Source organism: Leptonotus elevatus, chromosome 15 (genome assembly GCF_054856555.1).
Source record: "Leptonotus elevatus isolate MCC_2025b chromosome 15, RoL_Lele_1.0, whole genome shotgun sequence".
Lineage (NCBI taxonomy): Eukaryota > Metazoa > Chordata > Actinopteri > Syngnathiformes > Syngnathidae > Leptonotus > Leptonotus elevatus.
The window spans coordinates 9,643,109-9,765,004 of NC_141253.1; the positions used below are offsets into that span (position 1 = coordinate 9,643,109).

General features: G+C 39.0%; 8 protein-coding genes across 14 annotated transcripts in view; 2 read left to right on the plus strand and 6 right to left on the minus strand.

Moving 5' to 3' along the window:
• Positions 1-13,956, minus strand: part of igsf9a (immunoglobulin superfamily, member 9a) — a 46,288-nt gene extending 32,332 nt beyond the window's left edge. Inside the window, exons 1-3 of one of the 2 annotated variants that reach the window (XM_086097510.1) lie at positions 13,694-13,956; positions 3,923-4,008; positions 3,600-3,800 (exon numbers count right to left, since the gene is read on the minus strand). In XM_086097510.1, coding sequence (XP_085953636.1) covers positions 3,600-3,800; positions 3,923-3,974 — 253 coding nt within the window. In that variant the 5' untranslated portion in view covers positions 3,975-4,008; positions 13,694-13,956. Of the gene's footprint in view, positions 1-3,599; positions 3,801-3,922; positions 4,009-13,625 lie in introns of both variants that reach the window. The other variant, XM_086097511.1, reaches the window with a different exon arrangement.
• Positions 13,957-14,808: 852 nt separating this feature from the next.
• LOC147161863 (transmembrane protein 230-like) lies at positions 14,809-20,667 on the minus strand. Of its 2 annotated transcripts, XM_086096923.1 has the most exons (4): positions 20,530-20,667; positions 19,894-20,005; positions 18,726-18,848; positions 14,809-15,805 (listed from the first exon to the last, which is right to left on the minus strand). In XM_086096923.1, the coding sequence occupies exons 2-4, from the start codon at positions 19,990-19,992 to the stop codon at positions 15,665-15,667; spliced, it is 363 nt and encodes a 120-aa protein (XP_085953049.1). In that variant the 5' UTR covers positions 19,993-20,005; positions 20,530-20,667; the 3' UTR covers positions 14,809-15,664. The 2 variants fall into 2 exon arrangements, with proteins under 2 accessions (XP_085953049.1, XP_085953048.1); XM_086096922.1 differs by lacking the exon at positions 20,530-20,667 and having other exon boundaries at positions 19,894-20,513.
• A 12,504-nt stretch (positions 20,668-33,171) lies between these two features.
• LOC147161864 (alpha-1A adrenergic receptor-like) lies at positions 33,172-38,242 on the plus strand. Its single transcript, XM_086096781.1, has 2 exons — positions 33,172-34,305; positions 37,591-38,242. Exons 1-2 carry the CDS (start codon positions 33,408-33,410, stop codon positions 38,022-38,024), a joined length of 1,332 nt encoding a protein of 443 aa, XP_085952907.1. The 5' UTR covers positions 33,172-33,407; the 3' UTR covers positions 38,025-38,242.
• An 8,454-nt stretch (positions 38,243-46,696) lies between these two features.
• On the minus strand, positions 46,697-68,681 carry LOC147161865 (dihydropyrimidinase-related protein 2). Of its 2 annotated transcripts, none has more exons than XM_086096537.1 (14): positions 68,100-68,681; positions 58,653-58,741; positions 57,481-57,665; positions 57,075-57,239; positions 56,690-56,751; positions 55,903-55,983; positions 55,667-55,735; positions 54,558-54,678; positions 53,648-53,804; positions 53,430-53,571; positions 51,932-52,102; positions 49,502-49,681; positions 49,269-49,437; positions 46,697-48,124 (listed from the first exon to the last, which is right to left on the minus strand). In XM_086096537.1, exons 1-14 carry the CDS (start codon positions 68,370-68,372, stop codon positions 48,033-48,035), a joined length of 1,956 nt encoding a protein of 651 aa, XP_085952663.1. In that variant the 5' UTR covers positions 68,373-68,681; the 3' UTR covers positions 46,697-48,032. The 2 variants fall into 2 exon arrangements, with proteins under 2 accessions (XP_085952663.1, XP_085952664.1); XM_086096538.1 differs by lacking the exon at positions 68,100-68,681 and adding an exon at positions 64,839-65,148.
• A 3,621-nt stretch (positions 68,682-72,302) lies between these two features.
• Positions 72,303-80,169, minus strand: bnip3lb (BCL2 interacting protein 3 like b). The gene is made up of 6 exons (XM_086097264.1): positions 79,869-80,169; positions 76,694-76,928; positions 75,149-75,227; positions 74,811-74,914; positions 73,992-74,141; positions 72,303-73,735 (listed from the first exon to the last, which is right to left on the minus strand). The coding sequence occupies exons 1-6, from the start codon at positions 79,918-79,920 to the stop codon at positions 73,687-73,689; spliced, it is 669 nt and encodes a 222-aa protein (XP_085953390.1). The 5' UTR covers positions 79,921-80,169; the 3' UTR covers positions 72,303-73,686.
• A 455-nt stretch (positions 80,170-80,624) lies between these two features.
• Positions 80,625-88,437, minus strand: LOC147161867 (serine/threonine-protein phosphatase 2A 55 kDa regulatory subunit B alpha isoform). 2 transcript variants are annotated; one of them, XM_086097137.1, is made up of 10 exons: positions 88,148-88,437; positions 86,721-86,789; positions 85,722-85,819; positions 85,438-85,603; positions 84,930-85,042; positions 84,523-84,700; positions 84,055-84,219; positions 83,705-83,874; positions 83,143-83,234; positions 80,625-82,056 (listed from the first exon to the last, which is right to left on the minus strand). In XM_086097137.1, exons 1-10 carry the CDS (start codon positions 88,152-88,154, stop codon positions 81,777-81,779), a joined length of 1,338 nt encoding a protein of 445 aa, XP_085953263.1. In that variant the 5' UTR covers positions 88,155-88,437; the 3' UTR covers positions 80,625-81,776. The 2 variants fall into 2 exon arrangements, with proteins under 2 accessions (XP_085953263.1, XP_085953262.1); XM_086097136.1 differs by lacking the exon at positions 88,148-88,437 and adding an exon at positions 88,012-88,093.
• A 1,519-nt stretch (positions 88,438-89,956) lies between these two features.
• On the plus strand, positions 89,957-106,410 carry gsna (gelsolin a). 2 transcript variants are annotated; one of them, XM_086096122.1, is made up of 17 exons: positions 89,957-90,150; positions 95,420-95,613; positions 95,961-96,115; positions 96,491-96,652; positions 96,765-96,914; positions 97,044-97,133; positions 98,826-98,958; positions 99,050-99,354; positions 100,689-100,822; positions 100,934-101,024; positions 101,207-101,233; positions 103,754-103,924; positions 104,014-104,188; positions 104,526-104,647; positions 104,721-104,798; positions 104,895-104,955; positions 105,726-106,410. In XM_086096122.1, exons 2-17 carry the CDS (start codon positions 95,421-95,423, stop codon positions 105,893-105,895), a joined length of 2,217 nt encoding a protein of 738 aa, XP_085952248.1. In that variant the 5' UTR covers positions 89,957-90,150; position 95,420; the 3' UTR covers positions 105,896-106,410. The 2 variants fall into 2 exon arrangements, with proteins under 2 accessions (XP_085952248.1, XP_085952250.1); XM_086096124.1 differs by lacking the exon at positions 101,207-101,233 and having other exon boundaries at positions 89,959-90,150.
• A 41-nt stretch (positions 106,411-106,451) lies between these two features.
• Positions 106,452-121,156, minus strand: stom (stomatin). Of its 2 annotated transcripts, XM_086096125.1 has the most exons (8): positions 121,011-121,153; positions 119,716-119,745; positions 118,349-118,458; positions 117,418-117,490; positions 113,385-113,467; positions 112,694-112,897; positions 110,127-110,261; positions 106,452-109,421 (listed from the first exon to the last, which is right to left on the minus strand). In XM_086096125.1, the coding sequence occupies exons 1-8, from the start codon at positions 121,063-121,065 to the stop codon at positions 109,233-109,235; spliced, it is 879 nt and encodes a 292-aa protein (XP_085952251.1). In that variant the 5' UTR covers positions 121,066-121,153; the 3' UTR covers positions 106,452-109,232. The 2 variants fall into 2 exon arrangements, with proteins under 2 accessions (XP_085952251.1, XP_085952252.1); XM_086096126.1 differs by lacking the exon at positions 119,716-119,745 and having other exon boundaries at positions 121,011-121,156.
• Between the last annotated feature and the right edge of the window lie 740 nt (positions 121,157-121,896).

A 121,896-nucleotide genomic window follows, 5' to 3' on the forward strand; every position in this document is an offset into this window, starting at 1 on the left:
ATAAAATACACAATGTTTTGTCAAACTTATTTAGGCTGTTTCTACTTTAATAACACATTAATTTTGAATAGTAATAAAAGTCAATTGATAACCAAACATTTCCTGTAAATGTAATAAATTAAAACAAGGAAATCTGAAACTTAGAAATAAAACACATTTAAGTCTTCAACAAAGAATTATTCAATTTCAGCCCTGCCCTCTCAAAGTGCACCGAATGAAGCTAATTCACACCTCCCCTGCATCTAACCTTTCCTATTCTGCACATATCCACGTCTCCCTTCTGTTCACTGGCGCCAATCAATTAGCTGACTGATTCGAAACAATGTTTTCAGCAGCATTTATTTTCTGACCTCTTCTGGTTTATTTTTTTTATACTGTCAGTTGAACATTCCTTTTGTTGATCAAGGCAATTTCGCAAAATGTTCAACAACAGCATGTAACTCTAACACTAATGTTTTTTCATTTAACAAACTGATGTAGATGTTTACAATTGTTTTGCCTTGGCAGAGTTCTGAGATGCAAAATTATATTTGTGCTGTACTTGTTCTCTGAACTTTTGGTTGATGTACAGTACGTTTTAGGTTTCGATTTGATGTGAAGGGTTAAACTGCACTACGTGACCATTTGGCATTTAAATCAACTCATCGTCCGCAGATCCATCGGGGGCTGAAACAAACATGAGTCATCCCAGTGCATACATCCATGTGTGTCCACGTCAGAGAGGAAGCATATTAGCTATGTTAACTGTGTGCGAAATGTTAACATCTGCACACAGTCTGTTCTTGCTGACTGCAATGGGATTTGAGCAGGAAGAGCTCACTAAAAGCACAGATATACAGCTGTATTTATTTTTCATCAAGTATGGATGCAGGGGGACTCGGTCCTGTTCACACAGCTGACACTAATCCTCTCCTCTTTTTTTTTTTTACAGCTCTATCAAAACCAATACATTCAAAATCTTTTGGGCTTTTGTGAGCAATGAGCTACAAATCCATTTAATCCTACACATTGGCAAGTTTAAACATTATCTAACGCAAAGATTAATAACGGACATGATGATCCGCTGCTTGGAAAGCTACACTGCCCATTTATTTATTTATTAATTGTAAAGTCACATAGAAAAACAAGAGACGCTATCAACAAGGAAACAGCAGTTGAACTGTGGATCCCCAAGCCAAACCCTCACGACACCTGAGTACATGAAATCCACACCTGTTGTTGCTTCAAGTTTCCCATGATGCACTTGTTACTCCCACAGCCAACTGGCTACGTGAAGCAGCAGATTACAAAGCACCCCTTTCAAACCTTTTGTAATGGCTACAGGAGAGTCGTTTTTGTTTGTCGCAGGAGCAGAGAGAGATAAGTTTACTGTTTAGTTTTTTTTTTCTGTGCTGGATGATTTACGGCGAGTGCGGCTGTAGACAAACGCTGCAAAGTAAATTACAGAACAAAGGTTAAAGAAATTTAAGGGGTCCTGAATAACAGCATGTTTCCCTGCTTTATCTGACAATGTAACACCCACTGTTATAAAATGTGACCTCAGACCATGTTGATGGATCGTCCTCTGAATGAGACACAAGAGGGCGACTGTCCTTTACCGGCCTTGGCTGAAATTGAATTCAACTCCACTCCCACATTAAGTAATTTATCCGTCAAAGTTCATGCTGAATTTATTGCTATGTAAATGACCGTGTCATATTTCCTGGTCATTTAAATTGAGGGAGCGGCATCCCACTTGGATTAGAAAGGAGCTGATCCTTCAACAAACACAAAAATTTCCAAATTGTTGCTCTCGACTTGGTGCATATCACCTATAAGATCAATTTGTTTTGATCTAAAGTCATACTGGTGTAGTAACTTCAAATTATTATTCTGAATACAGCATTTAATTCCATTGCATATAAAACACCCTCTAATAAGCATACATACACACCATCGTAGAAAAAGCATGTCATTTTGACTCAACTCTATTCCCTGAGGAAATTTCAATATGACATTTAAATGTGCCACCGAACGCTTTCTCTTCATTTCCTCAAAGGTGTTGACAGACAGAGCAAATATACGGTACTCAAGTCGCAGCAGCATGGAAAATGTTTTCCAGTCTTATCACAAAAGATGGAAAACATTGCTTACATATGTGTCGTACAGCAGTGACATATAAAGCAATAAATCTACAGACCTCAGGGAAAACCACAAAGTCACTTAGGAAGACCAAGCTACAACAATGGAATACAAATATAAAGCCGAGTATCACATCAATTAATCTTTTTTTTTTTTTTTTTTAGCCCAGTAACAATTGATTACTGGGACATGTCAATTAAAGGGGAGAGTCAAGATGTTGGTCCCTGTAAGACTTTTCCATTTAACCCCCCAAAAAGTTGAAGATGATATCTTCTTAACTGAGCATCAAGTCTGTTGCCATCTAGTACAATCACTGACATTGCTTATTACAAGATACATTATTTCAGTTTTCTCAATATCTACTATGTACAGCATCAGGGCCACGTATAATTTTTTTTCAGAGGGGAGTAATATTCTGAGAAAACCCCCCGCAAATTTGTGACTTTATAAAATGGCAAATTTGAGAGCGAAAAACTCATAGCGTAGCTATAGTCTAACGTGAGGATTCGTTGGTGGTTAATGAAACACTGTTTAGAAAATGATAAGGCAGGATGGAGACGGATTTATTCTTAATTTAAACTTTACTCGTCATTCACGGCAGCTAGAGCGACAACACTTCCTGATCCCCTATAAGATGACTAAACACTAACCAATCAGAAGCTAGCATACTTTAGATAAATGCAAGCGAATGACAGACAGCAGCAGATTCGACACATCAACTTTGCTACTTGTACAAAAAAGTACCAAAATGTATGAATGTGTAAATAATAATTCTGGAAACATAAATGTACAAAGTACCGAAAAGTATTAGCACAAACATTCAAGTACGCTACGTGTATTTCTCGTAAGTTTCTTTCTCGCAAATGTGCCAATGTCTTTCCTGCAGGCACCTGAATAGGTTCATAGGTAGAATTTCATTTCAGGTAGCAAAGTGGAAAAGAGAACTACTCAGACAAAAGGCATATCTGAGACACCCAGTCATGCTCTTCTTTTGTCCATTCATTGTTGGTGAATTTAAAGGATAACCACAACTACACAAAAGTAGTCTCCGTACATTGATAATCGTTTCCCCATTGTTTGTTTTCAAGGCTATGAGCACAAAAGATAATGATGCAACAAAAGTAAGATCCTTATAAAAGTGGCTCCCATAGACAGGCTGGTTTGGAAATGCCAGAAAGGTGCTGTTGTGTCTTTTGTATAAGAGCAGTATTTTGGACTATATTTCACAGAGAGCTTTTATCATAGTTTTTGAATGATTTCGTGAGAAGTGCTCAAATGTGCTGTCTAATTCATCCTAGAATTAGAAAACTCTGATTAAAACTTTCCAAATTGACACAAAATAAGATTAGCTTGCTATTCTCCAGCGATCTACTGAATGAAACCACACACATAATTGTGGACAATAATTCCATGATATTTAGCAAAGCTAATCAATTAGAGTATGCAAGAGTTCAGCCAGAATATGCATGTTTGCTCACCCTCATACTGTGGATGGACACGAGGTGCATAGGATCCAAATTTAATCAACACGGGGATGTCGAGCCCTTGTCGCACCCATTCAACCACGTGCAGTGACACAGATGTCACATCAGCTGAGTAGGATGGACGTACACTGCAAGTCAACTGCACCACACCGTGGACCTTTCCTCGCACCTCTGGCATTTTCCCATCAATAGTCCCTGTAGAAAAGAAGTCAAATGTAAAATAATACATACATTTGTATGTGATATTTTTCAAATAAAAATACACTCAACTAGAGGGAAAATATTACAAAAATACACTTTAATGCAAATGTACTTACAGAATAGGCAAAAAAGAGCCAGAGCCTGCAAGGAAGATCTTCTTGACCCCATATCTGTCGTTCAAACAACCTGAAGCATGCTCAATCTGTTGACAAAAGGCACACACTTGTCATACTCACATTAATATCTTGGCCACAGACACGCAAACGACCATCTGCGAAACCGCTACAGCTTGAATTTCTGTCATGATTTTACAGACACCGGGAAAGGAGCGTTTAGATTTTTATATAGCTTTCAATGATTGGAATTCATCCCATATCATTACACAAATGGGTATAGTTGCCTCCGTAGCCATAAAATACCCTGGCACTTATATCTTTCTGTAAAAGTAAATGTCATAAATGTCGCGTAAATCTTCCGAGAGTCATGTGCCTAATGACATCTTAGTGTTTTATTTAGAGCGCATCAATGAAGGCATTTGGCTCATGCAGCACTCAAGGATGAAGATAAGCTGAGCTCTTTGTGACCGATACTAAAGCCTCAACGGTTAAGTTCACAGCACCATTCCCAGTGTTCAACTGAGACTATTTCTTTTGAGAGTGTGAGTGTATGTATAAAGTTTCTGAACCAATCCACGTGTGTAAAAGGTTGATGACAATGATGTATGATGTATGAACACCAACTCAAAAGCCAAATGAGATCGAGTGAGGTTGGATGATCCACATTCTTTCATAGGATATTTTGTAGTTTGGTAAAAGAGACAAAGCTATAGTTGTGCCATTGCAAAATTAATAATTTAACGTGTATCTGAATTTAGGGTGCAGTGATTTGTGATACTCTTCACATTCAGATAGATAGATAGATCGATATTATAGCGCGCAATTCTGGAATCAATTCGATTTTTAAACATCAATTTTTTATGGGAATATTAAACAAAACGTCTTACTTAGGGTTACACATTAAGCATGGAAGAATTTTATATTAATGGAACATTAAGCCTTAATATTTTATTTCAGTGCTGTTCAAACATGACCTGTTTGTTAAATGCAGTGGCTCATTTATAAGCCAGAATTTTCAGATAAATACATTTTCATACAAATCTTACAGTGTACATGTACAAGTTTACTGATTACTATTTCCTAAATTTGAGTAAAGAAAAATTATCAATTTATAGATTTGTACCGGGATTAATCGGTATCAAATCGAATCGTGACCTATGAATCGTGATACGAATTGAATCGCCAGGTACTTGGCAATTCACACCCCTAATAGATAGTCAGTCTTACACGACAATCGCACCATGTTTTTGTGGTTCAAACAAAAACTAATAGAAAAAAGTACATTACGTGAAACTTCAAAACCTGATACAAGGTCAGAGTTATTCATTTGCAGCAAGTCAGGAGTAGGCAACTGTATTTTTTTCCCGCTATGATCGACTAGAGGCATTCGGCCGTGTCATTCTGTGAGCAGCAAGCCTTAGAGTTAGAGCTAAGTTTTCTACATACATCTAACATACCACTGTAAGAAAGTAACAACAACAAAATACGAGTAATATTCACTTGAAAAAAATAGTAAAGTTTTTTACTCAGAAATTCTAAATACATTTTACAAAGAGATTTGTGAGTACATTTACCAGTTAAAAAAAAAGCGTTGAGGAACAAATCCACAACCTTCAGGTTGGGAGACACCCACTCTACCACCTGAGTCATGCCGCTCCTGCTGGGTGTTAGTATATTGATGGTGTCAGGCGGAAATCTTGTTCTGCACCAAGACCCGTTCTTGGTCTCATTTTGGACACACCAGCAATGCAGTACAATGGCAAATAGCAAGAGTGGGATGATGGATGATTTTGTTTCTCAATGCTTGAGTAACTTAAAAATAATAAATAAATAAATAAATAAATAAATAAATAAAATGTACTCAAATTCTCCTTGTAAAATGTACTTAGAATTTCTGAGTGAAAAACTTTACTAGTTTTTATTTATTTATTTTATTTTTTTACAGTGATAGTCACAATTTTTTCCCAATTTTGTGGAGACAGTTTGGCCCTTCTCTGTTCCAACATGACTGTGCCACAGAGCACAAAACAAGCTCTATAAAAAGGTGTGGTTGGATGACCTCAACCCGATCCACCTGTGGGACGGAAATTTAACAAAGTCTGCGAGGCCCTCTATTCTTCTAGCATCCGTGACCTCTGACATGGCCAATTCACAGAAGTCTTCACAGGAAAGTGGAAGCTTGAATCAAAAAGTCTACACAATATTTTTTATTCTTCTGCCTTCCCGTTAGGTGTCAAATATTGTCTGCTCAAGTATCTAAGCCAATTGCAATATCTCATTCAGTCAGCATGGAGTGAGGTGACATTTCACACAAAGATCCTTTGTACTTCCAGCATCGTGTCAAGGGCATAGATAGATCGGCGAGAACAAAAATATACAGGAGCTTACACAGCATCCTTCAAACCCACCTGTATTTGTATTTGTATTTGTATTTGTAAGGAAAGGTTCACAGCCACGACGCTATTGCCACAACAGTTTGTAAATGAAAGTCACATGGAGGGAGCGAATGGCCCACACAAAGGATAATAACTCAGATCAAGAGACATCCTCCCCTCAGGAGTGTGACTCCCACGGGGTTGACACTCTTGCTGACACTATTGTCTTTCAACGGCTAGTAGACAAAATACCATTTGATAAAGTTTAATATAGTCCCAATCCCCGCTTGAACAAAAGGGTATTGACTTAATGCTGCCAATGTCACCCGACTGCAATGGTCCCATGTCCCAACAGATAAACTGTCAACTTAGTTTTTCACCCAAAGCAATCAGGGGACCGAGAGATCCTGCATGATATGCCTCTGGACAATAATCAGAAGAAGTTGAACTTGAAGCTGAGTTAGCAGATCAATCCAAGTGGGCTAACACATTGTAGTAGACTTCCTGACCAGTGTCCCGTGGTGGATGTCAAATTGAGGGCGAGATGGACTTTATTAACATCAAGATCTAAATATCAGCCAAACACCCACAGTATGTATCTCCTGTGGGACCGGTGAGTAATGTCCAGGCGGAGGCTATGGTGCTGGCACAAACAAAAGTCAAGTCATTGACGCTCATTTTCTAAACTTTGGGCTGTACTTCGGTAAGTCGAAGCTGCTTGCCTTGTTCAATGCCCTAGCTGCTCCCTGAGTTGCCATCGTAACAAAAGCCGCCTTATTGAAGAAAATGGTAAGTAGACTGCTTTTTATATAGCGCTTTAAGTACACCATATGATGCCCAAAGCGCTTTACAATTCAAACCTCACATTCACACATTCATACACCAATGTTCGGCTGCTGCCATGCAAGGCGTTGCCAGGTCCACTGGGAGCAAATCGGGGTTAAGTGTCTTGCTCAAGGACACTTTGACATGGTCACTAGGGGTGAGGATCGAACCCACAACCTCACGGACCCTGAAACAGGACCAGCCGCTCAGAACAGGCTAAGTTCCAGATGTGTTGAGCGCAATTTTTTTTTTAGCATTGTGGTATTTTCATGTCACGAACATGATATTAAGACACCTGGGAACTCTTTTGAATTGGACAAAAATAAACTCTTTCAATCCCCCAAAAACATGTAAAAACGTTTTTAAATACTTTGTCCTTCCCTCCCAAAAACGTTCAGAAGGCTTTGATGCAGCTTCTGACATGGTGGTTTAAAGCAATGGTAGTTTTTTATTATGGCCAGCAGGTGGCAGCAGAGTATGAGAGATCAGCCAGTGCCATGTTGCAACAATATCTTTTTGTCAGCACTTTCACCAGGAATGAGAATATTGACGAAACTTAGCTATATTCTAATGCTAATTGCTGCAAAACGGAAACAGATACAAATATACTTTTTTTTTTTTTTTTACTGATAAAAGAAGAGACTCTAATATTTATTTTGGTAGGTTCCATGTTTTTATAGCAATAGAACACAATATTCTGTGGCCCTTGAAAAATCACTCAAAAACCCGTAAAACAGCCGGGAGCAAAAGGGGTTGCTTAAGTGAAAATGGCTGGGAGTGAATGAGTTAAATGGGTATTTACAAGTAATCTTAAAATGATATAATTTTGTGATTTGTTCTGTTCATCTAGAAGAAACTGCTGTAAAAGTCTGAGAAAAGTCAAAATACCATGGAAAAGTGGACCATCCCTCAGAGCTTTCCTGAAAGAGGGATAGCGGCGTCAGTGTTTGCTTTGACTGTCAGATCTACTCTCGTCTTCAATAACCCAAAGAAAGAGCAAAATGTTCTTCCAAAGAGCACTGAACTTAAAAGGAAATACCCAGATGGGAAAATACCAAACGACGGCCGTTGACACACGACTGCATGATCCCTTGACATCATCAAGTATATGACTGCCTCCAAAGCCACACTAAGGACAGGGACAATGTAAAACTCACATCAATTGAGGATTTTTCCGAACCAGGGTCAGTGCAGATGCAACCTCATGGAAACCAAGAATAAAATTGTTCTAACAAACATGGGAAGTGATTAATTACGGATGTTATTTTCTTTTTACAGGTAAATACATAAGGTCAAAGGACTGGGACAGATGGCCTTGAACTTTAAACATTTATTGTGCGTTCTAAAATGTATTATATGCTTATTTACAATAATATATACACTTAACTGATAAGAGTGTTATTCTGTTGGATCAATAAACTGATTACTGTAATGTTAATTTTGCTGATGTAGGAATGCACGTTTGAAGATGTGAGGTGAAAATTCATCAAAGTTCAGTTGTTTACATATCACGGATGAGCTGGGGTTGGGTACACCCTGGACTGGTTGCAAGGCACATCTGACAGGCAACCAATGAACACTTGCATTGACTTCAACTGTATGGGCAATTAAGGGTCTTCGGTTAACTAAATAAGCATATGTTGGGGTTGTGTGAACATATGCGCAGAAAGCCCATGCAAGAACCGGGAGAAAATACAAATGCCATGCAGGGGGCTAAAGCCAAGATTCAAATAACTACGTGGTAAACATGCCAACCACTAAACCGCCATCCTGGCTGTGTAAACAGATTGCAAATTTGGGATTAAATACGTCAGACACAAGACTAGGATACTTTATTTTAAATATAATGCACTGGTTCTTCCCTGCTGCAACTTCTGCCAACTGCTGTAGCCAGCCAAGACATTCCTATTTAGTCAAGGTGGCCCTGTGGGTAACTTGTGTGGGTGACGTAGTCTCGTCGGTTAGGATGTGGGACGAGAGTTCGTCAGTGTGTGAGAAGTACAAGTGCCAGAGACACAAAATGAATGAAGAAGGCATCCAGAGGCCTTCGACCGTTTTCACTGTAAAAGAGGGAAATTTAAAGCCAAGAACAGCAACAGATATCAAATCTAAAAAAAAATCCAGTGATAACAGAATAAATGCTGTATAAAACCAAGATAAGCTGATTGTGGAAATGTCTGAGCAGCCATGTTATTTACGGCTGACCAGTGAACAGTGACCTAAACCCAAGCCAAATAGTGCTGAAGCAGCAAACCACACTATAAAAACAGGTAAAAACCACAAGAAAAAATTCTCCATTAAAAGTTTGGGTGTCAAAATATACTGTTACAGTCTGCCATAAAACCATCCATTAAATTGTGTTTGGGATTTTTTTTTCCTCAGAGTAACATCTGAAATACGTAGCGTAACTCATTTACCAAACAATGCTAATTTGACTGATAGCATACTTTTTAAAAACTCTGTAGAATCAGGTGATAACAATCCCAGGGAGAACACTTTCCTACACAGCCAATATGCATAGCAAAGATGTTTAATTTGTGAGCACGATGTTGATGGACACTTTTATTCCACTCTGTGAGGTACAGCGGAAATGAAAGAGTTTGCTTTTCGCAGCAGAAGTGAAAAAGTTGTCAGCAGACATACTACCAGAGAACAAGAGCAAGTGGAGGAGGATGGATAAGTCATAAATCTTTGAGGAAATAATAACTCACTTTTTGTCAAATATTAATTAAGCGGTCCAAACTAGATTAATGACGTGTGGCATATTTTCTTGATTGCAACCTGCCACGGTTTCAGTGTGAGAAATACATCACAATGTTGTTGCAAACTTTCTGGAATATTTTCCTTACTGCACACAAAAGCTATGGCAACACATACAGCAACAATAAAATGAAATCTTTTAAACAGCACACAGTGCAGTTAAGTAGGATTTTTGACATATAATAATTAGTAGAAATGGAAAAAAAATTCCAGACACTTGGTAAAAAAAACGTTGAGATTTTATATTTGTCAGGAAAGCCTCAATGAATGGACTACATTGAAAATATAGACCTGAACTTACAGAATTCTCACTCAGTCAGAATTCTCTAGTACTTTACTGTATCGGTACCGTGCTGATACTGTACATCTCTACAGTACCCAGTACTTCTAAAATGTTCCGATAATACACACCGATAGCGTGTGAACAGTGGAAATTCACCTAATGCAGGGGAGCGCTGCACAATAAAATATTACATAATAAAAAAAAAAATTTACAATAAAAAAAAGAAAGAAGAAATGACTGTACAAATCCATCCCAAGACACTGTGTTGTTCCTGTAACTATAGCTTTACTTTTGTTCTGTTAGCAACTTTGTTCGCTAATCCTTCATTTTCACAACAAGGCTCAGTTTTGATTGGTATTTTTCAAAATCTATTAATTCAACAATATCGTTTAAAAAAAAATACTGTACAAATGTCTAGTTATGAATGATTAAAACCCTTAGCAAAGCTCCCACGACACCGTGTTGTTCCTGTAACTAGTTTTACTTTTGTTCTGTGTTAGCAACTTTGTTAGCTAATCTTTCATTTTCGCAAGGCTCCGTTTTGATTGGCATTTTCCTAAAGTTATTAACTTAACAAAAAATTTAATTAAAAAAAAAAACAGACAACCAGACTACATTTGGAGCCAGCCAGCCAAGGAGAAATGTCACAGTGATTCATCTCTCGAACAACTTTTATTTTTGGCGACAGTTGGACTCAAACTGTAACCCCTGTAGTGCCCAAGCCCAAGTCCTTATGGGTGAGTGTCTGTAGATATTAATTATAACAGTAATGTGCCATACAGAGAGAGAGAGCTGTTTCATATTGACCCCTCTCAAGTACAGAAATAGGGTAACCAACCTAACTGATAATAACCTTCCCTTCCTCACAACCACTTTGTGTATGTATTGAATTCTCAAATGTAAAACAATAAGGCTTTATCTTTTCTTTTCTTTTCTTTTTTATCGTTTTCATTTCACGGCTGGGCCCCAGTCTGAAAAGCTGCGAAACAATTACACAGGTTGTCAACTGCTACTCTTCCAACACACTCCCATGCTTGAACAAACAGCACAACATTCAAACACTTTATCGCCAAGTCAAAGTGAACGTGAAGGGTGACAATCCACTGTAATGCGCCTATTTATCGCTGTCTGACTTGACATCCTGATGTTTCTATCCCCTCCTCCCTTCACCTTTGTACACGCTTTCTGAAGATTATTCATGAATGCATAAATAGATCCAAATAGAGACTGGCTGTTGCAATGATTAAGCAGCGGGGACTTTTCCATATTTGGCACATAATGATCACTTGATTGTCTAGTCCTTTGCAGTTGACTCCCCCTTGATAGACATCAAAATTAAGTTGATTGGACGAGAATCAAGCATTGCCGCTGAGTAGCCAAAATCTTAAAGGGTGGTCAACAATACAGATCAATTAAAGTGTTGATGTTGTCACCGATAGACAAGATTGAATGTTTCCATCAAGCGAGACAGAAGTTGCGTAATATCTTTTGTGAAAGAAAAGAAAAGGGGAAATTATAGCAAAGACAGCAAGAAGACGGATGTGAGGGAAAACCCATTACGGAGCGAGGGAATGATTGAATCTGAATTCAAACCGAGTTGTCAAACAAAGCGACATGACAAAATGAAACACATGGCATGGCAACATGGCTTAGATGGTCCCTTGACATTTGCTTGGATGCGCTCTTGCGCCCATGTCGGCTAAGCACATGCATAAACATAAGCACGGTGACAGCGCGACGAAACATTTGAAAGAATCATAAATGAGAAGTTGATTCACAAAAGAAAGCCCCCCACTGTCTCATGTTGATTTATCAAGTGGAACAAATAGAGACGCTGACAGAAAAGCTACAGGAAAGCCCCTGTGTTTTCGTTTTAATCTACATAAAGTGAGAAATGGAGGACCAGCTGATTGATTGTGGTTCGGTAACACATCTATCACTACTCCTGCCCCTTATAACTGTAAAGGTAGCAATAAAAGGATATCCTACGTTTGTTTGTTTTTTTATTAAATTATATTTCTTCTACTGTGAACCGTGCCGCTGTCTGTTCTTGTTTGATTCAAAGCATACCAAATGTCCTTTAATAATGTCCCAGGTATTGATTTAAACCGTGACTATACTGTACCCTAAAGGGAAAATGAATCACTGTTTGTTCACTGACTTTGGACTTTTTCAAGGCTGCTCGTGACAGCAAGTTCAATTGGACATTAACCCCGGAGTAAAGTTAAAATAGGGAGACAAAAAACACTTTGTGATGGCACCAAACTACAATGAACGCTTGTATTTGGTAAAAGAAATACATCCTTTCCTCCTCCATACCACTTACACTGCTCAGGGTTATGGGGAAGCTAATTTTTCATCAAGGTATCGGTTGGCTGGTATCAGCAACCTCCACAAGTACCCGATACCTTAAAATAAGGCCAGTATCAGCCTGATACTGATACCTGGTATTGGTACTCCACCCATCCCCAAGTGGAACCTATTCCAGTTAACTATAATGCAACATATGTTTTACATCTACAGCACTTTTGTAGTAGAGTATTTTTGTTAGGAAGACAAATGCTTGCCACTACATATATATATTTTTTTTTATTGCATCTATTTGTGTCACATGTCTATTAGGGGTGTGCATCGCTTGCCAATAAAATAACATTCAATACGTACCTCGATAAATGGGGTGCGACACGATTCATTCGATTTTTAAAGCGGAACGATATGAATCAGTTTGATACATTGGGATTACGATTCAATGGAATATGGTACGGCTCAGTCGAGTGGGTATGAAGCAATGATTTTCTTGTTGTCTTAAGATGATTTAATTAAAATTATAGGATACATTTACTACACGGTTTTGTGGGCATGAAGAAAAGAAATGTCAGTCTTAAATAGATTTTTGCTGTCTAAGCCTAATTAAAAATGCCACGTCATACTGTTCTTTGAACCAACACTGATCAAAAGTGCACGCCAAGTAAAAACTAAGACATGGCCCTCTTAAAGGTCTCTCGAGATACTTTACATGTACCTTAAAGCATTTTATATCTACCATTACTTTGACAAGCTCTTTTAGAGCTTCTTTCATATAGCTACAATTTAAACGTGTTTGAAAGCTAGGTCATGAATACAGCCAAAGCAAATAAACAGGTTCAATGTTTGTTGAAAAGTGACACAAGAAGCTGCCCACAGAATAGTAATTAAACGCAATCAATACTTAATCAAAGAATATTTTATCATGTGACGGAAAAGGACAAAAAGCTTGAATTACAAAAAAACGAAATCAACAATTACTCATCACCGGTATATAAAATGTCGGTTATACTGCCGAGCCTGCAGTAAAAGCCGTCCACAAACTTCAAAAACGCACTCGTTACTAGTGATTTTCAAGAATATTAAACCCTTGTAAAACAAAAATCTGAATTTAAAACGGTTTAAGGGGTATCGTGTGGGCATAAACGCATCGTACCTGTTGATAAATGTTAGCCTCCGTGTGAGTGATCTTTTTTTGGGAGGGGGGGGGGGGGGTAAACGTACCCTATGTTCGGCTTAGTCCAACTGGAAGTGAGTCATCGGGAGCATCGGGCCTCGCTTCGTTGTTGCTCTGAGTAACAAGCTGAAAGGTAATACCTGTGGCGAACAAGAGCAGGTAACAGGTGTCTGTTTCACATCCAGGTGACAGACAGTGAGCTTTCCACAAGTACACTCCTCTTGTGTCCTTCCTCCCCCTCCGGCCCCTTTGCTTTTATTCAAAAGTCCTCGACCGACCACCGCATTTTCATTCAAAGCACGCCTTTAATAACTAACACAGGCGCGTACACTTTAGCGTAACAGCATGTGTGCAGACGAGTAATAAAAAATAAATAAATAAATAAATAAATAAACGCCCTAAATAATCCCCCTTGGATGAATCGTTGCCTTGGATGGTGTCCACTATTATAGCTACCACAAGAGGGTGTCATTGCCCTTGCACTGGTGGTCGAACAGGTGTCACAGTTTCGGTACAATACTCAATATATAAATGGAAGGGGGAAAAAAATAGAAAATTATAACTGAACCTTATGGCGGTAATATGATATATGTACTGTGGAGGTAGATAGCGCTGCAACATATTCAAAGATATTAGCGTGCTCCTGATGTTGCAGATCAAATATAACTTTGATATGAATATGCATGGGTTGGGCAGATTATGTTTGTACGTGGTATTAATTCAAGTATCAATATAGGAATCGTATCAATAAACAGCAAGAGGGTCAATTAAAACACACTTTGAGTACTTATTGCTTAACTTTCAAGTGTCATTTTTCCACAAACTCAAGATGTAGTGTCAATTCAAATATGATGTTTTTATATTTATTAATTTTTTTTGTGTGTTGATTGCACTGGTTGTTTTTATATAGTTTGTTGGTTGTTTGTATTTACGTGATTTAATGGGACAATAAAATCAGGGCTTTATTGTCTTTTCATTCCATACTTGGGTTGCTTTAAATATTTGTCTTTACTTATTATTCCACTCTACTTACCACAGTGCATCTTTTTTCCCCACATTGTGTCAACCTAGCACACATGTAATTGTCATTATTTACAAGAAAAATAAAACTGTGAAATACTGTGAAATAATCAGTCATTATTAAAAAAAAGAGGAAAAAGAATTGCATTTCATCTATTTAATCAAACACTTGTGCATTAAAATGCCTTCAGTATACAAAGTAAAATACATAAATATATTCCTGTAACTATTATGCAGCTGGATAACTTTTGATTAAACATTCAAGCTTTGCATTATGCTGCAAATAATTTGGAGCTTGAGTCGCTCATCCGTACAGACAATCACAAATTAATCCCTGCTTTTTGCAAAAATAGATTGCACAACATGTTGGATAGATGGCTCCTTGTGCCTACAGTCGAGGTGCCCTTAAGCAAGGCATGAATCACTGCCACATCCTGTGTCAACTCAGGGGTGCAACACTTCACTCTGGCATCTTTGGTGTACCTGCATATGTGACCTGATTCTGTGTGGCGTACAACAAAAACACACAACCCAAACTGAATTTCATAATTAAATCATAAATGCATGCAAATATTGCCTTTTAACGCAGAGCACTGTGAAAATATAAGCTATAGGTAACCTACATTCTCGCTCTCAGTAACAAAACAGGTGATGTCTGATGTATAGAATAGTAAGAGGAAACAAAACAGTAGTATTTTGAGTCAACTTTTGATTTGACTCTTTCTAGAGGTCAAGAAGCTGTTCACTTTTGTTCACTGTCAGCAAGGTATTCCGAGCTTGCAGAGCAAAACAGACAACCATAGATATTAAGCTTAAATCCGGCAGAGCCAACCTAGGGATAAACATGGGAGTGCCATTCCTGAGTAGTACAATACTTTTGTCTTATTTTGTCTTATGCAGTACATGCTCGGAGAAAGAAAACAGCAGGCGGTACTTTATGGATGCACATTCGGCAAGGGAGTGCGGATGCTTGAAATAGTCAGCAGCCGTCGCTCCAATCAGTCACCGAAATCCGGGATGTCGTTGTAGGAGTAACCTCGGTATCCCTTGGCGGCGTAGTAAGCGATTCTCAAATGGTAAAATCCGGGAAGGAAAACAAGAAGCCCTATGATGATGACAGGAATGGTACGATCTGGGTGCTGAGGATATGCAAAGAAAAGAAAAGAAAACAGACCATGCATTAGCTCCACAGTGGTTAGTGATCAGTGTGGCCTGCTGGGTTCTATTTACAGACATGTCCTTGCTTGCCCACAAACTGTAAGCTGTGAGGCAGACATGCTCACTACTGCAGGTTTGGTTTTGGTTTCATGTTCGCAACAGGAAAGGACAAACCACGGTAAGTTTAGTGTTTTTGTTCACCACAAGATGGCAGTCCTGAGAACTGTGCGTGTTTACCTTAGCCTATATTGATTGCTCCTTAATAGAACATAGGTTTAAATTGATGATTTTTGAGATTGAGATTTCTGTCTTTTTGTTTTTAGCTTATTTTATCCTATTGTCCTTTAGATTTGCTTTTAGCCTGTTTTGTTGCTATCTTTTAGCCAACTAATTTTGTTGTTGTTTAGCGTTTAGCTCCAGTGTTTCCTCGTGGTGGGGGCCTCCGCACAGGGAGGGGTTGCTGGGCCTTCTCATTTTTTTTTTCTTTTCATATTGTACTATGGATGTTTTAATTACACAGCACTTAAGAGTTGCACTTTTATGTATGAAAAGTGCTATATAAATAAAGTTTGACTTCATTTGATTTGATCAAAATAAAATATTAAACACGTCAACGTAATGACTGTAAAGCAATACTGTCACAGTTGATGCAACTACATTACCCTTTCGTTGCCCTCTTATGCACTCCACTCTAAACATTATTTCTCCCATAATCCATTGTCTAATCTAAAATATATTGTTCGTGTGTGTTTTTTTTAAATGGCGTTGCCTCCATGTCAGAGCACATTTTCTGCAAACACAATCTGCAGCCTGGAAAACAGTCACATTAACCTCCTACTGATAATTACAAATTTGATACGTTCAGACTGTTATCTCCCATGTGGAGATGTGAATTTCGGAAGTAGAAGGCACAGTGGGGGATCCACGGGGGTTGGCACCCTAGGGTATAAAACATCAGACTCATTTTTTAACATACACTAAACTGTGGTAGCCGAGAAAGGAACATAGATGAAAACTGGCAGGAGCACAATAAAATGCAGAAGCAACTCGTTAATTACATTTATTTTTAAAGCAGGATTAACTGTAGCGGCAGTGTTTTAATTACCGGATCGGGACCTGGTAATTAACACTAAAATTAAAAACAGTGATTTGTCGAAAAACATATACATGTACCCTTTCAAACATCTAAGGAGACGTCAGTTAAATACAGAACAGACAGTAAAGGTTGGGAAACACTATAGACAGAATAATGCTACAAAGTAATGCTACAAAAAAAATTGTTTTCCCGCAAATAACCGAGGACAGCTAAAAAATAAATAAATAAATGATTAGGTGAATTTGCGAATGCCAAACAATTTATTTACAAGTGTCCACTATAGTAATAAAAAAAAAAAAAGGTATTATCCTATGCAAGAGCAGCACAGCCAACAAAGCTTCAGTCAATGTTGTAAAATTTTGTATGATTTAACTTTTGGAAACTAACCTTGAGATGGCAAAAAATGTTTTAAGGAGCCAAGTATTTTCCCAGTGAACAAAAAGAAATGGCGGGAAAGTATGAAAAAGGCAGCAGCACGTGAGAGCTGAACGTCTTCACAATCAAAACCTCAAGCCAAAAGTTACTACAACTAAATAATTTGAGTTGAGAAACATAAGCGTACTGACACGCTGCCTTGTGAATGTCTGGCAAGCAATGCATGTAAACAGTTCTGCAATATTTACAATTAACTTCATTGTATTCTATATTAATATGTACCCGCAAAAGATGTGCCCAACATTGGCTTCACGTGCTGAAAATGATCGCAATAAATCTACTGTAACCTGTTGTTTTGAGTTCATTTGCAACCTGTTTTGGCAGCAAACTACCTTTTTTTCAGTTACTAAAGTGAAAGTTGATAAAAAGTTGTCTCTATTAAGTCACAGCAGCCAATTTGTCCAATGAGGCTGTCTGTCTGAACTCTACCTGATATCAGATTCACCCATATATATTTCAACTATTGGCTGAACTGGTCTCTAATTATTGCACATTTGAAGAAACTACACTCTAAAAGTAGATTGGTTAAAAAAAAAACTACCAATCTAGTAGATTAAGCTCATATTGGCTTGATTAACCAATAGATTGGTCAGACATTGACTATTCCGGGTGGTTACAGGCTTACCAATTTTTTGGGTTAGCCAAACAACCAATGAAATTGGTTACAATAGAAAGTAAGTCTAAATAGATCACTTGGAAATATATTTATTGTATTCTAAATGTATTTATTAATTATTAGAAGTGATTACGACATATAATAAATATAGTGTTTAAAAATAAAAATGTGTGTCTACATAGATCACTAGGCGTGACCAGCTCAGTGGCCTAGTGGTAGAGTGTCTACCCTGAGTCTGGGAGGTTGTGGGTTCAATCCCCGGCTGGGTCATGCCAAAGACTATAAAAAAATGGGACCCATTTGCCTCCGTGCTTGACACGCAGCATTAAGGCTTGGAATTTGGGGGTTAGATACTTTTGGAATGGAAGACAGATTAACCAATCTCTTGGTCAGGATGACCAATTTGTATCGGTTAGCCCCATCACCAATATAGAGTACATTGGTTGAAAACGCCTACCATTCTAGAGTGGTTGTTTTAACCAAAGAATCTGTCGGACACATAACTAACTACCAGCTAGATTGGCCAATTGTAACCTTTTTTTTTGGGGGGTCAATTTGACCAATCTGTTTGTATCTGTTACAACATGTGGCATACATTCCATTTTTTAATACAGATATGCCACCAATATAATGATAATGTACTGTTACATCATTTCATATTTCTTTCGTGAGGCGAGGGGAAGAAATTGGGTGAAGCAACTTCCAAGCTGCTGCAATGAAAAATGTGTTTGGTCTGTTGCTTTATTTAACTCACCTCCACCTCAATGGTGCCTGACAGAAGAAGGGCCCCGAAGATGATGAGTAAGGAGCCCACCGAAAAGAGGAAGACTGCCAGTGCGATTGCCTTGTAGGGGACCTTTGGAGGACTTTTCTTAAACTGTAAAGGAACAAATTGCATTATTTTTGGACTGCCTAACATTGCAGCCACGCTGCACTGACTTCATTGTAATAGAAGATTGCTTGCATTTTCCACAGAAAGTAAATGAACAGATATTAAAAAGACATCAGAAAAGCATTTCTTATCTCTCATCATTCGTCCTTTTTGCAACTGGGGACTTGCAATTTCCTCCACAATTGCCTATGAATTCTGAGAAATTACTGAAATAAGTGTATACCAATAGTTAACATGACCTTCTAGTTGCACCGTGACATCACTGCGGGATTATTGTTCAAAATCTACGATCACTCACTATATTGCTGAGAGTGGGGTGAGATATACTACACATTTATACCTCACCTTCACCAAATTAGCCACATGCTGTTCTTTGACTGAGTCAGCTCTGTTGATAAATGGCGATGCTATTGTGCCGTTTTGCAGCATGTAGCATTTTTGTTGCAGAACCACTGTGAATTATGGCGACTGCTTGACTCAGCATTTACGCTATAAAGACTGACCGATCAACAGGCTGGAGGGAGGAAGGTGACACGCAAGGGGGGCTCTACATTTCCGCCTGTTAACTACTTTTTGTGCTCTGCCAAGGGATTTTGGATTACAGACTTTGGTGATCTGTTGACAGTATGCGTTTTGGTTTAATTGATGATTTATAAAGTTCATCTTTAATCATGTAAAGGGGGTCTTCACTACTTCAATGACCTTCTTGGACCTGAAGTAACTGTCCACCAGGGGCAGCCAAACAGTCAGAGGCTAAGGCTGTTACTGTAAAGAGCCACATCATTCACACAGGCTCACTTCCTAGCTCTCTTTTGCCCATTTTGACAAACTCCCCTTCATTATATGGATTTTTAGCCTGTGCAATGTTCCAAGCAAGTTGATAAGAGTGCTTGACCTTTCAAAGTGAGCAACTTGTGCTTGTAGAAACGCAGTGTTTCATGATGGGATAAAATGTGTAATTATGTATGTCTTTTTGGATGGCATGTCTGGAAAAAAAAAACGCTCACAGCCAAGAAAGTGAATCTTGTACCTGTAATTCAATGTATCCGTCATCATCTGCAGCTAGACGTGAGTATTTGACCTTGTTGAGCACGCCAGTATCTAGCACATTGCCTCTGCTCGCTTTCATTGTGGCCAAGGAACTGTATTGAGAGACACACACACGGAATTATCACCTTGCTTTGATTTATCCATGATCATATTATTTGTCCAGTGTAATGCAAGATGAAGCTGCGATCTACATTGAATTTTTGTGAGTCTTTTTTTTTTACAGTAAAATATTCATTAGGGGAAAAAAACGTATGCAAAAGTATTATTCTGGGCGAAAAACCTAATAACTCCTGAGATTTCTAAACCACCCTTCCAAAACTCATTTAACAGTATCTCAAGGGGGTAATTAATGTATGCATGTGTTATGTTATGTGTTAATATTTCCAAGAAGCGGCAAAACATGTAGCAGAATATGAGATTGTATCTATGTACAGTAGAAATACAGTAACTGTTTCTGTCTGACATTTTAATGTTTTCTTGATTCATAGGGTACAAAGTTAGGGCACCATAAACCATGAATTATTAAGTGTTTTTTTTTAGTTGTTGACCTTTAAAAAAAAAAAACAGCTATAGACTGTAAAAAAAGCAGTCAATGCAGTTTAGGCGCATGACTTACGTGCAGGTGGCGTGGGTTTAGTTGTCACTCAGGGATGGCATGGATGTCAGCACTAATGGTTGTCTGTCTCTACATATGTCTTGTAATTGACAAGCAGGATGAACAATGGATTTAGAAAATCAAAATACTTTGAGCAATTAGAAATTATTCAAGTTCAGTAACAAAGCCAGACGTATAATTACACGCTTTGGGCACTTGTCCTTGCCTAACTGATGATTTATTGATTTTGTTTTAGGGTTTGAGTTTAATGAAACAAAAGTAATCATTTCAAATGCAATTATGATTCATTCTGTTGTTGCCCCCCCCCCCCCAACAAGGGTTCTAATAACGATGGACTTGACCCACTGTCAACAAAATATATTTAACCTTGTTGTTGTTCGTCTCAACACTGTGCCGATCAAATGTGTAGACTGTTGAAAAAACATGTTTTTGAATCTCTACAGTTAGTTCAAACTGAAACTATTTTATCGAAAAAACACATAATTTCACCTCTTGAGTACTAATTCCCTGATGGCACAAGCAGCCAATTTCACATATATATTAGCTTGTGCTGGCATAAGTACAACTGCAGTAATGCCTTCCAGTTTTCTACTTTGTGCACTGAGCATTTGAAAGGTGACCTCGAGAAATGGCCTGAGAGCAGTTACAGCTGACCAAGCTGAACTTTCACTGCTTAAGTAAAGTCCATCTTTCCATTATACGTATATAGGACGCTGGAGCCTTGGTGGGAGGGGGCGTATATAATGTGAGGATGGCCATAGCGCAATATCTTGACACTTACTTACAGTATCTGCAATTTCACGTGCCATGAGTCTCCAAGTACCCTTAATTATTGGTATGAATGACATAGAATTATAAGCAAGAATGCAAGGGAATCAAAATCATTGTGTTAGTAGCAAGTAATTATTTTTAATTTATTTGGCCTCCATGAGATTTTGCACTTACAATGGCTTACATTAAAATTAATCAAACATAAATGAGAATAAAAGGAGATGGATGGTGCATTTCTTCTGTGCTGTATGCTTTTCAATGAATTTTTATTTTTATTTTTTTACTCCTGTTATATGTGCCTAACTAAGAGTGTGTGAAGGCATTGTTATTGTTAATATTAAAGAGCGTCTTTTATTGTATATGTTAAGATTTATTTTCTCATTAAACTAACACGGTATGCATCCTCACAACTATTTGAGCAACAAACCAGTTCAACAATTAAGGAGCCTAATCTCACAAGTCTAAGATTTTACCTATTCATGAATAATTTAACATTTAAGCAAGTGAAGCTTATAAGAGCAAAACACAATTCACTCTGCCAAATGGATTCCGGGTGTCGCCGTGCGCTTGCATTTCCAACACAGAAGAAAGGAAAAAAAGAAGGTTTTCCCAAATGTTAATCAGTGCAATGTCATAAGTAAGCAAATGCAAGACAGAGAACAATGTTGCAATGATGCCTTAAGCAAGATTCAGTAATATTGAAGCCCCCCCCCCCCCCATCTTTGATGGGCCCTTTTTTGAATTTCTGGCATTTCCATTTAGTTTTCTTTTCGTATTTCTTGAAAATTCAAATAAAATGGGTGGATGGAAAACCAACTTGTGTGATCCTAAAAGAAAAACAAAATACGTTTTTATCACACTTCAACATCCTTCTGCTGGAAGCTCTTTGCATGGCAGCTAGGTGTCAATAACAACACAATGATTTATTTATTTATTTTGACAAATGTAGCTATGTTGGTAGTACATGGCTCCACTTATAGCGGGGTGACATCTTCTTTACCAGGAGACAGTGCCATTTAAAGAAATCAAGACAATTTGAGTCACAAACAAACAAAAGTAACAAAATTAGTTGGCAAAGTTTGTCCAATGGGTGCAACGGAACGTATTACCAAAGCAGCGCACAGATGCTATTCTCCTAATTGTCAATGTACCATCACAATAATTTTTATTATGTAACTTTAAATTTGAATTGTGAACCTGTCCTTAAAATTATCCATCCACTCATCCATCCCTTTGCTATATATACCACTTGTCATAATTCGGGTCACGAGTGAGGTGGAACCTATCCTGAATATTATCATATCATATTACCAATGAATCAGCTTTTTGTGGCATTTCCTATGATCAAATATTCACAAGTTTGTGTCTTTTGAAGGGTGACAGATGAGAACCCCCAAACTGTAATCTATTGACTTATCGTTGTTTTCACTTTGAACTCGATGCAGTATAAACTTGCACAAAGCTCAGGTTAGGCCATAAAACTTACACCCTTCAGCAAAGTACTAACTTGCCAAGTGTGTCATTAAATATTCATATGCAAACTGTGAGCTGCTTTTGACCTGCGCATTTGCCAAAAACTGAAATATGTATCCCTGGTTGAAGCAATGAAGTACATACTTCTGCGTTTCAGTGGTCCATTATATTTATAGTTTTTAATTACTGATATATCCAATTTGGCTTCATAACAGTCTTTGCAATTAAACTCTTCCAATAATGGTGTGTGCTATACTCCCAATGTCCGAGCTCTTAAATATTTTTATGTCTAATTCCTTAAAATGGTTATCACTGTTTTAATGTCTTGTTATTTAGAAACTAGACTGGATAGATATATTGTGAATATAGTTGTGCTATCAAAATTTCGACTTACTGGACACTCCTTGTGTTCATATACATTACTTAGACTTGTATTCATTAACAGCAATTGGCAGCTTAATTATATTGATTAGGCCGGAAGTTTATTTTTATTATTATAATTTTTTTTAAAGAAGCATGGTTACATATGAAACGAGCACAACTTTACACTCATTCTCAGACCTGAATACACGACCTGTAGTGTTGAAGGTACAATGTGTAATATTTAGTGCCATCTAGTGGTGAACTAATAGAATGCAACAATTTGGAAGTACGCGCTCTACTGTGGCTCAGAAAGACCACACTTCACAAGAGTCCCACCAATTATTATTCCCAACTATTATTTGAAGTGAGCGAGAGAGAAAGCAACCCAGCGAGTAGGATTTAGCGTGAGCGGCGAGCAAGAGTGGCTAGCAAGGACTAGCTGGAACAGCTAACGGCTAGTGGGAGGAAAGCAGAGCGAAACAAGCGAGGGGAGCCCGAATGGGGTAGATGCCACCGACTTCCGACTTCCGGGTTTCACACATCAGCGTCGTTTCCGGCCACTAATGGCCGCGTTCCAATGCTCGCTGAAATGCTTCGGACAATTGAGATAGACACACTACACACTCGCACCCGTCGACGGGAACACGCCTAGGGGCACAAAGGCGGAAACGCAAAAACTGGGAAGTGGCCCACACGTCGCAAACAGGAAACGGAAACAAAGCTGATGTGTGAAAACCAGGAAGTCGGAAGTCCCGCCTCCTCCGTGGCATATACCTCATTATGGGATTCAGCGACGACCACCTGTTGGTCCTAGCTGTGGAAGGTAAGCGGCGGTTGACGCATTGGGTCTGACACGAGCTGCAAGTACCACAAGAGGCTAACTACATTTGCAAAAAATTATTTGTGTTTTTTTTTTTCATTGATGAATATTAGTTCTCCACTAGAGGGTGCTACACGTACTGTCCCTTTAAGCATTTATGTAGTCTTCACAGGGGTCATTCAAAAATATTGTAAAAGTAAACTTTTGTATACCATTGTCAGCTTTAATCATATAAAACATAATTATCAACAAAATTGTGGCTGGTGAAAAAATGCTGAGGAGGTAGTAACTCTGGGAAACCACTAGGTGACTGATGAGCAAAAATGTTAATGTCAAGACCTGATGAACGGAAAATGCTAATTAAAGTAAATACTTCATTTGTGTGAGTGTGTAGTGCTTTTTGTCAACCAGTTCCACATCCATTACAAAACAAAAAGTTGTTTTAACATGACCATAATTGTTCATGTTTAACTAGCATAATGCAGTTGTTTGGAGGCGGTTGGGTTGATAAGAAGGTATTAATGAAAGTCAACACTTATTTGTTTGAGTGATTAGTCCAATATTTGTGTCGTCCGGACCCAGGAGCTTTTAGGTGGTAGGTCTAGTTTAAATCAATGGCTTCTGGGCTGCCTTTATGAATTCAGATGGCCTAGACATGCCACATTAATCCAACACGACAGGTTTGTGAAGTGTGTTCGAGTTTGTGACGGAGTCATCATTTTATGTTTTGAAAAGAGATGTACTTTGGTAAGTTTGGAAAGTACAACTTTTCACTTCTTCCTAAAATTGGTATAATATTGCCAAGCATAAGTTAGTTTGACAATATTTCATGGTGTGACCTTAAAAAGAACTGAATAGAGCCGCTTATAAAACCATTCAACCACAACATTATTATTTCACAAAAATGCTAAAATTGCTGTTTTCACATTTTCCTCCCAGAGCTCAGATCAAATAATAAAAACAACCAATGATGACATATATTTTGTTATTACATTTTTGACACCCAAAAAACTCCCAATAGTATCATCAGCTTCAGACAGACAAGAAGACAGATAGATGAATGCAAAGATGAACAGTAAAAATATGGTCAGTATAGGAAAGAGGCATGTAGGCAAGGGGCGGGGCTTGCCAGGTCAGGTGGGCTCTTCTGCAGAGGTTCTCTCATCAGCAGAATGGCAGGATAGAAACACTTGACTTTGCCTCAGTCTGTCCGTCTGTGGTGGACTGGCTTAAAGCAGGAGATCCGAGTGAGCGCCGAACCTTAAAGTTGCAGCAGCAGCGACACATGTGCCCCCCTGAGGAAGGTAAGACTTCATCTTTTCTTTCTCCCTCCATCTACCCCACTGCTGACTTTCCTGGCTTAGTGGCAATATTTGAATTGGTCTTCCATTCCTCTTCAGTGTTTAATGCAATTATCTTATTTATGTCAACTCATTTTTTGGCTTGCTAATGCACATTAGGCATGCTTCCTTTTGCAGCTTCATTTGAAATTCTAATTAGATGTATTTATTTTGTATCAAACTATGCGCCATTATAATGAAACATTTTAATAAAATGATTTTTAGCAAGGTTTGTAATTTAAAAGCTTAATTCAATTCAATTACTTGTTTCATTTGCCATTTTGGGATATCTGTTGAGCTCATGATCGTGTGAATGTGGGTGATGAGGTTGTCTGTCTCTATATGTGCCCTGCGACTGACTAGCGACCAGTCCAGGGTGTAAGTCCGAGATGCACCCAGAGTCAGCTGGATAGACTCCAGTTCCCCGTGACCCTCAACAGCATATGCAGTATAGAAAATTGATAGATGGATGGATTGGACATCTCATGAGACCAGTGGCCAACGCATTGTGCTACAGTAATGGGCAAAAAGACGCAAATGTTCAAGGTTGATCAAACTTAATGATTACAATCATGGAGGGATTGAATTATGACTTGAGGCAAGTTCTTGCCCCCCCCCCCCCCCCCCCCCCCCCCCAGAGAGAACAGCAGTCTCCAAACGGACCTCAAATGTGAATCAATTCATCACAGTTTACTTGGCAGAGCGTGCATGCGCGTGTGAAACAAAAATGCCGGATTTCTTTGGACCTGGAATACTTGCGGTGCACTGCAGCACTGTAATATCATTACAGTTAGAAAGCTGGCATTTCATTTCTGTTTCTAATCAGAAAAATGGCCGCAAAACTTGATCAGCCTAAAGCAATGAAAGAGTGTAACTGAATAATTCATTAGCTATTAGACGTAAAGTCAATATGTATTTTTCCACCCAGAGACAAACAAGCTGACGTTTGGTTGTTTAGGTCTCCAATACATAAATCTTTTATTACAGTACATTTGACCACAAATATGTAACACAATACACGCTACATAAAAAACATCACAGCTGGTAAAACGACCTCTGATGTTCTCAGAGTTGTTTTTCATCCATTACACTGCAGTTGATTAATTAGGCACAAAGTCAGCCACAAAGTGATTCAGAGCATAGATTATTAGGTTGTCATGATTAAGCATCACGCATGGAAATCCATGTTTCGTTTGTAAGGTATGCAATATTTGATGTATCCTTAATATCTCAATGAATAATGCATGAATCAGAATTCAAGTGCAGGAGGTGAGCACCTATAAACATGTACAATTATATACTTACCCAAATGAGGATTTAATTTTTTTATTTTTTTTTAGCCTTTGCGGTTATCTGCACTCTCCCGAGGGCCATTATGAAGCTTATGAAGCTTAGAAAATTTAAGTCACCACGATATATAAATAAGCACCTTGGCACTCCAAAGGATTACAGCAACTGTTTGATTTTCTTCAAACACGCGGTCAAGATCTCAATGATATGCCATTTATTGTCTATCTATCTATCTATCTATTCATCCATCCATCCATCCATCAATCCATCCATCCATCCATCTATCTTTCTATCTATCTATCTACAGTAGGCAAAATGTGCAAAAGGAAAGAAAGCCATTACAGTAACGTTACGATACATTGAAATGTAATTTAATCGTTTATCATTTCTGTCACCTTGCAGCCTTTGCACTTCTCTATTAACCGTGAGCGTGAATGAAACGTGAAATTGAAAGTCATTTTCTAGAGACTTTATGACGCCCATATGGCGATCGCCGCTATGGCAAAGGAGTCCTATTCTTTCACCTTGAGGGAATGTCTTTAAATAGGTTTTATTCATCCACTTCTGACTCACCGACAGCAGTCAGGTGTCCTCACAAATCACATATTGGAACATATCCCATGAATGCATTAGTAGGTGATGATAAGCGGTGATAATTTTGGGTAGAATTCAAAGGTCAAAGGTGGACTGCATCATACAGAGAGAAGTTCTTAATGTTTTCAAATTTTCTAGCATTCGTTGAATCGAGTTAAAGAAAACATAGTCACCCCATAATGACACAGGACAGTTAAACACTTGCTACAAGCACAATAACAAACATAAAAATTTAGTGATTTTGAAGTTGAGTGGCGCACCAAAATACTAGATGGCTCAATGTGTGTGTATAATGTTGCACTTCATATTGCAGTTTTTCTCAGACAGTTAAATTGATGAGTCATGTAGTCAATATGACAGTGTACTCGAGATGGATGTTCTGATGTAACTTTGGCTAAGGCTTAGATGACTATCATTCTATAAGCTACACTTTATTTAGTCTATGTGGAAGATTGATTGCAAGAGACTGGACAAGATTCACACTGGCACTTGTACTGTTTGTCCTCCACTTGACAGATCATCTCATTGAAATACTGAAATGAGAAGACATCACTGTATAGCACAGAGGGGGGTGGGGGGGGGTTATAATTGTGAACATAGTAGAGTCTCTATACATGTAGTGTTGTAGGAATTACAGTCTTCCTACGCCTTACCTTCCTGGCATTTAGGCCATAAATTTGCATCCAAATCACAACAGACATCTTCTCTTGCAATGAGCTTTTTCAAATGCTTCACATATTTCCCAAGTAATTATTATCATTAATTTTAATGGCTATATTGAAGGTTATTCTGTATGCAATGCCAAACTCTTAAGTGTGTCCATAACCCACACGAGCTTCACTATTTTCCATCCTCAGTAAAGATAAGGGGGGAAATGTGTTTACAATAATGCCAAGGGATTGGGCTGCATGTATAATGAGTTTTTTTTTCCATTTTCAGATATAGAAGGTCTGTGGGGCAGACTTTCCTCCTCACTGTCATTATGATGTATATAACTTCCATATTTTAAAACGTTTATATCTCCAAATGCCCAATATAGTCATGCATTAAGTAATACATTCAGAAATTTAAAAAAGAACCGTGTAGGCCTATGTATCCTTCTTTGCATCAATGACTGTTAAATAGAAGTACCCCCATTATGAGTCATTTTAGAGATTACCTTCACAATAAATGAACATAAAGATTTAGACAGCACAAGCTGTTTAAAAAAATAATCATCACTTTAACAAATTCGATATACTTTAATTACAGACAAAATTATAAGTTCATATTAACCAGACTGTAGTTTACCTTTTTATCAATCATAAATGAATGCCTTGCAGGCAGCCTGGCGCCGCTTCGGACTACTAATGCGAGAGATTGCTACATAAAATGTTCATATAAAATGAAGAGGATGGAACATTTATTTTTTTGGCATTCATGAGAGAGTTGTTGGATTCTTGGTATATTTATCATCACATCAATGAAAAATAAATGGCCAGTTTTTCTATGTTGTGTGATAAATATTTTTTTACGCATCAATACAAAAACGGCTGGTGGGTTTGTGGAGCGGTTGAAGTTTTATCAAAGCAAGTGTGTTTTTGTTTCTCTCCTGGTTGTTATTCATTTGCTCAGGCTTTGCACTCATCGGAGAGTCAACGTAATAGCGCGCCCTCGGCAGTAAACATAACAGTACACTTTTGACAGTAGCATTTTAGCATAATCTTTTTAATAAATAATCATCTTGATAACTTTATTAATGAGGGCATGCAGTAATAACATAAAATGAATGTCCTCTTAGCAGCAGTGCGCAAAAGTAAAAAAATAAATAAATTGAGCATAAAAAATGGAATGATCTGAACTTTGAACTTTTGTTTATCTTTTTCTGATTTCTAAAGTATTTCATCAGATTTTTGGGGGGTAAACACAAAAATGGAAATTATGAAATTTTAGTTATGCTTCTATGCTCTCAGTGGCGTGCAGAAGGGGGGGGGGGGGGCAGGGGCTATTGGTCCCCGGTATCTACTGCAGAATCCATTGCACTGTGTTTGTTTTGTTTGGTAGTGTTTTAGGAATTAATATAATACTGAACTTTTTGTTTCATTTAATTAAGCATGCAAATTCACAGATTTTGTGGAATTGACGCACGACTTACGTTGCAGATTAAATTTTGTATGTGTATTTGTGAACGACATAGTATAAGGATTTACTGGGGAAAAACAGCCAGGTCAGTGTAAGTAAGGTATGATATCTATAACATGTACAGTAAAGCTGTATACATATTTACAGGTGCAGATTTCATTTTGCATTTGCACACCACAGTCATGAAATATCATTAATCCAAATATCCATGGTTTTTGATCTTGCGCAGAAACAATAGAAAATACTTCATCAGTTTACTTCCTGTCTTCGCCTTGTGGCTTGACAAATACTCCATAAACTAAAAACTAAAAAACTAATACTAAAACAAAAATGAAGCATTAAAAAATACAAACTAATAAAAACTAACAAACTTGCTCTAAAAATTACATTAAAATAATTGAAGAAAAAAAAAACATTAGTCAAAATGAAAAAAAAATTATAATGAAAAAATCTACAAATATTATAACCTTGTTTTGTTTGTTTGTTTTATTCATTTTTTCCCCCTTTTGGACACATTATTACAGGTTACATCGATTACATCATATAATTTGCAAAAAAAAAAAGAAGCCATTCTTGGCTGGTTTTGGTTGTCTTTGTAATGTTAAATTATTGATAATTTTCTTTGAAAATAAAAATGCTTAAAAGATGTCCTGAGCAGGCCTCAACAGTTTACTGTATGCACAAGGTTAGATAGGACCGCACTAGTTTTGGTGTTGATGTAGAAACCCAACTGTTTATCCTCTAAGTTCAAGGCACAGTTCAAGATATGAATGCTATCACTCTTTTGCTCTGCAAAAGATACCTCTGCACACCAACAGCAGTCCTTGGGTACAATCACTATCATTAATATTCTATTCAGTTGAAGAAAAAGGTTGCGGAGCCACCTCAAGGCCAAATTTGTATTTGTTCGATGTTGAATCATTACGTCTCTTTGGAAGAGTTGAATAGACGGAGTTGTGTGGGAAATCAGTTGTGTCGTAAGCCGCCACCTCTCTGTCATCCGTCAAACCATTATTTTTTGGTCCAGAAAATGAACATTTTTGTCCTCAAAAGAATGCGCCTACTCTTCGGGGTGCTGGCACACAGTCGAGTCTTGACCTGAAGACTTTCGTAAATAACAAAAGCTCAAAATCTAAGTTCAATTCTCAGCCTGTCATCTTATGCTAGAGTTAGTGCTTAGCTTGCAGACATAAAACGGTTAAAGAGGCAATCACACACTGCGGCTTTTGGTCTGCTCTTGAAATAAATGATCTCACGCTCACATCTGTCTTTATATCGCCTGCATGCTTGAGTGAGGGACCTTTTATGAACCTGATTTTTTTTAACCTCCTGGGATCGCCAATGCATTTCTGATGTCCATGTTTTTCCCTCCTTGTTGCTCTCATGAAGATTTGACTAAACATTAAAGTACATATATTTACTTTGTCAATGGACTACAGTGGTATAAAGAAAGTTACGATGCATGTAAATCATGAGAAACTTCTAAATGTCAACATGAAATCTTTTGTATTTCCTTTTCACCTCTTAATGAAACCTGATCAGAATGTCCCACAAACATATAATAAGGATTTCAATTATTACTGCAGTGCAGCCGCAGTCATTCCGCAGCTGGTGCACTGCACCCCGCAGGAATTTTATGGGCCGTGATATGATGAACACTGTTTCACTGTCACCCTTTTGGCCAATGAGAGAAGCAGAAAAGTATGCAAATTATAAAACAACATATTGATGTAGCAGTGTAACACATATACCACAATATTAGGCACACCTGTACAATCCAATGAGATCTTACTCACTTTAAATTGCCTAAGATGTGAATTTTAATGTGATCAGTTGTTTGTCTGTTTTTGTGCCCTGTGATTGACTGGCAACAAGTCCAGGCTGTAAGCCAGATGGATGGATACAAAACTACAATAACAACTGAACATATATAAGTTAGAGCAATACTGAACTTGTACTGGGAAAGGTTTCTAGTAGGGCCTTACCTTAACCCTAAGGTTTCAAGTACCAACAGATCCAAATTAAACTGCTACCTGTGTTTTGTGCAGAAAAGTCCCTGTAGTGTATGTGGTGACAGACAGACGACTTCCATTTTAAAGTTGAGATGGGTTCAATCAAAATAGCAGTACGGTTTATAAAAAAAAAAAAAAAAAAATTAAAATAAAAAAGCAGCTTTCACACTGGCTTCCCGGTAAATTGACGCATCAAAGGAGTAGCAGTTGATTTATTCACCTATCCTTTTCAGACAGAGCTCAGCAAGACTTTGCTCAGTTTGAAGTGTGTGATCACACGGTCGATGCGGATCTGTGCAACGAAATAATAAGATGCATGTTGTAGAAGTTTTAAGTAGCTAATTTTAGGATTTGAGACTTACTTGGCTAAAACTTAACAGGCTCAAGTTGACTTTTGACAAGACGTTCTGGTTTGCATTTTGCAAGTGTACTAATTGGTTTTTTTTTGAAAGAAAATCATTTTTGGTGACACCAGTAGTATTACTACACCGTAAATTCTCCAAAGGAATATGGATTATCGAAGTACTTACGCCGTCTTTGCATAATACTGTACAAGTCTCCGGCGTTAGCAGCTAGTATAAACATTAACACCTCACTATGTGCACAAGACATGAGGTGCATTCACATGCAGTTGGACATTTCATATTCGAGATTTTTTAATCTATTATCTATCTATTTATTCATTATTAATTAATGGTTTGCTGTTACCCACCGCCTACTTTACCTGGCAACTGTCAAAGAAGGGAAGTATTTTTTTTTTCCATTTAAAGCATGGCTCAGTGGTTAAGTGTTCGTCTCCCATCCGTGAGGTTGTGGGTTCGATCCTCACCCTTGGTGACCATATTGAAGTGTTCTTGAGCAAGACACTGAACCCCGATTTGCTCCCAATGGACCGCAGCAGTCGGCCATTGGTGTGTGAATGTGTGTGTGAATGGATGAATGTCAGGCATTATATAAATATATATAAAAAAGCATTCCATTTACATCGAGTAAGTCCTCCTCGGCAGTAGTTGGCGCTATACATATAGGCAAATCAGCACCTGCCTCAGAAAGAAAAGTCTTTGTTGACAATTTTTTGTTGTGTTACTGTAAATTAGATTGTATATATTAAAACTTCAATCAGTATCGGTACTCAGTATTTGTGAGTACTCAAAGAGTACTCATACTGGTATTGGTCTGTTTGTGTGTATTAGTTGTCTATTTTAGTAATATTATTACTTTGGGGATATTTTCTAGACTGTAAATGCAGCAGAGAATTAGGGTAGAGTGACAAGATGTCTCGTTTTTTTAGCCTTCACAGGTTTTTCATAACATCATTCAATGTAGTTAATTATTTAGTTAGTAGCTACTGGTTTATGTTAATTGCTTAGGCACATGAAGTCCATACAAGTAGAAAGAAATTATTTTCATGCTCTAAAACGAGAGGAAAAAAATCTTGACTCAAGCTTTCATAATCAATGCACCGGAGTGCAATAAAACTGTGTTGTTTCTGTATCATTAGCCCAGCACATGTTGCTGTATGTTTTAATTTTAATAACCACCTTTAAAAAAAATTAAAAAAACATCCTTAATGGTGATTGTTGAAATGTCATTAAAAATGCTGTTATTATACAATTGGGCCAATTTGAGCCTCCCAGTTTGCTTGTTTTCCAACATTGTCATTTCTATGTTCATTTAATTCTAATTTTGAAAAGCATTGGCTCGCCAAAGTGTTGTTACCTTTACTTTATGTCATCTTTTCTGTTTGAACAGGTCTCTTGCCTCTAACACTTGTCAGCATGGATGAACTTGAGATGCAAAACCCATCGGTGATTGCCTCGTAAAGTATGAATATTTGTCATATCTATTGTGCCCCCGCTGGAAGGATTATGACAAGCCATGGCTGTGTTTGTCTTTCTAAATATGACAGTCTGCCAAGAAAAAAAACCCTCTGGCTGTGCGGTGTGATGAAAGTAGCTGCATCTGCAACTTAATTAGAAGGACAAGATGAAAAGTTTGATCCACAGCATTAGGAGAAGCAGGTGCAATAAATATGGAGCCATTTGACAAGAGCTAATAAGGTAAAAACAAAAAGACACAAAAGCTGGCCAGAGCATGAGTGTTTTTTCTACTGAAGACACTTGTCGGAATTGTAGCTCCACCACAGAGCCAAAGGTGGATGTGGCCAAAATGGCCTTATTAGGAATAGTGCTGCTAGTCTTTGTCGTGTTCGGCGTCCTTGGCAACATTCTGGTCATCCTCTCGGTGGTGTGCCATCACCACTGGCGCTCCGTGACTCATTACTTCATCGCCAACCTGGCGGCGGCCGACCTTCTGCTCAGCTCTGCGGTCCTGCCTTTCTCCGCCACCTCAGAAGCGCTTGGTCAATGGGTGTTCGGACGGTCTTTCTGCAGCGTATGGGCCGCCCTGGATGTCCTCTGCTGCACCGCCTCCATTCTCAGTCTGTGCGTGATCTCTATCGACCTAAACCTCGCCGTCAGCTACCCTTTGCGCTACCCGGCCATGGCTACTGGCCGACGAGGCCTGGCCGCGGTGGCTGCTCTCTGGGGCCTCTCGGCAGCCATATCCGTGGGCCCTCTGTTTGGCTGGAAGGAGCCCGACCCCGAAGACGAGACAGTGTGCCGAATCACGGAGGAGCCCGGCTATGCCTTGTTCTCAGCATTAGGATCTTTCTACATACCACTGGCAATCATTCTCTCCATGTATTGTCGCGTGTATAGCGTAGCAAAGAGGGAGACAGAAACCCTCAAGAAGGGGAGTGACGGAGCAGGAGTTGAGACCGAAGGGGTGATTCTGCGGGTTCACAGAGGGAACGCCGCTCAAACGAGCAAGCATGAAGAGGACAACGGCACCGGGAGGTACAAATACATCACCAGTACTCTACCGAAGATGCTCAAGCTGCCAAGAGAGGAGAAAGCAGCCAAGACCCTTGGGGTTGTCGTTGGGTGCTTCATTCTGTGTTGGCTCCCGTTTTTCCTGGTCTTACCAATTGGTAAGTAACTCCGAACACAGACTACAACAAATTTCTGAAACATTTTGGATACATGTGTTACACAAATAGACCACATGTCCGCTTTTAAGTTTCAGTAAAAAAAAGAAAAGAAAAGTGATTCGGTCCTACTTAGGGCCACGTATAAATATTTATTTTTAGACGGTGGGGGCAATATGCTGAGAAAAAAACTCGCAAATTTGCCACTTTTTAAAGTGGCACATTTGCGAGAGAAAAAACCCTTTGAAATTTACGAGAAATACACGTAGCGTAGCTATAGTCTAATGTGAGGATTTGTTGGTGGTTAACGGGACACTATTTATAAAATGAAAAGGTAGGATGGAGATGGATTAATCCCAATTTAAACTTTACTCGTAATACACGGCAGCTAGAGCGACAACACTTCCTGATCCCCTTATCAGCTGACTAAACACTAACCAATCAGAAGGTAGCATACTTTAGGTAAATGCAAGTGTATGACGGAGCGCAGCAGATTCGACAAATCAATTGAGCTACTTGTACAAAAAAATAACAAAATGTGTAAATCATAATTCTGGAAACAAAAATGTACAAGTAAATATTTCTTTTGACAAATTAACTTAATTGCTTGATCCTCAGGGTGTGGACCTTTGCAAAGTGAGGTGTCTTTGTTGCTGGCAGTACCCAACGCTTCAAATTCATATGGTTAAAGCCATTACTATCTCCTTATTTGAAAACCCGACCGAAAAGTATTGGCACAAACATCCGAGTAGTACGCTACGTGTATTTCTTGTAAGTTGCTGAGTTTTTTTCTCGCAAATCTGCCACTCACAAATTTGCCACTTTATAAACTTTTTTTCTCAGAATATTGCCCCCGCCCTCTAAAAAAACATATATTTATATGTGGCCCTATAATACGTCGTCATACGGTCCCGTCATGACATGATTCGCAATTTTTATTTTCTTCTGCTTACAGAATTCCGGTGGGTTGCGCGCAAGACGCACGTACCGTCGGACTTATAAATACGCTTATATGTGTGTAAATATCCACACTGTGGCATTTTATATATTCAATGTCAGCTTGTTTAGCGAGTGGCAACGTAAGATGGCTGCCACACATACAAGTACTGTAGTTCAGACCAAGATTATGTGTGAATAGAGCATGCACAGAACACAAACCAAAGTTCCGTACCCCAATATGCATTTATATGACCAAATATTAAAATTAGAAAAGGGGTACCCCAGGGTTCTTATTCAGTTTTTTTTCTTCAGGTTTTCCATTTAAGCCTTATCTAAGCCACAGAAGGTCAAACTAAAATCCGTGGATGTTTGGTCAAGGGCCACATTATTAGCTACGTTTATTCTTATAAATTATTAAATCCGATCACCATACAGCACAAGAATGATGCATAAGCATTAACACGACTGTCAAACATGAAACATCAGTAGCTCTATCTTGTTGGAGATTATAATTACAATCTTAACTGAAGATTCATTTGAATGTGCTTTGCTATCTTTGAGATTAATCAGATAATCGCGCTAAGAAGTTGCTTTGATTTCTGCAGCACTTTTATCACCATGTCGTCATTCATGTTAAAAGATACAGAGAGTTAATTATGGAATTCTTGAAGTGACGATGATGTTGTGGTAACATCTTCATTAAAATGCCTTGTTAATCAATCTGTTAAGGAAAGATTGTCCGGGGACTATTTTCAGAATATTTTGGATGTTTTGTTAGGCAAAAAAATGAATGTACAAAATCACACAGTCATCCATAAAATTGTACAAAGTAGAATTAGTGGGCAACAAGAAGGATTGTCACTTACAGTTGTTTTAGCCCCTGTAGACAAACAGAATGCAATGTGAAAATTGTACAAAGTAATCTAATCAATTCAGCAGCAGCTCTCTGTCACTGTTGATCCTTGAAACATTTGCATAATAATGTTTGTTCTGTCATATGAGCACAACATCAGGTTTGACCTTGCCCAATATGCCGCCCCCTTACCTTTTCCAAGAAGACACATCAAGAATTCCACCACAAACAGCCAACTAACTAAATTAAAAAAAAGCTCACTGTAGCAGAATGGACTTTGACTGCCAGATGAAATTGAATGAACGTCTCTCCAATGAAACCTATTACAGATAACAAGCATAAAGTTTAATAAGCCGTAATGCGCATCGGCATCCTCAGTCACCGGGTAGCCTCTCAAGGCAGTCACGTCATCACAGGAAAACTTATGCATTTCAATCGAGGCAAGCCTTCACGGCTCACAGCACAACGCTCGTTCCAGCTCCGAGGCAGTGATCGCTCGGCGTTCCCACTATGACAGTTTTGAAAACTGCTGATGTCTTGGGTTTATTCCTAAACGCACCACGGGGAGCCTTCTTTGTTTGCCTGCCTGTCATTGCAAATGATTACTGGCAAATCTCATACGAGGTGACTGATCACCATCAGTAGATGGGATCGCTCGGAGGGTGGAAAAGCTTTTTTTCTCACATAATAACTTGGAAGACAGCATTTTCTATTTAGCAACTTATGAACCAAATACATATCTGGACTTTTATGGCTCAAACACTAAATGATTGTTTCAGTCTGTAGATGATTACCACGAATCTAAGAATCCACTCAGACATAAAAATAAGGCTGGATTTTAAAAAACGAATAATCAAAAATTAATGGATTTTTCTTTTCAAGCCCGATATGAACTCATAAAACCATCAATCCATTATTTTGTATATCTAATTTCCCCTAATTTCTTACAGAAATATATATATTTTTTAAATGTGTGTATCTTATTGTTTTAGCATTAGAATATAGCTAAGTTTCATCATTATTCACAAACCCGTTAAAAAAAACTGGGAAAAAATAGCTTGTTGAAACATGGCCCTGGTTGATCTCTTTTATACTTTGCTGCCACCTGCTGGCCGTTTTTTTGGGGTAATAACAACCATTGCTTTAAGCGACCTCTTCAGGTCAGATCCTGCATCAAAGCTTTATGTATGCTCTAGCATTAAAAAAAAAAAAACATTAAAAAAATTCTAAATACGTTTTTGGGATTATAGAACGTTTTTATACGTTTTGGGGAGCAAATGAGATCATCGATGTCGGATGGAATTAAGTGAATCGAATGGAATTGGAAACAAATCTAAACTGAATCAAACTGAACCTTTGTGAATCAAAATCGAATCGACTGAGAAAATTAGAATCGATACCCAGCCCTAATAAATAACCGTTTTTAGCAAGCGGATTGGTATTTTTTTTGTATTTTTCTAGCGATACTATCATGATATACTGATTTATGTTTGTAGGATCAATCTTCCCATCCTGCAAGCCTCCTGAGACTGTATTCAAGATAACCTTCTGGCTGGGGTACTTCAACAGTTGCATTAACCCCATCATATATCCGTGCTTCAGCCAGGAGTTCAAGAAAGCCTTCCTCAACGTGCTGCATGGCCGCTGCCTGAGGAATGGCAAAACCCAAGGACCTCACACCACCACCCACTCCTCTAGCCCAGGGTCTAAAACCCCTGATTTCTCTACCCCCTACGGTGTTTCGTCATGGGGTTGCTGCGGAGCGCTGTGCATGTCCTCTGAAGGTGGTTCCGATGATGCCAGTTCAGCAATCCAGAGGAAAAATCTCCTGAGATCGTGGTGCTTTTCAACTCGTCAAACTCCAATACCTGAGAACTCATCTGCAAAGGTCTTACAACTTTCCCTTAATGTTACCGGGGAGGCTGTTTGACTGGTACTTTGGGAAGTTTGATCCTACAAGGATCACTCACAAGTACAGTGTGTATATTATTATTATTCGGATGTCAACTGATACAACTACTACTACCTATATTTGTGGAACTGAGCCTTTATGAGGATCATTTACTACAACGTTAACATAATTTTTGTAGTATACATTCTTTAGAGAATAATCCACCTGTTCAACAATACTGGGCAAATAAAATCTTATTGAAAAAGGTGCATATTTTCAACAGATATCTTCGAAATGCAATTGTAGTCTGTCTAAATGAGTAGAAGTCATATTCACAGATAATCTGAATTTCCATGAGACAATGTTAATTGGTATGAGAAAACACAGAATGAGAAGGTTGTTAAAGAAATAAACAAGCCACGTGTATGAGAAAAACAACAGAAAAAACTCGATGTGCTCCTTTGGTGTTCTTTTGTTTGCATTGCTCTTTGATGGACTTATGGGCAGGTTTCACAGTGTGGCTTGGAGAAAGGACTAAAAGCAACAATGGCATTTTTTTTTTTTTTTTACATGACAAATGACTTCTGTGAGATTATTTTAAACTTGGAAGTATTAGCTGTGTTCATAATAGCAAAGCATTGAGATTGCATTAAGTTTTTGAGCTTCAAATAATAATGGATGAAAGACCAAAGAAAAAGCGGGCTAAGGGAATACAATAATATTGATGTTTTCAGTTTCATGTGAATACACTACAGCACTTATGTTTCAACAAATGTTGCCACTGTAAAATGACATTCAACGAGGATGACTGACAATCGACACAGACAACTAACCCCTAGCCATGCTATCGTGACAGCTGAACATGAATCTCATTTCTGAAAACTGAACACCAGGTGGCCATTTTCCCTCCCAGTCATTAAACGGACCACTTTCTCTTTAAAACTACTGAACGTAGAATATGCCATTTCGAATCGCTGCCGCCAACTGCTGACAAAAAATGAAAACTATTGGCCAGAGGCTTGCGGGAGTACTCATTGTGAACAGCTAAGGTGTTAATCTACTAATTAGAATGCATTTCGGTCATAAATGGTCAAATAAAAAGCTAACTGCAAAGTTATTTTTTGGGGGGGGGGGGGGTCCCATATTGCAGCTTCAATTTGACCTCACCAGAGCAAAAAACAACCCTGGATGCAAACTGACAACACGGTGCTTCATATTTACCCCGCCAAAATCGAGATTCAGCACAAGTTCCGTCGCACAGTGTAAACATGCCGTGAATTGATGATCTATCCATTTGACAACCATGCAATTGGCATTCAAAAAACGTGCAGTGCATAACAGGCTTCTATATAGTACTCCCTCGTGTTCAACAAAGCACCAAACCAGTCAGTCAGCAAGTGGAACAAACCGCATCAGTCCGTTGTTTGCATCATACATAATCACAATAGGTGTAAGCGGAGGCAGGCGGGCCAAATAAGCCGAAAAGTAGTCAGGAGATGAGGAAGTAAAAACTGAGATGAAATACTAAGGACGTAACAATAACACAACAAGTTATTGCCATCGTCAAGTTAGGATATTACATCTGTTAAAATGGCCAGGTTGTATTCCATTGATGTAGTTCAAGCACACCCTGGTGGTTAGTTTATTAGTGCAGATTAATTTTAATTATTTTGGCCACCATGCTTCATTTGAAGGGCAACGGACCAATTAGCAAGTAAGTGCCTCAAAATTGTTTTTAGTGATTGTAGGAGAGTTATGTACATTAATGTTACAACTTGAATTTTATGTATAATTATGACCTCAGATAATTAGTATTCTGATTATTGCTCACATGGATGAAAACTGTACACGTGCTTTGTAATTGGCTGCCAACCAGTCCAGGGTATACCCCGCCTCTCTCCCAAAGTCTGCCGGGATCGCCTCCAGCACAACCGTGTCGCTAATATGAGCAGAAAATGGATGAATGGGTGTAAAACAAAAGCCATTGATTCTCCTTCCCAAAGTAAAAAAGCTTTGAAAAATAATTGATGAAACGCTTTAACTGTGTCTTTATTCTATTTAAGACTCGTACTGGCGGTAGCACTAGAACGAAGTGGCCTTTTTCCAGCGTGCCTGCCTGCCTGCAGGCTGTGATGATACCTGAGCAGGCTTATCTGCCAAGCGCAGGACGATGAAGGAATTTTTCGAAGACAAATAATTTGTCATTTTGAAGTCACCTGAGGTGAGAAGACAAGAGGATGTGCGGCCAATATTCTCTTTCCACTCTTTTAACAGTGACAATGTATGACTATATTGGCCCGACCTCAAACAATTAATTTTCTTAAATCTCTCAAATATGCTTTTTCATTGAGATATTGTGCAACCAAAGGAATTTTGTTGGAATGACTGGACGAAATATGCCTTTTCAAAATGTGTTTATTAAATACTTTGCCTCTCTTGTTTTCCCCCTCCGCTAATGTAAATCCGAAGCTGTTGTGGTCTGTTGACGTGGAAAATTTCTGTAATGTTTGTTGTGATTCAAATCGTTGCATGCACTGGAGTTGAAAATAAAAAGCGCAAACCTTAAACATGAATAATTCAGAACATCTTTATCGAATCCACGTTTGCGTCTCCTTACCACAGTCAACCACCTGCATATGTTATCTTCTCTGTGTGTGGGAGTGTGTCCGATTTATGTTTCAGCAGCTCTCATTTAAGAAGCAGTACGCTGCTGAATTAGTCCAAGCAAATAGATTGCAAAGGAGACATGTTGCACTGAATGAGGTAAATGTCATATACTGACCGGTTTCCTGACACCCCTGGAAACCTCCAATAGAGTAAAACTGCACATTTTAGAGTGACCTTCTATTGTGGGCAGCCAAAGACACAACCTCATGCTGTCTAATTGTCTGATTGGTTGTTAACAGAGATGGGAAGTAACTTTAGTTGAGTGTTTTTTTTTCAGTACTTTGTACTTTCCCGAGTATTTATTTTTTAGACTACTTTTTTAAGTATCTGTACTTTTTGCTTGATGCATTTTCAAAACAAGGTTGTTACTTTTGTTTTTAAATGCATGAAAACGATTCAAATACTTGAGCTGGAAGGAAAAGCAGCGTGAATGGCTCCTGGCTCCGCCAATCATATGAAGCTACCCATGGCCCACTACATCAAAGCTTGTGATTGGCTCTACGACACGCGATCACATGACGTGTAATTGGCTAGATTAGAACAACGCGTAAATATGAGGGCAATGCGCACCCCCACTACAGAGGATAATTTGAACTTGATAGCAAGTCAGAGAGTCAACTGGCCGATGGATCCCCATTTTTACTCCATTTTAGCTAATATCTTTCAAACTGACGTAGAAGGATCATATGGTAAAAATACTTTTTACTTTTACTCGTCAAGTACATTTCAGACCCTGTACTTTTGTACTTTTACTTGAGTAATAATTTGAGTGAGTACTTTTACTTTTACCTAAGTTGTTTTTTACACAAGTAATTTGACTTTTACTCAAGTAGAGAATGTCAGTACTTTTCCCATCTCTGATTGTTACCTGAGACCTGAGCAACATTGATGTCATCTTCAGTCGACAGCAAGTGGCAAAATGGCCGCCCCCTGAGATGGATAAAAACGGCTGGATTTGCTGCTTAACTCATATTCCACTAATGCAATATTAACCACAATAACATATTTAGACTAGAGGGGCTGCATAGAACATATTGTCAAAAAATTGGGTTGACTTCCCCTTTGAGTGGGAACTCAAATGAGGGTGTTTAACTAACTAATGTCTCCAATTTACATAAAAGAGTCAAAGATTCTTAAATGTTCTAAATCATGAATGTCTGACTATTTCATCTCTTGCATTTTACTTTGTGTACATGACGTACAATCCAATTAAAGCCAATTGTTTTAATACCATACCGCATCTGAGCATGCATTAGGGGTAACTCATCGGTCTTTTCTTAACTCATTCACAGCCATTGACGATTATAGACGTCAAATATTCATTTTAACTATTTCTATTAGTTTAACTTTTTTTTTTACCCTTTTGTTAACAAGAGTATGAAAACCTAAAAAATGTTAATTGTACTTTTAGAACAGATATACATTTTTGGAGTAATCGTGAGTTAACTCGTGAAGTCATGCAATTAACTACGATTAAAAAATGTAATTGCCTGACGCTCCTAATTTTTTATAATATTTTCTTTTCTTTTTTTTAATCGCATCAGGCGATTAATTTTTTTTAATTGTAATTAATCGCATGGCTTCAATAGTTAACTCCCGATTGATCATAAATTTGATATCTGTTCTAGATGTACAATATATTTTTTCTTCTAGGTTTTCATACTCTTGTTAACAAAAGTGGAAAAAATGTTAAACTAATAGAAATTGTTCAAATGAATTTTTGACGTCTATTGTCAATGGCATTGAATGAGTTAAAGAGCTTACTTACTCTTTTCAAGAAACTACCATGGTTGGCAGAAATTATTCTAAATGAATTATTAAAGGTAATCTCCACATGGAAGTGAATTTGTATGGGATCAAAACTGATTTTATATCAAATATTGCAGCTGTGAAATTATTCGTAAGAGTCCAAAATAACATTGCTCGTAACAATATGTGAACCGTGCAATAGGGTAAGCAGCTGGCTGTTATCCTTGAAGCTTGAGGACATAAAGGAATTAAAAGTCATGTGGGGATTACTCCTTGATGTGTTGTGTAATCTAAAAAGGTCAGGGTACTTAAAGTGTGGAGGTTTGAAGTTAAAAAATCAGGGCTGCATTGTTGAAATTCCTTTTAATCTGAAAATTGTGTGAAAATAATTAGCGGCTGCAGTAGGAGACCTTTTCATTGCTCAGAAATAATATCCGCGAGAAACAAAAATGAAAGGTTATTTGATGGTTTGGGCGGCATAATTGTATTCAATTGAGGCTGATCAACTACTTTCTTTGTCTCGCTCTCTTGACCATGGATTTGAAATCTCGAATTGTTTGGATTTTTGGTGTTTCCACAAAATAATACAAAACAAAATGGAATTTATTGTAACAAATGTGAATACAAGCAAACATCAGGAAAGCCTTTTGACAATATCTGCTAGCTTTCCAGTCAATAAAAGGCTTGGAAATTTGTATTTTTAATTGTTTGTGTACAAATAGTTCGATCTCTGAAATGGTGTTGCTTGTATTCATGTAAGGGAATGTGAAGACAGAAATTATTTTTCTAAAAGCCCATGATTGATAGGGTGCCTAAAACATAGCCTTGTGCAGACTACTAGCTCTGACCCAGTCTTCACGGGAACAAAAGTAGTACATGATGTTGACTAACAACAATACTCATAGGTATATATTCTTAATCCTCTGCAAAGACCAAGTACCATATTGAATTGAAGCAAATGTGGCAAAAACAAAAAAAAATATTGTTTACATTCTAATTGTCATTACTGGTTGTTATTATAAAGTACAATAAAGAATGCAATTTTCCTTATTAAAAACACATTACAAAGTTGTTCTTGTTTTGTTTGTTTTTGTTTTTACTGGAACGGTCATTTCTAATCATCATGCTGAGTTTTGAGTTGTGAGTTTAACTTGTATCTCGAGGCACCACTGTATATTTAAAGTAGCGAAATTGAAACAAATGTATATATTATATCAGATGAAATTACATTTTGGCAAGTGTCATCATAAGATATCAGTTGTTACCAAACTATCTTCTAGAACTAGATCCCATTTGTATACAATTTGACCTCATTAGAATATGAAAAGTGACACCGCCAAAGGACTTATTATCAACAAGGTTGCACATTGTGTCTTAAGGATACATGTGTTAGCTAACACACCCAACCACGCACGCAGACTCAATAGCTGTCAACACTGTGTCAACAAATGAAGCTCCCGATACACACATTAGGGAGACCTTCAATCAATCTGTCACGATAACCTGCCAGCCATCCGCTTCTCTCTACAGGCCACTTTAATGAATAAGAAGGCTGTTTTTCGATATGCCTACTGTGCCTTACTTACTGTCAAAATGTCAGAGCAGGCGTTCCTCCTAAAATCCATCTCAACAGCATCTGCATATACAGCATGAGTTGGACTGTAGTCAAACTGAAATCATGGTCACAATGTGAAATCTCTGACTGGTGAAACACTATTCCTCTAGAGTTGGATATACAAATATGAACCCAAAATAGAAGAAGGTAGCTACAATAATAAGTTCGGTGTTCTTTCAGGCGCGAGACACATTTTTGTAGATTTGTAATTATTTTTAAAAAGGCACAAATAACACATTAATTATCATTATTATAAGTTTTTTTATAATGTTGAAGTAGACTTACTCAGACCGTCGTAAATATGTTGGTGTGGTGTCACTTGCGGTGATGATAGGCATGTGTCAGGCATAACCAGCCATTGTGTCAACATTTCATGCTTGTTTATATCTTATAATAACTAAAACAAGATGACTCATCCCAGTATTTGGCGGAGTAATTGTTTTTTAACCTCGACGATTAAAAAAAAAGTGCATGATAATCACGGAAACAAGACGAGGGGTGAATAACAAAAAAAGTTCAAGTTTGCCGGTCGTTTCCGGCCACTGCTGGCCGCGTTCCAACACTAGCACCCACACCCCTGCGACCCTCAACCGCGCGCTCCCGCTCATCGGCGGGAGGGCATCTCGGCTATCTGAAATGCTTCGGACACTCAGACAGACACTACACACTCGCAGCCTCTAACCCGTCGTCGGGAACGCGCAACTGAGGGGCAAAAAGGTGGAAGCGCAAGTTTGGGACGCGGCCATCACGTCGCACACTGGAAACGGAAACAAAGTTGATGAGTTAAAACCCAGAAGTCGGAAGTCCCGCCCCCATTGCAAAACTTAAAATGTCCTCTGTTGAAGCCATTCTTTTGTTGATTTGGATGGATGCTTTGCCTGGTTGTCATGGTGAAATGTTAAATTCCTCTTCAGCTAAATCAGAAGCCAGATGCTTTTATGGCAGAATAGACTGCTATTCAGAGCTGTTCATAATGCCCACCATATTGACAAAGGACCATGTTCCACCTGAAGGAAAACAGCCCCAAGCAATCAGGCTGCTATTGACACATTTCACTGTGGTTATAACATTGATTTTGTCATGTGCAGAGCTGTTTCTGCATCAAACACACCAATTATTAATTATATCCCAAATTTTGAACCCTGGTTTGAGGAGACGACTTCCAGTCTTCTTTGTATGAAAGAAAGAAAGAAAGAAAAATCGACCAAGCCATTATGTCTGTTTACTGTTTGGCCATCCATCAATCTTCTCTACCGGTCAACCCATCCTGTTAAACTTCAAAATAAGCGCTACACTACCATCTAGTGTTGAGAAATCGCATTGCAAATAGGTTGTTCTGCATTCAGGGCGAGTAGATCAGAAGCGAAGCAATGATTAGAATTCAATATCTCGTGATTCTCATTTTGCTGGTGAGATTATGCGTTTTATTTCATTTTCATATATTTTAACGTCTGTCAAAAAAAAAAAAGTTCAGGGCACCTACCTGATAAATATCCTGTCATGCAGTAGTGGGCCTAAAGTAGAAAGTATTTCCCCAGGACAACTGTGAACCATACTATCATATCATATCTTAACGTAACACATTATGTCCACATTCCTTGTCCGCTAGCACTGTTGTGAGCTGGACCCTACCCTGGCTGACTTTGAGGTGAGAGGAAGGATACACCCTGGAGTGGTCGTCCATGGGCAAGCTGTCTGAAAGCTAAATTAAATCGAGCAAATGTGTTTTCTTGACCATTAACAATGCTACAAGAGAAAAATATATTTGATTTTTATTGCCTTTTAATCATCTGGTATTCTAAAAGTGTAGTTCTCCCTTTAAATAATCTTTTATATGTTTGTCATTTCTGCATTTCATAAAATATGACACTAAGGAAACAAGATTGAATCATGTTTTACTTTTTTTTAATTCTTTGAAGTCCTTGTTGTTTTTCCCCTACTTTTTATTTTTATTTTTTATTACCAGCCATTGAATTGACACTTTTATTTCCTATAGTGAGCAAGCATCCCAAAGCCACCGGAATAAACACCATCACACAGTTTCACTTTCACAAAAAGGGTAAAAGAGGAGTATTATCGGTGTATAGAACATCCCTTCTCAGTCTGCAGCACATTGCGAACATACATATTACTTGATTAGCATAATATGGCATAGCATTCAAACTCAGGCTGACACGGCTTTCTCGAAAAGTACAGTTGTGTGGTTGACGCGTGTATGTGCAAGGAGGGATGGGACGTACACAATATGGGTGGTAATGGTGAACTCAGACAAACCACAAGCAGCGGATCATGAGAGTGGAAAGATATGTTGGCGTGGTAACAGCTGCAAACAACTCAAAAATGTTGAGACCCAGGTTTTTTTTTTAGTTAACGAAAAGTAACAACAAAATAACAAAAATTGTAAAAAAAAAAAGAAAATTGTTTAAGAAATAAAAATGAAAATGCTAAAAATAAAGATAAAAAATAGATTTTACAAAACGAACTATAATTATGACGAAAATTTCAATACATAAAACTTTGGGGTTGATTCTGAATGTGATTTTAAGTGTATTTATTTCGATAGAAGGACGTTCGAAAATGTGCCGCACAGTACTGACATCGTCTAGCAGCAGCCAATAGAAAAGCGCCTCAAGATGAGGCCGAAACGCAATGCTAGGTAAGATTAAGAAGGTTAGACAGCTCAATGTAAAACCAATTTATTAGTAGTAGTAGTAGTAGTAGTGGTAGTCGATCATAGTGGTCAGGAGCATCGTACACAATCTGGCCCAGCAGTCCGTAATTTGGACAATGGTGATTTAGTTTCAGTAATGTTGAGTGGTTTCAATAGCAATGAGAAGGGGGAGAACCGGCGGCCAGCCAGATAACAAGCCTCATCCATGATTCGGCATGATGAAAAAAAAAAAAAACCGATAAATGCACCCAAAAACTATAAGAGGTAAAGAGGACTATTGGAGCGCTGCCATCCCTCCAACGTGGACACCGCACGCGATACACACAGTACAGAACATCAGCTCGCCGCCACTTTCAAGCGCAAAACAACATGCTCAGCCTTTCAGCAACTAGTTACAAATTGACACTAAAGAGCAGATTAACAACAAAGTAAAAAATAAAATAAAATCAAGACCGTGAACTCTTTGACTTTACAGGAGCTCGAGACCCAAATGAACGCGCAAAATCTGGCACCTTTAAATCGGTTTATCCTTGCAATTTTACATCTTTTTTTTTTAATTATCTTACATCCTTCATTTAAAGAAGAGCAAAACAATTATGTATACACCTTCTACGGATTCAGGCACATAACGAGTAAGAACAGGAACATTCTGAGTGAAGATGCACGGCTTGGTGATGGACGGCTTCCAAAGTTTGCAAATTGGACAGCTGCTGTGCGAATTAGATGATGTGGCGCAACAATAAGGCATTCATTCATCTTTCCCTTAATTAGCCTTCATCCCACTTGCTAATGGCAAGATATGTGGCGAGATGAGGCGCAAAGCTACATTTACAACAGGAATCTTCAGCTGACAAAGTTTAGACTTGGTGTACGCACGTCAGCAAAGCTAGAAATCATAAGAGTGTGATGGGTTGTACTATTTGAAAAAAAAAAAAAATCTTCTATAACTTAAGACAGCCCTGTGGGTGAATTATCGATTAAATGTTGGGTGGTGATAAAGCACACATGCTGCTCTCAATACAGTACATTTGACCTTTTGCACTAACGTACCAAATCTGCTTGACGATGTTAAATCAGCCCACCCAATGGTGGGTGAGAGGGAGATAAAAACAATATAAAACAAAATAAAAAGTGCACAAAAGAGTGTTTTTTTTTTTTTTAACTGTGTCCTCAAGGTTCTGGTTTGAAGGGGTGAAAGGGGAGTGAGAATGTGGGAGAAAAAGCATGAGGTGGCAGAGTTACAGCTCACGGATGGCCGAATGCCAAATGGATCGTCGTGAGAAGTTCCGGCGCGGAACCCCCCTCTGATCCTTTACCCGCCCCTCTGCGCAATGGATGGAACGCTTTAACCCAGGGTGGTGATGTTAGTCTTCCCACCAGGGGGCGCCACAATGCGCTGGGTGTTGCGGCGAGGAATGTTGTCGTCAACCTGAGAACCTGCGTGGCCAAAAACAGTCAATTTTACTTTTAAAAGGAAGGCTGAAGCTTAATATGTATCCATTTGATTAGCAAAGTGGTTGTCGAGCTTTTTACATCATAACATAGACATAATCGCGACAATCGCGTTTTTGTCATGTTTTTGAATCACAACATGGTCAAGCAGATTGTAATTTTTTTTGTTAATCTTATTTCTGTGCAGATGATCTTAACACGGCAGAGAAGTCACAATCATTGAGGGGGGGGGGGTAATGAATTTCATAGAAAGCTACATTTACGGAAATAACGAGCAGAGGATAACTTTACAAACTCTCCAGCAGTCAGCGTCATCCAACTGTAGCATACCCTCTTAGCGCTAAGAAAGCCCTTGAGATTTTCTTTTAACAAGATACCACAATACAAAACACACTTTTTTCTCTTTGCGTCAAAGTTAAACAAATACCAAATGACAAAGTACTGTATTGTAAAACAGACACATTTTCTGCCTCTAATTCATAACTTGATTGTGTTAAATTATTTTAATTATTGTAATTAATCTTCTGGTTAATCAGTTAATGGAATTTTTTATTCTGACAAATATTGGCATTAACATTTGATCATCAAATCCATATGGGTCAGGTCCTAATCAGTATTCTCCATTGGTTTCTTTCTTTGAAGAAATTTCTAAGACAAGTGTGTGCGTGTGTTTTATAAGATTGACCAAACATTTATTTTTCCCAAAGCAAACATGGTGCATAGGCATTTAGCCGTTATGCTGCACCTAAATGGAATAAGATGTCAACAGAACTGACATTAGCTCCAGGTGTAAATGCTTTTAAATACAGGTTAGAAACTTTGCGCCTTTTAGAGGATTTCTATCATAAATTTTTCCACACTTATGTTTGTGTGCAGTACAATATTTTAGCAAATATGTAAACTCCTTTTTATTTCTCAATTTTGCTTTTTTTTTTTAATGTATTAGACTCTTCTGCTTTTTAAATTTCGTAAATTCCATTTCATTTAAATGTTATATTTAGCCTTTAAATGTTGCCTTGTAACTATGAATGACATTGTGTATGAAATGCGTTTTATAAACAAAGCCTTGCCTTTATAGTTTAGTCAAGTCTAACTTAAAAGACGATGTATCGGATGAGACTTTACTAACCAGAGAGGCTGAAGCCAGATTGATGCAGGTTCCTGACAGGTTGCTGGCTGGGCTGCTTTGCAGGTGACGTCTTGGCAGATGAGGAGGGAGTCATGGCTTTAGGGGTGACCGACACCTCGCAAACCGGACCGTCGTACAGTCCTCTGGGTACACCCCTCAACTCGGCCAGCTGCATTGTGGGAAATATAGTTTAGGGGGGGAAAAAAAAGACATGTAATCAAATTGTGTTGTACCCTGCTGCGAGCTTTTATCCTCTTGTAGACGTAGTCCGGGAAAGGTTTGCGGGCCACGTAGCGTCCAGAACCTTCTGTGGTGTGGAGGTTTCCTTCCTCCAAGACGATCTTGCCCTGGCTGATCACCACCAGAGGCCCTCCACGCACCTCTGTCCCTTCAAAGATGTTATACTCCACAGTCTGCAGGAGGAAGCCATTAAAGAACAAAAGAAAAATATATGAAGTCAAGTCTTCCTCTTGCAACATAAAAATAAATAAATACATGTTTTGAGATTGTTTTGATCTGCAATAAATAGGGATGTTCGATGCCACTTTTTTCAGACTGATACCAGTACGAGTAGTCGACTCGATACCAAGTACCGATACCACTAGTATGATAATTTTCAAGAAAGATCTAAAATTCCCAATGTAGCATTTGTTCCCCCAAAATTAAATTAATAGCAATTTTCTATTCTTCTAAATTCTAATTTTCCTTGATCATAACGCATCATCCGTATCGGACGCAGTCGCGAGTACCGATAACTTGGAATAAGGCCCAATACCGATACCTGGTATCGGAACTCGCCCATCCCAAGCAACGAATCTGCATCATTGTAGACATGCATCAAGAATTGTCTTCAGAATATAAAGTGGAAACACTTCAGTATTAATATAACAGGCATGCTAAGTTCATTGAAGCCTCCTAACAGTCCTTTGGTGTGGAATACAAATACATATATATATACACATATATATAACTAAATCAACATATATAAATAATAATAATAATGCAAGTTTCTAATTACATCCACAGTCAGGGTTTCATTGATTATTATTCACAATTGTACTTTAAATATGAAGTTAAATGAAAAAAAACTTGTGGCATAGTATCAAGAGATTAAGAATAATGCATTCATGTGAAAATGGCCGAAAAAGCACTGATACCAAAATTTTCTTTTGAGTTGTGGGGGGTGGCCAGACAGTGGCAAAGGAGCCAACCCCCCCCCCCCCCCCCCGCCACCACTGGCCATTATGTAGCTCCACTCCTGATAAGAAGCAACCACCGCAATAAACACAGCACAACCGCACAAATAATGCTCCTTAAAAAGAACTCAAAACTAAACCCCTTGCAGCAATATTAACCGTGACATTTTAATAGAAACACATTACATGCTTGACTTCCTGTGTGCATTTCCCAGGTTGTGTTAGATGTGAAGGAGCGAGACATTTTGATCAAATAGCTCCCGGCTGGGTTTCTCGAATGCTTTATTACAGCCGCACTGACTCATGACGCAAACACGGGTATATTACCGGTACACCAAAATAACTTCAAAGCAGAAACACGTTGATTTCATCCTGTCGACGTGATATTTTTTGCTCCTTTCTTCAGGATGATGGATGTGAACTCCCAGTAGACCGTGTTGCCGCGCACAGATGTATGAAAATCCTACCCAGGAAGCTGTTGACGTCCTTCCAATTTGGAGTATCAGGCAACCAAGTAAAATTAGAACGGTATGAAAAAGTGCTCATGCGATTGAACCCGCATTGACCCAAAAATGTTCCTGGTAAAAATTGTCATAGCAACAAGTTTGAAAACAACGGATGAGGCACACAAGCCTCAGGGAAGAAGAACAAACGGGGTCAATCAAGGATAGTCCAACATGGAGTGTGTGCTGAAAAACTACTGAAGGCTGAGGTCATTCATTTTGGATGAGTATGAACGGCGGAAATGAGATCACTAATACAGTACAATAAAAGCTTGTATAGAATGAGCAAGCCCTACCGCTAACATCATCATTTTCCGACCAGGCGGAATAAGAAGAAACCAAAGAAAAACGGATCCAAAAACAGCGCAGACGCACACAGATCTGTCTGCAAACAATCAACACCAATGCGTTCCAGTTCCTTGGCAGATTTTGAGGATGACATCAGCCCCCCTGCTGCCGCGGGAGGTCCACACCCTGCTCAAGCGGGACAACCATAAAACCTCTTCTGACAGAATGAAAGAGTCTGCCTGCTAACTAGCTCTTCTGGCTTCATTAATCATGTGAGCTAAATTTTGATTAAGTGCATCTTGGGAGAGTTTTATATTCTGTATTGTAAATGGAGTGTCACTATTCCACTACTGACATCAGTTTTTTCCTTGCTCGCTAATAAATACACAGCAGACAGCCTTAGCGGGAGTCGAAAGACAACGACACTATGCTTGAAAGTAACTCAATGGAGCAGAGACCTCGGCAAAAGGTCGAACTGTTAACAGAAATATTATGTAATCTACCATACTGAAGAGAAAAACTTTTAAACAATATTGAGAATTAATATCTATTATTACGACTCAAGAGTGCAGGTATAAAAGGAACTGACAGAATGTGACGGGAAAAATGCAAATTCTCACACACACCCCAAAGCACACAAAGGCGAGAGATTGCAAACGGTGAGGGAATAGCATACCGAGTTGTGGCTCTTGGCAGAGATGATCTTAGTAACGTCGGGGTCCCACAGTACAAGATCTGCATCGGAGCCCACAGAAATACGACCCTTGCGGGGGTACAGGTTGAAGATCTTGGCCGCATTGGTGCTGGTCACCGCCACAAACTGGTTTTCATCCATCTTGCCAGTCACCTGAAATTAATCCCAATTCAGTTTGAGAATAATCCCAATCAGGGAATAGATGAGCACAAATTCCAATGTCATTTCCAACCTGCTCAATTATACTACAAAAAAAAATCAGCTTTTATAAAATAATGCCTTCTGCCTTGCATACATTTTTTTTTAATTCGTAGTGGCTTATATTTGATACCGTTAGATTGTATTATGTAAACCGGCAACATAAGCAGTAGGCATTAGATTCTGGCTTCATATATCCTTCCTTCCTTTCCTTTAGGTCTCCCTAATTTGTTGGAATGTAGATGTTTCTGGGGTTGGTGAAAGATTCTGGTTGGTAACCCGGTGGGTAGAAGGTGATGTCTGGTCGGTGCAGGATTTCACTTTTCTTTCTTTTCTTTGATCCTTCCTCGGGTCTACTGACAATCTCACGACTCTAGCTGGATTTTGAAGTATTCGGTTTAGGGTGAACGGTAATGGGATTTTTAATAGGTTTTAGGTGAATTAATGAGCACACACTCACACGCACATGCACATACTCACGCACATACAAAGAAAAAAAAAAGAGAAGAAAAAAAGAGAGCAATGATGATGACATGTCGAATCAGTAAGATTACCAAATGAACAATACTGAGTTCTCTTTCAAAAAAGAAAAAAAGAAAGAAAAAACATTAGATTCTGGCTGTATGATAACCGTGAGCAAAATGATCGTGGTATTCAAAATGACAACTCTAAAAATACCTTTTTTTTAAATATTTGGGTTGAACACAATATATTTTATTTTTTAAATCGAAATATAGAATTTTTGGTACAAAAAAAAAAACGTGTACCATTTAACATTCTTCTGTTTTAATTACCCACAGGTGAGCTATTTATGCTAATTTGGACAATCCAAATTAAGGTATCTGTCTCTTTCATTTCCATTTCACCTCCGTGCAAAACTGCCCACATGCCCTCTCTGCTGCTCACCAAGAAGGCAGAAAAAAAGTTAATTGGAGACAATTAACTTCAAAGAGACGAGAGACTCAAAAACCTGTGATGTCACACACAGCAAATTCACCTCATTAGCTCCGAGATGAGAAGTGGAAAAGCTACACTACTTATATTTGCTGACAGAGATAACCTAAAACACAATTAATATATTATCATTTATAAGATCTCAATTATTGCCCAAACTTGAAGCCAAATTGTTGAGAGAATGTCACACACGTGACGAGAGAATGGCCCACTAATGGCATTTTCCTTGGAAATTTAAACCACTACGGTCAGTCAGTTGGACATAAAGAAATTCCTGTATCGTTCCAATGAAGTGAAGTTCATGTGCAATACGCGCGAGAACACGCACCACACACTTGTCCCAGATAATCGACATCCTCTCTTCTGTCCCGTTGACACCTTCAGGAATCAAGCTGAAGTCATCTTTGCCCACGGCGCGTTGGGCAGTGTTAAAGGGACAATGTGCACTTCCTGTCACCTGCAGGTCACCACTGCGAGAAAAGGAAGTGAAAATAGAAAAGACTTGTCCGGATATCTCCACTTGGAATGTTTTGATTGCGGCGTTACCAAGAGAGCAGCGAGTTGAGATAGTCTGGTGTGGTCGGGTCGGTGCTCAGCGGTGGGGAGGTGACGTAAGCCGCTGCCTTGGCCCAGTTCTTGTTCCAGTAGTGTGAGCCGTCTGTTCCCAGGCTTGCAGTGATCGGCTCTCCGTAGACAACAGTGCCTGCCCAAAACACTTTTGTATCAATATAAACTCACGATACATTAGCCTTAACTCTTTTACTACCAAACGTTATCCAAAAAGACAGTGCCGGCCATTTTGAGCATTTTCACTCATTTTTCAAGGCAAACAGAATATTGTGTGCTATGACTGCGTAAACATGGTGGATACCATGTGAAAGATTGGATTCCATTCTTTAAGTACCTTATCCCGTTCTTTAGTAATCACCAAGTGAAACAAGCTTTTTTTGTGAAAAAAATACATTTTCTGCAAAACATTGATATGACTAATATTTTTTGTTTAGTGACGCTCTGTGAATTAGATTTAATGTGACAAACGCTTTGATCGTTCAAATCATCCTTGAAAACGTTTTATTTCCTAAGATCCGCCATGATTTCATGTAATTTGATACACGGGAGTCCATTGAAAAGAGATACAATGCTGCCATCTGCTGGCCATAGTTAGTGAGTGTTTTTTTTTTTCTCTCCACCCCATTCACAAACCAGAGCTGCACAAGACGTTTCGCTGCCCACTGAGAAAAACCCCCGTAGTACTTGGTACTCGGTGGGCGTGTCCTTAACATCAATTTTGTCGGTAAGAGTTAAAAATCAAATAATATATGAGCCATGGCAGGAAGACTCACTGTAACAACCATGTGTTAACTCAACAACTTGTGTATATATTTGCAATGATAGCCTTCGATTTATCTCAACTGAGACGTAAACAAATCAGTAGCGCGCCGTTTTGGAATCTCACCCTTCTTTCTGGCTTGAGCGATGACATCAGCAGCACTTTTGCTCATCACCTTGGTGATGTACAAAGGGCAGTTGGTCTGATTAGCCACAGTCACAGAGCGATTTACAGCCTCTGCCTCCACCTGAAGAAGGAAAATAATAATACCATAGTAACTTGGTTTGCAAGTTAAGTTATTCAGAAAAATATTAAAGACTGTGGTATCATTTTAATTTAATTTTTAACTAATTTACTGCCATAAATTCATTAAAAAAAGAAATAAAAGACTATTAAAAATTAGGGGTGACATGCGATTACAATTTTTTATTGTAATTAATTGCATGACTTCATGAGTTAACTAACAATTAATCACAAATGTTATATATTTTCTAAATGTACAATAACAAAATTCTAGGTTTTCATACTCTTGTTAACAAAAGTGGAAAAAATGTTAAACTAATAGAAATAGTTTAAATGATTTTTTGATGTTTATAGCCGTCAATGGCAGTGAGTGAATAATAAATAAATAAAAACATTGTAAAAATTTTGGGCCGTCAGGCGATTAAAATTTGTAATCATAATTAATCGCATGACTTCACTAGTTAACTCACAATTAATAACACATTTTATATCTGTTCTAAATGTAAAAAAAATTATAGGTTTTCATACTCTTGTTAACAAAAGTGGGAACAAATTTTAAACTAATAGAAATAGTTCAAATGAATTTTTGACGCCTATAGCCGTCAATGGCAGTGAATGAGTTAATATATTGCACTACTCATCTGAACTGCTTTGTACAATGTCAAGCAAAGTTGCGTGTCTGTGCAGGACTATGATAACAAGAAGAGCGATTCGGAGATGTTTTTAAAGTCCAGCTCTCTGACACACTTAATCGCTCTTGTTTCCATTGCTTTCACTAAAAAGGATGTGCTGTAATACATCTGCTCATCATCACAGCTTCAAACTCTTCAAACACACGATATTGAGCGTGTAGAGGATGTTGAAGGGCTTTCCAAACAAGTGACACATTCAAGGACGAAATGCAACACGCTCCCCATCCTCCTTTGCAGGATGTCTAAAAATGCAACATAACTGATCCAGCATTTGACACAGATTTGAAAAATGTGTCTCACCTCCTCAGGACGGCTCAACACGTGTCCCTCAGGACCGTTGATGCCCTGCTCCAAGACCCTGCGCTGTTCCTGTAACACGCACATACAACAGAATGCTGAGGATTATAAGTGCAGACTAATATTCCCTTTATGAATATTCATCAACTTTGTGTCATTATAGAGATAAAGGGGATACTACTGATGAAGAACATGCTATTCATTGTTGAACTTGTCCATATTGATTTTGTAGGTCATACCTCAGCAACAATGTCTCCATTTTCAGCATGCACCTGAGCGATGGCTCCAAGATCACGGATCACACTAAACACTTCATATACCTGCGGGAACGACCAGGAATTATTACACGTCACATCGCATTTGCATTCAATGGCCACTACATTAAAGCATCGCTAAGGAACTGTCACTTTATGTTGATTATGGCGGCGCCATATGGACAAAAGCGGTAATGTCATGCCTGAAGGAAGACCACATTTCCCATGAGGACAAGCGCATAGCGTCATTTTTTTAGCTCACGCCAGCGAGTGAATGACAATGTTGATCCTTGTAGCTTTCCTTTTTTATGTTTCTTTTTTGTCTCCTCAGACAAAACTTTTTAGTTGTTTTGCAGCCAAAAAGCAGTAATCGTGCGTCAACATTCAAATTGACCTGCGTCTTTGTAACGAATGGGGAAAGGGGGAAGTGAGCAGCCAGCACAATTGTAGTTTTTTGTGTGGCAGTGTTCCTACCATCCTCCTCAAAGTTGCTTAGTGCCAGTAAAAATGATACAGACCCTCTCAGGCCAGGTACCATTCAACCAGTTTTAAGTCGATGTTTCATCCGAAGTTATGAAAATATTTTATTACGGTTGAAAAGTTCCTTAGTGCTACTTTAAGTACACCAAAAACACTGCTCACTATCCATTTTACAAAATAATAAGATAGAAATCAATCTATCCAATTTACATTGTCACTTTACTATTTTTTTTAAGGATGTACACACACACATAGAAATATGAACAAAAATATTAAGAGTAAATGGGCCCACCTGAGTGTCAGTTAGCTGGAACAGATCCTTATAAGCCAGATAGACCAGGAAGGAGTTGATACCTGAGAAGGTGGGGGATGACAGAACTATTTTAATTTCAAAACAAAACATGATTATGTAACACACACATCGGAGTAGGAGAGCAATTATCCACAAAAACATATTAAATTTATAATAGGACACGGGTGACATGCACAGAAGTATACAAACTTATAATGACATCAACAGCAAAAGTGTTGGTTCATTGCACCATTCTGGTTTACGAGTGGCACACACCCGCCACAAGGGGCCACTAGTGGGCTTTAGTAGTCCATTCTTATCAGACATACGGAATTTTTTAAACAAAAAGTGTGGTTTAAAGCCAATTATTTTATGAAAGTTATACCGTGATCCTTCACAAGGGTCTCCATCTCTTCCTGCATGCCTCGGTGCCACTCGGTGATGTCCATATGCAGCGAGTAGTCGCAGCACGACTTGCTGTCGGCCCATTCGCGCCACTGCTCGAAGGCCGAGATGAGACTGACGCCTGGCTCGGGTAACACGTGGTCGACTGGATACACGCATAAACAAAACAACATGCTCCCTTTCATCTGTGTTGTGTTACTATTGGCTACATTCAGACTGAGATCACAACCTGGCAGCGGAATGTTGCAGTTTGAACTTGAAGTGTCAGAGAGAATCATGACGTAAAGCAGACAAGGCATGATGATGATAACAAAGGCTATTTGCAGTATTTGTGTCTATTGCCACATGCAAGTAAGTAAGTAAAGCTGGGAGATATTATCACTCACTTATCATTGTGGTGCCTCCCGCCAATGCCGCTTTGGTGCCCTGGTAAAAATCATCAGCAGACGTCATGCCTCGATCGGGCATCTGGAAGCGTGTGTGAACATCGATCCCGCCTGGCAGCAACATGCGCCCATGGGCGTCGATGGTTTTGAGCCCACCGGGCACGATGAGGTTTTCACCAATTTGCCTGAAGAAATGCCATTAAGTCAATTGTTATATATTTTGATTTGAAAGCTTCAGGCCTCAAATTAATCATGTGTTTTAACTTTTTATTTGGGCTAATTGAAAAAAAATGGTCAATTCTTTAAACCAGGGAAATTATCAAAACTGTTTAAACCTAACTTTAGAAAAATATTAATTATCTTTTTATCTGTAATAAAAATAGACAAATATAATATATTCAGATCCCTGCATTCTTTCATCAACCGATTGGTTGGAAGAAAACAAAGAGCTCATTAATTATTATTTTTTTTAATGTTCAGAGAATCTCGAAATTCATGTCCAATGGCATTTAAGTGTAAAAAAAATAAAATGTTTTTAGCTATTTTAATTGCTATCCACAATCTCAGCCAAAAAAAAAAACAATGTACACAAGCAGAATAGAAAACAGATAGATGGGTTCAAATTATTATGATTAGAATATTGAGATAGCAATGTTGAGAACCCTTTAAACCATACCAAAAAAAAACAGATTTTTTTTGACAGGTTAAAGACATAATCCTTATATTTTAGCAAATGTTATTAAAAGTACGAGAAAATAAAACAAATAAAATTAATCTACTCTTAATAATGACACAAGATAGAAAAGAAAATGGAGAGATGGGTTCAAGTTATTATGATTAGAATCAAATTAGTTGAGAACCCTTAAACCATAACAAAAAACACGTCCTTCTCGTTTTTATTCATTATGTAAAATAAAGCATAAACAAGTATTTACATTTTTAATGCCACTTGACATAAATTCCATTTGAGGCCTCAATTTAAGCAAAATCCATTTAATGACTCGCGGAAACAGTGTATTTACTGTCCTTTTTACTATTTTCACAATTACAAATATTCCCCTTTTTAAAATAAAACATTCTAAGATACTTTAAATTTTACTGCGATGCATGTTGTCTAACTCAAATGATTGATGATGAAAAAGATTGACTCAACAAACAAACATGCAGCTCACTTGATAACTCCATCCTCCATATAAATGTCGGCGCAGAAGGACTGGTCATCGTTGACGATCTTCGCCCCTTTGATCAGGAGACGGTCACTCTGAAAGATATGGTCAGAATGACTCTCTTTAGTTAAAAAATAAATAAAATAAATCCAAGCTCTTGGGTTACAATTTCTTCAATTAGATATTCTACAAGAAGCAGATGCTGCAGATTTGAACATACACTCATCAGTCTGGCATTTTAAAGACTATCAAGGTAAAGTTACGAAGCTAAGTATTGGCTTTGGCTCGGCTTGTCAGGAGATATAGTGTGTCTATGGAGAACGTCAAATAAAACAGAGGATTGACACTCCAAACTAAACATTTATATACTCTAAGAAATTGACCGGGCAGCCTCTGCTTGACCGTCATAAACTGCGTTCTGATAAGAAACATAAGCTGACGTCATTCCTCGAATAAAACACATGAATGCATCTCGGTCAAAGGGAATTACAAAAGCCTTTAAAAAAAAAAGAAGGCGAAAGTTGAATTGCTGTATAGCTACAAACTGTTCCATTGAAATATATTAAGTGCAGCTGCTGAAACAATTATCTACTGTGTTGGCTCTGCTATTCAATTATGGATGTACTGTAAAAGACATTTCCCCCAATGATGATTTAATTACATTAAGGCAGACAGACAATGTTCTTGTTCAGTGTGCTGAACAGGCTCTGTCACAGCAAATAATAATAATAATAATAATAATAGGATAAGAATTCACTGGTTAGAAAAGAGGACAGCAAGCCCCACCCCCCTGACACGCCCCTCAGTCCTTTTTAAGGATTCAAACCTTTGCGGGCCCAAGTGTGAAATCAATCATTATTCTACGCCCACTGCAGGGCAACTTGTCTCCCTATGCAAGAGAGAGGGGTGGGTGAGCGGGGGTGGTCTGCTCCTCCCACTCCTCCCTCCCTCCCTCAAGTCACCCTGCTGTTCTGGCACACTGTGCAAAAAAAGGGAGTGGCTGCTCTGGTCACAAGGGCTCCAGCATCCTACGCTAACAAAGGACACTCTATTTAAACCAGTGTTGTTAGCCTCAACACAGCCAGTCCTGGTCCCAAGCAGCTGGTTGTAGCCCCGCCCCTACATGGATCCACTGCAGAACTGTGAAGCATCCAATCCAATCACAGACTTGTCAAGTAGTAATGCCTTGCTACACAACTGTATACTGCATTTCCTATAATACAGTTTGGAAGTTGCAAAACACAAGGCTTTTGTGTACAATTATAAGCTAAACCTTTAGATCAGAGGTGTTCACTTTTTTTTCCGCTTCAAGAGCCATTAACAGAAAAATCGGAGAATGCAAAGGCCACGTTGAAATTCTCCAAATTAAATGTGTTAAACACGCTCCACTCAAACAAGCAATGTTATAGTTATTTATGTTTGGAAAAACTGCTATGCTTTAGCTTTCTGTCAAAGGTGATCATTCTAATTGGTTGAGATTTTTTTTTCAAGATGTTTGTCCCACTAGAATAGATCTGCCCGTGTACTGACTGAACAGCAGCCAAATTTCCACATTCAGAATCAAAACAAGGACACTGTAGGAAGTTAACCATTTTTAAAGCTGGATGTAGCGGTTGCTACATAAGTTTAGCTAAGATTTGTTAGTGAACGTTACAGAGTCTATGAGTGTAAAATCTTTTTAAAGTGTTTACAGTTTGTGGTCTAATTAATTATACAGTATACGCAATTATGAACATTGTTGTTAGGGCGTCAATTACTCTCACAGTGGAGCATTAAGCTCGAACAGGTACAAGGAACTACAACGCAAATATTTGTCATACACTTATCTTCTGTCTTGAATGGCTGGGAAGGAAAAGAAAAAGACAAATAGACTATAAAACAGAATCATTATTGACTTTAGCATTGTCTTGGAGATGTTAGTCATCTGGCATATGAGTGGTTTGAAGCTTCTTTGCTAACTGTTAGCTTACTTCGACATCAAGCGCGTGCCCTTAGTAACAACATGGCCTAACGACAATTTGCTTCACAGGTCCGCTAGCCTTTTCACACATCTCTCAAAGCAGATGAAAACAATTGTCAGGTTTGCTTTTAGGCTACTTAGTGAAGGAGAGGTGTATGATTATGGCAAATTCCCATAAATATTGTATAAGTTTGGAACAACAGCTGCTGAAAGTTAAGCGGGGGAATTCTGTCAAACTACAGCCAAGAATCCAAACTTCAACTTCAAGCTCAACAGAGGCTGCAGAGTGTTTGTGTATGATTGTACGGGGTCTGTGCCAAGCATGACATCGACCTTCGTATCATAAGACCCTCTGACAGGATGTGGACCAAACTCAATAGCAAAATGCTGTTTTGAAACATATACAAAAAAAATTTACAGACAAGTGGAGCTAAACTTTAGCCGTAATAAAAGCTCTTTATCTGAACAAAGAAAGCAGTAAGTGGCAGTACAGGCACAAAAGTAGAAAATAAAATCTAAGGGTTAAATTTTTGTCACCCAGCTGGGAGTCACTGTGCAACTGTTCGACCCCCCCCCCCCCCCCCCCCCCCCCCCCCCGTAGGTAGAGCATATGAAGAATGAAAAGTACGGCATCCCCGAATGACAAACAACCCTGATGGCCACTGACGTAATACCAGTAAAATTGAGTCATTTAATATTCAAAATACAGGCCAAAAGCATCTTTGTTGCTACGCAAGCGACTGCTAGCATTTGTGATTGCCCAGCAACGCTTTGTTTTTATCCAAATGGAAAATATCCTAGTAACACAAGTGAAGCCAGGTGGAAAACACTGCCAGTTATGACATTCAACACTATGATTTAATATACAGCTATTTTGACTTATTCCACCGCACTGTAAATGTCTGTCCGCACATGGGCTGCAAAAACAAATCCGCACTACATTTCATTTGCCCGGTGGGCCAGCGTCTTTTGGGGCCAATGCAGTGCTTGATTGATGATTATTGTCCTCCATTTTACCCCAAGAGACTGGCCTACAATTTAGAGGGACTAGTCCATTAATCCATTTGGAATATAAACAGCAAACTGAACCAACATAAGTCAATATCAGTAGCACAAATGTGTTATTCAGGAGGGTTTAAGTCAAAAGGCCAGGGCCAATTTTTTTTTGTGCCAGTCCAGCACTGGTACCATTATATCAATAGTAAAATATTCTGTATCATTTTACAAAAAAAGTACCTACGTAAAGCGTATATGCAGTGGTTAATAAATCATTTGTTGACGCAAACTAGTAAACCACAAAATAGTAAGCCCAGATTTATTGCCAATAATAACTGGTTGTGCCACAGTATTCACTACCAATTTCTTTCATGTGAGGCTCAATGGTTAATTGAATGAGTGAATGAAGTATTATAAAACCAGTTGAGAAGGATTATTTGTCATTGTAGCGCCACCTATTGGCTACAGGAAATACATGTTTTAATCTTTGACGTTTTTTCAATTATTTTTATTTTTCATTTTTTTACAAGCGGGTTAACAAGATCTACCTCATATTCGCCGAGAAGAATGTTCAGGCTTTCATGATGTTGAAACACGAAGTTTGGGATTTTTTTTTCGTGGAACAAACGCTGTTTGCCAAGAAAACAAAGCTGAATTTGAGGGTCTTAACATGCATGAAAGCTCACAAAACTTTGCACACACACTAGGTTTGGCAAAAATAATCAATATTTGATCAGTTAGTTGTGAGATTTTTCAAAAGCGTCTCAGTAGCACCCCCTACAAATTATCAACAAAGCAGCCGTGGTTGTTGTTTAATACACTTTAAATGACCTTTGTAGCTTGAAGCTTCGGGAATTTTTTTTTTTTGTATTTTCACAATTTTTTACAATTATTTTCTTTTTCACATTTCCTTAAAAATCAAGTCATTCTAATTCTCTTCCGTTTCTTAAAACCACACACAAAAACCACTAACACTCCTTGTTGACCCCCTCGGCTAAGGACAAAGAGCAACCGGAGTCACTGCGGTCTTTTTGCTGACTTTGCAACACAATGGTGCGCCTTGTTCAAGTGCTCAGCAATGAAAAAAGTTCCATTCCTTTGCAACTTTGTCTGGTGCTTGACTTTGGGGGAAATTTGTGATTATGCTAGAGGGGCGGAGACGGAACCAGTGGATGGGTGGCTGCAGTTGGAGAGCAGCATGCTGTGTAATGTGTGAACAGACAGCGCCCCAAGGCCGCTGTGTGTGTGCTGTGAGATAACAACATGAATGGCGGGGAACATCCTTAGAAAATAAGTGCACACTCACTAAGGAACAAGTGCAGTGCTGCAGGTGTACACTGTCTAATATTAGCTCATCTGTTAAAGATTGTGGCTACAGGGCATTTAATCCAGCCATTCTTATTTAAAGGTATTTCTGTTTTGTTTGTTTCCTTTAAAAAATAGATTAGTCGCCACTTTGTGTGGTTTTCATTTGCTTAGGCTGCAAAATAAGTCTAACTGCTCATGCAGGAAAAAGTAGACAATATGATTGAAGAGAAAACATTTCCGATCTGATTTTGACTATTCTACGATTTACATTTCTAATTAATACATCAGCTCAAGTATATCATTTATTATTACACCTCAGGAAGGCAAAATAAGTAAAACTCCTGAAACAGATTCTTACATCCCTAGAAGGAAACTTAATCAACACCTCACAAAATGTGCACATTTCTAAGTCGCCCTTTGTAATTACAGTAATAGAACAACAAAACAATTGTCAGTTGCAGCCTTTCTAATAGAATATTCACTTCAATTGTAAATTCTCCAACGATCTTCCTGTTTGAAGGAGAAATACCCGGCAATGATTAGTCTTGATGCATCCAGGAGGCGAAATTGCCTATGTCATGTTTAATTGATGAGAAATGCTGTCTAAGTACTGTACCAACTGCACAGCTGCTGAGTCTCGTATGAGGCAGATGATGACTGCCTGCTCATGTCATGTGTAGCCTATATGACCTCACTTCAGAAGAAATAGACAAACACTTCAAACTTCATTTGTCCTGTGCCTTGTTTGCTTACATTTTCATTTGACAAATATTACAAATAAAAAAAGAAAAGAGAATTAAAATCATTTTGACCTTCCACACCTGAGTGATAAAAATCATGTTCGCCCCATGCATTAAAATTTGAAAGGAAAAAAAAATGCCTCTGACCTATTTTTCTTTCATGCACAATTCAGGAATAGCCCCTCTATCCATTTATGTTCGACCTAATTACCATGAGGACTACAACACCAACTAATCCTCTGATCTCTACGCCACCAACTGGCTGCTGCAAATGCCTTGAATCAACCAATAATGACACCATCAACTCTACAGATCAAGTAATCAATAGTATGTCTATAAAGGATCAATTGAATCAGCACTGAGGTAAATTAGAAACATAATTGTTGCGTCTGATAATTTGTTTAAATTGTTTTATGTTGCAAGTAGACAAAGTTAACACACCCACTGGGCCTCACTACACACAATGTAAAGCGACAAATTATCTTTACATATAAAATGCAAAAATGTTTGCCATTTACCTGTATAATAAACATTTAGTTTATGCCAATCAAAACTGTTTTAGTTCTTTTATTTTTGCCCTGCAATCTGCAAGGGGACAGTAAAATACAACCCTGCAGCTCTTAGCTCCTCCTGTGCATCCTTTTCTCACTCAGCTGAGAGGACAGAAGAAACATGGAAGGAAATAGGAGCCACTGCCCCCCCTCCCTTCCCCCTCCCTTTTCACTCATTTACATCCTCGCAAGCTCCAAAACGTTTCGAGGGAAATAAAAAAAAATAGTCCTCCAATTTGACACTTTCAATTTGTTGTTTCAATTTTTGAAAATCGAAACAAAAAGGGTGCATGTAAAGCGATTCTATTAAACCCTGCAAGCAGCAGGCATACATGCGTTTATAACAAAGAGCACCGGCGTAAAGCTGACTTGAGAACAGCACAGTGCACCTAAACCTGCATTATAGCAACATTTAGTGCGCAAAGCTCCCTTTTAGTGTGGGAAGTTGCCACTTTACACGTACAAGTAACGACCGTCCGCTGTAACGTGCTATATTCGAAACGCATTACTAAACGCGAGGAAGCGGCTCAGATTGGAGATTTCCCGGTGACATCCTGTACCCACAACCGCAGGCCCACGACGGCCACACTGCAGCCCACCAGGCTGCCTTTCACGCTCCATTTCCGCGGGAACTCACTGTGATGCGAGGGATATTCTTCTTGCCTTGATAGCCGGACATCTTTACCGCCTTGCTTTCGCCGGGGACCGCTATGAGCGCGAGCCGAATTAGGGGAGGGAAAAAGAGGATGAGTAGAGAAAAAGCAGGATCACTGTTGTTCTTCGGGAAGCTCCCCCACCACAAAAAAAATGTGAGAAACGGCAACAAATATGTGACACTGTCTGAAAGTCAGGATGGAGTCCTTGGCAGCCTCCCGGTCTCCGCCGATGCACCGAGCCTTTCCGAGCCAGACAAGAGGGGAGGGGCCGGGCCGAGCCGAGCCTGGTCCCCATAAGAAAAGGAACGCCAGTGCGCATGCGCAAAGCCTCGCCCTGCTCCATTGACAGGACTATAATGCCATCAATTGCTCTCCTAGGATTAGACAGTGTTGAGAAGTAACGTAGTACAAATACTTTGTTACGGTACTTTTCCAGGTATTTGTACTTTATTTGAGTATTTATCTTTTCCCTTTACATATTTTTACTTTTCCTCTCGACAGCTGAAGCAGATATTTATGTACTTTTGACAACTTTGACAAACCAAGCTTGTCACTTTGCAACCTCACCAGATGATGACACAATGAATAAAAAGGGAAATAGACAGAGGTAAAGTCATAAGGCGTAAAAACAGGAAAAGTGGCAATATGGAAGAACGTAAACCAGGAAGTAGGGATGGGCGAGTACCGATACCACGTATTAGGATCGGGCAATACCCGGGCTTTTTTCAACGCTTCTGCAGTCGTTTTACAATCAGGAACTAGAAATTAGAAGAACAGAAAATTGCCATTAATTTCATGCAATTTTGAGGAAAACTGCTATATTGGATATATAGGTCTTTCTTCAAAATTATCTGCCATTGTTTTTTAAGGAAATATTATGCATTAAAAAAAATTATAGTTTCATTATCAGTACTTGGTATCGGTATGTTCTCAAGATTTGGTGTGAAAAAAAAGTGTTACTGATCATCCATAAATGAAGATGGCAACATATTAAGAGAAACCAGATGTTCCTTATCCATGGCCTTATTTAAAAAGTTATAGGGGAATTTGCCGTTTTCAAACTCCTAGCAAGATTTGAATGTAGCTTTATGCTATCTGTACATCAGAAGATTTGTAAAAGACTCTTGGAAAACTACCATCTCACACCTGCTCACACCTATGGTCTATACCTGTGGTGTCAAACATACAGCCCGCAGGCCGGATCAGGCACGCAAAGGGGTTTAATCTGCCCCGCGAGACGATTTTGCAAAGTAAAAAAAAAAAAAAAAAAGAGTCATGTCGGACCAATTAGTCAGCTGGCTTCAATCAAAGCATATACATTTGAAATTTCACACGCAATCCCCAGAAGAGCTATGCAACCTGTACATGGAATTGCTCTGGTTGTTTTGTTTTTTATAAATCAAACATAAACGTGCTGAATACGGCACACATTCAACTCTGCATATGACAAGGATTAACATCCTTATAACTTCATTAATGGCACCACAATGCATTATGTGAACAATATACATGTATATGCAAAATAGGTACATATAATGCCTGGAACTCATACAGGCAAAGTGTTGCCGCGTTCCGTTTGCATTTGTGTTTTTTTTTTTGGGACGATATATTTACAGTTGCGCCCTGCAATGTAGGGCTGGCCCACAAATATTGAAAAATCTGCGTATAATTGACGACAATTGTTTTTAAATTATATACCATGATTTCACCGATCTGGCCCACTTGGTAATATATTTTCCTTCATGTGCCCCCTGAGCTAATATGAGTTTGACACCCCTGGTCTATGCTATATAGCTTTTAGTCTCAGCCTAGTCTCAGAATGAGATTTTACAAAGACTATGAATTTTGAAGGGTCACTATTTACAAGACTACGTATGGTTGTCTCCAGGTACTCTGGCTTCCCCTCGCATTCCAAAAACACGCATGTCAGGTTCACTAAAAGCTCATCCAGTACATGCAACAAATAGAGAGGAATGATTATGTTGTAATAATTGGTGAACCCAAATAGTTTCAACCTCTAATGATGGCTTCCCCAATCCTGGTCCTCAAAGGCCGGAGTCCTTCAGGTTTTAGACGTTTGCGTCCTCCAACACACCTGATTCATATGATCAACTCATCAGTAAGCTTTACAGAAGCCTGATAACGATCCTGATCTCTAGAATCAGTTGTGCTAGAGGACGGAAACATCTGAAACCTGCAGGACTTCGGCCCTCGAGGTCCAGGATTGGGGAAGCCTGCTCTAAGAGATACAATACCTGACAAGTTCACTAAAAATAGACAAATTAAACTGTATACAACGTTCAGAAAATGCTTGTAATCTTTGCAAGAGGTATTGCTTGTTACCCTGATAAAGCAGTGTGTCTTTTACCTCTTGGAAACATGTTTGTATAATCCCATCCCATTTGTCCACTGTGTACAATTACAATATTTCTGGAACTGGAAAGGAAATTAGCTCAAATTAAATCGAGGCCTCTCACCAGAGATAAATCCCTTTAGAAGAAAACCTAATAAGATAAACATTTGTTTCAATATTGAGAATCTTCAATGCTAATGAGCTGCATGTGGAAATGTATTTATGAAGCTTAAGTTATACCAAGCAGTGAAGCTTTGATGTCTGCCTTAAGCCTTTGACTGTCAGATGATGAACTGATCATCATTATCATGTCAATGGTCGAGAGCGAAGTGAAAACTATTTTGTGTGTAGCTAAGGCTTCCGATCAATATGCAACCTGAAACCCGAGCTCAACACCACTACTAAAAGCTTTTAACAGCATCCTGAGTGCTTAAAAATAACATAAACGATGGATCGACATGGTTGGTGCAACACAATGAATTAGCAGCAGCAGCAAAAAAAAAAAAAAAAGTTGATAGATTGTCCTGCTAATGTGCCACATCCCCATGCTAGTAAGTCTGAAACAAGAGTTGCAAGCCTGCGTGTGCACAGTTGTATACGATAATGCACTGTAATGCTGGCTAATTGAACAATGATGTAAGCAGCCACTCCCTCTAGCAGCTCTGCATGCCTCCATCCACTCGGTTGCATCACAAAGCTTTCTGGGAAATTGAGTCAGGGTAAGTTGTCTGGTGGCCAGTGAGTGAACCCATGTTAAACAATTAAATGAAAGGTTAATATAATGTGCTTATGATGCAAGTATTTTTCTTTTTCTTTAAATATAATTTATACAAAGCGGGATTGGTGGAAAACTTTATTGGGGCGGAATAAAAATAAAAACAAACATTACCTTTCCATCATCCAGATTCTGCAGAGCCTCCTTCCCTGTGCTCTCCCTGATCTCCACCTTCTTGGGCTGGGAGATGTCGCTCTGCCGGTCAATGATTCGACTGTCTCGCTTGCCCCTGCACGCAGAAAGCGCATCGAAGTCCAAAGTCTTACTGTCGAAGGAGCCTTGCACCGGACAGAACACGCCACAAAACTGCTGCCTCGGCCTGGCGGGGCTGTCGGAACCCATGTTCTTAAAAAAGCCGCCTGCTGGCACATCCCCGGTGGTCGACATGCCTTGCAAACGGTGTCGCAGCTGCACAGGAGAAAGGGGGGGGAAGCTCCTTCTTTATCTTTCAGCAAGACTGCTCTCCTGTGCGGCCACCGCCTTGAGATGATTTCAGTTGCAGGTGGTGGCAGCGTGACCAAAGCGGACAAATAAAAAGGACAATAGAGCATGAGAGCAACCCCCACCCTTGTGAAAATGCCTTAAAGTGAAGGAAAAACGAGAAAATGTTAACGCCGTTGGACTTTTATTTCTAAGAATAATTTCCTAAGCTTCTTCAGTATAGCATGCGACCACAATGTGACAAGTCCGCCTATGTGAGGGACACACCGGGAGCAAAGCCTGTCAAAATAAAAGCGAACAAAAGGATTACCTGTAGCCGATGTTGCTGAAGACGCCAAGAAGCAGGTGGCGTACCAAGAGCACAATAGTTCCTTCTTCCTTGGAAAAATTCAAGCCGAAAAAGCGAGGCACATGTTACAAATGAATGCTCTAATTGTCACATGTGGACGGATACGTGTATGAAGGGCGTTTCCGGTACAATATCAAACCTTGGAGAGTTCCCTGAAGTCAAGTCACACATTCACAAAAGAAGCACGCTGTTTTTTTCAGCACTCTATCTATCTATCTATCTATCTATCTATCTATCTATCTATCTATCTATCTATCTATCTATCTATCTATCTATCTATCTATCTATCCATCCATCCATCCATCCATATAGTCATGTTAATTTTTTTTGTTCCAGGGACATAACTGTTAAACTAGAAAAAACAAAAAAAGTAGTGTGTTGAGGGGCAGAATATCACAATAACAAAATTATTATGTTGTTTAGAAAGAAAAAAACCGATTCATTTTGTGGGGGTAAAAGGTGCAACTTTGTAATTATAGTCGTAATATTATTATTTTAAAGTCGGATTACGAAGGGAAGAAAGTTACCACTCATTATATTATACCACTTAGCTTATTCCTGGAAAAAAAATACATTAGAAAAAAAAGGATTATATTGTCAAAAAATACTCCCTTTTCCCTGGAAAAAAACAGGATCTGTTGTTACTGTATTTTAATAAAAAAATTAAAAAAAGAAAGACCATTTCTGCAGGGATGTCAGATTTCTGTAATACATCACAACCATATCAGAACTTTTAATGTTTTTATTATTTTGTATTTTACAATATAATTAATTATCGCCATTTTTTTTTGTGTGAGACTCCCAAGCCAAGGCTTGCAGATCTGTGGAAGCCTGAGATTGACTACCACTGCATTACAGTGTTGTTTTAAGTTTATTTCTGTTTCAAATTTAGTTATAGTTCTGTTGAGTGTAACTTAAATACAGATGAATTGACAAATGTAATTCAGTTTCTTGGGGGTGAAGTACTGCTTCCACAAGTGGAAATACAATTGATACTTTTACTGCGTCCATTGGTGCTCATGTTACTTTTCTAAAAGCAAGTAATTCACATTTTGGGCTCAAAAAAGCTCCTCCCTTGGTCCCCAGTAACTTTGGCAACAGCTTCAGCCTAACAAATTCTGACTCACACTTAAACAGACAAAACCTCGACTGCAGAAGTGACTGTGGAATACATTTCAGCACATCAACACAGTTTCCATAACAACATGCTTGGCGCTGAATAGTTTAGTTGCCACTATACTTCCTCTACAGAGGGCTCGGAGGGCACCACTCTGTGTGTGTGGGTGCGTGTGTGTGTGTGTGTGTGGTATTCAAACCAACAACAGAGGCTGAGAATGTGTGACGGTGGGTTTGGAAACGTGAAAACAACAGTGGAATCACCCAAATAAAGACAATGCTCTTAACATACACACAATAAAGTATAAAATACAAAAGGAGAGGCTGAGCCGATAATTAGTGAGGAAAATTGGCGGCATGCCTGATAAAAATTGGCGGCATGCCTGATAAACAGTTGGACGAGGTGGAGGGGGAGTGTGCTCTCCGGAAAGGAAGGGCATGGTCCTGGCATCCATGAACAGACATACAACAAGTAGCGAGAGCAGCAGATCCTATTAATTCTTGTGTAAAGCTATTTCTTTTTAAATGAGACCTGTTCACTTATGTTTACACTGCAGTTCATCACGCTGAAAAAACTAGCGTGCTGTTGTTTGGAAGTGGGGTAGGAATCCAAACATACAAAACATGTTAATCAAACAGTCAGCTAATGGCAATACCTTTAAAGGACAAAGGGAAGTTTGTAAACGCACTATACAGATTTTGTGTCTGCTTTAGTATGGGCCATATTATTTATGGTTGCCTCTGGCGGTCCTCCATCATGTTTTCTTTCTGCATTACTTTGTGGTCAGGGGTTACCCACATACAATATACTGCCATATAACATGTCTACAGGAAACCTGATTAAGAAGTGATCACAGTATTAAAGTGTTAACTTGTGAGTGTGCAGGTGAACCTAATAAAAGTAATATTGATATTATTATATAGGTAGACCGGTGATTTGAGCTATACTTTAACAGTGAAGGCAACCCAGAAATGTTCTTAATAGGTTTTATGCGCCCTCACTAGTCTAAAAACAAGATTTTATGGCAGTGTCTGACATGTACACATTCTACTGCTGGTGCCTGTCAACTAAAACTGAAGAGAAGAGGAAGCAGAAATGCTCATGCTGAAGATTGGGTGTAGGGTCGTTTTTCTTTTATTATTATTTTTTTTTAAATGAATCCGTATTTTTGTTTCAAATTTTGTTTGTAATTGTGTTGAACGTTGAAAATGAAATGTTGCATCTCAAGGGTTTTCCATTGAACTAAATAAATAGGTATGATTCTCCTCACCGACGCAAGGGACATATCTGGCCACCACCCACGGTAACCCATGGTAACGCCATCGGCTGCAGTGGGAGGAGCTATGGGTATTGCTGTGCTGGGATTGGCCAATAAAAGGTGTGCTGACGACGGAGGAGGAGATAGGATGTGCGTGGTACACTATAAATCAATCAGGCAGGGATTAGCTGATTAAAACAGCGGCTGGGTCGACTAAAAGCTTTTGTTGAATGTTTCGATTCATAATATTATTTAAGATGAGCATTTATGGCAATGAGAAAAATCAGATATAGTCAAGTTTACCATTTAGTTTGATGCGCTCCTCTTACAGCATTTTTTTGTGAAATTAAAGATTAAATTGTAAAGCAGTTGTTCACAGTGTTAGCCAAGAGTAGCAATGTACTTTGTGTTCAATTGGACAAAATCAAATTATGTTGAAATCAGAATACTTTCCGACAGCCTGTAAATCATATTCTAACAACATTCTTGGTAACTATGTTTTAACAGTGAGAGCATGACTTTGCAATTTATTCCGTTTGTGTGTGAGAAGAAGCATGGCAGCACTGCGGAATATTCACCACTGGAGAGCAGTGTTAGTGAGAATTGACGAGAGGCATATTCTTCAAATGAGGGGTTGGGCTAACTAAGCAAAGACATCCTTTGAGTAGCTGAAATGTGAGCAATGTGGAATGTGCTCACATTTTCAGCCACTGGGGGGGTCACACAACTGATAAAGGGCAAGTCTACACGTCTACTTGGGAGGTATAGCCCCTGCAGTATAATTGTTTTTCTTTTTCCTCCTCAAAGGGGTCAGACCATGTCCCTGTTTATGACTAGAACGCTCACAGGAATTTTGAACAAGTTATGAAACATGGAACTCAGGGCTCAGCTATGCAGAAGCAGGCACGCACAAAGCTGTGGATTTGAATGAGGTCCAAAAAACAACAGTTGTGGATCGTGACAGCTGCCAAAGGGTGACACAGTTTGCTGAGCACAAGAGGAGGGAGCAAACGACACAAAATCTCACCACAAGTTTTAGGAGTGGTCCTTAAGGAGCATTGCAATGAATGTTCAAAAATATCCACTCTACCCCGTGACTTGTTTTGAAAGTCTAATACAGTACATAAATAACATAGCCCAAAACATGACATATTCATTCAGGTTATCTTTAATGACAACATTTTATCATCTGCTGAATGGAATAGGAGAAGAAAAATAAAGCAAATGTATTACAATAATTACTGTCAGACAATCTCAGTGTGAGAGCACTCTCCGGGTCCCTTCTCACATCAGGACCAGTCAACGCAATTATTATTATTTTTTTAAAGTTTGGAACATGTTCAAGGCGACTCATGCGCTGTGCATTCAATTCACAATCATGTTAAAAAAAAATAGTAAAAACAAAACAAACAGCGGAGTAGTCACACTTATGGTAATACGGTGATAGCTAAATCAAAATCACCACTCTGTTAACTAATTGTTATTTTTTTTGTAAAAATGATCACAATTAACCCGGTGGGACACTGCTATAAAGAATACTACAAAAATGACAGAGGAATACTTTTAACCTCTCATCTGTGCCTCATCAACGATTCTTTCTATTAAATGCTTAACATTTTTGTCTACACTGCATTTCCACCTATTTCGCATTAAGATGATGGGGTCAAAGAAGTTTAGCACTGGGCAAGACCCATGTCTACTCCCATAGAACCTTAGATAGCAGATAAAGTTTTGTGCTGTTTTTAAACACTGTCAGTCATGTGTCTGTCGTCACACATGAAGTTGGGCCTTAAATTAAATCATTTAATTGTAGATTAGACACACATCTTAAAAAACTGAGTAACTACTGCCCCAACTCAGGAAGGCTTTGGTGCTTATTATGTTTTTTTTTTTAAATGGCAAATAAGTCTTTAAAAAATGCTTTATGAACTAAATGTTCAAAACTTCAATCTGATCTACATTTTTGACTACATCATTTGATAGCAAATCTTTCCCGGTAACTTAAAATGGGCACAAAAGACAAAAAGAATCCAACAGCATACCGCTGTGTACCGTTCAGGACCCCATTAGCTCTTACCACATGTCACAAAGTGTTCAACTAAAAGAACATTGACACACAGCCTGAAACCTTTCTGGACCCCGCAACACTGTTGCCCAAGACCCAACCTTGAAATACTGTCAGCACACGTGACTTGCACACACCCGGTTTTCCATTTACTGTCTTTTTTGAAAGAAAGTCACCCCATTTTGACATTTAAAACAAGCCCACAAATATAGCCATTTGCACTCTTTGAAAAGCTTTTACAAATGAGTGGATATAAGAGGGGAATTAAGTATCAGAAAGGCAATCAAGAAAGAGAGAGGGCAGGGCTGAGGATGAGGAGGCTGATGCATTTCTCCTGAGAACATGTCATATCTCAGCGAGGGGGGGGGGGGGGGCAGCAAGCAGGGGAAAAGAAGGAGAAACGCTTCAAATGACAGCAACACTTTCTCTGGCTCCAGGCTACTTCTCAGGCACTTTTCTTCAGTTTTAGCTTCAGAAGGAGCTGGTGGGAGGCGTGGTCAACCTCTTCCCAATGTACACTCTGTTGAGAAGATGACCAGATGCAGGTCACGTGTCAAAATGCAGCCCCAGGTAAGGAATGACGGTTAAAATGACATGACGTGTATGTTGGCAAGACAACTGACATGTGACTAAACAGCGCCCCCTTGTGGAAATAATCAGCAATTTGGGGAAAATATACCCTCTATCTATCTAGCTTTTTCCACACTCAACACTGACCAGAGTACAATTGATGGATCAACAGGTATAAGTTTTAATAATCACTTGGTGTTTCTTACCCAAGTCCGAGGGCGAGGATGTGTGAAATCAGCAGTGATGGGATGAAGACTTTGAGGAACTCGGCAGAGAAGAAGCCTCCTTTCTTCATAGCCCCGGTCTTCCTCATGCTGAGTGTCACAGAGCGTCGAGGGTGACAAAAATGAAACTCCCTGGGCAGGAAAAAAAAAACACACAAACATGGCTGATTGAGGGCATTTGTATCGTATATTATATATAATGTATAATAATAATATATTAAAGAGAACATTTCTTCAAAAAGAGGCTTTGAGCTGTTTATTGAATATTTACTGTCAAATTAACCCTAAAATGAAGAGACATATTTGTTTATTTATACCAACGACATAACGTTGCCTTAGGAATGTCCAATATCTTCTTAAACACACAATGCAAAACACCATTTAACCCTTTTAAGTTACAAACATTTGAACACCAACGGTGCAGCAAGCATATGTTCTTTATCCTCTATGTCTCTATTATACTGACCCCTGGTGGCCATTTCAATGAGGACAGATGATTTGCGGTACAAGTGCTTTGAGTTAAGAGCATGGTCATGGAATGATTTAAAGTCATAAGTCAAACTACCCCTGCTCTGAGGTAAGTCTGTGAGTCGCAGTGACATACGTAATAATGTTATTTAAGTATCCTGACTTTATTTCTATAATGACTAACCACTTTCTCAGTAAAAACAAGTGTGTGTGTGTGTGTGTGTGTGTGTGTGTGTGTGTGTGTGTGTGTGTGTGTGTGTGTGTGTGTGTGTGTGTGTGTGTGTGTGTGTGTGTGTGTGTGTGGCGGGGGGATGTTTACACAGTTAGGCTTACTTAGGAGGAATGTTTTCCGGTCGACTAGACCAGTCAGCAACCCAATCTGCGTCCTTCATCAGGATGTCCATGTCCCGCTCCTTGTCCAAGACATCCTCTTCTGTCTAAAGACACAAACATCAAGTCAGCGTCTATGAAGCCGACAAACATAATATACTTGTGATTATAGAATAACACAAAAATCTATTTGTCATCTTGATGCGTTTGCAACCCCTTGTAAAGAATGTAAATGCTTTTCATGTTAGTTACAAATTCTCATGAATACCCCAGTGTGGGGAATTGAGGTCGTCATGGCAACCCCCTCTAAAGAACTTCAGAGGCCCCACTTGAGTTCTTACTTGACTGTCTCGTCTGCCGGTCACGTCCACATCAAAAATGATCTGCCCTTCATCTTGTGGAGTGTGGGGCCGTGGAGGACTGGAGGGGGGGGCAAAACAACAAATGAAAAATCTTCAGTCAGTGTACGATCCCTAAGGGTCCTCCAGAACATCGTGTATGATGGGAAACCTCCTAGTCATGTCATGGAAAATATGTTGTTGTATTATACACTGGTCATACAGCATTGCTCGACGGCCTAAGCAAAAGTAAAATGTGTTCGTGTTAAATCTGGCAGCCACCCAGGGCTGGCAGGTGGTCTGGCATGTGACAAACATTACGTAGTGCAAACAGTGCACAACCTATCCAACCACGGGTAACCATAGCAACGATAGATAGGCCTTCAGAATCTTCAACGATTTTTTTTCCTCAGGATGCGAGGATGTTCTGCATCATTGACACTCAGCTCACGGTTATGTGCAACGGGTGCTCGAAACATTATTCAACTTATTCCTAGTATTACTGACAAGAACAACGATTCATTCGTGCAAGCGTTTTTAAAGGCAATGTGGTTTGTGGTTGTTAACGTATCCCATGTATTCCAATGAAATAAAATGAATTCATTATTCTAAGTAAAACCTCATAGATGGAAACGGGAGTTTAGAGATGAGTGCATGTAGAAGTCACACACGAGATGATCTAGCAGTCAAGAGGGGGGGGCTAAATAAGTAGTCACAGGATCATCTGACCTTTTTGCCGCAGATTTGATCAGGCTTAAAAAGGCTAAAAGTCACAAAGACCTTTAGACAAAAGCCAACCACTCCGGCGAAATAACAGAATGCTGTGAAACCGGAAGCTTGGGACTTTCCGTGAACTTTGCCAAAGAAAATTCTTGAGCTTTAACCTACTGTGTATTTACTAGTAGAGAGAGAATAATAATACACTTTTTTTGTAATGCACTTTATATTTCAACAATCTCAAAGTGCTAGAGAGAAGGAACTGACGTGGTGATTTGAACCTGATAAGATACAACTAAATCAAAACATACTTTGTTCAACAAGTCAAGAAGTAATTTGTACTTAAAACTGTCAGCCAAAGTAAAATAACCTTAGACTTCTATAGCCATCATTGGCCAAAAATGTTGTTTGGAATAATATGATAACAATACTTGGATTAATATTGGATTTGTGGAATACGAATAAAGCAGCAAAATCCACCCCTTTTTTTTTATCCATCTCAGGGGGCGGCCATTTTCCACTTGTTGACTGAAAATGACATCAGAGTTGCTCAGTGCTGAGCTAATGACCAATCAAGGCTCAGCTTGTCAACGTTACATGACCAAGCCCAGAAAACAGGTGAGCAGTGATTGGACGTTACCTGAGCAACTGTGATGTCATTTTCAGTCGACAAGTAGCAACATGGCCGCCCCCTGATTTTGATTGTGGATTTTGCTACTTAATTTATATTCTACAAACACAATATTAATAAGAATGCCATGTTTAGACTAGTGGGGAAACAAACAACATATTGTAAAGAAAATTCTGACTTCCCTTTCAAGATAAGCCCACCTGTCACAGGAGGAATTGCTACGGCTCGACTCGTGCTGCGCATCCAGCAGGATCTTCTCCATGTCACCGTTGTGGATGGAAGATGAGGATGGGACGTGCTCCAGTGCCCCCACAATGGCCTCCTCTTCCTCCACCTGAGGGAGGGGCAACAGGCCTGAAACGGGGCTAACTGTGGAAGAGGATTGCGGAATGGTCCCTGCAGCGCCTCTGTTCATTTCCAACTCCACCCAGGACCCTGTGGGGAGAAACACTCGTTTGCTGACTGCCTCCAAAGCACACACTGCGTATTTGTGTACATATTCTTATGTTGTAGTACAACCATTGATGTTATTATAACTTAAATTCACTAGCTTGATCGCATTCTCTAACGGTGTGGAACCAATTATTAACTAATTGTATCAGCTGGACTCAACACTTGACATATAAACAGGAGTTCAGTTAAAAAAATAACATTTTCCAACTAAGTAAATGTCATTTTGTGAAATTTTCAGTTCTGTCTGTAGAAAGATGTCATGACATTTTTTCAGTAAGGCAATAATGTAATTACATTTATTTTTAGGGTTGCAGTTTCAGTTGATGTCAAACCAGGTCGCTTTCTTTATGATTGTTTTTGTTCCTAGTCTTTACTTAGGTGTGACTTATGGAAAGGAAAAACATCATTAAATCATAATACTGTATGTTTTACATTTGTGAATTATAGGTCCAGCTGCTGTACTGGGTCAAATTACATCAGGCATTCTCAAGGTGCGGAAACTAGTACCACAAAAGAATTACTGCCAGGTACAGTTCAGTTGTGTTGAATTTTTAAGTTCAATAAACTTGCATTTAATAGTTACCAACTACAGTCTTTGTCTAGATTACATTTTATTTAGCTTTAATAAACAACACATTTGAACTAAATCCTCATTTAAGTACATTTTCTTCCTATATTTAAGCAAAGAATATAATGTTACACTGGCTTAAAAAAAAAAATCTACTTTTTAGAACTAAAATCTTGGTCTCATGTACGATTAAACTCAGGCCTGCTACAGTCTTGTATTTTAATATTCATCATTATGGTGGTACTTTTTTAAGTACTTGTTGGACTTCTTTTTTTTTATTTTAAACAATGCTATAAACATGAGTTATTTCACACTCAAATATTTGCTGTAACCCTAAAATGCTGTTTACTTTGCTTTGTCTTGCTTAATATTAAATTATGGCAGTACAAGTAAACAAGGACAATGTTATGGGAGGGAATTGCATCCCTGCTTGCCCTGATTTGACCTCAACAAGCTGGCAGGGTCCAAAAAAAGAATCTGAGCAGCACTTTCACACTAAGACAAACAAGTGAATATGACGATGGACTGCCTGAGAGTGTCAATCAAATGTTGATGAGGAAAGCACTATTTCCTGCTCTGTGGTGACAGGGCAGTAAATGCCTTCCTGTGGGTTCTTGTGGACCTTCCATGTGATATATGACGCTCCCTCCCTTTATATGCGAGTTTTGCATGAGCAAGCAGCTGAGCGGGACTGACCGCACAAGTTGTGTTGCAAATGACAGGCAGGCTGGTGCATGATGCAAAAACAACAACAAATAAATGCACCCCACCCCAATTTCATCAAGATACTTTATAAAACATCCTTACCATAGACGAGGGATACATCCCACAGAGATCCTAAGATTCCCTAACGGTAAAATAAACAGTGTGTTCACACTGTCAATTGCAAAGGCCGTCCTGTCCAGTTACACTCACTGACCCAATATGTGATGCTGCCTCCCCCCTTAGTCTGAGCATTTGCTCTCATCCTGTGGATTACATAGTACACTATGAGCAAAGCTGCTGTTGACAGAGCATTGTCTCTGCTCTGTGGTCTGTGATTTGAAGCCACGTTGCCATGGTGCCAGCGTTTGCGAACATTCTGGCTTCAGACCTGAAATCAGCTGTCATGTGGATTAAATGAATGGACACAAAGTGACCTTTCTGATTTACTGATGTTAAGAATCAGAAACAGCAGAAGATTGCTTAAGAAGCATGCCTTGGAAAGCATATGTAATAGAGGAATTTGTTTATGACCTAGCTCCAGGAAAGTCCAAAAATAGCCTACTGGTTCAGATAACACACATACACACTGTGCCGTCCTATTTTGTTGATATGGGGGGACATGTCTTTAGAACTTTGTTTTAACATGCACGGTGACAGTATGTCTCAAGGCTTCATGGTTGATCTGAAGTGACACCCGAAAGATATAAACACAACTGCTGGCCAAGTAAACTGAGAAGTCCAATAGAAGACTTAATGGAGCCTCTTAAATATTATGACACAAATAAAATACAGCTTTAAGCACCAAATAACAGGAAGTTTGCCTAAACGGATGACAGAAGGCCATTACATCTGGCTATTTTATCTCAATAACACACACACACTGTACATTATTTTTAAGATGGTAGGCGGAAATATTTGAACTCGATGCCCACTTTCTGACGTCCGAACTGTCTGCCACTGGCTCTTGTCAGCTTGTAGCTGTAAATAGAATGCCCCGTCATGCCGCGCTCCATAGTGATGATGAGAAACGTTGAAAGATTTAATAAACATGCTTTGTTCGCATCGGTCAAATGTTCACTAGTTTGGATTAGCAGGCTGATTTCTACTTGGTTTGCTTAGCTAACGTAAACCCCGACATCAAGTGAAAACAACGATTACTGTATTTTCGAAATACAGTATGTTGTTTCATTCAAGTCCAACAAAGTAAAAAAATACACACAAAAAACAGGGGGAAGAAACACAACCACAAAGATAAAAAAGACGCTATGAATCCTCGTCAAAATGGTTGCAGAATCCTCTGCCCCAATTTTACCAATTTTTTGACATCTTCGATCTCGCCTTGTTGACAAAACTTAGTCCCACCTCCATAACACTGCGTGACTTTCTGACTGGTTCACATGCCTGTCAGTCAAGAAGATCTAAACAACCATTGGTCCGGACGCTGTCAATAAACAACGAAACACGGGGCTCTTCGCTCCACCTCCTGAAATGTAGCTTCGAGACGGGAAAAAAGATAAACGAACATGCACAACTATTTGAAAGAAATGAAAAATACATTACACAACACATCACAGACACTCCCACACTGCAGCCGGTGCCACATTGAGAGAAAACCCCGTTAAAAACGTGAAATATAGCTGACTACTCACCGTTTAGCCCCGAGTCTCCGTTGTTGTCTGTAGCACTACTAGCGTCGGACATCGTTGAGCCTGGTAACAACCAGTGTGGGCTGTATAAAAAGCTTGTCAGTGGAAAACGCCTGCAACTTTCCCTTCATACATTCAGACGGGTAACATAAGTGTACCGCCTCGCCGTCAGACGCTTTTGTTGGCGAGGAGCAACTGTAAGCAAGGCTGTACTGCGATTTGTTTATATGGGCTACTGCTGAGGCGGTAGCCACCGCGAGGCTCACAGATCCTCCCGGAGCTGACTGATGACGTTGCACAAGGAAGACGACAGTAATTATATAACATTCTAAAAATACATATATTCATTTAACTAATTACACCCCAAATGCATGCGTTATTCTTTTAATAATCCATCAAATGTAAAATATTGAGATTTTTGTCTTGAGATGTAAACTCGGCGCCCATAATAAGCGTGCGTATACTCACGTACACAAACTGGCACCGCATAAACCTGGTTTCAACAGCCAGCTGATTTCAACGATAAGATTATTTTCTGACTTGGTTCCTACAGAAGAGCAAAATATAAACCGTTATATCTGGTGCATTTACACCAACAAGCGTCAGGTAATATTTGGGAAATTGTTTTTGCGTTGTTTTTCATGTATCAAATAATTGTTCAATTAATTTTTATTAAACGTATTTGTAAAAAAAAAAGAAAAAAAAGAAAAGCACCTTAAGACTTACTTGTCAGGTGCCTCATGCAAACAATCAAGAGACTGCAAAAAGTAGTTCCTTTATTACGGTCACTGTCATAGATTTAAATTGTAGTCGCACATTGACAAATAGTTTGACTGGTCCACGTTTGTAAGGTGTGGCGACAACACGCTTCAATTCTCCTGCAGCCCATTGCACCAACACATAGTAGCAGTGTGTTTTTATTTGAATTAACAGAATGCAATGAAATGCCTCAAATAAAAATGACCAGTTTTGAACATTTGCCTAACAAACACATACACGTACTTTAGTCAGAGCAAGTCCAGTGTCATAGCAAACAATTCCCTTATGAAAAAACTTCTGATTTGTGGTACACCATGGGAAGACAACACTTGAGATTAGAATACCCCAAAGTAAAAATATTGAAGGTCCAGTTTAAAACTATTAGAAAGGAGGACGGAATAATTCTGGAGACACAGGTATATCATTTTTTAAATATAAATGGACAACCATTGTGATGGATAAATCAACTCTCAGGTTGCTATTGTTCAACAAGAGACACAAACCAAATTCGATCATCACCGTTTTGATTACTGGCCTTCCAAAACCATAGTTAACATGACTAACTAACTAGACTCGAGAAGATCAGAGCTTTACCTGTGTCCACAATTGCTGCATTCGTTTGTGACTTTGTGTGTGCACGTGTGTGATTAAGATATGGAAAGAGACTCAAATAATACTTTTGACAGCATTACAGATAATTTCATAAAAAGGTGTATGCACACGCATTTAATTAAAAAACAAACAAAAAAAACTGTAATTTTTCTTTTAGAAACTTAAACATTACTATGGCACGGGACAATGCAGAACATACTAATAAAAATTTTCACAGAGCCAAGGGAGAAGATTATAAAAATAAATTTGTACTCAGAAATCTGGTACACCCACATCACTTCAGGAGAGGTTTGTGGGCGGGCAAAAAGAAACATAAAAAAAAAATGGCACATGACTGAAACAACAAGGCAAGTGTCACTGTCACAGACAGATTGATGATGGGCAAGAGCGAGGCTTCCTCCGTCTCCATCTCCCGTTCACACAGTAGTGACAAACGGGGGATGCTGGTTGTCAGCGTTACCATGACCCACCCTGGCTGAGGCCGAGAGGCGGCAGGTGGTGCATCACGACGTCTCACACACACACCGGATACTGTGCACGTTAATTGACTTTATCCTGGAATATGTAGAGGTTGTTGGTCGTCGCTACTGCGATGATGTTGTCCTGGGGATGCCAGGCAGTGTGCAGGATCTTCTTGTTAAAGTCCAAACTGTCTACGCTGATCTCGTCCTTCTTGCGCTTGCCCCCTACGCACACCTTGCGGGGTTTAAGGACCTGCATGGGCTTGATGTTTTCACGGGAAGCCTCCAAAGTGACGTCGCGCCTATGGCTCCGGTCGAACATCCGGAAGAAATTGTTGTATGAGCCAGTCATCACCACACTGGCAGAAGAATGTAGAGAAATGCAGATAATTTTAATATTCAGGATTAAACATTTCTGGCAAAAATCTGTCAGAAGAAAAATGCAAGTTATCAATCAGGGTTTCTGCAGGTCTCAGCAAATCACACTGAATCCTTTCTAATGCAGCTTAAAACTAATTTAATATCCATGTCGTATTGCATATACACACACGCACTCACATATACATACATAACATATGCTTTAGATATTAGAGCTGTCACCCAATAAAAAATTTTAATCGCAAATTAATTGTGTGTTATACTTTATTTGTTCTAAATGTACAATAAAATATTTTTCCAGGTTTTTCCATACTCATTCAATGCCATTGACGGCTATAAACGTCAAATTAATTTTAATTATTTCTATTAGTTTAACATTTTTTCCACTTTTGTTAACAAGAGTATGAAAATCTAGAGGAAAAAAAATTATTGTACATTTAGAACAGATGTAAAATTTGTGATTAATCATGAGTGAAGTCATGAGATTAAAAAATGTAATCGCCTGACGCCCTGAATTTTTAATAATCTTTTTTTTTTAATGAATTTATGGCAGTGAATGAGTTAACATAAAAGTGGCCAAACTATTACTATAACTATGTTTTAGTTAATTGCTACAGTAATTTTATAATACCTGCCACTAGATGGCATTAAGCGATTCATGTTGGACATTGGTGACAAACAGTCTTTTCAAATTCAGACCAATTGGCATTTTAGAACATGAATCAACTCTTGGACTCTAGGTCATTTTGTTCATTAATTCACTAGTTTCCAATTCCCATAAATACATATATATTTTTACTCACATTTATTATTGCTAAATTGTGTTATTGTAACTCCTTTGCTCAATGCTGTATGTAAAATAAAGCATAAACAGCAATAGTTTGTACATCAATTTAAATTGTTAATGGCTCTTGACGTCACATTTAACGCTTTTTTAATGCCATTTAAGGCCTTAATTTCAGCAAACTTGCAGAAACCCTGCTAATACTGATGATCACAAATGAATAAAATCATGAAATTGACTGAAATCAACCAAAGGAAAAGTTGGCCTTTTGTCCTTTTATCACCTGTCGTTGCCATTCCAGCAACATTCAAACTTGTCAAAGATGCAGTCATTTTCATAGAGCGAGCACAGTTTGCTCCTCAGGTGCTCATGAACCTGAAAGGAAAAGTTGGAACAGGTTAGAGACTGAAAGATCTTTTCAACTCCAGAGTATTGAGTCCCCCCCCCCCAAAAAAGTTAATGTTGTGTAAAAGTCTGGTACAAATACAGTAATTTCTGGACTACAAGCCGCTACTTTTTTCACTTGCATTCGACCGTGCAGCTAATACAAAGGTGTGGCTTATCCATCAGATAACAATAGGACGAACTATAAAGGAAGCGCGAGAGCGTCAGGCAGAGCAAAACAAACCAAGTGAGCCCAAATACAGTAGGAGAGAGAGAACGAGAGCGAGACAATTTGCGCCCTCATTACGGAAAAGAAAGTAGCGGGAACCCGGTGTGGTAACATTAAAACACCTGCGGCTTACAGTCGGGTGCAAACTTGGAGTATTCCCCAAATGTAGCTAGCGCGGCTTATCGTCAGGTGCGCCTTGTAGTCCAGAATTTACTGTAATTTAAGAACACACCTGATATGTCTCCACTGGCCTGTTCTCCATGTTCAAGTCCCAAATCTTTACGGACAAATAGTCCCTGGTCATCATGTAGCGTCCGTTGTGGCTAAATTTCACATCTGAGATTGACGATATAATCTCAGAGAAGAAAGAGCGATTACTGGGATCTTCTGGTTCTTCGAAAACTGGACATAAGAAACCAAAAAAAAATCAAACGTTCATGTCTTTTCTCAAATATGCATTATACATCTGTATTTGAGCCGTGTCAATAGGAAGGAATAAAAAGCCGTTTTACACATAATGTGACCTATATGGTGAAAAATCAAAAAATGAAGAAGGAAATTATAGCAAGTGCTACTACTCACGTTTGAAGTGCTTGTCACAGAGTGCAGAGATCCTCATGTCACACAGACGGATGGTTCCTTTGCTGCTGCTGTAGACGAAGGTGTTACACTGATGAGGATGGAACTCGGCCGCTGTGATCACCTCTGTTAGCTCCTCCATGTTGGCTGGTTTGATGTCAACAATATCTGGAAAATGCCGGGTTAAGAGGAATACACATGCTTTCTACAGGATCCACTAGGCCGAGTAAAATTGCACAAGGGTGTAATGTGTCTGCACGATTTAAACAAAAAGGAGAAGGGCATAAGCAATCACAACTAAAATAGTAAATCAGTATGACAGCTGGTCAAACGTGCACATCCCAAAAAGTGCTGAATGAACTCCCCATTTCACCAAAAAAGTCCATTCTCATCATCACTTTTGTAAACAAACCTCTACCTACAGACGTCTGCAAATCTGCTGCCGTGTCCAACAATGACAGAAAAAGATACTGAAGCTGCGGTCGGTGATCTCTAGGTGCCAAAGGTTAATGCGGAGGTCATCGGCAGACAAGTAAGTCTCGTTGTCACTGTTGACCGAGATCGAGTTGATGTGGTAGGTGTGAGCATTGGCGAACACCCTGCGTGGGCTGGCTTCCACCATGAGGTCCATAGGTATCAAAACCGGCACCTGAGATATGATGAACAAGCGAGGGTTAGAGAAATAGAAACTTGAGCCACTTAAAATAACTTTAGCAATCGTACCCTCTAGGAACTGAATTTGGAAATTGGAAAATGTTAGGTCAGGGATGGGGATCTCATTGCAGGATCCCCTAAAGGCTTGCAATCGTGCTCTTGTGTTGTTGTATAATGTCATTCCTTGTGCTTTCGGGGGTTTTGTGTTTGATTCATGGACTGACCCGTAATGAGGTGATAGTGTTGGGATCCTTGTAACGTCCATCTTCCTCCTTGAGATTATAGCCCTCCGGTCTCCTGTCTCGTTCACTGATTTTCCACAACTTAATGGTTTTATCTGTCGAAGACAAAATATGGTGAACGCCCCCTAACATTAACACAAATGATGTACTTTGTAAGAATTTGATTTAAGATCAAGCTGTATTTTGCAAAACTTGATTTCATAACCTTATGCATTCAATTATAACGATCCAGAGTTTACGTTAGCAGCCCAATGAAGACAATGGGGTATTTTTTTGTGTGTGTTAAGATTGTCAAAGTCTCCAACAACAACAAAATATAATCTGAAGGCACATTGCAACAGTTTCATAGAGGCTCATTAGAAGTCTAGCCAGTTCCTAAATTATCGTCCTCAAGCATTCAATTCCTCCATTGGGCATCATCAAAAGGTATTAGTAGACTGTACCAGCACAAGTTAATGCAGCAAACATGATTACTGAATGACTAATATACCATTGGTTGACAACAGGAACTGAGCAGCATTCTTCTGAGGAAGCCAACGAATCTTGTTGATCTTTTCTTCAATCTCCAAACTCTTCAAGTAGTCAAACTCAGGCTCGTGACTCTGGAAAGTGCTATAAACGTTGTATTCGCTCCGAAACTGAGGCATACTCTTATTCTGTGGGAACATTAGAAGAAGACACGTTGATAAAAAGACAGGGATTGTTGTTATAACAAAGGAAAATATAACATTTCTGCAAAAACATCGTCAGTGTGACCAATTCCTTGAGTCGTACCTCAATTTCCTGCTGGAAAATGACCACACGCCCGCCTTTGTCACCTGTGGCCAGTAGCTCACCTGTGTGGTTGAACTCAACCGTGGAGATGATGTCAGCTGAATGAAAAAAATAAAATAAAAAATGATAATGAACAACTTTTTATCGATAACAAAATTTTCCTTTATCGTACAGTCATTTCAGATGATCATGCCTTTTTGAACACCAAATTTCAATCTCAACCTGAAAATGCATAATGCATGCTCTGGCAGCCTGATGCACTACATTGAGGGTAGTAGGCCCGAGAAAGAGAACATGTAGAGCAGACAGGATAAGAGTAAGCCACTTTTTACATATATTGTTACTTAATGCATTCCTGCCCAGTGAAGCAAAAAGCCAGGAATACAAAGGATTATAGAATTTCTATGAGAATGTCTTTGTCAACTGATTGCCTGAGGAGAGGGCTCCGCAACATGTTAGTCTGTGTATGCAATAACTAACCTACATTAATATACATGTAGCAAAGGAGTGACTAGTTTTGTTATACATACAGGATAAATCCCCCAAAATAATGCAATTGGATAGAGGTGGACTTGATATGCACAAATGTATTTTTCATTTTAGCACAAATAAATATAGGTACATAAAATATGTAATACCTTATTTCCGCAAATAGGATCCAGGGTGGTTTATTTACTAATCCTGCTACCTACACTATATGTCAAAGGAATCTAAATATGGCTTGGGCATATTAAATCAATAAATTATTCATAATATTGGTGGTAGATGGAAAATGTTTGGTTTCAGCAAAGAAATTGCTCTATATTAACTACAGCTATTAAGTCCAATCTTATAATTTTACCGTCGCCTTATTGAATTGATTAATAGCTTGCCTTGTTATGGACGTCAACAACTAACCTTCAACTATAACTGATGACGTACAAATGAGGTGCATTCAAGGCCCATTTAACTTTCCAACTGTGCGCATCGCTACACTGCTGTGAGCTCTTGGTAACATACCTTCAGCCACATCGTCATCAATGGCTCCTTTCACCTGAGAGAAGCACCACTGCATGTCACCTCCAGCTCCTGCAAGTTAAGATAAAAGCTAAAATGAAAGTGATGACGCAGACAGGTAGTTATATACACTACACATGCAGAATATTGAGAGAGAGAGAGAGATGGGGGTGGGGGTGGGCGAGTACTTAAACAATGAATACTATAATTCAAAAGAAATGGCTGATTTTCATTGGTTGATTTCAGTAATTATTTGTGTTTTATTATTACTTTTGCCAGTTTCAATTTGTTTCAATAACAACTGTGTGTTTTTATTCATTAGCAGGGGATTTTGTCCCGAACATCTAAAATATTTTCAGGATCTATTTAAAATATTCATTGATTTAATGCAAGGCAACAATTATCTTAACACACCACAATTCTAAATATTTTACAAGAAAATATGGTTACGGGCAGATATGGGAATAAGCAGTCAGTCATTTATGAGTCATCACAGTTGCCATATTCACATATTTGAAGGAGAGTCGTGACTCCAAAAATATTTAACAACAGAAAAGGATCAAGAGAGGTTATGAAATATAATTCCAGTAGGACAGATTACACAGTAATTTGATATAATGTAAAAGAAAATGAGCAATCTGATGAGCACCTCATTAGCAACCATCGCATCGCAATGCACAAGCCCGTGGACCCATCTCACTTCCCCGCCCAAAAGGAACAGATGCATTGCGTTGGTGACCTTTTCATGCCAAACGACTAAATAATCTTTCTGCCAAATTGGGTCGAAATGGTCAAATTACACACCTCATCAAGCATGATTACAAAATCCAACGGAAGTCGTGACGTTAGCAGCCGATGAATGAAAAGTAGAAGAGGAAAATACCTGGCTCCATACATTTTCAACGACAGCGGGACATTATGCGTATATATTCCGGTTTCCTCTTTAGTCACCTGCAAAACCTCCCGAGCATTTAAGAGCTAGCTCTGCGGCGATAGCATGTGGTCAATGTCAAAGTTTGAGCTAACGTTAGCTTGCAGGCTCTCTTGCCAAGACAGTTATAGCATGTGCATATTGGATAATTTCTTTATTTTTGTGTCAAATGTCGCTTTTAAAATTCACTTGGCAGTGGCGTTGGTGTCTCAAATGATATGATTCGAAGTGCCACATATATATACCCTCGCTGCAAAGCAGGGAAGTTGTCGTTAACACTCAGGCCAAACGCGTGATGACACTGGAGTTTGCTGACTAGCTAACGTTAGCATTAGCATAGGCTAAATTGTGTTAGCCTGCTACCTTTAGCTAAACTGCCAGTAGGGCGTACGCAGGATCGTCCAGCCATCGAGGCGGGGGGCTTGTGCATCCCGGGCGGAGTTGCCAAAACGTTGTCGTATTCGTAGTGTTTACATGTGGAACGGGTGGAATAGATTACCTGCCATGACGAGACAGACTGGGGGCTCGCCTCACTCAAACGCGATCCTTCCTCCCACTCCCACTCCCACGCGTTGCTTCGTGGTAGGTAACTGAACTTTCTCTTGTGATGGATCTCCACTATCCGGCAACTGGAACCTGCACGTCGGAGCGTTAGGTGAACCGTTTTCAGCAATCGCCGCTTCTATTTCCCGCACCCGAGTCGGTTTCTCTAGTTAGCATCCCACAAGCCACTTCTCCACCCCGCTACAGCCTCCTTCCGCACCTCCACTAAAATGCTTTTTTACAATGCGCGCGCACGCCGCAAGGCAGATGCTCTGATGCGCGCGCATGAACGCGCATAAATTGTGGCGAAAATATTGAATGAAATCAGCAGCATATGCAAAGGAGGCGCTTTCGTCAGAACGATCTCACCGTGACTTCATTAGCTGATCCTAAACCATTCATTTGAACTATTATCAAAATGTTTACAATGTATTTGAAATCAATCATCATCATTATCATCATCATTTCTTCATTGGAGAATTTTTTCTCCTACATTTCTTGACTGATTACAACCATTCAAAGTCCCAACATCAAAATGTTTAGTTTATATAGGCCATATGCAGTATCCTCTCCCCAATTCCATCATTTTTACGATTACAAAATTAAGAGATTGACACTTTGTCGTCCACCTTCCAAATTTCTTGCTTGATTAAAACGATTTAACATAGAAATATTACTAAAGTTGTAGGAATGGTGTTACACGTATTTCAAACCCAGACAACAAATTTCTCTTCAGTGTATAAAGAGACCCCGCAGTGTTCGCTTCGTTCATTGTGGGAGAAGAAGCGCAATACGACTTAATGCCTTGAGCATCTGACGCTTCCTGGCCGGAAAGATCATCGTGGTGCTGGAGCAACCTCTCTTATTCATCTGACATGGTGCCATGTGATGTCGTTGCTTCCCAAAGCGCAAGGGGACCCATTTTGAAGATGTGGATGACATCAAGACGGCTGTAATGATCCCAGGAAAAATCCAGGAGTGCATGATGAAAGAGAAGTCTGGGGAAGTGTGTGAGACTCCAAGGGGATTACAAGGAAACTTGTAAATATGAATTTGAAATACTGTGTAGTATATCTTTTCAACATACCTTTTACTAGTAGCACATTCCAAAATTTCCCACAATTTCCCAATAAAATGTTCTAATTAGTAAGAGATATATGTTTTTTAATATGAACTCCTTTTTGACCGAAATAAACCATTCCAACTTCAAGTCTCTCATTCTACATTTCAGCATTTGAGTTTATTCCACAGCATTTCAGTTCTTCACTAGAGCTCCAGCATTCTTTAGTTCACTATAATTATGAGAGGAGCAAACCTTGGATGATTTTCCAGTATAGTGTATATGTTCATGTGATAGTTCGTTGCCTATTTGTTTCCTCCAAAGAACAATAGCTTTTTGTCATTTTTTTGTTTTGTGGTGTGCCATGAAATTTTTTAAATGTAAAATACCTGCCTTGGTAAAATGCTGCAGACACTTTTGCTTTGATTTATCCCGTGCTTGGATTTTTCTTAGTCGTGTCACCGTTAGGTGGCAGCATCGTTCAACGTGAACGCTGTATCACATACCGGAAGTAGAATTATAGCAATATGTGTGACGTCAAATTCCATATATTTTCTCGCGCCTGTCTATTATCAAACTGTCTCAAGCATGCAAGATGATCCCACTACACTTCGTAAAAGGGTCCCCCGCCTTTTGCGAAGTGTAGTGTCGGGATGTAGAAAAAAAAAAAGACGTGCGCGTGGACTTGCGCACGCACTCGACCCCCACCTGGTCTTGTGCAGGGCATGCTTGGCAGCAGTAACGGGGTGTGTCGTAACGGGGAGTGTCCCGGGACAGCCTCAAAAGTAGCGGCTTTGCGCTCGACGCCTCACTGCTCCCAGCCTGCAGCTTGAAGCGCTCATCGCGTCTCTCCTTTTGTTCTCCGTTTGTTTTATAAATAACTCAGGAGGATCTGTCAGGTACGACAAATTTAACTTTACAGCTCAAGCATTCAAGCCAGTGGGGCAGATTGTAGGATGGTAATTTGATGCCTCAATTTACGATGAAATTTCATGCATAACAATACAGAACGAACGGGCCTGATTTTTTTGCATGGCGGCCTACCTTGTCTGGTTTTATGAAGGACTGAACAGTAGTAGCAATGCTGTAATATGTAATAACAAGATTAGTCTGTATTCCAGTCAATGCCATAAAAGGACATAACCCTTGCTTGCATGCAGACAGAAAATTATGGTTTCACTTGTATACACTTAGGAAGTACAGTGGAAAGTGGGTAGTGTTTAGAACGTCTGACTTTGAGATCCAGTGTTCCAATCTCGCCTCCACTTCTCCCCATGGATGAGTTTTCTGATTTCCTCCCACATTCCAAAAACATACTTCTTAAAGACACTGCAGTGTCCATGTAAATGTGAGTGTGAATTTGTTTGAATTGTCCGGTCCAAGGTGCACCAAAGTCAAATGGCCAGGGACAGGCCAAGCTACAGCTCCCCTAAGGAAGATACGTATAAAGGATGCGGTGGATGGATAGCATACATACACGGATTCACACACTTAATTAAAGAACAGTTGAACTTTTAGAAATGGTGTGACAGTCCTGACCAATTGCCATCCACAAGAGAAAATGTCTGTTGTTTCCATAGAAACGTCTAAGCAAATAGTGAGACAGAGGAAGTCGAGTCAGCGACCGCGAGATGAGTGTGTCACTCATTGTTGTGTTTGCCGCAACATGCGTGGAGGCGATATAGATAGACAGTTGCTGTCCAATCAGAATGGACAGCGTCAAATCCACTTTCAGCTGTGAGTCCAGGAAACCTGCATCCTGGCTAATCCAAAGCCTCAAACAATTGCTTGCTTTCTTTGTGTGCATCTTGCGCGCGATTTGGATGTTTGCTTGTGTTCCAGCAAGGATACAAAGAAAAGAAATTAAGGGTTTATTTGGTTCACAAATTTAGTTTAGTTTGTTATGAGGTGTGTCTCAAATTTATACGTACTGACTTTTTGCCACTTGCTGTCGATTGAAAATGACATCAGTTGCTCGGGGCTCAGGTTACAACCAATCACATTATCAGCTTCAGAAAACAGGTGAGCCGTGATTGGTTGTAACCTGAGCCCCGAGCAACTGTCAATTTCAGCCGACAGCAAGTTGCAAAATGGCCGCCCCCTGAGATGGATTAAAACGGTTGGATTTTGCTGCTGAAATCATATTCTACAAATGCAATGTTAATCAGAACATCGTGCTTTGACTAGTGGGGGGCACATACAACGTATTATTTGTAAAGAAAATGTTTGGGTTGACTTCCTCTTTAAGAGTTAAAACTATTTATTGCAAGCTGTTGTGGGAAAACTGATTAGGTCATCTCCCGTTTAGGGAAAATCCCAATACAAGCCTGAATTGTGGGCTTGTGATTTTTTTTTAGCTGGGACACCAGCTGACAAATCACAAGGGTTTTGATGCCCACACTGTTTTGTGACATCTGAGGCTACTGTTTGTGCTGCACCAGTATTGAGGCCTGCAGGAGGGTCTTTTCCAAAAGGAAGGGCCATTGGTGAGCTAAGTATGGGGGAGGGGATCAGATAATTGTGTTGGGAGCCAAAGAGGGATGACACGGCGGTTAGAGAGTTCTCTGCACTTCCACAGAGGTTTGGGATTGTATGCAGATACGTTTACTTCTCCTAGTTTATGGAAGAAGTTGTAATGAAAACAAACTGGATCCCTCCATGAAACATTAATGCTTTACATAACCAGCGTTATATGCTATAACAAACTTGTTTGGTGTATTTGGGCATTTTCAGACAACAGGGTAGAAAAGTGGTTAGCACTGCCTCGCAGGTCAGAGGTTCTGGTTTTGAATCTCAGGCTTTCCTGTGTGAGGCGTTTGCCATTGAAGATTTTCGTGTAACCTGCCTCTCACCCAATAGTCAGTTGGGATTAGCTCTAGCGAACCCATTTTCATTGTTCAGACTATTTTCAGCCTTTGATTTTTTTTTCAAATTGTTAAGTTCCTTAGGCATGACGAATCCCCCCCAATGTTTGCTTGATTAGGATTGACAAAGCCAGCGTCTTACTCAGGGAGAAAAACAGCTTTGGTGCGCAGTGATGGCAGAACACTTTTCTCCATCGGGGGCTAAAGGGCTGCTGTAGTGGATTTTTTTCATTTATTCTGAAGCTCCTCAAAACCCAAAAGCTGCACAAAAGATATGAGAACGTAGATTTGTGTTAGTCTCCAGATAAAAAAAAAAAAGGGTTTATATTTTAAACCAGACAGCTAACACATTGAATTTGAAGACTCTCCTGTGATGCTGTAGATTTATGGCATGCAGATTTAACAACATGAGTATGAAATATCACAGTTTTCGATTGTTCTTTGTTTGACGTCATCCTCAACATGTCACGTTAACACTCTCCGCCAAACATCTGCCCTCGTGTCCAACGAGAATCCCGTGCTTCCACCCAGACCTTTGCTTGCATGTGGTAATCCGATTGTTGGGTGCGTCGGTTAGTGACTTTTATAGCTACTCAAGCAGAAGTTGATGATTTATAACCTGCAGTTTGGAACATAATGCGGTAGTCGTTGACTTTAGAAAACTCGTCCGGACGCCCATGTACGGGCAAAAGATGACATTTTGGTCACCCTAGTTTAGAAAGTAGCAGTTTGACGGTTCTTAGAGTTTGTTCATCATACTAATAATTGATGAAATACAGAATTGCGGACTTTAAGCTAGCAGGATCCGCATTTAGTGCATGGAAGTATTCTTTTGTTGCCACTGCCCATTGTTGTAGTTTCATAACCTCCGTAAATACTCATAGCACGGGTCATACTATCACTATATGTTAGTAGTAGTAGATGAAGATGTCTACTGTTAATGGCAGTTCCATGTTGCAGCATCGCATTGAACAAATTGCTGCACAGTGAGTCCTGACTGTTATGCAAGAAAAGCAGAAATAGTGGGAAAGAAATTAGCTTAGCCACTAGCCTACTTCCACTTCTGCCTCCAATTGGCAGTAGATGATTCCCATTCTTGTGGTCAGACGGCCATTTTGAACGCTGTCCGTTTCTCGCTCCAGTATTTGGACCGAACTTGCAATAGAAAGTGCTCATTATAGTTCAGTAACACTGTGTACTTGAGGGGTTTTGATGACATCTTCAGCTAAATGAAAGAGTTCAGTGAAACATGAGCGGTATTACGCAGGAAAGGCCGTGGCTTAAAAAAAAAAAGAAGCCAAAATCTAATTAGCTAACACTGCTTCAATTCAGAGAACTTGTTTATACCCTGCGGTGTTTACTCTGCCAGTCAAGCCAGTCTGCAGAAAACATTTCTGTGACCAGGTGTGTTATTCGTGGTCACGTCACACTGTGAATTATGTAATCTTAAACATAACCATTGGTTGTTGTTGTTGTAGCCACAGGCTGTTAAATATTCAAGTTACATTCAATAAGAGTAGATCACTGTGCATTGACAATATAGTAGATTTACATTTTCATATATTTTTTAATACATGTTTTTGGTTTAGTGACTTGGATCCATGGTAAATAAGTAAAATGTAACTTTTCAACTGATTACTCCCCGACGAGGCCGTGTTTTCGTCTGTAAAAGCACTCCACTAAAGGGCTTGTTTTCATGAAACTTAATGGAGGAGTGCAGCACAAGGAATGAAGGAAATACCACTTTTTGTTGATTTCAAACATTCTATTTATAGGATACAAGAAAGCTCCATATAAATCCTTGTTATTCTACCTTCAAAAATTGAATGTTTGTAATGGCTTTCTAAAGCTCAGCAAATGTGATGATACTGCACAGGCTGTGCTTTCAGTACTTTACTATTGTTTGGGCCCTTTTACTCTTGTTATTATTCCATGACAAAAGCAATAACCTCACTACTTTAGTTATCTGACAATGATTAGCTACTCAGAAAAAAAAACGTTGAAACAGTCAGGTCAGCTCCATTTCTCACATTATAAACATCACATGGCACTGAGCAGGCACCTATTTGAAACCCTTGACTCGACTGGCGCCATGTGTCTTTATGCGCTTTCGCAAATGGTCAGGAAGGAGTGCGTGTTTTGATGTGAACATTTAGCTGAGGCATACACATTAATACTTAGTAAATGTTTCCATCCATCCACCCATTTTCTATACTGCTTGTCCTTATTATGGTCACGGGTGAGCTGGAGCCTATCCCATTGTCCATGCAGTATTCTTTCATTTTTGATGCAATATCGGGAAAGACAGCAATTATTATCGCAGCGAGCTTTCTATGTATGCAAATCATGCAAACAAAAAATCAGGAAATTAGTTATTTTCATAAAGCACATTCATTATCAATTAATTAATTGTTAAAAAATATGGATATCGCAATACCATAGTGCCAATTCAAAGAAATTGATGTCATTTTTGGACTAAGCAGCCCAAAAAGATTTTTTTTTCTTTTTTTGGCCAGTTTTATACAGTAATTTTGCGTACAACACTGCTACACTCTGAAAATGAATGAGAGAGCGGAGACATTTAGATAAACTTGACCTCAACCCAAGAGAGAATGTTTTTTTTTTTTTAGTTCAAAAAGCACAAAAGTGGAGGTAACAATTAAGAAACGTAAACAAGCAGCAAATCAAGATGGCTTCAGTGAAGGCCTTTTGAATATTTTCCATAAAGTTACTGTAATTGCTAAATGATAATTTCCATATTTTTGAAATTTGAAATTGTGGTTACTTGTGAGCCTCACAGCACTCAACCTCTTGTTCCGTTTCCACATGAATTCACTAATGTGTGTTGCAGATGTGCAAAATGGGAAAATGCTGAAGAGAAAATATACATATGAAGGCTTAAGTCAGCTCCATATGGTGTTTAGAACTTCTATGTCGGACTGTCTGAGTCATAATATCCAAAGCTTCCTTCTACAACGGAAAACACCCAAGCACAGCGTACCCGTGATTCACTATGCTGTGTGTGCACTCATATCTAACTATAGCTCAAACTGTATCTTTGTATCCATGGCAACAGCTCAGCCTTAAGGGGAGTGGTTTGATATTTCCAAGAGCATGCGGCTCATAAATAGGAGGAGCTAAGCTTCACTTATCACAGAGTGACTACTGTTAGCCTTTCCTCTTCAGTGTTTGCCCACAGAGTCAAACCAAGCTGGTTGCCAGGGTAACACACCTGCATGCTCAAATCTGCAAAAGAGCAAAAAGAATCCACTTTTAAAAAGCAGTGTGATTTTCTTTCCGGTAGAATGGCACAGCACCCAGAGTTTGAGCGGGCTGGAAAGAAGCAGGGCCTCCAGGTTTGGAGGGTGGAGAACTTTGACCTGGTGCCTGTTCCTGAGAACCTGTATGGAGGATTTTATACAGGAGATGCGTACATCATCCTCAACACCATCAAGCAACGCTCAGGAAACCTGCAGTATGACCTCCATTTCTGGTTGGGTGAGTGCAGAAAGCATAATAACGCGTTCCCAAATGCAGAATTAAAGAGGACGTCCACTGTAAAACATTTGGTCCATGATGACCTAATTATTCTTTTCCGCTTTTGTTAGCTATTGTATGTGTATGCAGTACATATTCATAACCCGGCCATTGTTAAATGGTTGGCAAATATGAAGTGCTGGCTCTATTAGGTCTTGTGTCTGATTTAACTCATTCACTGCCATTGACGGTTATAGGCGTCAATGATCTGTTTTTACAAAATGGCCTCCCTGGATAGATGTCAGACCCCTGGAATAAAACACTGTGTAGGTTTAACATGGCATCTTTGTGTTGTTGTTCTTATGCAGGGGATTTCTGCACCCAGGATGAGAGAGGCTCGGCGGCCATCTTCACATTCCAAATGGATGACTTCCTTGGAGGAAAACCCATCCAGAATCGGGAAGTCCAGGGATATGAGTCAAAAACGTTTCTTGGCTACTTCAAGTCCGGGATCAAGTATATGGTGAGATTTTAACTGACGTGTACATTACAACCTGCAAGTTTTTGCCTGCTGTAGTTTACACTCTAAAAACAGTTGGGTCAAAAATAACCCAACTATGGGTCAAAAACGGACCGATCCTCTACTTGGGTCAATTTGACCCAACAACCCAGAAAGTTGGGTCAAATTGACCCATAAAGTGGATCGGTCCATTTTTGATCCATAATTGGGTTACTTTGTTATTGTTTGTTACCCTTTTATTTCTATTGTAATTTGGTGCACAGCTTTGGTATGTCGGCGTGTTAAATTTAGCGGGGCAATCTTATCATCCCATTAACATAAACTAATTACACTTGATATTGATAGGCAGTCATTAACTTTGGAAAATGTACCTTGCAGAAAGGAGGTGTGGCATCAGGGTTCAAGCATGTCGTCACCAATGAAGTGGTCGTACAGCGTGTGCTCCACGTTAAAGGTCGCCGTGTTGTCAGGGCAACAGAGGTGCCGGTCAGCTGGGACAGCTTCAACCAAGGAGACTGCTTCATACTGGATTTGGGAGCTGTGAGTCACTTTGGGGGGGGGGGGGGGGGGGGTCCCTGTTTTGAACTTTATGAAAAATGGGAACCTGTCTGTATTATGTAAACTTACTTTTGCTCTTCTTCATGCTTTACAGGAGATTTATCAGTGGTGTGGTTCCCAGAGTAACCGCTTTGAAAAGCTAAAGGCCACACAGGTCGCTAAGGGGATCCGTGACAATGAGCGCAGCGGGAGGGCCCGCGTCTATGTCTGTGATGAGGGCATGGAGAGAGAGAAGATGATCGAGGTGAGATTCTTTAGACTGTATGTAGTGTAGTGTTATTTGTAACAACAGTAGGTACACAATAATCAAAAGTGTCAAAACGAAAAAATAATACCGCAAACAACCCACATGGTCCTCATTTTTATTTCGTAGGTTTTAGGAGAAAAACCAGACCTGCCTCCCGGAGCTTCTGATGACATCAAGGCTGATGCTTCCAACAGGAAGAGGGCCAAACTCTACAAGGTACTACTGCTTCCTTTTTGCATTATTGAAGTGATTGTTTGTTGTGATGTAGCCTAATTTTGGTGGGCACTTTTGTTAAATACAATATAATGTATAATGTACTGAGAACAGGGGTGTCCCAACGTTTTCCTCCAAAGGCCACGTAGATAAAAACCGACAGATGCAAGGGCCATTTTTGTTCGTTATTTGGGGGGGGGGGGCTGCTACCTGCGCATATTTCTATATGGGAATTGGGGTGGTCAGAAAATATGACCCATCAGAAAATGTAAATCTTTGCACAAAACAGCAGTTTAATCCTACATTCAGAACCAAAACAGGAATCTGTTAGGAATCTTTCATGTGATATGTTCAACATTTTTATCTTGACAGTGCAAAAAATGGCCATGGAAACCATTTTTACTTGTAATTTTTTTTTAATTCACAACAGTGTTATGAATAGAAATGTTATTAATTAATTTGCATCTTAGCATATTTAGAAAAGCTCAGTAAATAAAACACATTTATTCGTAGCAAATGCCATTTTCAGTATGTCCCGTGGACCGCTTAAAAAAGAGCGGCGGGCCATAAATTGGACACCACTGGAGTAGACTATTGATTATTTCAGAGAGAAATATATGATATGTAAAAAAGAAAAAAGGATGCACCATGAGATGACCCTTCCAGCATGTTTTATAGCAAACGACCCTTGACCAAATAATTTGTGATTTTTAAAAATAACAACTGTAGTACATATCACAAAACAGCACGTAATAATAATGATAATCTAATCAAACAGACAACTAATTAAATTTCCCTTTGAATTGTCATATGACAATTATTTGGGATATCGACACTGTTGAAGTGCACAATTCTAGAACAGTGTGCTTCTTATCTGTAATGGGTTCTCTGTGGTCAAAAATAAAATAGATTCTTTTGGTTAGTAAGAGTCTACAAGAGTGAACCAAATTGTTTTACATTGACACAAGGGCCAAGGTGTGTATATCTAATTATGAAGGTGCACAATTTGATACTTATGTAAATTAAAATTGTGCTCAAGGGTTCCATTGTAGTTCATTTCTTTTTAGGCTAGTGTGGCTAGTGAGTTACTTTTCCGGGCATAAACACCCATTTGTATTCAGTACAGTCATCTTTCACTTGCATGTAAACCTTTAAAAGCGGGTGGGGAAGCGAAGCGAGAACATTTGATCCAATCCACCATGTGATTCTAAGAACAAATAAAACCTCAGGGGAACTTTACTTAAAAGCCGCAAAAGGTCAAAATACATAATAATGAACAATTGTTTGATTGTTGCTGCTTATTTTTTTTTAACTGACGTTACTGAATAAAGAAAATTACATTTCAAATCGCTACTGCCACTTGTGGCCGAAAAATGAAACTGCACACACTCACGTACACGATGCACACTTGATGTCATTCTGAAAACTATTGACTTGCAGGGATACCCATTGTGAACAGCTAAAGTGTTAATCTACTAATTAGAAGATGTTTCAGTTATATTAAATGGTCAAATAAAAAGGCTATTGTAAAGATATTTTGGGCCAAATTATGACAGAGAGCAGCTGTAAATGTATTATGGCCCTTGAGGACTTTATAAATACTGAGCTCTCCTCAAATAGGAGTTAGGTTTCCTTTCCCCGCTCTACAAACTGACCAAACATCTTTGTATTCAATGCGACTTGCTTTTATGTCAGGTGTCCAATGCCAACGGTGGTATGACAATTGCACTGGTGGCTGAAGAAAACCCATTCCGCCAAAATGCCCTGGACACTGGCGACTGTTTCATTCTGGATCATGGCTCTGATGGCAAGATCTACGTATGGAAAGGTATGCTGAAAGGTGTACTTTTCAAAACGTGATCTGTTTTGATCAAATGTAGTCATCATGACGAGCTGTCCTCTCTCGCGTCACGCAAAAGGTCAAGGCGCCAACATGGATGAGCGAAAGGCGTCGATGAAGGCTGCCGAGGAGTTCATCAAGAAGATGGGCTACCCCAAACACACCGAAGTGCAGATCCTGCCTGAGATGGGCGAGACTCCGCTCTTCAAGCAGTTTTTCAAGAACTGGAGGGACAAGGATCAGACCGTGGGCCTGGGTGTGGCCTACATCGCCAACAGCATCGCCAAGATCGAGAAGGTGCCCTTCGACGCCGCCTGTCTGCACGACTCCCCCGCCATGGCCGCCCAGCACGGCATGGTGGATGACGGCACCGGAGAGAAGCAGGTGAGATGATGGAGGCACTCTTTTCTAATTGTGCTGTTTCTTTTGACTCGAATGCTGTACTGAGACACAAAAGGCATAATAATTGAGGATTCTGCTCTCAAGCTCCTCCTACTATTGTGAAGTGAGAAAAGTAATGTCATTTTCATTCCGTTGTCAATTTGTCAATTTTTGTGGTTGTGGTTTTGGTTTTGTGGGTGTATCTAAAATTAAATATCTTAAATTAATACTACTATGGTGGGAAGTAACGAAGAACAAATACTCTGTTGCTGAACTTATGTGGATTTTTCTGGTATTCGTATTTGCACTTTACATGAGTATTTATTTTTCTGATGACTTTTTACTTTTACGACCTAACTAATATCTTTACTTTGTCAAAATATAGTTTTTATTTTTTTTATTTTTTCAACTTAGCGGATGATGACACAACAAAAAAGGTTTTTAAAGTCAACCACTGCTGACATTTTGATTGATTAATTGATATCGCCGGGGCTTATTAGGTGGACTTTCCCATCCATGATACAGTAGAGTGAGAATCTACAGTATGGACTTATTTAAGTGGATTATCTATTTGTTCTATTATCATTAACTAATTTAGAATTGTATTTGTTGTTCAGGTCACAAACTTGTTTACAACATTGATTTGATGGCATAAAAGCCTGCCCTAACAGAAGGGAGAAACCAGGGCTTTTTTTTTTTTCACATTGTGTCATTTCCCATTTGATCAAATCGGGTATTGCATGCATAGTAACTGATAGTAAAAATATATTTGGACTTTTAGCTTTTGTTCTTAAGTAGCGATGTCCCAATCTGATCGGCATGATCGGTAATCGGGGCCGCTCACGTGATTTTCAGCTGATGGATATCGGCTGAAAAAGATCAGATATTTAAATTTTCTTAACTTCTGAAGTTGAGAATGGCATATTTTAGCACTATACTTAATTTGAACCACTGCTGATTTCCAGTCATAGAAAAAGGTATTATATTGGGATACCTTTGTTCAAATATTAAAAACAAAAAACAAAACAGCAAGTGGCAAAATGGCTGCTCCCGAAGATGGATAAAAACAGGTGGATGCTGCTGCTTAATTCATATTCCACAAACTCAATATTAACCCGAATACAGGCATCATGTTTAGACTAGTGGTGCCACATAGAACATACTGGAAAGAAAATGTTGTCCTTTTGCCTTTTGCTACGACAGTTCCAAAAAATGATTACCATTGTGAAGGCAGAGTATTTTATCCTGATGGATGTCATTAGATTATACAGGTGTACCTAATGATGTGTCCTGTCCTGTGAGAGTGGCAGACATAAATCGTGTGTCTTTCCTGCCAGATCTGGCGTATTGAGGGATCTGACAAGGCGCCAGTAGACCCGTCTACCTATGGCCAGTTCTTCGGAGGAGACAGTTACATCATCCAATATAACTACCATCATGGAGGACGTCATGGACATATCATCTACATGTGGTGAGAACGATGAGCTTTTAAAAACGGAACCTGTTATCTTTATTCATCAAGCGATGGGACGGACGCCTCTCAGCGTGTTCGCATGTGCTGATTGTAGTTGTTCCTTCCCAGGCAGGGCGTGGACTCCAGCCAGGAGGAAATCGGGGCCTGCGCTATCCTCAGCGCCCAGCTGGATGACGAGCTTGGCGGCGGCCCCGTGCAGGTAGCGCACGCCATTCCCTTAATGACTTTGAATCAACTGCTTTTTATTTTCATGAGCTTTAACCCATTCGGTCGCTTTTTTTTGCCTCCTTGTAAAGGCCTCGTCTGACCTTTGCATCCTTCCTTTTCTCTCCTTTGCTGCTTCTTTACCCCCTCGATTTTACACCGCTTCTTTGTCCTCAGGTTGTCGGTGCTCCTATAACCACTCAGGTATTCACCTTGTCAAACTGGGTGTTGTCTTTTTGTCCAGAGCCAGTGACAACATTCTAACTATAGTTTGGATATTATTATTTCATAAGGGAAAAATAATTTAACAGTGATGCTGTAGCTGCTAGCCATTCACCCGTTCAACTAATATATCATTTTCCAGTTCTACAATAGTGTGATAATGCCTCATACCATAACCAAGAGACTTTAACTCATTCACTGCCATTGACGTCTATAGACGTCAAAAAATCATTTGAACTATTTCTACTAGTTTCACATTTTTTTCCACTTTTGTTAACAAGAGTATGAAAACCTAGAATTTTTTTTATTGTACATTTAGAACAGATACAATTTTGGATTCATCTTGAATTAACTAGTTGTCATGTGATTAATTACAATTAAAAAATGTAATCGCTTGATGCCCCTAATTTAAAAAAAAGAAAAGATTATTAAAAATTAGGGACGTCAGACAAGAATTTTTTTAAATTGTAATTATCCGCATGACTTCAATAGTTAACTCACGATTAATCACAAATTTTATATCTGTTCTAAATGTACAATATATATTTTTTATGTTTATAAAAAATGTGAATCTAATAGAAATAGTTTAAATGAATTTTTGACGTCTATAGCCGTCAATGGCAGTGAATGAGTTAAGGATTAAATACGCATGTACACAAAAGTTTACATGCATAATAAAGATGTAATCAACATAGCAATACATTCCTGGCTCTGTGCATGAGATGTTCATTTCTCCAATTTGTCTTCATTTTCACCTCACTTGTACTTGTGTCATTTCCATGCGCATGCTACATATATTGTACTTAAATTGCTTGTACAGCATTTTCCAGGATCCCCGCTCTTACTTTCACAGGGCACTCATTTGTGTAATGAGTTCAGGCTTTAGTATGATTTCTGGCCAAATAATAACCACAGTAAGCCGCCGCTATTCTTCGCGGGGTATAGAGACGAACCACTGCCGTGAACGAGGAAAATCTGCAAGGAAGTGATGTCCTTTCAAAAAGTTGCCACAAGATGGCAGCAAAGTTTTTTCCCCCCCAGTAGAAAAAAGTCTTTGGCCTGACCAGATGAAGCTCCTCTCCTCTGTTCAACATATGAATGGACACCAAACTGCTCCCCCCCCCCCTAAAAAAAAAAATGCAAATTTTTTTTTTATATTAGAAATGGCTTTGGCCTAAACACAAAAACAACGTAAAGGTGGAGGATAGACTTAAAAAAAAATGCAAACACCAAATAACTTGCTTCTTGGGATTGGAATTTTAAATGCGGTTTTGTTTAAAAAATAAAATAAAATAAATCAACAGTTTCCCTCACATTAATTCATTCACTGCCATTGACGGCTATAGACTTCAAAAATTCATTTGAACTATTTCTATTAGTTTAAATTTTTTCCACTTTTGTTAACAAGAGTATGAAAACCTAGAATTTTTTTATTGTACATTTAGAACAGATATAAAATTTGTGATTAATTGTGAGTTAACTATTGAAGTCATGCGATTAATTACGATTAGAATTTTAATCGCCTGATGCTCCAAATTTTTTATCTTTTCTTCTTTTTTATTCTTTCACTACCATTGACAACTATAAAGGTCAAAAATTAATTTGAACTATTTCTATTAAAACCTAGAATTTTTTTTACTGTACATTTAGAACAGATATAAAATTTGTGTTTAGTCGTGAGTTAACTAGTGAAGTCATGCGCTTAATTACGATTATATTTATAAATTATAATCGCCCGACGTCTTCTAATCTTTTCTTTAGAAAAAAGAAGAAAACAATATTATTAAAAATTAGGGGGCGTCAGGTGATTAAAATTTTTAACTGTAGCTAATCGCGTGACTTCACTCGTTAACTCACGATTTAAAAAAAAGAAGATTATTGAAAATTAGGGGTGTCAGGTGATTACAATTTGTAATCTTAATTAATCGCATGACTTCACTAGTTAACTGACGATTAATCACAAATTTTATATCCGTTCTAAATGTACAATGATTGTTTTTAATAGGGTTTTACACTCTTGTTAACAAAAGTGGATTTTTTTTTTTAATAATATAAATAGTTTAAATGATTTCTTTATGTCTATAGCCGTCAATGGCAGTGAATGAGTTAAAATGGCATTGTTTTCTGGCTTTGATGCACAGAAAGAGTGCACAAATGAACCTTTACAAGCAACAAACACTACCTTTGACTCAACTGCATGACCACATTTAGACTTTTTGAAACATTGTGATTGGCTGCTGAGCTGATATGTTCACTTTGTGCTGTTAATTTAACTTGACCAAAGAGGTTGACAATACTATAATGCACCCATTCACAAACTCGTAGTTTAGCTTGATGCTCGTCCTTTGTGGCCAAATTGTGGCATTGCTTTACATTAGATTTGACAACAAAGGATGATCAAACTGCTAGATAACTAACATAAAGCATGAAGACTGCGTGCGCAAGGAATCAGTGCACCCGCGTGCGTAAAAATGAACCCTACGTTGTTGACGTCTGTGTCAGGTGAGGGTGGTGCAGGGTAAGGAGCCAGCCCACCTGATGAGTCTGTTTGGAGAACAGCCCATGGTGGTCTACAAGGGTGGCACGTCCAGGGAAGGAGGTCAGTCAGCTCCTGCGGAGACACGCCTCTTCCAGGTGCGCTCCAACTCCGCGGGACACACCAGAGCGGTGGAGGTGAGACATTACAAACAGTAAACATGAAGAATCTTCTTAAAAAATGAAAATCAATCAAAATATGATCTGTTTCGTATGTGCATGTTCAGGTTGAGGCAGCGGCAGCCAACCTGAACTCAAATGATGCTTTTATTGTGGTGAGCTCCGGAGGTTCCTTCCTGTGGGTGGGAGTGGGTGCCAGTGACACTGAGAAGACAGGAGCCCAGCAACTGTGTGGCATCCTGGGAGTGTCGCCCTCTGAGCTGCCTGAGGGAAGGGAGACAGGTACCATCATTTTTGCAAAGCAGGTCTCATACCACAGAGATTTCCAACCACTGTAGCTCAGCACATTCGTGAATAATTTTTTTTTTCATTTACTACATATAATGTGTCTTTGTTCATCTTCCTATGTTTGTGAAGTATTGTGACAGTCAGAACAGTTCAATGTTCTTCAACTAGATGGCAGAAGATACCGCCGGTTGCCATTCATTCAACACAATATTAGCTTTCTGTTCAGCGCAACAGGCCCAGATTCACACAATTAAAATTGTCATTAAATAAAGACGAGATACGTATACTTTTTGTGACAATTTTTGTTTGGTGGTGTGCTGTCCATTCACAGGTCAGTTCTGGGACCTCCTCGGAGGAAAGACAGATTATCGTACTTCTACCAGATTTAAGGACAAAATGGATGCTCATCCTCCTAGACTCTTTGCCTGCTCCAACAAGACTGGAAACTTCATCGTAAGTCATTACCGTCATTGCATTAGGTACATGCAGAGCGTCTCATGAGATCCTTGTACGCCACACACTCCAGATTGAAGAGGTACCTGGAGAGATGACCCAGGATGACCTCGCCACTGATGATGTCATGATCCTGGACACATGGGAGCAGGTTGGGAGAGCAGAACAATATTGAGATACGATCGAAAAGGCGTTCAAGGAAAATGTCAATGAGTAACGCATACTGTACTTCCTCCCTTTTGTGAAGGTGTTTGTCTGGATCGGCAACGAGGCCCAAGAGGAAGAGAAGACTGAAGCAATGGCATCTGGTAAGAACATTTTCATGATCCACTCTAAATATTAACAACTCCCAAAAACAATTTTTTTTAGACCACTGCAAAAGTAGCTCTGATTTTGCTCATTTGATTACGCATTTTTTCTCTCAATCAAATCCTATGCAAGTCATTTATATTTCAAATGCCGTATGATTTTAAATTATATTAAAGTGTTTTGTGATCATATATTGTGGGTTAAACAATGAATATAGGCAACTATTAAAAAAATTGAGAGCGTCAATTTTTAAGCATCTTTTGCTATTAGCTTGGTTTTACTTATTAGTAGGCATGGGCCAATAATAGATTCAGACATGATGATAACTGCTCTAAAATCTTTTTCGAAATATTTGGGTAAAAAAAAAACAGTAAATTTTTCTCCATTGTTTTATTAAAAAAATATATATATCTATATATATATATATATGTTGAATTCTTCTTAGCAAGTTACAGAATCCCATCACTTGTGAGCTATTTTTAGAACAGAGCCGTAGGCTACTCATGTTGTCTTTGGGGTTAACTAGTACCCGCTGGCACTTTATTTTTATTCATAATTTTTTTTCAACAGCATTAGATTATTAATACCTTGCCTTTTTAAAACCACGGTAAACTGCCAATTGGCTCATGCCTAGTTATTACTAAGTTTTTATACGGGTAAGCTGATTATTCATGGTTGCTAGTTGTAAAGCAAATGTAAGCCAAATCATTGGATACCATAAACGTTGTGAATCAACAAGTATTCACAAAAAAAACATCTCGCCCTTCAGCGCTGCGTTACATCGAGACAGATCCCGCTAACAGAGATCGCAGGACGCCCATCGTGAAGATCAAGCAATGCTTCGAGCCGCCAACCTTCACTGGCTGGTTCCTGGGCTGGGACCATGACTACTGGACCAGCGACCCCCTGGAGAGGGCCATGGCTGAACTGGCCATGTGAGATCACACCCTGCGCATCACAACATCCAACCAGCACCTGACAATTCGCCGGCTCTGCAAGCAGAAGACTGTTTTTGATTTTAGCCGCTAGTATGCCTTGAGACTTACAGTACGTAACAATGTTCAAAACAAAGCAAAACTAGTTGTTGCTTCACAGTGCGGCCTTTGTTCGCTTTTACAACCAAATAGCGGTTAAATGTTTTATAGGCTGGCTTTATGCAGGGTTTTTGTTAAAATGCAATCTCTTACACATTTTTAAAAACATTTATTTTATATTTGGACATGTGCCAAAACACAGCCAGCAAAGTAATACAATGCCTTAACATTGTAGATTATTTTATCCTTTTAGTTTTCAATGGTACTGTGCCTGTTGCTCAGTAGATGTTCATGCAGGAACGGCGTGCTTGCCGTATTTATTTTACAAGCTTTGCTGCTTATCTTGTCCACGTTTTTTTTTTTTTGCCAGTTCAGGTTTTACGACACCTTGCCATCACAATAAAATTAAATTAAAAGTTGTGTGTTTGTCTGATTATATACAAAATAAATACATCCAAATCTCTTGATTAACAAGATTTAATAATGTTTTCAATACACTGCATATGTATGGTGAGATAAAATGGACACGAAAATGGCCGTGCACTTCATTTCCAGCTTTGGGATCAGAACAGTCTTCAATTATGAATATTGGACAGAAAGGCAAACAAAACATACTTTCCATAAAAACAAACTAGTTTTCCTCATGAAAAGCAAAATCCATGACAGTACAGTATGTTGACACTTCACGTAAATTAACACGCTACAGCATTTATCTTTACATTAATAAGGTCAAGATGACAGCAGGTTGTGTTTTTGTTTGCATCAATAGCACATCATCAGGACAAATGCTGTTTGGGCGGGAAAACATCCGATTCGACTTTTAAACAACAACAAAATGTAACAGTAGCAGTGTGACAACATGATGGTTACTACAGCAACGTGTATATACTGTATAGGGTAATGTAACTTTTCAGAGCAAAATTTTTAATACACTTGCGTAGAAAAGCACATGCGCGCGCACCTGAATGTTTTTAGTAAAGCTATTGAGCTAGTAATTCACTCCATATTGTAACAGCTATAGGTCACATCACATTTAAAAGAAAACACTTCAACTTTAAAAGACAATTAAAAAGCTCTTACGACTATTTGGCTAGGTCGTACACCTCCCCGAGATGAATTGTCTGACTAAATACCTTTTGTTTCGAAAGCAACAGAGATCAGTATAAACTCTTAAGCTACGTTTGAAACTGCATAGAAAAGTGTCAAAATAAATCCATGACGGCAAGTTAAGGCTTTTTGCTTCGAAGGGAGCATTCTAAGGGACTCGTACCCATGAATGAATACTCTTATTACACACGTACGGCTTGACTAAATTGCAGGGAATCCACTCACATGATTTAAAATATGATAATCTAGATATTACGGTATTATGGGAGTCATCTCTAGGTTGGACTGTAATTGTAACAACTATATATTTTTTTGCGGCACGCTTCAAATTCTCCATCTTTAAATTATCTCTAAATTCTCTCTATATTTGAATAACTCATTCGGGTTAGTATGAAACAATATTTATACAACAAAAAACTTAAAAATGTCATGAATTGATGGAGTACAACATCCTTGAAATAATGTATGAAATTTTACCAAATAACAAGCAAATCAGATTTTTTTAAAAAAAAGGAAAGTGAGTATAAATGAAGAGGAATCGATATTTTTAACACAGAACAAAAAGTGTCAGTTTGTGGAACAATCTGGATTGTAAAATCAAATCATCTCAATCTATCTATTATTATTATTATTTTTAAATAAAAGTACAATGACTAAAATAAATATACATAGCATGAAATCATGCTGTTGAATTAATTTGTAAAATTGTTATGTTGGAAACGTCTTGACTGCTTGCTGACATTTATTTTGTGTTGATCAGTTTGTGTTGATCAGCGGCAGACATTACAAGTTTGACTTCTTTCTGTCCTCTTTTCACGGCACGGTGGCTGACGGTGGCTTAGCACGTCCGCCTCCCAGTGCAGAGGACGTGAGATCGAGTCCAGGCTTCGGCCTTCCTGGGTGGAGTTAGCATGTTCTCCCCGTGCCCGTGTAGGTTTTCTCCGCGTACTCTGATTTCTTCCCACATTCCAAAGACATGCATGGCCGGTTAATTGAGCACTCTAAATTGTCCCTAGGTGTGATTGTGAGTGTGGATGGTTGTTAGTCTCTATGTGCCCTGCGATTGGCTGGCAACCAGTTCAGAGTGTACCCCGCCTACTGCCCGAAGGCAGCTGGGACAGGCTCCAGCCCCCCTGCGACCCTTGTGAGGAATAAGCGGTAAATAAAATGGATGGATGTCACCTTTTCATTTTCATCTTTTTTTAAGGAGTGAAATAATTGTTTTAAAATTTGAACTCCTCCAGTTATAGATCACCGATTAAGATTCCATTGCATTGTCTTTAACTCGTTCACTGCCATTGACGGCTATTTCTATTAGTTTAACATTTTTCCCACTTTTGTTTAACAAAAGGATGAAAACCTAGACATTTTTGATTGTACATTTAGAACAGATATAAAATTTGTGATTAATCAAGAGTTAACTAGTGATTAATTAGGATTAAAAAATTTAATCGCCTGATGCCCCTAATTTTAAATATTAATTTTTTTCAAAAAAGAAAAGATTCAAAAAATTTGGGACCATTTTTTTCATATTGATTCGCATGATTACACTAGTTAACTCACAATGAATCACAAATTGTATATATCTGTTTTAAATGTAGTATTTTTTTCCTAGGTTTTCACACTTGTTAACAAAAGTGGGAACAAATGCTAAACTAATTGAAATTGAAATACATTTTTGACATCTATAGCCGTCAATGGCAGCGAATGAGTTAAAATACTCAAAAGGTGAAAAGCGTTGTGCATTAAGGCTGAACGACTTCCAGCAGGTGGCACTGTGGTGTAAAATGCTTGAGTTAATTTTCATTATAAACTACTTTTTATGTTCAGAGTAGCTACTCATTTGCAAAATTTGTTGAAAATAACTTGTCCGTATCCTTTTGTGTACTATGTTTGAAAGTGAGGATGTGTGAACACGTTAGTATAAACATGCAATGACAAAAACATCGTGCATGTAAAAAAAACATATTGCGAATTTAAACCTCGCAACTAAACTAAAATGGACACTGGCAGTGGTTGCAGCAAAACTGCAGCATCAGGCATTACATAAAAAATATGCGTATGAGCGTTAAGGTCACTTCCACATGTTTTCGATGCATATGCGTGTTGCGTGGATGTTTCAAGGTGATGGATGCTTAGCGTTTGATAAAGCCTTGCATCATCTCCAGAGGCAGAGGGAAGATGATGGTGGAGTTCTTTTCGGCGGCGATAGTGTTGAGGGTCTGCAGGTAGCGCAGCTGCAGGGCAGACGGCGACTCGGCGATCACCAGCGACGCCTCCTTCAGCGCCCTCGAGGCGTTCATCTCGCCCTCTGCGGCGATAACCTGCGAGGGGCACGCCAGGATTTATATCCTCAAGATCTATTTTCAAGTTGGTCCAGTTTCCATCTTTGGTCATTTGTACATAATTAGACTCACTCAACTTTTTTTTCTTCGAAAACTAGTGTACAATCCCACCTGGCATCTTTTAAGCAAGTGTTGAGAAATTAAATAAAAAAAAAAATCGTAATGAGAAACTTGGTTAATCACAGCTTTATGGAAGAGGATTAGGGCCAGTGGAGAGAAAAAAACGGCTGGCAAGATTCTGACTTTAATCTCAGAATAAAGTCAGAATTTGGACTTTATTAGTGCTACTATTGTTCTCATAGTCAGAATTGTGAGATTAAAGTCAAAATTTGCAAGTCAGAATTTGGACTTTAAAGTCGGAATAAAGAGAATTCTGACTTTAAAGTGAGAATTCTGAGAATAAAATCAGTATTCGCAAGTCAGAATTGTGACTTTAAAGTTGGAATAAAGAGAGAATTGTGACTTGAAAGTGAGAATTCTAAGATTAAAGTCAGAATTCTCTTTATTATAAGTGAGAATCCTGCCAAACGTAATCTTCCGTACAGCTTGACTAACCATGACAAAAACGTCATGGAAATTACAATTTCACAGACATAATGACCTATTAAGACCCGGTAGAAACAATAAATGAAGACACTCCTGTTTTAGATCATCAACACTCAGTCTCATGTTAGCAGTGCATACCTTGGCTCTGGCCTCCCGGGTGGCCTCAGCCTCAGCCGCCATCGCTCTCTGGAGCTGCAGGGGCAGCTTGACGTCTTTGATCTCCACTCGCTCCACCTTGATGCCCCAGTCGTCAGTAGCGTCGTCAAGGGTGGACTGACGAGACACAGGCAGACATTAAAAGTTGGGTTTTTAGTATTGCTGGTAACTGGAATATATGATTATGGGTGTGAAGTCTCAGGTTTAGACCCTCAATATTAAAAGAAAATTGAAAATGTTAGCATATGGCTACCAAATAAACATTTTTAGTTTTTGGGCTGCTATATACCTTTTGTAGATATATTATGTTAAACTTTCAACCAGGGGTGCTGCTTTTGTATTTATTTATTTATTTAATTGATATATATGTATATTTTTAATTTATTGAAGATACTCCTTTTAACAAACGGCACAAGAATTCTCTAAAATATAAATGTTTTTGCCAGGCCTGATATGTGTACAGTTTCATGAGTTTTCGGCTTAGGCCCTTTAAAAGCATCATCATTTTCTATGCAAATGGAGTATTGCCACGGCAACAGCGTGCTACAAAATAAAGCGTTCAAATAAAATGTTCATCTTATACATCTTTCGAGGAAACACCCACATTTAGAAGATGGTCGGATAAATTTCGATTATTTGCAGAGAATATTATTAATAATAATAATATTGATGATAATAATAATAATAACAGTAAAAATAATAATAATAATTCCTACAGAAATGTGATCATCTTTGACGAAGAAAAAAAAAAAGAACCATTAGTGTATACAGAAGCTCTCAATTCTACTCTTGGCCACATGGTAGCAGCAGAGGGCAGATCTTTAAAATCCATTTTCAGACAACGCAGACTTTTTATCACTGGCAATGGCAGATGTTCAAATAATGTGCAATACATTGTGGAGCAACACTATGTGACACATACACACGTGACATTAGCGTGATTACGAGAGAATTTTATGGCTCAACCAACAGCCTCTGAAAACTAACATTCAATTATTCACAGGGCTAATGTATGAATAAATGATATGAATCAGATGCAAACGGACAGCTGTGCTCTACATGCAGAATCACCTGCTGTCTCTTAGTGAATTGTCTTCACTGCAGTTTGTTCACTTTAAAATTGACACTTGCAGCTGAATAATGCAGCTCGAGAGCGTGGTTGCAAGCAAGGGGCCACTAGAACCCTCCCATTCTTTTCTATAGGCTCGCTGTTGTGCTATGTTGCCGCAACAGCTGCTTGACGAACTCAATCACCAGAAGTACACGTTAAGCGCAGGTTATTCTGAGAGCAGGGCTCTCTGGGTATAAACTGGCGACGGGCCGTTGGAAGTCTTGTGAACCCTCTGCCAGACACGACATGTTTAGGTTTGCCTAGTTGGTACAAGTCATCATCAACAGAACTACTTTGCTCCTCTCTTTAGTGTACGAGACACAAACCCCCACATGTGATGACAATTACAAATATGGCCAGTGGGGTTATACTGTTATGAATGACTATTTTCTAATATGGTGTTTGAAACTATTGTCCAATAACAAAATAGCACTGGGGTTCAAATCTGTGATCATCCACCCGTAGAGGTCTGCTTACTTCAAACTTCAATCTTCTGCACGGACTCGAGCAGATAAAAAAAAAAAAAAAAATTGGCTCAAACCATTTTGATCAGGTTCTATTTACAACAGTTGGGGGTAGATGTAGACTGAATTTGTTGTGTAATATATGAAGTCCACAAACTGAAAGGGCTCTGGGTCATTCCAATTCGAATTCAAATAGCAGCTGACCACAGTGGGTATGCAAACACATGCTAAAATTAGTGCCGGGGGCGGACTTTCCATTAAGCAAAAACAGGCGATTGCCTGGGGCCCTGACATTTTTAGGGGCCTCCGAATGCCTCATGAAAAAGAATCAATAAAGTTTTCTTCAAATGATGCTCCCCTAAAAAAATAGGCTACTCCAACTTCTGTGCATGCGCATACTTGATTCCCGAAGTTGGCAGCAAAGTAGAGCGCTCGCGCAGTTTTAAGTACGAAGCTGAGTTAACCAAATGGAGCAAAAAAAAGAGAAGGCAATTAAAGCAGTTTCAAACGATTACAAATGTGCGTAATCGACAGCGAAAACAGCAAAAGCTAGACACTATTGTATATAGCGCTGATGTCAGTGCCAGCTTAGCGGAAAAGTGGATTTGAAGCGGAGAGTGCGAGAGCGACTGTTTTCATCACAAAGACATTCGTATACAATTGGTCAAAATGGTAAACGATCGAAAAAGCTCATTAATGTTCTTATCAATGACAGCAAAAGCATTGAGATGATTTAGTTGTAATCCTCAGGTAGGATTTTAAAGACTTTATCTAGCTCATGAAATAAATCCTCAAATCCACACTTTCAAGTTGACAAACACTCATATTCAAAAAACATTTTTCAGTGCTGAATACAGATGTGAGGGCCCCATGGCTGAGTTTGGGCCCCCAAATGACTAGCTATTTCCCGATTGGAGCACTTATGTTGTCGTAGATACGAAATACGCAATCAGACTGAATGAAGACGGCTCTACCTGCATGCTGTGTGCAATTTCTTCCCGGTCGGAAAGGATCTCAGCCAGGTTCTTGGTACCGAGAACATTCCTCAGTGTGGTCTGGGCCAACAAGCGTGTCGCAGCATCAGCGTTCGTGATGTTGGCCACGGCCAGCGTAGCATTCTGAACCCGGTAGTACACCACGCCATCCACACTCACTGTCACTGAGTCTTTGGTCAATACCTGCAAGGGTTTGAACGCACCAAACAGGAAACAGGCAGGAAGATATTGTTGAGTGTGAGGAGGATACATGAAGTGCTTTTTATTGTAACACACAAGGAAACGCATCCGCCAGGATTTTTTTCTAACATTTATTTGGAATATAGTTATAAAAAGGCAGGAAATTGCATCCACTTTTAATTTTAAAAAAAAGTATGTGAAACCATCAATCAATACGAGTCGATGAAAAAGGTTAGCCTTGCAGAAGGACTTTTTTTTATTTCGGGTTGAAATATTCAAGAAATTGGATGAGCACAGAATCAGTAAAGCAACCGAGATGGAACGTCCACTAATGGTGCCTTTGAAGGTAAACTGCACAAAACCATACATTATAAGCTTATAGTCTTTTATATTCTTGAGCTGAATGAGGAATTTTCCAAATGAATTTTGACAGCCTTTGAGGCTCAGCGGATGTGTTTGTTTAGCGTCAACACAACCGCACGTGTCATACCTCTTGCGGCGGGATGTCGAAGGTGATGGTGCGCATGTCCACGTTAATAAAGCTGTCAGTGCACGGCAAGATGAAGAACAAACCTGTGGAATCACAAGAATGCAAATAGTCTTAGCAAAGACTACATCGGCGGTAAACACAATAATAAGCGAGCGCCTTCACAAATGTTTGAAGCCGGCGGGATGAATGAAATCTTGGCACCGGGCCATGTCAAGCAGGCTTTATAAAACTGCAGCTGTGCTGACAGTCGGGCAAAGCTGTGAATATTTGCAGCTTTCAGAAGGCCCGTTTCAAGTCACAAGCAACCAGCGGGGGCGCCGAACAATACTTGGCACGCGCCTGAGTGAAATGCTAGGTATGCAAACATTTAGCTCTCGTGCATTTTCAATTAAGGAAGTGCATGTTTAGCTAGGGAAATCGGAACCAACGGCAAATACTAACCACGGCCAAGTTGAGATTAAAAGCATAATGGCCTTGAAGTGACCTTTAGAGATTGCGAGGTTGCGATATTAAGTAAAATTCCAGTGATAAAATAACTGAATTCATTCAAACATATAAAAAACATATGAATATGTATATTTCAAAACTTAGTCATAGTTAATTTATTCATACGTTTTTATTATGCTAGCGTATACAGAAGTCTTTGATACAGCTTCTGACATGAAGAGGTCGCTTAAAGCAATGGTAGTGGTTACAAAAAACGGCCAGCAGGTGGCAGACGAGTATAAGAGATCAGCCAGGGCCATGTTGCAACATGCTCTTTTGCCCAGTGTTTTCAACAGGTTTAAGACGAATGATGATGAAACTTAGCTGTATTCTAATGCTAATTGCCGCAAAACGGAAACAGATACAAATATACTTTTTTTCCCAGATGAAAGAAGAGATTCTAATCTTTCTTTTGGTAGGTTCCATATTATAGCAATAGAACATAATCTTCTGTGAACCTTGCAAAATCAATTAGGATCCAGTAAAACAGCCGGGAGCGAAGGGGGTTGCCTCAGTGAAAATGGCTGGGAGTGAATGAGTTTAAGGGGAAGTCAACCTCCCAAAAATGTATTGACAATAATATGTTCTATGCAGCCCCACTAGTCTAGATATGGTAATCCTATTAATATTGTGTTAGTGGAATATGAGTTAAGCAACAAAATCCAGCAGTTTTGATCAATATTAGAAGGCGGACAATTTGCTGCTTTCTGTCGAGTGAAAATGACATCACTGTTGCTCAGGTCTCAGCTGTGATTGGTCGTAGCCAGAGCCCTGAGCAACTGTGATGTCATCCTTAGTTGACAGAAGTGGCAAAATGGCCGCCCCCTGAGATGGCTAAAAACTGCTGGATTTTGCTGCATAACTCATATTCCACAAATGTAATATTAATCAGAAGGTCATGTTTAGACTAGTGAGGTCACACATAACATATTATTGTCAAGAAATGTTTAACGCTGACTTCCCCTTTAAGTGGTTTTAAATGTTTCATATACAAACTCGCTACATTTATAGGCAAACTGACTGAACAAGCCGACACAGATTCGAAAAAACAAAACATGCATATTATGTTGTGCCACAGCCTGATTGCGTGACTGCGGTTAAGGGGACATTACACGGAACCAAGTGCTGAATTTAGTTGGGGCACACACACACACACACCACAACACCCCCAGGAATGTGAGATTTGCTGGCAGAGAGCCATTATTACCCATGCAGTCACAAATGGCGTCCCCAGGCACTTCGGGGAGTCCAATTTCACCATTTTTTTTAAGAGGACACTCCCTGTTTTTTTATTTTTATTTTTTATTAGCTGCAGTAAAATAACAAATCAAAGATGAGGAGACAGTGAGCTATGAGATGTATGCAAATAGTTTCTCGTGGGAGCCTGTATTTTTCCTCAGCAAATACCTCGTCTTACAGGAAAAGAATAGACAGCATCCCATCCCATCAGTGTTTTCAGATTTATGACTGCATCTATAAGTCAAACAGCGCTGGCAGACATATGGCAACACATAAAATGAGGCCCTGGTGAATGTCATTGCAGGATGCACTTTGAGGGGGGCGCGTATTGTTTCAGTTTTGGATTTGTGCCAAGGATGTCTACCAGGATTCCTGTTTTTTGTTTACGCTGTACAATTGGACTCTTTACTATCCTGACAATTCCTGTGTTCGTTGGGTACATTTTTACACTAAATTGTGACTTTTTTTTTTTTGGTGTTCGAAATGTGCTCTGTCTTTAGATCCAATTAGATTTATGCCCCCCCTTTTTCGGGTTTACAATGTCACCGCACAAGTCTGTGAGTAACCCGGCAACCGTTGCTACACGAGCCTATTTGTGTCAGAAATTAAATCAACCTGACTGGCGCCGCAGATTGAACGGATCGGGCTCGGTTCCGCCCTCAATCTGCAGCCATCTTTTAAATCATAAAGCTGTTTTTCCCGGGACCAGCCGCTCATTCGTCCCACAGGACATCTCGAGCTCCCTGCAGCACATCGAGCCGTAAAACAACTGCAAACTCATTCTGTTGCAACTAATTGCTAACTGCAATTCCCTCACACATAAAGTGCAAATGCCCAGGGACGCCATCGTTCCGTGTTGAAATGTCAAAGAAATAAATTGATGACTATGTCATTAATTAATAAATACATCGCAGATTACCATAACAATCCCTTCATACGATGTACGTATGGTACACATTAATGGGGCTGTTCAATATCACTTTTTTTACTACTGGTACCACTTATATTTTTGATGCATAAAATAAAACAACCCGATGACAGATCATTTTAAAGAAAGAGCTATAAATACAAATATAGAATTTTCCCTAAAATGTCATTAAATTCTCTTTTTTTCTCTATTCTTCTCATTTCACTTTTCTTGTTCCTGATCGTAAAACGGCCACAAGAGGGTGCTGCGGGTATCGGACAGTTATGATACCCTGGTATCGGTACTCGTCCATCCCTATTATTTGTTCTCACACACACACCATTTGTTCTTAACACACCTTCAATCATTACCTCACTACTGTTATACATTAGCTCTGGATACTGCAGAATACTCTGTCGTCTTAACTTGGTGGGCCTTTTTCAGCTGCCTTCAGTCTCGGCTCAACTAAAATCCTTAGCAGGCTTCATTTTTTTTTTTTTAAAGCCAACCTAAAAAAAAAGCAAGTACAGCTGAGCCGAGCTGGTATTGTGCAAAAGAAAAGTGACATACATGCTGTGTGGCTATTTCATTGTGGCTGTTCTGTCCATCAAATCACAGTAAAAAGTCCAACACTTCAAAACTGATGAGTGTTTGGCTGAGAAAAGTAATAGCTCACTTATTCCAAATGAGCTACACATTTTGTTCTGAAGACTAAACCAGTGCATTTCAAGTATATATTTTTTCCACCTACCCCAGGAGGAAGACAATATTTTGCGCCCCCCCCCCCCCCCACCCCCCAACACTTCCACGCCGCGACTATAAATAGTATCATTAGTCTATCATTTTGCTGTAAGTACGCCTCTACAGAGGAGCTAATATTCCTTGCGCTTGCTAGGACAATGGGATCGCTAGTGCCACCTACTGCAGTGGATGTGAAATAACAATTTATTCTAGTACACTAAAAAACAAAAAAAATCCCTGGGGTCTCTCCGCATTCGCAAATTTGCCTCGACAAATGCTGGCAGTTTCCTGCACTCTTTCATATTCTACATACACGGCTTTTTGGACCTACAGGCAAACTGATTCAAGTGCATACTGAACTGTATGCTAAATCCTTGTCATTCACAGGGTATAGGGATTGAGCCACGCCGCCAACAGTGAAAATCAAGTAATTGACAACCCCCCGCCCCAAAGATTTATACTTTAATTGCCTAAACATGCCACAAGATGGTGGCAAATTGCTACTTTTCAATTAGACAGTGCTACGGTCTGACTAAATAAAGCTCCTTCCCTTGTTTCAATATTCTTGGCACAAAGATGCCACAAGATGGCGCCAAAGCACTAAAGCAGTAGTCAGTGTAACACAAGTATTGTATACATCACACCAAAGTATTTTCCAACCTGGTCCTTTGGCTCCTCCTCGTAGAAGGCGTCCGAGGCGGAAAATAATGGCTCTCTCATACTCCTTCACAATCTGTGTGCAGAGGCAGAGCGCGCAATCAGCTTGTATAGCTGCCTTTGGCAACTCTTAACTCATTCACTGCCATTGACGGCTATAGACGTCAAAAATTATTTTCAACTATTTCTATTAGTTTAACATTTTTTTCCACTTTCGTTAACAAGAGTGTGAAAACCTAGATTTTTTTTATTGTACATTTAGAACAGATATAAAATTTGTGATTAATCGTGAGTTAACTAGTGAAGTTAACTCACGATGCGATTAATTACAATTAACATTTTCATCGCCTGACGCCCCTAATTTTTTATAATCTTTTCTTCTTCTTCTTTTTTTTTTTTAATCGTGTCAGGTGAATAACATTTTTAATTGTAATTAATTACATGACTTCAATAATTAACTCACGATTAATCACAAATTTTATATCTGTTCTACATGTACAATAATTTTTTTTATTTTTTAGGTTTTCATACTCTTATTAACAAAAGTGGAAAACTAATAGAAATAGTTCAAATTAATTTTTTACATCTATAGCCGTCAATGGCAGTGAATGAGTTAATTGATATCATGTAAACGGGTAGGTTAGCAGTTCATCGATTCACTGAGACAAAGGATTACCATCTTTTAATCTGAATTAGATTTATTGGCCAAGTATGTAAAAACAAACCCGTCCGAGAAAAATGAAAACTAACAATGACCAACCGAGGGAGACAAAACAGGGAGTCTGACAGTTTGCTAGTTAGCGTATCAAGTTTTTTAGATGAAAAAAGGGATAAATGAGGAAGGAGGGATGGCAAATGTAATAGAAAGAGTGCATTAAAACATTAATGACAAGACATAAAAGCAGCATAATGCATGCAATCAAACAAACTTGACCTTGATGCACATCCAAATGGAGAGAGGCAGTGTGACGATCATGAGTATAAGAGACAACAACACCAACGTCCAGCCACAGAAGCCAATGTCATGGTCTTCGCTCTCCAAGGCTAGAAGAGAAAAATTGACACACAGCCGTTATTTTCATGCCGATGCACGGGGTCCTCGGTTTATGATGGTCCTGCAATACAACAATTTGAGGTTACGGCACACAGATGATTTGATTGTTTTATATTTATGCTCTCGAAGAGTTTTGCATACAAACAGTTGCTGTACTGATGATATTTTGAGGTGAAACTAGATTGTGTAGCAGTTTAAGAATACTGCATTATGTCACAACACAAGAAGGTACTCAATTGTAAACCAAGGACCCCCTAAATTCAGCATTTTTTCAATGTGAAAAGCTGCAGTACTCACTCCCCTGTGGTAACTGGCTCAACTTTAAGGCCTTCAACGTATGGCACAAAACACCATGAGTAACAATATTGTGTCCGGCCTTACTCTGACATCTCCTTCACATCGGTAACATGAGATTGTCTGATTGTCATGAATGTCTGCTTGTGGTTGCTTAAAAATGCACTTTGCCAGCTTCCAGTAAATCCGTTTCTGCTCCTGCCATGTCAAAGACTGCGAGCTTCTCACACACCAAATTGAAATGGAATGAGAAGAGCTGCTTCTATTGAGTGAGATGATTGTGTTCACACCCACAACGGCACAATTGACCGGGCTTTGAACCAGACTTGCATTGGGCACGAATACAGAGTCCAACGTGTTAAGACGGCTTTTTGGGAATAATACCAAGTTGTAAAATAAATTGTGACAGGAAAACTTTAGTGATACTTTACCACACCGTCGCTTGCTTCACACCATTTACAGAGAATACAGTAATTAGCAGTTTCCTAAAATCATTGCCATCCGTGTCAAACTAGTATGCATCAAGCTTATCATATGGTTTACTTGTGTACTATTGAAGATTTTTTTGAAGTAGCAAGTACTGTACAGATATACACTATTGGCACGGATACTATAATAATTACGACATTTCGAGGTTACGAACAACATGCAATGTACTTGTTCATGCAAATATTTACTAACTACAATCAGAGTAGATTAGTGATTGATTATGGAGCCAAAGAAATTGTCAATATATTAATACACTTTTTTTCCGCTTTCTTTCTTTTTAAAGAGGACTCTTGTGTCATGTAATTGAACCACTGTCATTGATTTGCCATCATCATGTAGTACACGTTCCCATTCATGGATCACTCGCTTAGCATTATTAGCCACTGCCCTTCAAAGCAATTTTCACTTCCACTTCAAAACCTGTTGGCATGCATTGATTCAAAGGGTGTGATCGGATGCAATACCTTCTGCATCATGTAACGCGCTGCTTGGACCTACAGACAAAGTTAAAGGTCAAAAACACCATTTGATCCAAGTTGCACAATAAGAATATACTGTACAGTAAACCCCGGCGATTCACGGGGGATAGGAAACGAACCCTATAGGAAAACAAAAACTATATATTTTTTCTTAAGCAATTGTCTCTTAACTGCGCTACCACAAACTATGACGCCAAACCTATTCAATATCATTTTAAACTAAACACAAATGACTTACGAATGGTTTCATTTTGGTAAAAATGCACCAGAAGTGCAAACACATGTGGGGAAAAAACTTGAACCTTAATAAACAACTCATCAAAACACAAAGATGCTATAGTCTGCATCATTTTAACATACTTTGACACCAATTACTGTACTACTTTCCTATTAGCCACGGCTTTGTCGTTCAGGGAATAGCTGAGGATAGGTTTTGTTTAGATAAGGTGCTCTCAAACAGTTAGAATATGTTGCTACTGTATTGCATGCATGCTTGTTACATGACAGAGTTGCTTTGACTCTTCGTTGGTTGGTACTAAACCTCTTTCTTCTTTCACAGTGTCAGACACGGCAGGTTGTGTGTAGTTATTCTTTCGTCATTATAACGACGATTTTCAGTTGGTAGATCCCGAAAAATCGTGGGGCGCGATATCTTATTACTGCTGCGTAGTACTCGGCCAACAGGTTCCACGGGAAATAAAAACAACTGAAATGTGCATTTGTGAATAGGCTGGGGTTTTACTGTACTGTATAACTTAAGGAAGACAACCTATCCTAGACGATCTTGGCATCGTGCATACGTCCAAATGAGATCCGTAATGACGAAACATAGCGGTACATGCTTTCAGTGTTTTAAGTTTGTGTGGACTTACTCCCTCACTCACACACACAGCTATTTTCAATGAACATAAACTCGCGACTATCGCGTCATAGCAGTTTGCACTTGAAATCAAAGGGTGGTTAATTACATGGAATTATTAAGAGTACGTTACGTCTGCGCAGTTAATTTGCACGGAGAGTCTCGCGACACAGTTAGCTCGCAGCTCGCCTTTATTAGCTTAGTTTATAGCATTGGCTTTTGCTAGCTTTGGGAAACCTCAAGGCGAATTTAGCACCTTTTTTTTTTATATAATGATAATGCCAGACAACGAGTTGTGATATTGCAAATAATAGATATTTAGCTTTTCTGCGTTCAAAAAATGGATACGTTGTGACGCGCCCGCTGCACAAACACAAGGAAAAATAATGTTAAAATATGCTGTGTCGTCTACAAGTGTTACCTGCTTGACGTTCTCGTCTTTTTTTAGCTTTCAATGCCAAATCTTCGTTCTCCATTGCGAATTTTACAAAAAAATTACGATACCAGGAGAGAAGAGGATTTTACACAACATGGGCGGTGGTTATATCCGTAGTGGCGCTGCTTGATTTTTCCCTACACGCGGACTAGAAGGTGCACTGACACACGAGTTCCTGTCTGCGCCAAAGCTATATAAATCTATAAAGGCCACCCGGGAAAATATATCAAGCTAATGAGTAGTTTGGAATTCTCACTATTTAAAAAATCTAGACTAGACTCGAGAATTCTGTTTTAAAAATCACTCAATGACATCAACATAATGTAAAGAATGCCTGAATTAACAATGATTTATCATCTTTAACGGCTTCCGTTGTTTTTGTGTGGTTATTCCACAATTATGATCTATTTATGATTGATTTGGTTTTTGGTAGCGACGTCCAAAACACGCAGCCTGAAAGTCAAAAATTAGGATACGCATTGCTCCATACCCTTCTGGTCTCCTGCTTGCATAGTTTCACAGTTTGACTTCCATCCAGGGGCGTCACTAGGTTTTATGGGCATGAGATGCACAGAACATAAGCGAATGCAGGGCGTGAGCAAAAAAATTCACAAGCAGCTAACATAGACTTTTAATACGGTTTAAAACTTTAAAAAGTCAACATTAGAAATGTAGTGTTTTCAGTCTGTTTTGTAATATACAAACACAGAAGTATGTTTATAGCATTAATTAAAAAAAAAAAAAAAAGACAGAAAAGAAAATATATGTACACATTGTTACAGTTCATGCAAAACTATGCAAAAAAAGTTGTGGCGTTATTCAATAAAAAAAATACAGAGAAAATGTTCTCTTTGGGGAGTTGTTAGTGTAA

Excerpts from the sequence above, each read along its gene's own strand:
- LOC147161863 (XM_086096923.1), bottom strand. The coding sequence starts at position 19,992 with ATGAAAGCGAGCAGAGGCAATGTGCTAGATACTGGCGTGCTCAACAAG. Across the intron at positions 18,849-19,893 it reads ACGGATACATTGAATTACAG|TTTAAGAAAAGTCCTCCAAA; the intron begins GTACAAGATTCA and ends GTTCCTTTACAG. Across the intron at positions 15,806-18,725 it reads CAGGCACCATTGAGGTGGAG|CACCCAGATCGTACCATTCC; the intron begins GTGAGTTAAATA and ends GCATATCCTCAG.
- LOC147161864 (XM_086096781.1), top strand. The coding sequence starts at position 33,408 with ATGAGTGTTTTTTCTACTGAAGACACTTGTCGGAATTGTAGCTCCACC. Across the intron at positions 34,306-37,590 it reads TTTCCTGGTCTTACCAATTG|GATCAATCTTCCCATCCTGC; the intron begins GTAAGTAACTCC and ends TTATGTTTGTAG.
- LOC147161865 (XM_086096537.1), bottom strand. The coding sequence starts at position 68,372 with ATGTCGACCACCGGGGATGTGCCAGCAGGCGGCTTTTTTAAGAACATG. Across the intron at positions 56,752-57,074 it reads GACCCTTGTGAAGGATCACG|GTATCAACTCCTTCCTGGTC; the intron begins GTATAACTTTCA and ends CCACCTTCTCAG. Across the intron at positions 52,103-53,429 it reads TTATCTGGGACAAGTGTGTG|GTGACTGGCAAGATGGATGA; the intron begins GTGCGTGTTCTC and ends GATTAATTTCAG.
- bnip3lb (XM_086097264.1), bottom strand. The coding sequence starts at position 79,920 with ATGTCCGACGCTAGTAGTGCTACAGACAACAACGGAGACTCGGGGCTA. Across the intron at positions 76,929-79,868 it reads CGGAGACTCGGGGCTAAACG|GGTCCTGGGTGGAGTTGGAA; the intron begins GTGAGTAGTCAG and ends TTCTCCCCACAG. Across the intron at positions 74,142-74,810 it reads CCGGAAAACATTCCTCCTAA|GGAGTTTCATTTTTGTCACC; the intron begins GTAAGCCTAACT and ends TTTCCTGCCCAG.
- LOC147161867 (XM_086097136.1), bottom strand. The coding sequence starts at position 88,078 with ATGCACAAGCCCCCCGCCTCGATGGCTGGACGATCCTGCGTACGCCCT. Across the intron at positions 85,604-85,721 it reads TTTTCCAGCAGGAAATTGAG|AATAAGAGTATGCCTCAGTT; the intron begins GTACGACTCAAG and ends ATGTTCCCACAG. Across the intron at positions 83,875-84,054 it reads CTGTGACAAGCACTTCAAAC|TTTTCGAAGAACCAGAAGAT; the intron begins GTGAGTAGTAGC and ends TCTTATGTCCAG.
- gsna (XM_086096122.1), top strand. The coding sequence starts at position 95,421 with ATGGCACAGCACCCAGAGTTTGAGCGGGCTGGAAAGAAGCAGGGCCTC. Across the intron at positions 104,189-104,525 it reads GCCTGAGGGAAGGGAGACAG|GTCAGTTCTGGGACCTCCTC; the intron begins GTACCATCATTT and ends GTCCATTCACAG. Across the intron at positions 104,648-104,720 it reads ACAAGACTGGAAACTTCATC|ATTGAAGAGGTACCTGGAGA; the intron begins GTAAGTCATTAC and ends CACACACTCCAG.
- stom (XM_086096125.1), bottom strand. The coding sequence starts at position 121,065 with ATGGAGAACGAAGATTTGGCATTGAAAGCTAAAAAAAGACGAGAACGT. Across the intron at positions 118,459-119,715 it reads CGCGTTACATGATGCAGAAG|CCTTGGAGAGCGAAGACCAT; the intron begins GTATTGCATCCG and ends TTTCTCTTCTAG. Across the intron at positions 109,422-110,126 it reads CCCGGGAGGCCAGAGCCAAG|GTTATCGCCGCAGAGGGCGA; the intron begins GTATGCACTGCT and ends TGCCCCTCGCAG.